The sequence below is a fragment of the Sturnus vulgaris genome, chromosome Z, assembly GCF_052056855.1.
Source record: "Sturnus vulgaris isolate bStuVul1 chromosome Z, bStuVul1.hap1, whole genome shotgun sequence".
Classification (NCBI taxonomy): Eukaryota; Metazoa; Chordata; class Aves; order Passeriformes; family Sturnidae; genus Sturnus; species Sturnus vulgaris.
The window spans coordinates 60008393-60152571 of NC_142283.1; the positions used below are offsets into that span (position 1 = coordinate 60008393).

Below are 144179 nucleotides of genomic sequence, written 5' to 3' on the forward strand. Positions count from 1 at the left end.
AAATTTTAATTTCTTTTCAACTGCAGCTTCTCACTGCAACATTTTGCTTGATGTAGGTTAGTAGATGCTAAAAAAGAGGACTTCTCTGTTTCAGTTGTCTAATAGGATTTTTGGCAAGCTGCTTGTTAGAAGGATTTTTTTTTAACAATATTGTTGTAGGAATGCATCTTCTAAATAGACTGCTACATTATTTTAAATCACCTTCATATCTTTTGAACTTACAGTTTCTGGGATTCTTTTTCTCCCATTAAGAAGCAATGTTGTTGCGTGTGCTTTTTTTAATAAATCTTGATGGATGATCAAGAATAAAAGCTAGTGTGTCCGATGGCTTGATAATTTCAGGGTCAAAGCAGATTTTATGTGTTGATCTTCTTTCACTTGCTGATGCATCTATTTAACCAAGCAGCTGGTGCATAAGATCTAGCTGGCAGCACACAGAACACATTAGGAGAACAAAGGGAATGTGAGATTAAACCAAAAAGAGGCAAGAACAGCATTTCCTCACTGTTCTGCATGAAGGCAAGAGCTGCTCCAAGAGGATGCAAACTCAATTTTCTTATTGGACTTACGGCCTCTTCCCCCCATCAGATTATTCAAAGGTAAATTTGCTTTTCACTCTCTCAGAAAGACTATTTTCCCCTCACTGGTATATTTATTTATTAGTAACATTATTTGTAAAATGCTAACTTCATTGGCTGCACTGTTAAGATGTTATCTCTAGGTGCTTCTGTGAGAACGTAACAATGTCATGAAGAAAAATGATGTAAAAATGATGCGGGTACATAAAATGGGATTGACAAAATGTAATAAATCACTGCTGGGCTGAGGAACAGACCTGCATATGTAATGAAATACTTCAGCATTACATCATCGTTTATGTAACATCTGGCAGAGCCTTGTATTTCAGTGCTGCTTTGAATCAGGATAATTTTTTTTCTTCTATAAAAGAGAAAAACAAGCCTCTAGGTTTTGCACATAGAAAACAGTAAAGAAGAAAAAATAGAAAAAAACAACCCTTAAAATACCCATGTTAGTTTCCCCCTGAGAAGTTCTGCCATCTCCAACTGGATATGAATAATATAATGACTGAGATACATACAAAATAGTTAGCATCCTAGAAGATGCTTTCAGTTTTATAAGAGACACATATTTTTAATATGAAGGGGATTTTTTAGATTGTTTCATCCAAGAAGAGTTTTTCTAATTTACATCATTACATATGCCTTGGAACCAGACTTTTAGCAAAAAAATTGCAGGTGTGAATTCTATGTACTTTAGTGTTTTCCACTTTGTGGGCTTTTTTTTTTCCCAAAGGAGAATTGAATGGTCTTTATTGTGGACTTCTGATCTTGTCTCATGCAGGCATGTAGGTATTACTTCAGTGTGGATTCCTCCATCCCAGGCTGCCAGCAGAATCTTCCTCATCCCTAGGGTGGATTACTCTGCTCTGTTCACCTGTGGTGCCAGGCAGGACAACATGATGTGCTGGTGGGGTGAGGGTTAGTTGAAACGCGTTGAAATCAGAAATGTCTGCTGCAAAAGTGTCTGGATGACATACTCACCTGTATGAAATCAGTAGAAATCTTGCCATTAATTTCTCGGGTTCTTGGCTGTCGCCTTGTGCCTCTTGCCTCTGAAGCCTTTGGGAGGTCCTGGTGTGGTGGTGGTGGAGCTGTGAGGGTGCTGCAGGGATCCAGGCTGCCAGCCCTCTCAGCAGCTGACTCTCCTTCCCCAAATTTTGCTGAGTGGCAGCTGCCCAAAACGCTGCACTGGGGCATTGACAAGAACTTGATGTATCTAAAAATAGGCTTTTTGCTTTCTTTTTTTTCAGTACTAGGAGGAAATAGAACAGATTGTCAAAAAGAAATCACTGTTTATTTAGTTCCTTTTCGTTTATCAAATACGATACAGATAAGCCACAGTTACTGCATTCTCTCATCTCCCAGGGATTTTATATAGTGTATTTATCCAGCAGTGTAGGGCTGGCTGCTACATACATAGAGGTAGTTGTTACAGCTATTTTGCTTCCCCTCCATATTTTACCAAGACTGGTACAGAATGGTAGATCTTGGTACATGTCAAGTACAGTGTAATATCTCAGTTTGTTTGCTGATGGCAGAAAAGGCAAAGGGAAGAGGACCAGTCCCAAAAGAGCAGTTACTAAAAGCCTGATGTGGTGCAGATTTCTGGAGTGCTTTTTTCTCTTTCTGAGCAATTGTTAGAGTTACTGAAAATATTGTTTCCTTCATTTTAAAACTAGCAGTGACTTCTATTGATTTCATTGGGAGAAGAGAGGTGCTGAAGAGCATGAATATCATTGGAAGTAGTACTGTATAAAACTGGCAAAGGCAGAAGAGGGATGCAATGGCCATATGATTGAAGTGTAAGATTCAGAGTCAGGATGTCTAATTCCAATTTATAATTTTCCAGCAGATGACTTTGAGAAAAACATTCACTATCAGGGGTGAAAACTGGCCATGTGCAGGGCCACAATGACTCCTTTTGGCAGCTGAGGCAACAGTGGGATGGTCTAGGATGGAAACCATTCTTTCCAGCACCTGAGGATTTTGGATAAACATGCTTTTCCCTTATGGACGTGTCATGGCAATTTACCAACAACCTATGGATTTCCAAGGGCAAGGAGAAACATCTCAGAGGATGACCATGCCAAGGAAAGGCAGCTTGCTTTCTCCTCCGTACATTCCTCCCACGGCATTCCATCCCATCAACAGGATCTTTGATCACTTAGCCTCATCCCTGTCCTCAGCAGATGAGTCTAAGACTGAGCAGTATGTTACTATAAGAGAATGAAGAGTCTCTCTCTCTTGCTGTTCTTTTCTTTGCCCAGGACAAGGGCAGGAGATGGTGAGGAGCTGTTGCTACAAGAATAATTGCTTTCCTCAAGAGTCAGTGTTGAATCTGCCTCTTGCACAGGGATTGCCTTATCCACCTAAACAGTATATGGGCACTAGACTACGTGGTCAGACCATGTCTCATTCAGTGTATGGCAAGGATTTTGGGCAGTCCATTACTGTGCCAAGCAGGACAGAGGATTTTACTGTTTCATGGACCAGTAATGTGTTCAGGATTTAGTCAAGCACTACAGTAGGTACTAGTACACACCACTTGGAGATGAAAATGAGAATCCCCAGCCTGTCAAGAAGATGAGAGCAATTCTGGAGAAGTGAAAGCAGACAGTGAGGAAAAGGGTTAAAATGCTGCCTGGGTGGCCATAGGCACTAGAGTCGGTTCACTATGCTGCTGGCTGAGGCACCCCATCCCCCACAATCCCTAATGTCCTTTGACTTTACAGCAAGGGCAGGATGCCCTTGTGATTTCACTCTGTATATGAGGAGAAAAAACATAGGTTTATTCCATTTCTATCAGATTCTGTCTGTAATAACTTTGCAGCCATGCCACCTGTTGGGTGCACAACTACCTTATTCACATTTGCTTCTCTGATGACTTGGTTGAAATTACGGGTGAGTTGATGCTAGGATCCAGGAACTTCCAGGCTTGCAACTCCTAAAATGGAACCTACTTTCCTAAGTCCGGGGAATAGCTTGAGGCACCCCTCACCTGTGCCTGCTCCTTCACTGAGCAGGAGCAGCTGTCCACCATCACTGCCAGTGCTGTCCAGCTGGACAAAGGGCTGTCAGTAACCACTGTGGCCACACCAGCCTTTGGAATCGAGGATAGTGACCAGTGCTCAGCAATCAAAGCTTTGAATAATCTTACTAACTTAATCCACCACCTAGCAAATCTTTTCCTGCTGGTATAACAGATAAAGGAGCAGTAATGGTTATGGGGATTCAGATTTGTTTCTTTTCACTTCTTGATAGCTTTTAGCATTTCACAGATGCATATATTTAAATCTTTTTCCTGTAATTTCTATATCATGAAGCTGCACTTATTTCCCAGATTTTCTATTTAATTCAGCCAAGCAATATTCAGTTACCTATTTAAAAAGGAGATTGCAGACAAACAAGGCTGGGCTGGAAGAAGAATTGATTGGTTAAATCACAGCCGACTATGGGAAAGGTGCCTCCATTAGATTGTGCTCCCTGCTTCCCTTCCTCATGATTTTGTGGAGCTGTAGAGACAGGAGAAAGCAGAAGGGAGGCAAATCCTTAGTCTCCTACCCTGGCCTGCACTCACGCTCCCCTGTTCCCACTAGGTTGATAGGATTGTTCTGGCAGAGAAGTATTAAAGTGAATGGCTATCTCGATCAGTTGTTAGGCTAAAGATTACCACCAGCACACCCTATCAGGTCCATGCAAAGTATTCAGAGAATTTCTGCTGCCTAAGGTTGTTTCTGCCTTGTTTCTTCCCTGTGCTGATCACTCAGGACAACCTTTATTGAAACTACTGGGCTGCTCCTGATTGCTCTTACATTGTGTTTTGTTTCCTTTGAGTTGGTGATGCCCACATCTCAAATTATTCCAAATTTAGTGCAGATGAGGTCAGAATCATAGAATTATTTGAAAACAATAAGTTTTGGTTATATAGTTTGGTTATTTTTTTCACTTTTTTCTCTGCTATTTTATGGTTTGCTTCCAGTGTTCCTTCCTGCTGACTTTCAATAGAGGTTTATAGAGGTTGCTTTATAAACAGCTGGATTGATTTCCAATATAGACTTTTACTTCCTTGAAAACAGATCTTCTCAGGGGAAATTGACAGTTCTCTCTGTATATATTTTCTTATTTGTATTTACTTGGAGGGGTTTGAAGCCCAAAGACAAGATTTATGTCAACAAATCCCTCTTCCCCTTATCCAATTTAGTTGTTTTAACATAATGCAATCATTTTCTAAATCAAACTGATGGAGCACTTCCTAAAGGCATTACACCAACTGTATATCTGGAATCATGTCTGCCTTCTTTTATTGCATTAGCACTAGGCTTGAACTTTCCAAATTTGCATTGTGCTTTGCAGAAGTTCTCAGGATATTTGAAACAGTTTATAGCTAGAATCTGGCATGTTTTAAACAGTGACTGGAGAGTGAATTGTAGAGCAAAGCACATGTAGAAATGAGATTTTACTTTCATGGAACAAGTAGAAACTGGGATGAATAAGCAAGAGGAATATTGCATTTTCTGAGTGCCTTTGGAGGCACTGCAAAGGGGTGGCATTGCTGTGTTACAACACTGATCCCGGGTATCTCTCCAGGCTTTCATTCATGCTCTTCAGCAACTCTCACCAAGGCTTTCTAAAAGGTTTCATTTCTCTCTTTGAAGAAGGTGCTGATTAAGGATCTGACATACAGCAAGTGTATTGGCAGAGAGTGCCCAGGACAACGCATTTAATACCTGGGATATAATGTGATGAGGCCTCTGGCTTTTGTTAAATACATCTCTTGTTATTTGAGTGTTGTCTTTCTTTTCACCATATGGTCTGACACTATCAGGCATCCTTCTCAAGATAGGCTTTTAATACTAATGAGGGGAATTTTCAAAACTACAAGATTCTCATGCTCATCTATGCTTTTGAATATCTCCTCTCTTCTTCGTGTGTGGTTGTTCCAGTGATAATCCTTGGTCACACAGAGCAATAGGTAGTTTGGACCAAGCTGGCTAAAATAAGACCAAGAACATACAGTGAAAGGGAAAAAGAAAGCTCAAATGAAATTGGTTCAGGTGCAGAAGTGAGTTCCCCAAGCTGTGGGATGGAGAGGTATGTCAGTGCAACAACCCTTTGTTTGAACAGGACCACAGTACCTCCAGTTCTTAGGGAGCTTGTGTGAAACCCTTCCAGTTTCTCAGTTCCTGGAGCATAGTTAAACCACAGCTAACTTTGCTAACTCCTTGCATGTTATTGTATTGTATTGAGATGATGAAAATCCCATCAGAGCTGGATGTTTTAGGGTACTGCTGAAAGCTTGTGGAAGTAACGTGTTCCAGTCGGGTGTCTTTTGGTAACTCATCTTCCATAGCAGAGGCTAAGTAATAATTTCATAAGTTCTGACCCTTTCACAAGAACTGGTAGACAAATGGGTGCAAGTGAGGTTCTTGGGGTAAAGCTGGGTCCAATAAATCATGTGGCAGAAGAGCAGTAGGCCAGCAGTGGAGCAGTGAGGATCCTTGCAATTGCAATTCCTGTACTGTGAGTCTAAGCCTTTTTCAAAAGCATTATTTTCCATTCCCCACTCTCCCAAAATATCACAACCAGCTGTTGGACAATAGCTTAGCATCTAAAAAATTAATATCAGATTATGAATAATAAATTGGCAGAAGATAGCTGACAGCTTGAGAGCATTCTCTATTTTAAAAACTTTCAATTTTAATAAGTAAATAAAATTACAGTGATAAAACTCATTTTGAGGTCTCTACTGCAATTCTAGGAATAAGACTATTAAAAAAAAGGGAGTTCACTACCCGCAAATGGTGCTTAGATGAACATCTGGGCTCCCAGTGTAGACAATTAAAAGGAGGCTCATGGTATTTTCCTGCATCACAGATCCTGTCAGGTGTGGCAGACATTCCTGAAAACAGCCTTGTGCCCAGATGAAGGATCAAAGAAACTTGTGTGTTGGCCTATGGCAGGGATTTTTCATGGTCAGGGGATAATTTTTCAGGGTTTGGTGATCTCTTCACAAATCCACTGATGGGAAAGGCGTGGCTAATGGAGGATGATCAGAAAAGGTACCCAGTCTCAGTCCAGTTGTCCATGAATATTCATGATATCAGTGGTTTGAGGTCCACTGATATTTTTGCTCCTTTTGTCCTACCCTCTCTACAGTGTGACTTAGCTCCTCTCTCTGGAACAAGCACTGGGCAAAAGGAAGTTAACTGCTGCTGAATTCGTACCTAGTGCACTACATTTTCTGAAAAACCAAGAAGTGATGGTGTTGTAGTGTTGCAGAGGTGTGCGGCCTAACTGATTTGGCTCCTGCTGACACTGCATTAAACCAGCCCCATTGATGGCTGCAACACCCTCTCTGAGATGTTAGTTGTTACTAAGATGTTTTAAACATCCTCTCAGTCTATTGACTACCCACATGAGCAATTTACTTACAGGCCTTTACTATTGATTATATTAGGAAAGATGAAAAATAGGAAACCAGCATTGCAGAGAGTAGGTCAACTTATAAAGGTTCCCTCTCCAAATTAGCTGTTTTAAAATTCAATATATGAACATAAAAGTCTGGTTGTAGTGAGAAAAAAGTCTTCACACCGTTTGTTCTCACTTTTTATTGTTGAGCTTTGCAAGGGAACCATGAAGCTGTAGAGTGCTTGACCTCTTGACAAATGATTAATAACATATTTTTACCTTAGATAATTACATTTTGTCACCGTTTCAAACTGCAACAAATTGTCAATATGTCCCACATGTACTTCCCCTTGCCATGTAGCAACAATATAGTGTTTCTCTGTGTGGTTTTTTTTTTTAATTCGAATGGTCTTGTTAGAGAAAGCTAATAGAAATACCTGAAATACAGTACCCTTCACCCTTTTTCATGCTTTTCCCTTTCTGTGTCATATGTCATGGGTAGCTGAATGACCATATTGATGGCAAAATCCCAGAGAGGGTTATGATAAAGCTGTGTTGGGTATGATCCTCCTTCCTCAGAGAGGAACACCCCATTGATTACCTTCCAGCCACACACCATTGCCAAACTACATCTAATTGTCCGTCTGCTGTCTCCGGGTTTATTTCAATCCTGAATTTTGAAAGGTGGTATTATTTTCTTAATGGAATGTGCACACTGCTATGTGTGCTGAAATAGGACTGAAATGCAGACTGAGGAAAGCAGTGTTCATACCCAACACTTGGGTGACAATCTGTGTGGCACAAATGGCAGCTCAGATTCATGTGTTGTACATGAATTTGCTATTCATCACGTACACAATGCACCTGGAGAATCAGTGTGTGGGCAGCAAATGGGAAACTTGCCCTCTCCTCTGCTCCCCAGCCTCTTCATGTGACTTATATTTTAATGTCACCTCTGATGTCAGTGGGTTTTAACTCAACAGTTAAATCTGCCACAGGAAATCAGTAGCAAACTGTCCTAACTTGATTTTCCTAACCTGGGGGACCTCCTTCACCACTGTCTTCCCAGCACATAGATTTTCAGAGGTAATTTTCCCCCTAATATGGATGTAAAAGGGTGCTGTTTTGTATGACCTTACAGATCTGCTGACAGGGTAAAGAAACCTAAGTCAAATTTTGTTTTCTTTTTCTTCAGCCAGAAATTTATTTACTATTTAGGGGGCTCCCTCATGATTATGGTTGGGTGTTTTCCTCTACCAATTTTATAATTAGGTTTAAAATAAAGGATATAAAATCTATCAAGATGTGCATGACCCCAGAATTTAGGGGAGATGTGGGCTCAAAGTGGACTTTGGATCTCTGAGTGTGTGTGGATCTTGTTTCTCTGTGTTGGGAAGCTCAGGGAGGCAGGGGCTGTGCTTGGTTGTGGGACTTGTGCTCTCTTCATCAGGCTTTGGTTGCCTGGGATGAACAGCTTTTGAGATTGCTGTTGGAATAGAGACCAGGATTTTGGAAAACCCACTGTGGGGAAGATCTTTCCAAAACTGACCTGGACTCCAGCCAGCTGGGGAGAAAGCCCAAGTGCCTTGAACGTTGAAGGAAGCATGAGAGAGAGGGGTGGCTGCTGCCAGTGGCTCACCCATTGGAGCCCAGTGACTCAGTGAGCAGTCAGGGATGCCATGGGGTAGTGGGAGCAGGACTGTCCCCTGGAGCCCCTGAGCCCTGGCCCCAGCGACCCTCAGCCTCCTCCTTCACGGCTGGCAGGGCACTGAAGTTGTCATGGGGTCTCATCTCTCTTTCCCACCCTGGAAACCCAACAGGTGGTGCCTCCAGCCCTTCAACTGATACAGCTTGGACACGACACTTGAACTGTCACAGCAATTACTAATGCTAACACACAGCAAACACTGCATACTGTCACAGAGGAATCTTATGTTACATTTTATTACTGGAAAATATCATAATTTTGCCTCTTGCTGGTGTGGTAGGAAGGCTGTTTTCCTTGCACTTATCTGCTTCTGACTACATTTCATACTCTCTTCTGCCCTTGAGATACACTGTTTATGGTATGTAACTCATTTCAAGTAATTTTGGTCTAATAGTAGTCTAATAGTACACTCTAAAAATCCCATAAGTTAATGGCCCCTGGGATCCTGTTGTAAACCAGCTGTTGTCCTTTTTTAACATCATAATTTCTATTTGCTAATAATATATATAGTGAAAGAGATTTTTGCTCACAGGCACATGTACATGAATAGTTTTCTTCAGCTAACTGATAGCAAAGCCTGCATATGCCCCCTTTTCCCCGTGTCCCTGCCCCTCAAGAACAGCATGGCAGGCTTCATACTGCCATGACAGCTCCAGCAGTGTTAGCTGCTCCATATGCTCCTGCTCCCACTCCTTGCCCCACCAGGACATGCATCTGCACTGCATCTTGAACATCCATCTTTACAAGCACAAGCATGGGGGGCAGAGGATTAGAGGGTGATTCCAGGGGGCAGAGCTGCTGTGGGCTGTGGAGTGATGGCTGCAGGGAGCAGGATAACAGCAGGGCATGGGAATCTGAGAACAATTTTTGATTACTACGACCACTTAACAGCTAAATGTTATGATGATTATTAAATAATGTTTGAAATTGGGTCCTGGGATTTGGCTGCAGAATCCTCAGCTTGTCTGGTGTAGCTATACATAAGATGGGAGGTAACTAATTTTATACTAGTCTTGGTTGTGTTGTGTGGACATTTGGTTTTAAGAATTAATGACTGTTGTCAGTGTGAGAAGCAGGCCAGATCTTGGAGGTGGCAATGCCAAAACTGAATCTCTTAGAACAAAATTTGGGATCAGTACATGTAAGTGGATAGTGTTGACATCTTTGAATGAACTGAACATAGACATCACCTTAATCTCCCCCAGGCACATCTACTCTGTGTTCTGGAGTGGTTTTGTAAGTGACTGACTGCCCTTGTGCATACTGATACTGTTGATGGGAGAAGATAAGGATCTTTCAAGTGACACCTGCCTTAAACCAACAGTGACAAATGAAGACCAAATCACTCTGTTTTTAGGGATGTCACTGGATGAAGGTTTATCCTGGTCAGAGTGTCTCCATGGATCTGCAGTGACATTCAACAGACCTGTTGAGGGGAATGGAATTTGGGCTTTGGATGTTTCATCCAGCTAATATTGGCCTTTGTTGTAGCATTTACAGTTTCTTAAAGGAAAATTCTAGTGATTTTTCAAAATTCTAGCAGCTATTGAAAGCAGTTGAATTGCTTTTGAAAAACACCCAGAATGTTGTATTTATGAGACCAATCATCAATCAGGCAAAGAAAGAAAGAAAGCCCAACAACCCAAGAAGGCAAATGGTGATAAAGATCCCAGATAAAGTCACTCTTCTCAGCAGGCAGAAAGTTTGCTGAACTGAAATGCAAAGTCCTTTTCATTGATTTCACTGGGAAAAGTAATCGACTTTTGGACTCTTTGAATAAGTTGCAATCTGTATTTAATTTCTTGTCCAAGGAAGAGAATGTAATTTTGTTTTTCTTGTGGCTGCTATTAGCCTTAATGTCAGTTGCACAGCTGAATCTCTTGCATCAAGCTCCAAATTTACCCCTGATGTCAGTGTGCCTAGGAATAAAGCAAAAATCAGCCTTTCATCTCTCAGTTGCTTAAAGCACCATGCCATAATACCACATTTATTAATTCAAAAATCTCTCTTGTTTGTACATGCACAAATGGAGCTAAGTATTCTGAGGAAAGGCAGAGAAAGTGTAAAGACTATAATTTAACTTTTAGACATTAATGCAACCTATTAACTGAAAATATTCTGACAGTTTTAGCAAACAGACATTTTTGCCCTTGGACTGCCTGAATGGAGAGATTCACCACTTCAGGCTGTCTAGGTGGCAGATGTAAACTGCTGGTTTTCTCACAGGGCCACATTAACTTTTGAATGACATGCATACAGTGCTAAGTTTGTTGTCATCAGTTCCAACATGGACACAGCAATCTGACCCCAGCTGAGCCACAGAGCAGCTTCCTCATGCAGATGTATTTAGGTAAGATCAGGTCAGTTCTGACTGGGACAGCCATCTGAAGACAGAGGAGCTGTGCTTGAGCTTGTGCACCCTGTCTTGCTCGTTCCTGTATGAAGCTTTTGATCCTGCAGGCCTTCCTCACATAAAAGTCTTACATGTGTGCTCGCTGTCCACATTACCTGGCTATGTACAATCTGTAAAAACTCCTGTCTTCACCTGTCACATAGACTTGTTCAGCCAAATTTTCTGAGGAGGAGAAAACAGTTTTGATAATTAAACTTTAATGATGTACATTGGCAGTCTGGGGACATTACACTTGCAAACACCAACACTAACAAGACAAGAAAGCTCATCTAGAAAGACATCTTTATGGAGAAATAATGAGTCTTTTTAAGGCTCCAGATAGCAATATGTGCTGGAAAGGCAGCAAATGTCAAGTACCAACCCACCTGAAAGATTCTTTAAAATTACAGAAAAATGTAAACAGACCATTCTGTGAATTGAGGATTGGGGGTTATTTGTTTGCATTTATCAGCCCTTGTAAAAATCAAGGGAAAAAGGCAGTCCAGATTGTTTTTTAAGTGCTGTGATAGGGAGAAGCTGTGATCTTGAGGCACGGGTGAGTGAGGTGGCCATGCCTGGGTCCCTGAAGAGGCACCTTCTTTATGCAGAACAAAACATTCTTCTTATGCACATAGTTTCACAAATAAAAAAGTCTAAGGGAAACTGGAAAAATAGATGACAAATATGTTTTTAAATGGTGCTAAACTGTTTTAAATGCCTCTTTTCTCAAAGAAAGGAAAAAATGTGATCCAAATACATCTGCTTCCCAAGAGAAAATATGTTCTTGTGTGCAGAGTAGAAAATCAGAAGTAAAACTTCTGTTTTTCCTGGAAGTGTTGTTGTTTGTCTGATACTTTCTTGCACTTTTCTGATAAAAACAGAAGATGAGCAAAAATATTTCTGTACACAATCTATAGTGTGGGGCTAGTGTATTCCTAGGAGCCTCAAGCTGCAGGAGCAGTCTGGATGTGGATGTCCATGTCTGACTATGCGAAGTCCAGTATTTTGTGCTGTTATTCATTGTGTTTGTTTTTCTTTTGTTTTTCATGACAATCAATGCACAGCTTTGCTCCACAAATTCTGACAGCTTAATGTTCTTCCTGCAAGGACAGTTTTGTATCAGTGGTGTACCAGTTGTGGTCTTGTTTTCTACCTTTCTCATATACTTTTCTTTTAGTACTGTTTGCATATTAAGTTCTTTGAACTTTGTCATCATGTTTATCTCAAAATTCTTTTGGTCTATTTTCATGGGCTTATACTAAGAAGTTCTTATAGGATCTTCTAAGAACTTAATTTCTGTAGCCCCACTGAAAATTACTTTGCATCAAGCTCTGCTACAGGATTTTGCTTTTCTTTATTAACAGAATTTTCATTTATCTTTTGTTTGTATGTGCTGTCACAGGCTGTTTTGTTTGAGAACATAACTCTTATCCCCAGCCATGACAACAATTTTGGTATCAGTATTAAAATCCTGTGAACGTCAGAGCAAATAGGACAATCTGGGAAGTTGTGGAGTAGCTCCACTGTAAAGGTCAAACCTATAGACACTGCACTGGTTGAACGATGTACAGCATTGCAAGAACTCAGGATAACCTAAGTCAGTGAGTAACAAAATAAAACCAGAAGTAATTTTTGGACACAAAGATCCGATGTGATGCACCTGAGGTTGTTTTTACCAGCATTACCAATTTTACTTGCTGCCAGGAACTCCATGGCTTTCCAGCATCTCTTGTCTTTCAAAACAAGCCCTAAACCCTTCTGTGTAGCTAAGGCAAACACAGACCCAGCCATTATGGTAAGCAGGTACGACTTGCCAGAAAGACTTGCCTTAGTGGCATATCTGGGTAATCCTCTCTTCTACAACAAAGGCCCCCTCCTGACTTTGAAGTTTCATCAGAGGTCATGATATACAGCTGGTGATGAATAATACTCTGTGCACCATTGCTACTGTGTAACAGGTTTTACTACTGGTTTTTAGTTAAGATCTTCTCTGAAGTTCTTGATGCTGTTGACTGGGCACTGAGGCTTTGATGGCAAGCAGGTGATGTCAGTGGGGCATAGTTTTAGTCCATTCATGGCAGAAACAGAATAAGCTGAAGAAACATTGCTAGACTGACATACGTTGTTCCTTGAAGTTTTACCTGTTTTCTCTCTTCTACAGTGTGTTCATGAGACATTTTCTTTTCATAGCACATATGCTATTGTGGAATCTCAGCACTTCAGCACTTGGAATCTGAGCTGTGTTTATCCTTACAACATACCATGACTAAAGCAGAGCTTTTATCCTTACATTTTTTAAAGAGTGAAAAATTGCCAGGAACTTAGTAAGAGGCTTGATGAAGATCACAGAGCTATTGTGGGCCAGGAAGTCCTAAATCCAAAACTCATGGTAAATTATACCATTCTTTCTCCATGACTGTGTGAAAAGACACTTTCTAGACATAAGGGAAAGCCTTACCAATAGGCTGAAAAGACATGAATATTTTTGCTATGTGGGTCTAGTGTGAGACGGCAGAGCTCTTGGGCAGTGCTTCCAGCTGGAAGCTTGTGAAGAAAACTCACACGTCTTCGGAAACTTTGCTCTCAAAGTGAGCATAAGTATTTTTTATTTGCATAAGTAATTTACTTATTGCACTTATGCTCTATGCTGTTAGTCATCTGAGGCCATATGTGAGGCTGATGATGTTGAAGTCCTCAGGGAGACCATAAGACATCTGAATATTTGCATTTTGACTGCGGGCCAGGGGTGCTGGCAGGTAAAAGCAGAGCTGTCCAAGTAGGTGGGCAGGAGGTGCCATGGGCTCTCAGGGTGCAGGGCTCACAGCTGTGATGGCTGTGGGGAGCACCAATGGTGCTGGGTAAAGCATTCTGCCCTGCTGCCCTGTCAGCAGACTGAGAGGGTCGCCAGATGAGTGCCAGGAGTAGATTCCTGTACTCCTGAAGCATCTTTCTCCTGGAGGTAATTTTTTTCACTAATGAGAAGTTTCGTTTAGCTGTCCCTTCCCCAAAAGTTTTAATGACATCTAGTGCAGGCAGTTGTTCTTGATCACAAGATAGTATTTAAATTTTTGTTAGTGTGACAACTTCACTCTCTTGCTCACCTTTCTGAGCAAATCTTGTCCTGCTCTCTTTCTGGGGTGAATTTGACTTTGTCAGTGACTGATTGCTGTCTGCTGAATGTTCCTCTCACTCTTCCCAACAGATATTACAAATGGACGCTGAAGAGGTTTCCAGGCATTTGAAATTGATGTAGACAATTTATTTTTTCCTATACACCCTCTGGGAAGTATTTTCTTCCCTAGAGAAGTTGTCCAATGAATGATACACAGAGATGGGGCAGTTATTGGCACATCCTTTCTGATATAATGGATACCCTGGAACATTCCTGCTTCCTTCTCTGAAATGAAACAGTTCAGGTGTGACAACAAGTACAGTGTACCTCTGTAGTGCAGGACCACCCATGGGGCTCATGCAAGGGCTCCTGCCCAGGCCCCTGGTCAAAGCATGGCAGCAGATTTGCCACATCTGCAGACCACCCAAGAAGTGCCTGCTGCTGCCCAGGGCACTGAGAGGCTGGCAGGGAGCATCCCATCAGCTTTACAGCAGTGGCCCATGGATATTGCACTGCATCTCTTTGTGGGGCAACACAGTGCAGGACCCTGAGGGCTCTCTGCCTTTTGAATAAGGCTTATCAATCATTTCATGATGGATATTCCCATCTGCATAAAGCAAGGAGTGATATTTATTCTCTTTTTACTAGTTTACTGTAACTTTTAAACAGAACAGAAGAGAAATTTGTTTTGTATGGATTCTTTCACTCTTCCATATTCCAAAGCACTTTTACAGATTGGTTAAGTTAGGATATAGTGCTGGTAATGCAGCAGCTCTGGGCAAACAGGGCAGTCTGAACTGCACCATATATCATGGCACCCACCTCTGCCGGATGTGATGTGCATGCTGTTTAATTTTTAAAATAGCTATTCCATACCAGCTCTTGATTTTGACTGGCTAAATCCAAGCTATTAAATCTATCCCTCAGTATGTCTTTAAAATAACATTTAAAAAGGATGTTTTAGCACTTGTAAATGTTGCCAGATCAAGGTAGGTTTGTGGAATATACAGTTTTATCCCTTAATCGCAATGCCAAAGCATTTGAATATTCAAGGAGATTGTAAGAAGCATCAAATCAGCAGCTAAACTCTGCTGAGCTTTGTCTATCTGTAGAGAAGACTGTCCTAATTTGATGTCCTTTTATTGTAAAAAGTTCTCTGTTAGAGAAAAGGGCTTTTTCCATGCAGGAGACAACTTTTGAAAATGAAGGAAAACTCTCTTTCCTTGTAAATATCTTTATTTACCTGTAAAATACTGGTCCTCATGTGTATGTGTGAGTCATGGAGGTGCTGCTGGTTCCTCTGCACTGGTGGCCAGTGGGGACGTTGATACCAACAGCAGAGAGCACAGCACAGCTGCTCCGTGTGGGAGCTGCTCAACCAGCCAGCCCTGGGAGAAACAAGTACCATTTTACCAGCTTTTTAACTGATCAGTGCTGCCGAGCAGCCCGTGGTGCTTTCTCAGTCAATCTGAGCCAAGGCCGTGGCAGTTGCAGGAAGCTTTGAGATATTACTATTAATACTGAAATACTGGCATAAGGGTTTATTAATAGACAGATACTCCTGAACACACTGCACCAGACCAGCTTGTAACTCTTGTGATCATTCATTTTTTGTTCTTCCATTTGTGCCTCTAAAGTGAAATAGTAAATAATTATTTCTGTGCCTCAGAATCTTACCATCAATCTTCATTAATGATTATTTCTGTCACTTTCAAGCTGGTTCTGTAAAAAAATGTACTTGTATAATTGACCAAATCCCTCTTTCATTTCCTCTTAGGCTATATTATTGATACCAAGTGAGAACAGAATACTCCTGAAGTGGAAGACCTGAATTTGGCTCAAGACTATGCTATGCTAAAATCTTTCCTGTCCTATTATAGGTTGTATCCAATATTTTTAGTGGAAGAAATCATGAACTACACAGAAACTTTTGTCTGAAAAATTATCAGGAGAACACATAACAGATATAGTTGAAAGAAATATTAATTAGGATTTAAAAAGAAAACAAAAAGAACACTGAAACCTTTAAGATTGGTATAAAATGGCAAGCACACCGTATTCCAGTGCAGACCCACGTAAATCAGAGTAGCCTCACAGACTTTAATAGAGTCATGCCAAAATTACACTAGTGTAGTCAGCTCATTTTGGCCTTACATACTTGGCATTTGTCATTGTAGATCTAATCCAAACTTTATGGAACCTCTTGGGAATCTTTATATTCAGATAATGGGATTTGGATTGGACGGTACAAGTTTAACATGAATCATAATTAGCTCAATTTTGTATTTTTATGGCTCATAATATACAAGAGAGGCACATGAGCCAGCTGGAGCATTGATCTTGTTGCTTAGGAATGGAAGTGAAACCATGAAGTGTTTCCCTTAGTCCATCTAATTTAAATCAGATGGTACCTAAGTCATTACCAAATCAGAACAATCTTAAGCCCTGACCTTGTACCATGGGTTCTGTCTTCTGGTGCCAGATCTCCAGTGAAGTGACTCTCCTCTTTTACTTCTCAGGAGTCTTGGCCACTCAAACACTCATCTCATAATGTTGATGTCATTAATTGCATTAGTATTTAATATGCTACAGGGATAGCATTGTCTTGTCTACTATGTTTGCTTAGTTCATTATGTTCTGTGCATTACATGGACAAGAAGACACAGAGGTCACAAAGCCTTTTTCTGATCTCATTTACACTGGAGATGCATCAACAGAATTTGATGAACCTCATTGAAATTATTCTTGGTATATAGTAGTGCAGCATAAGTACAAGTCTGAGGTCTACTGTTTTTCTGTTAATCTGCTAGAATGGCATTGCTTATGCTGAGGGTAAGAGGGAGCTGTAGTTGACCTGTATATATATGTATATTTATATAATGATTTTTTAAAAAGGCTGTTCATGCTCAAAAGGAAAAAAACATTCTCTGTTCATTGGACATATTAGACTGGTGTTAACAGCAGCAAAATTTAGCCCAGAGTATTGCATTTTTGGAGTCAAAATGACACACAACCAGTACATTCATCCCTTGTCAAAATCCTCAGGTAGCAGAAAATGTCTGTCACCTTCTGTACTGATGAAAGGACTACAGCTTACTGCCAATTTGTATGAAGAGAAGAAGCCTTTCTTCTAGTCTTCATCTAAGAAACAAGCAGATGAATGGAAAGGATGCTTTCGTATCAATATGCCATAAAGGGTAATGAAATTTAAAATAGATTAATGATTTATTGTTCTTCCAGCAGCACTCTAAAGTATATGGGAAAATTGGCTTTCACTATATGTAGTAGCTGCTTATATAGCATGACTAAAGAAAGACCCTGTGAATATGAAAGATCCTAGATGAATGAGGCCTGAGATGGAAAACCTCTGTTTCTACAGCAGGCGGGATTGTGCGGCTTTCACATGCCTTGCCAGTAATTTGCCAATATTTACATTTGATCTTTGGCTTTCAGAAGCATTGTTTTAGTAGGCTGTAAAGGCCCCTTTCTCCACCAAAATGGGAATTTGCACCAATAAAAATTCTATTATAACCATCCATTTTTCTAGGTGTCAAGCAGAAAAGCCATCACCTGGAAAAAGGGGAGAAGTGGTGGTGTAAATCCTGTGTGAGGTTCCACATCACTTGCTACACTGAAGGAAACATGAGGTGTCTCTTGGATTCAGGACAACCATTTCACCATGGGGAGGAGGAAGATGTCCTAAATAGCCAGGAGCAGGAGAGTGTTTCCTAGCAGAGAAGATTTTGACCAGGAGAGCATAGGGAGGCAACAGCCCCTTTTTAAAGTGTTGCCTGGTGTCATCCCTAGTGGAGCTGCCATGCCTCTGCAAGAACTAGTACTTCTTTCTAAGTGAGTGACCCAACTACTGGGGTCTCTTTGTTAAGGTGAATGACAACTGGTTTCCTAAGACCTTGGTGCTTGTGACTTATAACAGGAAAGTAGATGAAATCATGAAATGCTGTGTGGGTCTGGAAACCTGGTTTCTAAACCTGATTTGAAGCAACACCAACCTGCTTGCTTGGGTGTTGTCTCTATACCAGCATGTGTGATGGAGAAACAGGCTTGGGTACAAAAAGCAGATGTGTGCTTTGTGAGGCCCCAGCTAGTAAGGAGGTATGCAGTACAATTTCTTTTCTGAATTAATATTCCTTGAGCAGGCCTTGGGACTGTATCAGTTTCCTTGATCTCTCCAGTTAATGGAATGGCGCCAAATACAATTGTCTTGCAATGGAACTGCACTTCAGTAATACAAACAAAAAGACACTAATTTACATTTGTGCTAACGCCATTAATGTAAATTGGTTATTAGCTATTTATGTTAAAAGGCTGTAATAAAAATCATAAAGGTAGTTTTATTAACTACATTTTGCTTTGCTAGAAGGCATGCTTTGCAATCAGTTGCAATCAGGCAATATGGTATTTGCTTCACCTAACTAACATGTTTATAAACAAATTACTCCCCCTTTTCCTTTACTTTGCATTTTATGACACATCACTGCTACCAAGTTAATAGAATAATGCTTTTGCTATGCTTTTGTAATTCAATTGCAATGTTGTATTGTTCTTTATCCTATCATTCTCATGCATATGTAGAAAGGGGTAATTAAAGAAAAAATGGCATTTACAAACAATTATAACGCAGAAATAGCAAGGATGCTTTTAAATAGGGATGTGGGGAAGACTGACTATAGCAGAAAATTGGAGCAGCACCTGATCTGCCCTCTTGGTTTTAATCTCATCATGCACCTGTGGGAAAATTTTCTGGGTTGCATGGGTCAGATTTTCTCTTATGTGGTGCTGTTACACCCATGCTGACAGAAGGAAGTGCCTGTGACCTCCTTGACTTCTAGTACAGCCATTCCAGTGTCATGCTGTGTCACCTGAGCCTTTCTGCAGCACTTGGGTACTGGGTCCCCAAGTCAAGCATGCAGGCATTAATGGCAAGAGAAAGGGAAGAGGTAAGTCTGCAGGAATGAGGAGAAAGTGTGTTGGAAACTACATGGTCTTTGTAGAGAAGTCCAGAGGTACAGTGTATGCACAGAAATGGCATACCTTCCTCTGCCATGTTACATAAGCATCTGTGTGAAGTGACAGAGAAGATTAAAATATGGTATGAGGCTCCTGGTCCCAGACATGTCAGTTCACGACGTCACTGAGGCTAGACTTAGACAAGGCTTTCTTCTGGCAACAGAACCATAAACAGCACTGACCTTCTGCTTGGCTCCCTTAGCCAGCAAGGTGTCACAAAACTAGTTCTCCAGAACCCAGTCCAGGAGGATGATCCAGCTGGACTCAGGTTGGTCCCACAATCCAGTTGTACCCATCCAAACCAGGTGGCCTGGTGCAGCTGATGGGTTTGTGTGAAAACCTTCCCTATGGCAGGATGATGTGCCTGTGTGTGATTCCTGCTTCCTTCCTGCCCTGCCCATCACTGTATCAGGCATTTGGGGCTGAGGGTCTGCTCTGTTTCTCTCCCAGGAAGAGCTGCATTTGAAAATTTGATGTCAGTTCCTTGGCATGAGAGAAGGAAGCTTGTTTTGGAGCTGAGGAGCCATTTTGAGCAAACAAAAGGTACTGCAGTGTGGTTTGAGGTTGTCAGATGAACCTACTCCTTCAGGGCTAGTGCACTGGGCATCCAGACCACACCTTCTGATTTGGCTTCACCACCATGCAATGCAGTCTCAGCCAGGCATTTTGGCTCCTTGCTTACTCTTTTGACTGATGCTCCTTTGGGGAAGATAGGATGAGAGAGGTGAAGGTGCTTTTCCTTTCACAGAAATTAAGGGTTTTCAATTTAGACAAGACCGCAATATCCCTGATAGCAACTGTTAATTTGGAAGTTGGTTTCTTATTTCTGTAAAGAATGTATTCGGATGGATGAAAATATCTTCTGCTTAATGAATTCACATATCCAGTGGAATTTCAATCTTTCACATTGGAATTAGAAGTTCACATTAAATTATATTCTTAAATTATAGTGTCATCTAACCCAGTTATGTCTGGTCTTCAATAGGCTGATTTTAGCTATTCTAAGGGAAATAGTTTGGAAAAGAGGGGGGGTAAACCTATTTTTTGTGCAAAGAGATTTATGTAGTTGTGATAACTAATAGATAGCAACCAGCTCTGTGTGTAAGAATATTTTTACCCCATGTACATTGGCATTCTCCACATAAGGATATATAGGAGACTCTGAGCATATAGTCCCATGACACAAAATAGTCTCGTGCTCCTTTTATTCTGATAAGGAAGATCAGCAGACTGTTCTTGGGGTGAGTTGATATCAGAGGCTTTTCAGCTGCATTCAGTTGTTTTTTGAGGGCTTGTGTTGATAGCAGGGAAAGGAGTGTCATGCACTCCTCTGACCACTTGCTTGGGAGTCAGCACTGGTGGCTGTGGCTGCAAGGTAAAGCATGAAAAACAAGTTAATGATTGACCTATTCCCCTTGTTTTTCATTCTCAGGACCACAGACATAGAAATGATAACATCTGTTTTTTCAAAAACTTCTTAGAACTAATAGAATGTTTTTACATCTCATGTTAAAAACAACAGACATGGTAGGTCAAGGAATGAGTGATTTGCCGTCTCTTTTTAACGAGCGTTCTTTAAAGAAGGAGAGATCAGATACTGCTAGGGAGGATCATGCAGCATTCAGAAAACTTTGTGAATCAACCACAATAGGCTGAGACTGCCATTTTTTGTATGACTTTTCAAGTTCACATAAAGGTTACATGGCTACCAAGATGAAAAGCGCTCATCTGTTTTTTTTTTTCTACCACAGCCTTTTCCCATTACTAAAGATGAGGATTGTGATGAATCATGTCTTCAGATGAACATCAAACACAAGTCCATAGTCTTCAGTGAGCATTAAATATAGATGTGAATATAAATAGAGAAGAGGAGGTTATTATGTAGGAAGAAGGAGGATAATAGCTAGGCACAAGTTAGATATTTAACATGTGCTTTCTATTCTCTTGGTATCCTACATTCTTTTCTTTGGGGAGGAGAGGGCAATGGGTTAGCATTGTTGTAGACTATAGGCTTTCTGCAGAAAATTAGGATGAATAGTTACTATTATCTATGAAGCAATTGCAATTCTGCTCTATCTCTGTAAATATCAGAATGGATATTTCATCCTGCTTTGTACTTACATGTCTTCATCTAGCAGTATTTTGTGTCATGGCACAGAGGAATCCCAGGGTCTAAATCTTCCTCATTCATCAAGGGGCCTGTTTGCAGAGAGACTGCAATTGAACCTGGTCTTACCATCCTCATCTCTACTCAAGACTTCCAGGCTCTGCTCTTTCCTTCAATCCCAGTGCAAGCAGCTACAAGCAGTGCTCTGCTTTTCCTCATTTGACACACAGTGCAAGCAGGTCATGTCTCTGATGCAGATTTGTTTAATCGTGTCTGTTTAGCATGTTGCCATTACAATGCAGCTTTTGGCATGCAGGGGGACGCCTGGCTGTGTCTTATTTGAAGACTCTGTCTCCAAAGGCCTCAGTGCTCAGCTCACGTATTGGACTTCAAGACTAACACCACAGCCAAATTCAGTTATTTTTCTCTCTCTATTATATCCAAAATATTCTGGATATAAATGCTGATATCACTGCACCACACAACTATCTGTCTTGTTGCAGACAGACTACAGACTGGGAATGGGATGGGCTATTGATCCTCTATATCAGGTTTAGGGTAGAACCTGAGAAATACGTTACAGAAGGCAAACAAAGAGCTGCATTGTGCAGGCAACCATTACAACAAGGCTTAGCTCAAACTGTTGGAATCACTCTTGGAATCTGATGGATCTTAGTGTATTTAAATGCATATCAAAATCAAATGTTATTGGTTTCATGTGACATTTCAATTCCCTCTCTTCTTCTATTGAGAAAATTCCAAACAACCTTATTCACGAAACCATCCATGCTAGTCACCTTTTCTCCACACTTGACCCCAAATTATTTTGCACTGAAATAGCAGCACATTTGCATCTTTTGAGGATGGAGTTTGGACACTTTTCCTGGTGACTTTGTGGAGTTCTGACAATACAAAATTTTAAAGACCTGGTTCATCTAGTTAGTCAAAAGTTAGAAATTTAACACAGATATCTAATGTAACAGCCTTCGATGATTAAAAGTATACTTTTAGGTTGTCAGAAAACTAGGTTGTCAGAAAACATTTTCTAAAACTAAAACCATGTAACACTTCAGAAAGAGAATAAAGTCATAATTCAAATACAGTCTCTTTAATTTAGTCTTTCAAAGATAAAAACTGTCCTCTAGAAACTCTATGAAGACCTTTCTAGCAGAAAAAAGTCATACTGACTTTTCATATACATGTCTTCAGTGGATGGCTTCGATAATGTTGGGAGTTGGGTTTCTTTCTTTTTACTTACAGAATTTTTCCCCATAAGTTGATAGGAAACTACTGGTTTTGGTACTTATGGGTACTTAAGAAAAACAAAAGAAGTGGCTAGGGAGACAAATGTAGCATCTGGGTACCCTTTTTTCTCTCTGGGAGTTTTTCTCAGAGGCACAGAGATACTGAGAGACTGGGGGGCAGCGGAGCTCTCTCTCGCCCTGGCCTTGGGAGGCCGACGGTCGTGCTGCAGCCCCAGCTGGGAGCCGCCTTTCTTCTGCTTCCACACCCCTGCCCTGCCGGGACGTCCCGCGGCCACAGCTACCGCCGCGGAGCTCCCGATACATCTTGTCCACTGCCGCGGGGCTTCTGCTCACTACTGCCGTTACAGCTTCTTTCCGAGACTCCTGTAGGGGCACCGGGACCGACGCTGCCCCAGGGTTTGTGAACCAAGGCCTCTCTCCCATCCCTTCCCGCCTGGGCACCGGGACCGACACTGCCCCAGGGTTTATGAACCAAGGCCTCTCTCCCATCCCTTCCCGTCTGGGCCCGGCCGCCATCACCGCGTGCTGCCCGAGCCCAGCGCACAGCGCCCCCTGCCGGCGCGGGGGAATCACCGCCCCCGCCCTGCCCGGGCAGCAGCAGCGCCCCGTGCTGGCCGTGCCCGGAACTGCACCAAGGGCAATGGCCGCGGCACAGAAGGGTCACGGGGCTCCTGCTCGGGCTGTGGTTAACGCTGCACTTGTTGTTGTTTGCTTGCTTTGTTACACACATTAGTAAAGAACTGTTATTCCTATTCTCATATCTTTGCCTGAGAGCCTCTTAATTTCAAAATTATAATAATTTGGAGGGAAAGAGTTCACATTTTCGATTCCAAGGGAGGCTCCTGCCTTCCTTAGCAGACACTCGTTTTTCAAACCAACACAGCTGATCAGAAGAGCCCTTAACGATTGTGCTTAATTGTTACTCATCAACACCACTGCACCATCTGTCCTGAAGTGGTAATTTTCTGTGATAGCTGTATAATACCACAACAGCAGTTCTCTTCAAATATCAGGATATTGAATTAATCGTGAAGGGTTTTTCATTTGCACTGGGAAATACTGCCCCAATTTAAAAGACTTAGCAAAATATCTGGTCAAGGGTCATTTCAACTTTTCAAGGAAACTTAAATGCATATGATAAACTCAGCAAGGCTGTTGTGCTATATGCTGGTCCTGGCCCCTCTGGTTCTTATCTTTCTCTGGAAGTTCTTGCTTTAAACTGCATTTTCTTCAGACTCTTTACTTGTCTTTACTTACTTCACTTACTTTACTTTACTTTACTTACTTGTCTTTAGTTACTTCAGAAAATCTCTCACTAAAAAGAAATGCTAGTAGGGTTTTGAGGTGTCTGCTAAACTGTAGAGGAGTACAGAGTCCAGGTAAAAAAATTGCCAGTTGCTTTCAATACCTGCCAAAAGCAAGCTAGCTGAAGCTTTTGCAGACAAAGAAGAGCAGGTAGGAGAGACCTGGTAACTCCATGGAGAAAAGGATTATTTCAGCACACTGTGAGCAGGTACAAACAGAGCCACAATCCTTGCAAGTATGCAGCCATTCAAGGTATGTGGAAGTCAAGCAAGCACATTCTGGGAAACTTGTCTGACTCAAAATTTTTGTTTCTGATTTGACTTAAAGAAGATATAACTAGAAGTGTAACTATCAACATAGTATAATTCCAGTGTCTATAGGGTTTCACTACCTGTGAAAGATGTGAAAACCTGAAAGTCTCTAAGGACTCTCAAGAGTGCTCCATGCCCATCTCCTTTGATTGTGGCTGAACGGATTAGTTTTGTTACCATCCCTCTGCACAAGGTTTTGCAGCAGCCTTGCAGGTGAGTTGTTCCAGGGCTTCATTATGCTCGCTCCTGGGGAGTTTCTAAAGATGTCCAGCTTGTATCTAGCTACCCTTGTATCTAGCTCCAGCTGCAGTAGGCCCACTCAGTCTGGTCTGTTCCATCATGGGCACTGGGAGAGCTGGTTTCATTCCTCTTTGCTGGAATCTTTTATGTATTTGAAGTTGAATTCCCTGAAAACAAATTCTTGATCAGTGCTTTGGAGATAACATTCTCTACAAGTGTGGGTCTTCAAGGCTTTCAGAAAAATGTTGGAAAGCAACAGCTGTCTAAACTCTTCCAGCTGCTGCTAATAAAAGTACCTCTCTTGGCCTTGAGCTGTCTGATGGCACATGCTGTGAAATGTCAGGAAAGGAAAGCCCCTTTGGCACAGAGCCTGTCTTTTACTTGCATGGATGAGAAGGACTATTACCCTGTCTGGGCTGCTGTAATTCATACTCAGTGTGGCTTTTTGTACTGCTACCCAACCAGCAGTCTATGCAAAACCCACAATTGTCCTCTTACTCATTATCTGAACGCACGATTGCTAATCCTGTCCAAAATGCCTATTTATGGTCTAGGTATCACTTCTTGTTGGACCTTACAGTTACTATTGAGGGTCACATATCAGCATTTTGAGTTCCAGTTTTCCCAGGAATTAAAACACATCCTTTTTTCATGCTTGCCTTTTCTTTCATATGGTGGGAGATTTCACAGTTTTTCCTGCACGCAGCCAGAAGACATCAGCACTGTAACAGAGTGTGCTGAAAGCAGTCAGGGCACCTTGTGAGCACTTACAAGCACCAGGATGAAGTCTCATCATCACCAATACAAAAATTACCTTATTACAACGATTCAAATACCTCATTTTTAAATGTTTCTTTGTTCCATAGCTGAAATTGCTTGCACTAAGAGTATGAGCCAATTGCTTCCACCATACTGATGAGGCCAGGAGGTGAACCCAGGAATAACTTCACGGGCAGTGGGGTCACAGACCTTCTGACAGATTTAGTAACAATATTTGTGTTATATGTGGGGAAGATCCTGGAATAAAAAGTATGTCTGGATGTATCCCTACTACCTTATTCTTAAAGCCATTAAGAAAGAGAAGTGACTTCACACTTCTGCCTTAGCATTTCAGCTTGACTACCTGTTGTCTTCAAGAAAAGGGATCTTGAGTTCTTAGAGCCTCTAATAAATATTTAAAGATTTAAAACCGTATCAAGTCAGGACTTATAGAATTATAATGTCAATGACATTTAAAAAATGTAGGATTTCATGTATGGCCTCATTCATTTCAGCATGTAATGCACAATAGAAGAAATTAGCCTGTAGAGCTAATTTCCCTGAAAGATGCTTAGTTCCAGTTGCTGAGGAGGATGCAATAGACACCAGAGGTAGAGTGGGGAATCCTTGGGGAATGAGCACGTGATGCTCTCCTGGTCTGCAAGAGGGCTGTTCCCAATGCCTTGCTGAAAATACTTTCAAACATGTGCAACAACAGAAATCCATGCCTAAGCCCTGTTCCTGCAATGCTACCAGGGAAGGTGAGTTACTTCTGATATTTCTATGTCAGGAGCATCAAATGGGAGCTCCTTTTCCCACATCCTGTTCTGCTTTTGGGAGCAGGGCTGTGTGTGTGTGTCACCATCCCGGGTACAGCTTCTTCTGCATCTGTGAAGCTGTGTGGGAAATATTAGAAATATATATCTGTTTATCTCTTGTTTTTACTGGTCTGAGAAGCTCCATGTCAACCTATAGTGCAGCACAGAGAAAGAATAGTAAGGAATTTGAATGGGGTTTTGTGTGACTTTTCGACTTCTGCTTCATGTTAGTGAGAAATGTCTCTGGGATTGAGTCTTGGAGGAAACAAATAACTTGTGCCTTGCTCTAAGAAATTAAGATGGGGCAAGGAAGAGGAGAAAATGTGATTCCAGAGTCCCTACCTACAAGTTTGATATGAGTCAATGAGAGCTCATGCTGATTCATTACCAGTGGAGGTCATGGAAAGGGAATAAGAACAGAAAAACAGGAATGGAAGTAGAAATTATATTTTTTTTCCTTTTATTTTTATTTTTTTTAAATTTTTCCCCCGTGCATTAATACACATTCACTGATATTGGAACTGCTGTACTCTGGAACAGACATAGATTGGTTCAACCTCTTCCCTAGCATTTCTCATCCTACAGGATAACACACAATGCTCTGTGGGGCAAGGAAACTTGGAAGCAGTTGTGTTGGCTGGCTGGCCTTTTTAGTACAGGGTAAAGCAGTGGGAAGGCAAAGAACCAAAGACAGCATGGAAAGAGAGGGCACGAGTCAGAGACAAGCCCAGGCCTAAAATATGACTACAACAAATGCAAATCACATCATGGAGTCTGAGCCTGAACTTAGGCACGGCTACCAATGACCATCCACCTGCAGGTATTGCTGCCCTGCTATTTTGGGATATTTTTTCAACTGCAGTCATTGTTTCTTTCTTTGTGGACCCAAGGAAATACACAATTTTTCCTGGCTGATATCACTGCTCAGATATATTCTGAACATTTAAAGAATCACCCTGTGCAACAGGGATCAGACTGTTCTTCATCTTGACTGCTGCTGTGTTCTTGATCTCTTAATATTAATTCTTTATGAGTGTCAATGAAGAATGGGCCTTGTGCCCAGTGAATCTACATGGCCAATCTGGAACACAATACAATGCACTGAAGTGACATTTTCATCTTTCAAAGTGTACTTCATTTTTGCTAGAGACATAACAGCAAAGCATCCCCAAATGATATAATTTCTAATACTTGCCCTGAAAGTTCCACTTTACTGAGGCTCTTGCAATATTTTTTTCTGCATTACAGCTCATATTGCCAGCGTTAAAGTTTGAGTTTTAAGAAGTAGAATGTTAAGAAACATAGTCATACTTTGATCTGTTGTTCAACTAATCTAAAATGGAGCTTCCAGTGGGGACTCTTGTCTGACCTCAGACTCACTCACTACCCAATTCAACTTGAAAAGGTGGTATAGCTCTTGTTAACTTGTCAGGTAACTGGGATAAAATTTGTGGTTGTAATCACATTTGAAAAGCCATGCTATTGTATTCTGCAAATGCTCAGGAGCTTAAGTTTGGCTGTTCTTTTCAGTGAAGCTACTCAGGTATTTGAAGTTCAGCAGGAGCTGATGAATTTTCCAGACGTAGATGCTAATTAGCTCCTGGATTTGGTACAGTTCAAATAATTACAGAAATAGTAAGCAAAAAGCATCTGTGTGTCGTGCTCTAAATGAGAATACACCTTTAAGTTTTCTCTGTCTAGCAGGATTCTGTGATACAAAACAGTCACATCTGTCTTTACTAGCATTCCCCATGACATCTTAATGAAAATTAAGAGATGCATGTTTCCTGTGCCAGCACTACCCTGGCATTTATTAACTGGCTGAGCTAAAAACTAGACTTAGATAGGAATAATGAAAGCATGAATCCAATGTGACTTGATGATCTCTATAGTTAATAGTCTCATTAGTGATGTAACTGTTTTGAATGATGGCAGAATAACTCAATATGCACATTAATGTAACACATTGATAGATAATTAATTATCCAAATGCTGAACTAAATTAGTCCTTTATATAATTGCAGGGAAGTCACATGCTGCCAGAAATAAAATTGATCCATATTATTCTTGGTATGATTGTTATGACTAAATTAATGCTGGTTTACAATTTAAATATCTGATGAAAGCCCAGACAGACTTCCAATACAATCAGAAAACCGTGAAATGAATATCAGTTTCATTTTAGAGTTGTAGAGTTGGATGTCCTCAAGAGGTTGTGCAACCCATTTCTTGCTGAACTCATAAGCAACTATGCCCAGATTACTCCTGGCAGATGTTTGTCTAATCTACTCTGAGGAAATCTTGAATGATAGAGATTCTGCAACCTTTCACAGCAATCTATTCCCCTGCTTGACATCTGTAATGTACATAAATCAGAGGACATTCAGAGATGCTGAAAGGCAGCCAGATGCTTGCCTCGTCTAACAATTAGAATATATTACTTAGATAGTTGTATGATTTGGGTATTTGTGACCTTGATTTTTATTTGTTACATGTTTGCAGGTCTATTTACTAATCAGATACATTGAGATAAAACTAAAATCAGATTGTCTAGAATTACACTCTGGATAACAGTGTTATTATATTAATATACAAGTCCATTCAGAGGGTTGTTCTGTATTCTAACTTCTTGTTAGGCAGGTGTGTGCTGGGTCTTGTGTGAATGCCTTTTACACAACACTGCTGACATTGCTGAAGAACCCTCACCCAGAAAAAAACCTCCCTTATCCAGCTCAAAATGAAGATTCAGAGGTCTGAATTTATCTTAATCCCATAGTTGGAATAAGTTAATTTTCTCAGTACCTATTAGAGAACTAGTATTGTGTGCTTTAATGCTATCAATGTTTTATACAGAATTGCCTTAACTGTCACAAATATTGAGAAAGTGCCTAACTGATTGTCAGACTCCTCAAGTAGCATTGATTTTACTGCTGCAATATTCAGATGATGAGGTAATTGCATCTTATCAGCGTATTGAAAAAGTCTTGTAAAGCAGTCAATGGTCATGGACTTACCTAGCTTCCTCATTTCTCTTTGTTTCTCTTTTGGAATTTTTTTTTTTATCCATTGCATTTGAGTTCTGGAAGGTGGGATAGAGGTCAAGACGTTGCTCTATGTCCACAAATATCATAAGGTAATCACTATTGCTTCCTGTTCTTGGGAAAGATGTCAGTCTGGGGTAAGGTGTTGAAAATGTGGGTAGTCCATGGTGCTCACCATGTCAGGAAGAGGAAGTTAAGCTCTGGAGAGAACTTGCACACACAGACACTTGCACTCTGCACACATGTGAAGTGATAAGCTACCTGCATGAGGTATTCATTCCGATGGGCTTTGCAATGAAGATGGGAGTTCTGGTAGTCACACTGGTGTGAAAACAGAGGTTTCTCCATGCTTGAAACTGTACTGTCTTCTGGTGCTTGTCTTGGCAGAAATGTTATTAAAGGACAATTGCCCGTGCTGATTCACAGTGCTCACAGCCGTATGATGGCACCCACAACACTGCACTGCATGCAATCTGTTAGACCCTTGCCCCAGTCTGAGCTGTATATTCACAAGAACCTCCTGTATTTCTGGCAATCACCTATTTATCACCAACTGCCAGAAACTTTAATCTGATTACAACAATAAAACTATTTTCTATCTCTGGCGCCTGATTCACGTTTCAGAGCAAAGTAAAAAGTATGACATCATCCCTGCTTGCATCTGTGTTGGGTAGCTAATGAAATTACGTGAAGGGTTTGAAGACCATTAAAGTCAATGTTGATCCTTATTATTATTAAGAGCACTTTCCAATTTACTGCACCACAGGGCAAGCTTGAAAGCATCATTTTTCAAAGTGTGTGCATTGCACTGGATTGCAGCAAAGAGCCTTGCTTGTGGTAGAGGATGCCGGCAAATGAGAGAATCAATTGAAAAATTAATTGGCTAAAAGTCTGCATAGCTCCTTTCCTGCACCAATCCACACCTCCCATTATTTGGTGATAATAGGCAGAATAGTGACCTTGGCAAAAGAAAGCCCCAGGTTAGCTTTTGTGTCTGAGGAGTTGGTGGATTGCAGAAATTTCTTCTTGCAGCCTGCTGTGGCTCTGGGGCTGCATGGGGCATGGCTGAGCTCTGTGCAGCTGCACAAATGCCTGTCATTACTCCCAGCATAAGTCTGTGAGTCTTCCCTTTTACCTGCTCCAGCAAGCTGGTTGGGAATCTTTTCTTCCAAAAATTGATATGGACATTTTGAGGCTCAGACAGAAGATACTTAGATACTTGATGACCATTTGCATGAAATGTCTCTGATCCTAAGTACTTTAACTTCCATAGCTGCCTGGGCCTCTCTACTTTATGTGAAGGTGAATTCAAGCTGAATATGATAAATACCGATACTACCAAAACCCTGTGATATTTTGTATCAAAGTCTTTGCTCTCTTAAATTATTTAAAGCATGTTGCAAAAAAAAATAACCTAAGGCACTCCCTAGAATGTATCTGAATATTTATTGCATTTCATGACATTGTTTCTTCAGTACACCAAAAAAGCAGTGTTTTACTCTTTTTGGTGGTGTAGATTTTTCATGAGTTTTATAAACAGGTGAAACTGTTCTTTGTATTTTAGAATTTTGAAAACTGGAAGGAAGAACTCTTTGCATTGGTCATTTTATGAGTAGGATGAGCCCTGGATTTTGCTTAGGAGATGGTGTCCCTAGTCAGGCTTAAGTTATACAAAAGGGTTTTACAGGCAATGACAAATATAGAAACTGCTAAAGTCACATGTGAGCTTTCAAAACCAGCCCAGAAAAGTGGCTTAAAAACTTGAGCATGCACACAAAGGTTTCTCTAGCTCGAGAGCTGTCAGGCAGATAGAGGCAGGGAAGGATGCAGATGTCTTTTCTGCAGGAATTTTTAGGGCGGGTCTGCCCAGCAGTGTGACTGTTCCAGGGCCCTAACTGCCTGCTGTGTTAGGCAGTGCTGGCTGTGAGACTGCAGTAAGTCTCACAGTAAGTTTGCTTGCTCCTCCAGTAAGTTTACCACATAGTAAATGATGTCCCCTGCAGAGAGGAACAACCAGGAGCAGACTAGATACACCTCCACCATATCCTGGACTTGTTGCTTCATTTCCTCAGCATCTGTTGACTGGCTGTGTTATGTCTTTTCAACAGGATCATTTTATTCGTATGAAGGCAGGGGAGAAATCTCAAAGATGCTGTCCTACTAGCCTGGTCATCATACTAATGTTGTGAGCTTCTCTAAGAATCGCTGCGGCTTTGCCAGGCATCTTCTGAAGAGGAATCATCCCTGGTGCAACCACACTCATCAACTGCTAATACACCTCTGCAAGTCTGAGGAGAGCACACAGGACCACTGGAACTTCGAGAAAAACCTTTTATTTCACTCTATCAACTGTTTATCGGTGGAGCAGAAATGCCCATCCGTGCATTTCTTTCCTGCCTCCGCATGCATTCATGAGGAGAGGGGAGATACATCCATAGGAATTCTCATGAAGATTATTTCTGTTTTTCAGTTTTGCACTGCCCTGTCCCATCAGGCTCATAATACCTTTGTAATGGTCAATACTGTCTAAGGAGTGGCTGGTGAAATGGTTCTCCCTAGAGAGAATAATGGTGCTTAGTTTTCCAGAGAGGCCTTTGACAATGGTGGAAATAGTATAATCAGAATAAGTGTGTCATTTGAATTTCTTCTAAGTGTTCCCCTATCAATTTTTTATTTTATTTGAAAGATCTATAGCACCAGCCTTAGCACGGCAGAGCAGCATCAATTAATACTTGCCACATAAGGAACTGCATAAAGAGATTGCACACGGAGAGATGGTCCTAAATAAAGAGAATGGAGCTACCAGGAGGTCTGCGTCTCATGGGAAAAAAGATAGTCTTCTTTCTGCAGACATCACAGCCTCACAGGTGCTAAATACAAAAAGAGGAAGGGATTGAGACAAAAATTTAAAATAATATGTTCTTTCCCTCAAGAGCATTTTTGCTATCTGTAACATCCTTCCTAAATGTGAATTTGTATGGAGAGGACACTTGTTTATGATAGGTTTTCTTACCAGGTACTTGCCATACTGGAGCCTGGAGGCTCTGTCCTGGGGACAGGTGGGTGTAACTCCTAAAACAGTCAGAGTCAGCATGGTCAAAATCAGTGAGGTATACTTTCCTCGCTAGAAGCTGTAGATTTTATTTTTTCTTTAATGCTAGAATTCCATTATGGAGATATTAAATATTATGACTGCATTAATACTAGAATCAATGATCTGAAAATCAGAAAGTTCAGTGAAATGATGTACTATACAAGGTATTTTCCAGCCCTTTGCACCACCATTGAAGATTTCCATGTATTTTGTTCTCTCATTTTTATACATGTTATATTGCCCATCAGTGTGCTGCCAAGTGTTATAAACCAGTGAGAGTCAGTGGTGTTCTGCTTGGAGGCAAAGATCAGACTACAAGCATTTGTAGCGTTTGAACCTTTTTTCTTTGAAACTGGGAAGTTCCCTTTGGAAACTGCAAATGCTAATATTCCCATTTTAGGCAAATGTCTGCTGAAGTACTGATCCATTTGCCCATGTACTAGGGCAGTTGTGCCTGCAATTCTAGAGGAAAGCCAGTCACTCAACTAAGAAATTAAGATTATCTATTCAGAAAAAGCCCCCATTCCTTCCCTTAAAAAAAAAAAAAAAAAATCCATAATCTGTGAGGTCCTTAGGTTAGAGACTGCACATATCACTATAATGAAATAATGAATATGTCTCCAGAGCTGTGGCATGTAACAGTTGTCTGGACATTTGGGCATATTTCTGACAAACTTGACTAAAGTCCCTAGAGGCAAGCACTATAAGAAGGTAATTGCAAGAACAGTAGGTGCTAGCTTAAAGCCCATGTAAGTATAGCCTGACAGCTAAGTCTTTTTAGGCTTTGAGTGTAGAGGAACACTTGGATGCCATAATAGTGTTAGGGAAAGCTCATGGCTATACTTTTCTGTGGAAAAGATCTCTCCGGGTGATATAGGAAGGTAAGAGGTTTCCATTTTGGTGGTTCCTCTTCTCACCTTCCCTAAATAGGAAAGAATGGAAGAGTTTAGCAGTTGTTTGGCAGCCTCCTCAAGTGAGCAGCTGCAACGTCTTGCCTTGCCCTTGCCAAGACACTACGTTTGTCAAGGGCAAAAATCGTGATCAAAGATCCAGCTGAGGTTGGGTGAAGTAGCTGAAAGGTCTTAGCTTAGAATTGTCTTTCTCTGTCAGTTGTACTTGTGTTCAGTGAAGATCAATGGATCAGATGTCCCAACACAGCCTTAGGGACAGCAGCCTTCATTGTGCATATAATGTAAAATTAAAACTGTTGATTAAAACTTATGAGTTTACTCCAGAGTCAGGCTTCTTGGACAGGGATACATCGATTACACAACCACTTGTGTAAGTGTTTACTCCAGCCGCTGTTCTCTATAGCTGCCACTGATGGCTGTGGTATCCAGCAGAAATATTTAGGAAATTGATTTAAAACTACATCTGTAGCAGGATATGGCCATCCAAAAGTCAGTTTGGAGTCACCAAGGGAGCTCATAAATATTACCTATAGCAGATCCTGTTAACAATGTGTATTTTAGTCTAGAGTCCCAGAAGACTTTGAGATATGAAGGTGGGTTTCTATAGGAGCCACTGTGAAGGTATCTTCTTGTTTAAGGCTTGAACAGAAAGGTACAATGTGGGGTATTCAATCACTTTTGATAATCAGCAATTTGATTTAGCCAAGAAGCAATCTGCGATTTTATCATCTTCCCTTCCTCTTTCCTCACATGTGTGTTCAACTATCAGTTCACCTACCTATCATTAATCATAAATTCAATGCCAGACCCCCTGCTAGGTTGTAAGATTTCACTGATGCAGGTTTGTTTTAAAAATCTTGTTCAAGAAACCTCAATTATGATCTGTGTTTTTTAAATTGACAGCTGGCCCCTTTTCAAAATGCAAGAAATTTTCCTTCTCACATCATTGTTGCATTTTAGGTGAGTGGGAAAAGAAAAGACAAAAGAAAAAGAAGGATATTTTAGAGAAATGCATGGATATAGTGGAAAACACAATTCCTTCCCCTGGACTGATGCAGTTTGTATTTCAAGATTTTGGAGTCAGGTTCTTCCTTCACGTCCATTAGCCTGTGGGCAGTAGAACTATGCTTCAATCACAGTCCAATAAAGTGCAAATTTTGCCACAAGTTAAATAAAAGAGCTTCAGCTAATTTACAAGCTAAACTGTGATATATTTCACTGGCTTACTGTATTTTAACATTTGCTTTGGAATAATTTACTGCCTATATATTGGGTTTTCTATCTGTACAAAACCATATTGCTGGCTGTTAACTTATAAAAAATAGGAGAGTGAGAAAACATTCTAATTTCTCACCAGTGTAAGAAAAGTTAAAAAATTTTAACACATTGGATAATAGCTTTCTGAACAGAATTGGATGAGTTTGCAAGAAAAGAGTCCTAGGCACTGATCCTAGCCTCTCTTAGAGGCTGGAGTCAGTGTAACATATTATTCCCAAATTTGGGAATAATACACTTTTTAATTAGCAGTTAATATAGGCCAGATTCTGCATTAGACTTCATAGCATGGGTCTGGTATAATGCCATTAGTGTTAGTGATGTTGTGTGGGTGTCACTGGCTCACAGTCACTGGGCAGGCACCATCTACCACATTTCATAGCACAGTACAGTGGGAGCTGAGGAACTAGTGAAAAGAAACATATGGCCAGTACAGAAAGCTGTACTTACACCCGGAAGTGAACAGTGGCTTGTTCAGAAACTAGTTCAGCAATTCTTCTGGGAAACAATCCTTAATAACAAAGGAAGCTAGACATATTTTAAGAAGGAAGTCTTAAAGGTGCAGGAGTGTCCCTATGTTCTGAAAGATGACCCAGTGAAGAAGACTGGCCCAGCTGAATAGAGAGTTTTGAGTGAATTCAGGGAAATAAAGAGAACTTTTGACCTTTGGAAGTAGGAGTAGGCAACTTTGGAAGAGTACAAGGATGCTGTTGGTCATGTAGATAGAAATTTAGAAAGGCCAAAGCTCAGCTAGAACTCAATCTGGTCACTGCTTTGAAACATGATAAAAAGCGTTTTTACAAGTACTTCAGCAGCTAAAGGAGGTCCAAGGAAGATCTCCATCCTTGATTGGACATGGGAGGAGCATTGTCACCAAGGATGATGAAAAGGCAGAGATACTTGATACCTTCTTTGCCTCAGTCTTTTACAGAAAAACCTGATATCCTCAAGGCGGTCCCGTATCTGGTAGACAGGGACAGGGAGCAGAAAAGACCACTTGAAATCCAGGAGGAAGCAGTTAGTGACCTTCTATTTCACTTAGATACTCACAAATCTTTGGGACCAGATGGAATCCAAGGGTACAGAGGAAATTGGCAGAAGAGATTGCCAAGCTGCTCTCCATAATTCATCATCAGTCCTGGCTAATCAGGGACATCTCAGGTGACTGGAGATTGGCCAAAATAATGCCCATCTATGAGAAGAATCAGAGGAGGATTTGGTGAACTACACCTTGTCAAGCTGACCTTGGTGCTGGAGGTTATGAAAACCATCATCTTGAGTGTCACCACAAGGCATGTACAGGAGAGCCAGGGAATCACGTCCAGCCAGCACGGGTGTGTGAAAGGCAGGTCCTGCCTGACCAGCCTGATCTCCATTTGTGACCAGGTCACCTGCCTGGTGGATGAAGGAAAGGCTGTAGATACTGTCTACTGGATGTTAGTAAAAGTTTTGATACTGTCTCCCATGGTATTCATCTGGAAAGCTCTCAAATGACGGCTTAGGCAGATGCATTGCTCACTGGGAAAAAAATTACCTGGGTGGCCAGGTCTACAGAGTGGTTGTGAGTGGAGTTACACCCAGCTGGTGATCAGTCACCAGTGCTGTTCCCCAGGGCTCAGTATTGAGGCCAAATTATTTTTAATGTCTTTATCAGTGATCTGGATGAAGGAATTGAGCACACTTTCAGTCAGGAGAGCTCTGCAGAAGGGTCTGGACATTGATGGGCTGAGGACACTGATAAAAGGTTTAACAAGGCCCACGGGTCACAACAACCCCAGGAAGTGCCACAGGCTGGGACAGAGTGGCTGGAAAGGACCTGGGGGTGCTGGTGACAGTGACTGACCATGAGCCAGGGTGTGCCCAGGTGGCCAAGAAGGCCAATGGCATCCTGGGCTGGATCAGCAATAGTGTGGCCAGCAGGAGCAGGGCAGTTATAGGCCCTGTGTACTCAGCTCTGGTGAGACCACACCTCAAATCCTGTGTCCAGTTCTTAAGGAAACTTCCCCGCCCAGCCATCCAGGAGCACTCTGTCAATCACTCTCACACCACCGAGCTGGGAATGAAGCCTAACCTCAGCCACACACCCCATAAACACACAACCAGATCAGATTTCCTTACCTGCTCAACCCCAGGTTTCTCTTGTCAGAGTCTCAGATGTCCAAATCTTTAAAAGAAATTAATCATGGTGTAGTAAAAAAAATAACAGTTTGAGCTGATTGCCTCTGTGGAGGAACCCAGAGCAAAGGACCTTCTGGGCTTTCATACCCTCACAGTGCCAACAAGGCAAGTCCAGGCATCAACAGCTCCTGCCATGTCTCAGTGTCCCCTCACCTGGCAGGGCCACATGTCCCTGGGCCCTTGTTCTGCAAAGAGTTGGCAGTTCATGGCCTCTTGCCTGGGGCTCAATCTGCAGCTCCCACTGCAGCTGCACCTCGAGCTACCTGCACTGAAGGTATTCCTCAACACTGCTTATGTGCTTTATGAGAAGCAGGACATGGAAGTGCTGGAGTGTGTCCAGAGAAGGACAATGGAGCTGATGAAGGGCCTGGAACACAAGTCCTGTCAGGAGCAGCTGAGGTAGTTTATCCTGGAGAATAGGAGGCTCAGAGGACACCTTATTGCTCTCTACACCTGCCTGAAAACCATTCTTCACTGAAAGGGTGGTTAAGCATTGGAACAGACTGCACAGGAAGCTGGAAGCGTTCAAGAAGTGATGGTCATGGCACTTAGTGAACATGGTGATGATCAGTCAAAGGCTGGATTCAATGATCTTGGAGGTCTTTTTTGGTTTCAATTATTGTGTGATACTTTGATTCTATTCATTGCCATAATCCTTCTGTGGTAGAGAAACTCTTATCAAAATTTCACAGATGCTGAAGAAAAGATTTACCAAGACTACAATTTTCAAACAATGGAAAATTCGTTTTTGTATTAAATCTGCATTAGGTTGTTTCAGTTTGAACTTTTTATTTCAGAGATAGCAGAGAAACTCAGCTGAAATAACACAGAGTTTCATCTTTAGTTTAATCAACTCAGATTTCAATTTTGAATTAATTTAATTTTAATACTTTCATTAATCAAATCCTTAGTTTTGTCTTTTTAATGAGAAGGATATTTGTCCTTTATATTTCTTGGTCAATTAAAAGGTGAGAAAAGCCCCTGCAGGAAAACTTGTAAGCACCTTCCTAGCTTTGGGCAAATTGGGAAGTTTTTGCAGCCTAAACCAGAATTACTTCAATACACTACAGCCAAGGCAGGCACCACTGCAGCAGAAATGTGAAAATGGCCAATTGATATCCTGCATGATGCCTTTTGCACCACTGCCCCTTTGTAACACTTGTCTGGTGGCTGTTTGCAAGGCCTGGTTCAATCTCCAGCTGACAGAACAGTGAATGACAGATGGTGAAGGGAGTCTGAGTGGAAAAGGGTCCTTCTCCCCTACTTTCATTATTTCTCTAAAAAAACCCCCCTACAACCAAGAACCAAAGAGACGAAGTTGGTTGGTTTGATTTTTTTTCACCTAACTACTTTCTGCTATATGCATTTCAAGCATTCTGAAATCTCTGGTGCTTTTCATCTTTGAATTCAGAGAATTTTTGTCTGAGGTAGTAAAATCAGTAGCTAGCTAAGCCTGTTATCTAGTGGAAGAGGATTAGTTTTCTTTTGATTATGTGAATGACCTTATACAGAGCATTTGACCGAGGCACGTTTTTCCTGCCATCAGCCATGTTTTCCACCATTAATCTGCTTAGCCACAAGATGGGATTTTATTTACTTGTTTGCTCATAAGATAAATGAAAAGGATTTTAGAACTTTTTTCTCCTTGAGTTTGTATTAAAACCTTCCATAGAAATTTAGAATATTGGACAGAAACATCTTTTTGGCTTAGCCTGAGCAAGCAGGAAGGCAACAATTTTACCAAAAAGGAATGGAAAATGGCAGTTCTGTACTGTAGAAAAATGTGCCCTCTGAGCTGGTTTCTGACCTCTCCCACTCCAGAATAATAACCCCAGGTCTTCAGAAGAATCTCTTTGAATTTTTATGTTTGTGAAGGAGTTTCTTTCCTCCACCTTAAAAAATGCGAATTATCTTTCTAACTCAGTTTGTCCTAAACTGAGTCGAGAGAGCTGGCAACTTCTTATCTGTCTGTGGTTTCCCCAGCTTGGATACTCCAGTGCAGATGCCCCTGTCTGTGTGGCTCACTTGCAGCTCATGCTTGATCAAAGGAGGCAAGTGGGACTCCCAGGAATGTGATTAATTCTGTCTTGATGTACAAGTATAGATTAACTCAGATGAATTGCAGCCTGAACCTCTGCTTGAACTGCACTGGTAACTTCTATTGTTTAGTTCAAATGTTGCTATCACACCACAAAAGTCCTTGGAGGGTGTTCACAATCCTGATGTCCCAGGGGACCCAGAGTGTCCCCACACCCCACTTCCCAGGACAGCATTTCAGCCCTGAAAGGTGCTGGGAGGCTGAGGAAGGGATTCCAGCCATCCTCTCTGGTGAGAGCAGGGGCTGGGGACACATGGACTGGCAAGTCTGTCTGTTAGGAGCTGGAAGAGGATGAGTGTCATGGCTCCGCCTGTGGTCAGGTGCTGCTGTCCTGACAGTACAGGAGTGGCTGAACTGCAGCAGTGAGAACTCTTCTTTCTCCTATAGCTAGTGCTGCCAGCCTTCTTCAGGGTAGTTTCAGGAGCCTGGATCCAAGTCTGTGGCTGTCAGGACAGCTGTCAGGACAGAATCTCCTCTTGTAGCCCCGTGTATTTAAACTGCTTCCCCATTGAGTCTAATTCTTGTTGAGATGTGGTATAAGCTATTACAACATCTCTAGTTTCACACTGTGCAGAGCATTCTTATACCCTGAGCATAAAAGATTACTTAAAAATGTAAGTATAGTCTATATCTGCTGTTAATATCATACTCTTTCTTTGCTAATGGAGGATTTTGCAGTGCCCATTTCATCTCCCAAATGTTAGCTTTCTAGACAAATTTCGCTATGGTACAAAGGTTTTATGTTGAAGGATTTTTACTTTTAATTTCTTCCTGTTCTCCCTTTGCAGCAGGAGGTCTGTTTTGTAGTGCACATTGTTCTCTGGAATATTCTCACTCCAGGCTATTGATAGCTGTAGACAAGGAATGACCATTTTCTCAAGATTTCATTGTTTGAAGAGATTTGGAGATTTGTTTGAAGTGCATTGCTTGAAATGTATTTAGCCAGTTGTTAAGTTTAAGTTAATTTTAACTTATTTTAAGAATTAGCAACCATTTACCTACTCTGCCTTGACCGTCTGAGGGCAGTGTCCCCTAATACTTGCTGGAAGTGATATGCCTGGTCACTGCAAACTGCACTGCACCCCCCCTCTAAGCCTGTTATCCAAAACTTAGAGACATCAAAAAGAGCCTTTCCATGCATCTTAACTATGTCTTGGACTTGGATATTTTTCACTCACTCTCTGGGCCAGAGTGTCTATTACTATATATCTTTATTGGCACTGAATCCCTTTTGGGGCATTCTACCTGATTCTCTCATATAGATCTTGAGCTAGATGGAACCATGACTGACCTTCAGGTCAGAGCACTCACAGACATCCAACATAAATTACTGGAAAGTGCTTTTTGCATAATGCAGTTTATTCTTGGGTAGAGCATGACCCTGAGAAGAATATCCAGTTTTAAAGACCTCAAGTGATAAAGAATCTACAGCAGTCTTTGATAAATAGTTCCATAGGTAATCAACCTTACTGTCAGAAAATTCCATCTTATCTTGCTTACTAACTAATATGTTAGTATTAGACTAATAGAAAACATACTAGACTAAATATGTTTAATAAGTTCACATTCCACTGGATAATCAGTTTGTCTGCATAAGCTGTTCCTCCATTAGTTTTCTCTTTGTTATTAATGCTAATTGTATGTTGTGCAGCACAGCAAACCACCGGACGTTCTTTTGGAGGCTTCATTTAGCTACATGCATGCAGGCATGTCACTCTTTTCCTTTAATTCTATCTCATTAGGCCTGAAACAAAGCCTTCTGTGTGTGGTCATAACAGTTTTGGGCAGGAAGGAACGAGAAGTCCTATGGAAGGGGCATCAAAGAGAAAGGAATATGGGGCTTCTGCAATGGGTAGTAGACACTTTCTAGATTTCCTCCTCTGGACTAAAGGTGCTGAGGATGGGGATGATGGGAAAACATGGAAGACAACAGAATGGTGATGGTTTATACCACTTAAGAACCTGACCTTGAGGTCATGCTTTATTCCACCTACTTGTGGGCAACTGAAGAGGGGCATTGTTGGGGAAGATGAAAATAGAAAACCTTATAAATATGATTGCCTGGCAAAAGATTTTGAGAATATGGAAACTATAAGCAAGATCAAAATGAAAGCCATCTTTGAAATACCAAACCTTAGTTACTAAACAACTAGAAAACAACAGTATGGCCAGCTGAAAATAATCGCCTCTTGATTGAACAATCCCCTCTGATTGCAGACAGGTCCAAAGGGCAGAGAAGGCTCTACTAGCTTGGTAAAAGGGGTCCAAAAAGTAGTTTTTAGGGTTTAAAGTGTAACACAGTATGGTAATGTAGTGATCTTTATAGGCTGTATGTAAATGCTATAGAATTTGTATCTTGTATTAGATTGGTTAGTGAAAATTAGAATATTCAACACAGAAGAAGATTTATTGTATTGTAACAGGAACCTAGCTCTCTTATGCTTTTACTTCTCTTACTTTACTCTCTTGCCACTCTTACCTCTCTGATGCTCTTACTTTTACTCTCGTACTTCTTACCTCTTATCCCTTGCTCTCTCTTTGCTTCTTTTACTCTTGTCCTCCTGTTCCCACAAGCCTGCTCCGAGCTTTGGCTGGCAGCTCCAAACAGAGCCCTTTCACCCACTCCCTTTGCAATAAACCATAAGTTCCAACACCTGGCTTTAGAGATCTCTCTGTCAGTCCCGACCATCCAGACCCTCGATCCTACAGGGCATGACTTTGTTTCAACCCACATACACAGGTGATGACTTACAATAGAAGATACGTTTATACAGACATGCCTCATAGCATTCCTTGTCTTGCCTGGAGTACTTACATGAACAACATACAGCTACAATTTCTCTTTACACTATAATGGAATTCTTTGGAGTGTGATTTTTCCTGGAGGAAAATGGCAGATTATATTGATTTTGGGGAGGTAAAAACAGAGATAAAGTAATGAGGCAGTTCCCTTAGATCTTTATCTGGCAACAGAGATATTAGGTGGCCGAGTTCTAGATAAATGCCAAATAATCAAAGATAATTTTGGCAGAAATGTGTAAAAATCCCTAAAGGCTGCCATGATCAGCACAGTAGTCCCAGCATATTAGGAGTTTGTTCACCACTTTAAAGCATTAAACGTAAGGATTCTTTCTTTCATGATTGGTACTGAGAAAGCTGAATATTGACAGTAGAATACAGAGGTCGCTGAAATTCAGGCATTCAATTAAACATCAGTGTACCAAAGAACATTCAAGACTTTTTAGGCACTAGTAACCAGCTCTGGGCATAAAAGGTGATTCTGAGAGCACTGAAGAACAATTTTGAAAATGCAAAAAGATTTTGGGAAATTGGCTCTCATTGCTGTCACTGCTATGGTCTCATTCCAGTTACAGAGATGTGGTGGGATAGCTTGCATTATTGGAATGCTGTCAGGGGCAGCTACATGTTTATTTAAGGAAAGGTAGGCCAGCAAGGCAAGTTGGATCTGTCCTTATGTGAAAAAGCAACCAGAATTACCCAGTTCTGCTAAGGGGTGGATGAAGAAAGGGTTAAGAGTTTATAGGTAAAAATTAAGGGGCACTAACATGGGGGACACTGCTGTATTTGTTACAGGCCATCCGATGGTGAGGAAGAAGTAGATGAGGCCTTCTACAGATAGCTGGAGGCAGCCTCACAGTCAGAAGCCTCTGCTGTTGTGAGGAAATTTAGTCACTCCAGTCCAAGACAACACAGTGAGGCACACACAGCCCAGGAGGATCCTGCAGAGCACTGATGGTAACATTTTGGCACAGATGGTGGAGGAGGCAATGAGGAGAGGTGGGCTGCTGGACCTTGCATTAGCAAACAAAGGACTCATTGGGGATGTGGAGGCTGGGGGAAGCCTTGGCTGCACTGACCATGAGATGTGGAGCTGACTGAGTCTCCAGTGTCCCTCTTGATTAGACTTGTGGTTTAGGTATTGTGCTGCCCACTTCAGTGCTCCACAGAGGCTCTCCCAAACCAGACACTGATCTCTCGCTCCCCTTTCCTTCCCATTTCCCACTGCAGTGGGATTGAGTTGAGAATTGCAGGCACAAAAGGTGAAGATCAGGGGTTGAGATAAAAACAATTTACTGGAGACAGCAATGAGATAAGGAAATGAAAACTATCAGCAACAATAATAATTACAGAAGCATTACAAAAGAGAGGGTGATTCACATGCAAAAATGCTCACCACAGACCCTAAGAAAAGTGAACAATGATGGACAGCTTTCCCCCTTCCACCATGTTTTTTTTTTTACTGGAAGCCATGCCCTTCTCAGATGCCAGGGAGAGTCCCTTTTCCCTGCCCCTGGCAATGATATGAGGTGGTATCAAATAACACTAAGGTTGTGGTTGAATCTAGGATGGCTAGTTACTTATGATTTTCCTACCTCTAAAGTTCTTGCTTTTCCCACCACTGTTCTGATGGTCTCACCATTTGGCCTATTCTCTGGGAGACAAAAAGTCAGATGCAGTATTGGCTCAGAAATGGGAATGTTTTTAACCTCATTACCATGAGTTACGATCCAAGTCAGCCATAAAAGGGTGAAGACGAAGAAAACCCCAGGTATCCTTACAACAGAGGTTTTATAGGTTTTTTTTTTTAAGAAAAAAAAATAAACAGAAAATTAAGGATGAAACGTCTTCCTGAAGGACATACTGAAACACTTTATGCAGAGTGTGTGACCTGCACATAGAATAGGATGTGTACACTGATATAAACTACTGTGTTCTTAGGACTTCACACCATCTTGCAGGTTTTCATATTGTCTGGAAGAGAAACAGAAGAAAGTGGGAGGACATGTTAGACAGAGACTATTGGCACAAGAGGCAGAAAGCTCAGGCACTGTGCTGGAGCAAGATAGCAGTGCAGGCTTTCTTCCGTGACCATCATGGAGAGTTTCATATCAAAAGCTGTGGAATAGGGTCATGAATTTGCCAGGTAGACTGATGTCTTCACTCCTTGGAAAAAAAGTTAATCATGTTCTGTCTTTACTGTGAGATGTTCTTGGCAACTTAAGCCAGATCCTGGAGAGTGTGGAGGGGAGAAAGTGCAGAGTGGAGCCAGCAGACAAGTGTGTTACTGGGTTTGGTTTGTACTTCCTTAGGGAAACTGGTCAGTTGCACAGGAAAATATTTGATTACTGACAAAGAGCAGACAATATCATTATGCTTATATGCTTATTTTTGAAAGCCTCATCTCCACTTCTCAATATTTCTTTTATTAGATTTTTTTCTTGAGCTTATAGTGACAATAATCCTTCGCAGACACTGGTATAATAGTTGCAGCTTCATTTGTCACCTATTTATGTGGCAAGTGGGGCTAACTAAGCAGTTAGGAAAGAGAACTGCTTTCCTGATTGAGGTTGGAAGATAAAACACAATCAACTCTATTTTTGGTTTTACAGGTCTTTGTTTTTATTGTTGTTTATAGGCACAATTGCTTCCCAAAGGAACTTTGGCTTATCTGTAATTTCCTTCTTTTTTTTTTTTGGGCTGGTACACAGTATTTAGCCAGTCAATTCTCTGATATTCCAGGAAATAGACAGGAATTTTTTAAAATGAATGTTCTCTTAGACTGTGAATATTTTTCCTTCTGTTCATTTCTGGATCTATGAAATAGAAAGAGATTTCAGGAGCAGCCCAATTTCCAAATTTATTTTGCAATGAGAAATATCTTTACCATTTTTCTTCTTTTTTGTGTACCACAGTATTGTTTTCTTCATTTTATTGTCTCAGAGCTGATGCTAAATGTGATTATTTTCAGGGTATGCTTTAATTTTTCAGTATTTCTTAAGCATTTTTTCTGCATTATAGAAGTCAGAATCCATTTACTGCCAGTGACTGATGTTCACCCATGTTACTTAGCTGGATGGTTAGTAGATGCTACATGTATTTTATCTACAGTATCCTAGAAAGACCTTTCATGTCTTTGTCTTTGTCTCATTCCTCATTTCTATGTCTCGTTGCTTACGCAGCCTCAGCTTCCGTCGGTCACTCTGATGTGACTTTTGAACTAGTTTGTCAATTTAAATTAAATTAGCAGGAGGTCAAGAGGAGGGAGGTTCCAGCACATTTCATGAAAGTAGGAGATCTGTTAGCAGATGGCTGCACTAAGAGTATTGGCCACACTCCTGTGTCCTCCTGCATGCCCTGTGCAGCTTCAGGCACAAGGAATGGTTGCTGTCCTCAGACCTGAATTCTGTGGTGATTCCGAGCTGGCTGAAATGCAGCAGTGATGCCCACATGCGCTGTCCTGTGCTGTCAGTGCAATTGTCATCTCTTGCCTTGGGGTGTAGCTTCCACAGAGAAGAAGCACTGTGCAGGGGGAAAGAAACCCTTGGGGAGAAAATGCAGCACTCCACCAGCTGGCATTGCGCTAGGTCTGAGCGGACGAGTGATGTCACTGTCTGCCGTGTCCATGCCAGCTTTCAAATTACTGACAGATGTAGCACAGCCTCCCTCATGGAGCAGTCTGTTGTCCCTAGAGAAACTGCAAGGATCATATGACATTACACAGAGATTTTTTAAAAAGAGAATTGCAAGAGTGTCTACCTAGAAAGCTAATCAGCCCAGGTATCAGAGAAGTGTTAGGGCCAATTTGGAGCAGAATATGAGACTCGGCATACCATTGGCATAGTATCACAGATACACTAATACACCTTCAGCTTGAGGCTCCGATGGCTGCAATTCACATATGCAAAGTGACTCTGTGCTCCTCTGTTCTTGAGTTTTGAATGGGCTCTGAAGCCTCTAGGTCTCCCAAATGCCTTTAAAGAAACAGTCCCAGGCGTGTACCTTTGCTCCACAGAGCATGGATCTTTTCCACTTGATTCTGCTTTCTGAGGCACCTTATAGTTGAGGGGCTGGTGGGTTGGGTGATTTGGGTGCTGCTGTCTTAGTTCAAGCATTGTTTTGCAGACTAGCAGTTGATAGGCAGGACCGAGTACACGTGGCTGCAGAGGGATGCCTCAACACAGGTACGTGCACTGCTGAAGGCACTGCTGTAGGTTGGGCTGAAATGTGCTCTCTCATCAAAGACAGTTTTCCTATCACCACTCCTGAAAACATGCCTTTGCTGAGGTGTAAAGGAAGCCTTCAGCATCTTGACTCACCACAAAGTCTACTTTGTAAAAAGAAGGCTGTGCACACTTGCTTGGCTCCAGGTACAACTAGCAGGATGCTAGCTGCTCAGGTTTTATTTAATCCTAAAGAGTAGGAATGACTTGGAATTTCTAGCCAACTGATTTTCTTATTTTAGAAATCCTCGCAATATGAACAAGAGGAGCTGAAAAAGCAGATATAAAAAGCAGTGAGATTTGCTTATTTCTGCAATTCTTGCTAAGATTTCATGATGTGGTTTTCAGTCTTGATTATACGCCTCAAGGTAGAAAACAGGCTAACGCAGATTTTTTTATCAATTGTGTAATGAACTTTACATTATGTCCTTGGTTGTATTGTTGTTTGTCAGAGGAAATTAAAAAGGAAAAAAAAAAATTTTGGCACTATCACTTAGCAGACAGCCTCTCTTAGTAAAATGGTCTTATCTGCTGTGTTTTCTAATGTTAGGCATTCACTACTAGAAATATTACCATTGTTTTTCATTCTCATCCTCTCTTACCAAAAAAGTCAAAGCACATCCTATTTATTTATTGTCCAATTTTGAAAAGTCATGGATTCACACATTCATGTATGAACTTAAATATCTACTTAATTCTCTGAATTTTTGTCCCCTTTTATTAATCACAGTACTTAATTTAACTGTGCTGTTTAGTATATTTGTAGATACTGCAGTTTGATGAATACATAATGAATAAAGTCACTAGCAGACTTTTCCTCATGTGTCACGTTACCTGAGAAACAAAAAAATCCCCAACCCTGACAAAGTTGTTTTAGGCAGTATTTGTCTGAGGTTGGTGGAGTGAGTGAGTCAGTGTGAAAACCATAAGCTACTGAAAACCTGAGACCATAAACTACCTTTTGGTTTAGACTGTACAAAATCCTAAATACCAAGGGAAAAATAAAAAACTAGACTTCTCTTACAAGAATACCCATTAGTTGATATATGTAAAATATATTTTAATAAAGAAGTATGAATGAAAATTTAATTGCAGCAATTCTTTTTAAATTTAAAAAATCTTTTTATTGTGTCAGCAAAAAACTATGGCAAAACAAAAAATAGGCTAGAATCCAGAATGAATCTTATAGAAGCAAGAGGTCAATGAACCATGAAAAGAGTATTAGCTAAGATCCCTCTACTTGTGAAAACCAAGCAAAGGTTTCCCTTCAGGGAGGCAATGATCAGGAAGATCAGAGCATGAGGATATTCTGACTAGCTTTAATTTTTACAGGGTTTACAAGTAAATATCTTCATGGGGAGTAGTATCTTCCTGTATTCTGCATTTCTCACTGCATATTCAGTATATTAAAGCTCTGAGTAATTCAAATACCTTAACTTCTGAGTTTTACAAAAGCTCAAAGTTTCAATCAAAATTAAAGTGTAAACATGGGTGGATTATAAAATATACTGTCTGTTGTTTCTCTGTGCAACAACTTACAATAAGACAGAGGTTTTGTGGCCAAATTCTAACTTCAGAGAAAAATATACTCTCAGAGTTGAACATAGTCCATACAGAAAAATACCTTCCATTTTGATCTTTGGATCAATTCACTGACAATGAGAAGTCAAAATGCAAAGAAGTAATCCCTAGATAAAGAATAAAAATAATAGGTTTGTTTTGCTTTGGTTTGATTTGGTCTTTTGTAGTCCTACACACTGTTGACTTCTTCAATTGCACAGGAGGCACGAACACTTGGGAAACATTAAACAGACCTATCCTCAGGCTCCATCATGCAGAATGAAAAATGAAGGGTAAGGACAAATGCAAAGGGAATGCAGGGCACAGTACAGGAGAAAGCTACTTAGTAAATATTTGCAAGTGGGACAGCTCTTGAAAATGCATAAGAATGCTAAAAAAATTACATGATCTCTGGGCCTCCTGCCTTTTCAGACCAGAGGCTAAAAATTCACTTTTTGTTCAATATGTCTCTAATTCAAATATATCTTCAGACAACAGAAAAGAGGAAAAGCTTTGGAAGTGTAGAGTATAACAGATGACATGGACTCAGTAGGGATAAATAGGAAAGGGGGGAAAAAAAAAGAGCAATCAAAGATTACACTTAAAACCTACAGTGTTAATTGGAATCGACTCATGGTGCTTTTTTTCTTGGAAAAATAGCAATTTGTCTTCAGGTTTGGCAGAAGAGCAGCATGCATAAGAGCAAATAATATTTGAAAGTAGAACAAGCCGACATGGCACCAAGTGAGATAAATGCTTAGCTCATAATCATTAACTCCTGGCCTAGCTACTGCTTTGCATTGCCAAAAAATCAGGATTTGGAGATGAATTAGATAGGCTATAAATAATAGCTCCAAGATGCAGCACCAGAAAATAGTTGTAACTTTATTTGCCCATGATCATTAAAGTGCTATAAAAACAGAGAAAAAAAGAACATCTCCTCTTGGGAGCCCTTGGCAGCTTTTGTGAAAGCTGTCCCCCACACTATTTAAAAAATGGTGACCTGTTCCTTAGCTACATTTCCATCTTAAATTTCCATCAACTAGTTTTACCTGTGCCTTTATCTTGAGCATAAAAGGGATTCCAAGACTGAGCATCTTCACTGACTAAAGGAGCCACAGCAAAGCACTTTGTTTTGCTAAGTGTGCTAATCAAACTCCTGGACCTTACCCTGTGCTGCTCTTCTTCCAGTCCTAAACTAATTTATATAACTTTTACCTCCAACATCTGCAAGTTTTCAGCAGATTTTTAGAAAACAGGATGCCAAAGGTAGACAGAATTGCAATGTGAGCAAAGCTGCTTGCATTTATGGAACAACAAATTTTTAAATTTTGGAAGACATTTTAAGGTAAATTTAGACTCCATAATAACCTAAGTAGCTAAGTAACACAAGCAAAGGAAAAGGAGCTCATATGCCTCTAAGGGTGTGGTGGTCTTTAAGAGGTAGTAACTGAAGAGATATGTGATCAATTGTGGGCAACCCATGATATGCGTACATGAAATGGAAGGAATGTTGTAAAGGCTCTAACAAGTTATATAAGGGCATCCCCTTCTTCAATCTGCAAAAATAAAGTCTAATAATGCCCAGTGTATCCAAGGATTATCTTATAGACATCGCTGCAGGTTCTGCAGTCTCTGATGCAGAATAGCCAACACAAACATGGTCGGTTAAACGAGTGTTTTGTCTGCTTCTGTGCTCGCTTTACCTCCATCTCTTCACCACTCTCAGGTTTTCATTATAAGGCTTCATTTGCCCTTTCATTTTGCTTCTCTGATCTTCCACTGGAGTTCATATTGGAAAGCACCAAACCCAAATCAACTGCCCCAGGTAAGGAGTGAGCATTGACAAACACTGAATTTGAGATGGACAGAGGTCCTCTTGGCCTCCAAAGAGCTCATCAGGTTGCTCCTGAAGGGTATCAGTAAATCATTGCTTCAGAGTGTTTGGCCTATTATCAGAGCTTGTCAGGGATATATGGCTGAGAAGCCATAAAAGTGATCCTGATCTTGATTATTCTTCTTTAATTCTGCCATCCCAGTCTCAAAGCCAGTGCTGTTCCTTTCTACGTGGTGAATGGACTGTCTGCGCCAGGTCTTTCCTCTGCCCCTGCATGGGGATTTCCTTAGTCTTGGGGTCCAACCCCAGATGGGCAGGGCCACAGACAAGCTGTGGCTGGGGTCACTGTGTCCTGGTGACACACCAGGAGAAAGAGGCATGCACAGTTCTGTTGCGGTGCGTGTTTATTTTATTCAGTTTATTGCTAAGTTGTTATAATGGTTTGTTCTTATGTACTCCTGTGTTCTCCCCAAGCTGGTTTGCTCCTAAGTTGTATCAGCACCTGAAACTACCCTGTATGGTATTTTCTGCCCCTTGTTCCAGTTTCTTCCCTGTCTGTTATTGTAACCTTGCCCCTTGTTCCAGTACCTTCTCTGTCAGTCTTACCCTGGGCCATTTCATTGTTGTTCCCTCCCCTTGGAAATCCCCTGATACTGATAGATGCCCGATTGGCCCATGTGGCCCTTTCTCCTCCCCATTTCCCTCACTGGTTTATGCTTTGTAGGAACCTGCCCTTCACTCCTCCCCTAAGATCCCTTATTGGTTGATTGTTTGTACCCACCCCCTGATTTGCCTCCCTATTTAATCCCAGGCACAGCAGTTCTTGGGGCTCTTTTACTCCTGAACCTTTCTACTCTAATAAGCCGTGTTGGAACCTCAGCAGCTGGGAGCCTTCCCCTTCTCCTAATCCTGGATGCTGACTGCACTGTTGAGCAAGCAGCTCAAGAAGTTCTGCCTGCAATAAAGCTACACTGTGGCAGTTCCCCACACCTGGTGTGGTGCCAGGGTCTTCTATGGAGCTAGCCTGGGCTCCAGTGGCCGTGTCACAGCTTTCCCTGTGTGCTACACACAGCCATCACCCCCTGCTGAAACCATGGCAGTCTCTGGGCTGGTGCCCAGGAGGGCATACTCACTTTCAAGACATGGAGGGATTCAAACCGACTTTGGGTATGTTGCAGTGGTTAAGCCAAGGAAAGGAACACTTCCTGAGACAAGTTTCCACAAATTTTCCTAAATACATTCTGAACATATCATTCGTGCCCTACTCATGTGTTAAATTTAGAGGTGCTGAAACTCAACACTTCCAGAAATTTTGTTTCAGCACTCTGTAGGGAGGCTTTTTCAGTTTGAATGGAGGAAAGAACCAAAGGAAGGATTATCCTGACAAACACATGGCAGAAAGAGTTGTAGGAAAGTCGTAGCCTGTTCACCCCTGTGGCCACAGGAGTAAAGGAGCTGGGGCCAGCATCATAAAGGCAGCACAGCACACTTGGGTGCTTTTTCTCACAATAGGGACAGTCTCCTGGAACAGCTAAAAACTTCAATGATGGTAGAAAGAATGGGCACAACTTGGAAAAGTTGTTTAGAAAGGTAGTATGACAAACCAGCACTTGTTGTCATGTGCTGAACAAGCTGACAGAGAAAATGGACTTAGAGCTGTTATGGTAAAATCCTGTATACTGCACTGCCATGGTCAGTTATGGGATAAAGAGAATTTTGAGTCTCTCTCAGGAACCAGTGAGATAAGAGCCCTGGCTACCATGCAGGTGTTCCCCATGTGTTGCTACTTGTGTAGCCTTCTCTGGAGGATGTCTGTGTGGAGGCAAGGCTTGCCTCAGAAGGGTGTGCACCCAACTGCAGTGGGAAGGTGGGACTTGCATTTGCTTTTAGATTGTGTCCCATGGGAGTCTCTGGTGTGAGAGAGGAGTCAGTGACAGGAGCAAATGGTGTACCATTCTCCAGCTGCTTGGTCCTAGAAGGCCAAATTCCCCAATAACAACATCCTGGCTCTCCAATCCTTCCTTGGTGTCAAGGAGAGCAGATGCTCTTTTTCTTCCCTGCCTCCTTCCCTGAGTCAGCCACTTCTCCAAGGATATGGTGTTCACAGTTCTGTATGTAGACTTGCACAGCCCTCTGGAAAAGGTCACTTTCCTTAGAAATGAAGAAGGCCACTGTGCACGTGTGCCATGTGTCACTGCTCAGCAGATGCTTTGGAGCTTTCTATCAACAGCTTTTATCCATGGAAAAACATAGTTTGCTTTTGTGTTACACTCACTTATGTGGTCACACTGAGGAGAGGCAGGGACACACACAAAATAGTGTGGGCTGCTTGCAAATAAATATTCTTCAGTGAGTAGCTAATAGTAGCGTAAACTTTCTTCCTAGGGGCAACTTGAGAAGAGGACGTGGCAAAATGTGGGTCCCTTCATAGATGCCAGGATCTTTGGAGCTGGTCAGCCTCTCTTACTGAACATTTTTCTGGCAGTTTCTTGAGGAGACCGAGTTGTAGACCCACACTTACTACTTCTATTACCAGCCTTTTAATTTCTCCTTTCCATAAGCCCTGACTTTGTTTTCTCTACATATGAAGAAGAAACCATCCTTGGGTGGCAGCTGAGCTCCTCTATCTCCCTGCCCCAAAGGCAGCAGGATGGGCATGTAATTCCCATTAGGTATCTCATGGAGGGCATGATGGAGAAAATCAGCTCAATTTCTGTATCTGCTTAAATTCAACAGTGACATCTCCATTTGCCCTCAGTGCCTCTGCTTGTTGGAGAGATGAGACAGCCCAGATAGCCCTGTGGGATGGCCCAGGGTGGAGAGGGGTGTCCAGACCCCCCGGAGCCACTGGAGTTTGTGCTGGGACAGCCGGGTGTGCTCGGCGATGTGGCAGGTGACCCCTGGCAACGCAGGGATTGAATATCTTACAGGCATTGGGGCACCCAGCAGCCAGCCTTAGACGGCCTCAGATGCTGAACAGGGTCAGCCAAAGGCAGAAATGGATTGGGCTGGTTTACACCTCGGGCTGTGGGATATCTGATCCGTTATCTCATGTTTCCCTGCTGGAACCAGGCACACGCACACCAGCCTCAGTCTCACCCCTGCTGCCGGATGCCCAGCAGGAGCATAGAGGAGCTACTCTGTAATCACAGACAGAAACACAGATGGTGCTGACCTCTCTAGTGTGTGGTTTTAATCAAAATCACATGCAGCTCTCTGCAGCCCTAAGGATGCTTTTCTTTTATCATATACTTTTTCTTTTTTTTTTTAAGTGCAAAAAAAAGGGACAATGTTCCTGTAGCTGTTCTTCAAAATGGAAACCCTGTGAATTAGTTGCAGAATCCATGCATGCTTTTAAAAACAGCACAGATCAATTCTTGGGTGTGTCATTATAAATACTTCATCAAAACTTCCAGGGAAAACCCTGAGAAGTGGACTTGACCATTCTTTTTCCTCTTTAGAAGTTTCTGAAGAGTACTACCTTTTTTTCAAAAGGTATTTCAGCTCTATTTTTAGTCCACTTTAGTCTACAAATTCTGAATTTGCTATATTGCAAAGCCTTCAAAAGACAGGACCTGATTGCTTAATTTCTGGAGGGAGATGGCTATTTTATTTGTAGACGACAGAATGGATCTAATTGTAATATGACATTTGGGGTATGAATCTTTCGTTCCAAGTTTTGATGGTCTTGTGTAGTTATTGCTTGTGATATAACTCCATTAGAAGTATGTTTCATTAAAATATTTGGGATATTATGGAGCTGGAATACATAATACAAAGGACGTTCCATGAAACCTCACTCTAACCCTGCATCTTTGAGAGGATTTTGATTGGCTGCTCTTTCTGAAAATGAGCATAATAACAACGAGATTATGGGCAAGGCAGAAATTTATTTGTTCACTGGACTACTACTTAAATTATTTGCAAAGTGCATGTGATTGGTAGAATACCCAAACAAGAGGAGATAGAGTCATTATTCTTGAAGAAGAAATAAAAAAGATATAGTTTAAATTTTTTTTAATATGAAAGTAAAATTTTGATCTGGGTGATGCTAAGTCAGCCTGCTCCAGCTGGGAATCTGCCCCATCTAGTCATACTCAGAGGGATGGACATTAATCTATTATTCAACTACACAAAGTTCAGTGGAATAACTGTTCTCACTAATTGCTAATTGGCAAAATTGCTGGTGCTTATAGGAGATATTCTGGTAACAGATAATTAAGCAACTAAGTAGTTGAAAATGTCAGGAGAGAAAAATGATCTTTTCACCTCACTGAATTAATTTTTATAACTGTGTCAGCTGAGCTCACGTGGCTCTGTACAGCCAGCCTGCAGCTCTGCTGGGGAGGGGTGCTATGTCCACCAAGCACACAGACAGAGGGCAGAACAAGGGAAAACCCATTTTTTAGGTCCTGCTTCAGCAGCTGCCATTCATGCTCAGCAAGAAAGTACAAATCTACAACTGCTGTATGTAGCTCTTGCTTTGACCATCAGGCTTTGACTATCACTTGCTTCCTGGCTGAGAGATGTTGTTCCCTCCCACAAGCCATATCTCCATGCTACTGAATCCTGAAAACCTCTGCTGTCTCTGTCATCCAGATACAGTCCTAGAGCCTCTCCATTTTTGGGAGGTGCCAGAGCAAGGGTGGACAGGTTGTTGGCTGTAAAGAGGAAGAGAAAGCACTTCTCAGCCTTTGCAACATGGATTGGAGGGAGAAGAGAGTTCAGGAAACAAATGAGGACAGGAGCCACAACACATTATTTTGGCTCTCATATTTGCAAGTCATCTCTTGGTGCTCCTGGGGACAGTAATGGAGCAATCCCTGATCCCTTGGAGCAATGCAGACAGCACCTCACCTCCTGGTTTTTCAGCAGCCTCTGGGATGGCAGTGTGGACCCAGGCATCAGGGCAAGGTGCTCCCAAGCAGCATTTTGAAAGCTGACATCACCCCAAAGCCTCAGCACCTGCTTTAAATCTGTTACCCTTTTTGAGACAGAGTACAGCTGGGGATTCCTTCTGCTACTTCTACTCCCCTGTTACAGCCCCAAGAAGACTGTGCATATGAAACACTGGATGCCCTTCAGGCTCACATCTTTACTGGCAGCAGCAGAGTGCTTTGGTAACTGTTTCTGCATATCATGAGGATGCCCTGAACCGTTCTCTGTCTCAGGTGCAAGCCTGTTCCTGTTTGTGATATCACTCAACATCCCCTTGCACTTCCTTGTAATCCAGACAGAGAAGGGTGGAGAGTATTTGATATATTTTCTGCTGCTCTTTCTGATTGTGTGTTAACGAGTTTCCAATGAAGAGGGCAAGGCTCCAAATGAAAAAACCTTGCATCCCTGGCTCCTAGATGCTATCCTTGTGGTTTTCACTGAAATTCACCTTTCCTGCAAACCTGGCTGCCCACCCTGTACCAATGGCAAGCTGATGCAACAAGGAGCACATGTCTACTTAACAGTAACTGCTACAGTGAAATGTGATATTGCATCAACATTTGTCTCCAGGATGGCCACAGAAATACTAGCATACCCTTTCTTGGACACATGCTGTACAGAGAATCTTACACTGGGATTTGAAAGGTCAGTCTGGATGACTGGATACCATTGACATATAGTTGGAGTGAACTTTCCTCAAGATTTTGGAAGCTAAAAGTCTTTCAAGTTACAAGGTTATAAAATAGAGTTACAGATGTAGTATATTACAGGTACACTTAACATTTTTAAATTTAAAATACACTTTTTTCTAAAATTTATTATAAAATTAATTCTATTTTTAAAAAATACCCTTAATTTTGAAATTTAAAATTAAAAATACACCTTTTCTGTTTTGCTCACATAAAGTCAATTCAAATATCACGCTCACTAGGGGTCAAAAATCTCATCAAAAAGGAGTCCTCTGCCAAAACTCCTGTCTTCAATAATGCTTCAGAAGAGCAGATGACAGCCTGCTGGCTGAGTCCAGCAAAAATGCTGCAATGGTGTTTAAGTCAGACTCATATTGATTCTCATGTGAGTAAGACACAAGACAGTTTTCTCCGGGGATGACCACAGTGACTTTGCACAGCCTCTCTATTCAATCAGGGCTAACTATGGAGGCAGAATTTCTTCTATAAACAGAATTCCTTGAAAATAAATTAATGGGCTGAGAGAATAACACGTAAGTTGGTGGACACAGGAACTAGACTGCAATGCTGGGACATGGCAGAAAATGTAAGGAATTAGCTAAATACACATATGTTCAGTAGTTGAGAACAGTTCAGTAGTCAAAGACAATTTTACTTGACTTCTTACACCAGGTAGAGGATGAATGAATGTGCAGAATCATCAGGATCCAGGGCATGGCATGTCCAGGAAGCTGTAGGACAGACCAAAAGTTGTGGCTACATTAAAAACAGGATTTCTGTGCTTACTCTGGAGTAAATGGCAAGTTCAGGTGTCCACTATTTTGGCTTGGGCTTTTGTCATGTCCCACCATTTTCTGCCTAGAGTGGGTGCTCTGAATGTGCTGAACCTGCTGGGCTGTGACCAGTGCAGTATAGCTGAGTGAAAAACAACCCTTGTAATTGTGTGGCTAATCAACACAAATATGACAGAGAAACCAAGAGACAAAATACAAGAAAAAACAGAGAATTTAATTAAAATAATGCCCACAATCTGGCTGACATATAAAATATATTCCAGTTTAATTTTGACATTCCTTTATATTCTCAAAACATTTTTTTCCTTTAATTTATAGGAGACACCTGGATCAGTTTTGAAGTGGAGCACAGTGTTACCAAAGAAGAAATAAAAAGTTTTGTTCTTCAACATTAAATGAAAATCATAAAAATATAGAATGGCCTGGTTCGATGGGATTTTAAATATCATCTTGTTCCAACTCTCCTGCTGAAGGCAGTTGCACCTTTCATTAGGTCAGGTTGCTCCTAGTTCCCTTCAACCTGGCCTTGAACACTGTCAGGACACATCCACAACTTCCCTGGGCAACTAGTGCCAATGCCTTACAACCCTCCCAGTAAAGAATTTTTTTCCTGATATATGATTTCTGAATATATTCTCTTTCAGTTTGAATCCATCCCCCTTGTCCTGTCATTACATGCTCTTGTAAAAAGTCTCTCCATCATTTCTCGTAGGCTCCCTTCACGTACTTAAAGGCCACAACTAGGTTACCCTTAAACCTTCTCTTTTTCAGGCTGAGCAAGGCAAATTGTCTCAGCCTTTCCTGATAGGAGTGCTCCATCCCTCTGATCACCTTGGTCTCCACTGGACTCCCTCCAGCAGGTCCATGTCCTTCCTGTGCTGGGAGCCCAGAGCTGGATGCAGCCCTGCAGGTGGGGTCTCAGCAGAGCAGAGGGGCAGAATCCCCTCCCTGCCCTGCTGCCCACACTGCTCTGGATGCAGCCCAGCACACGTTTGGCTCTCTGGGCTGGGAGTGCCCATGGCTGGGTCATGTCCAGCCTCTCAGCCACAGCACCCCCAAGCCCTTCTGGGCAGGGCTGCTCTGATCTGTCCATTCCCATCCTGTGCTGGTACCAGGCTTGCTCTGACCCAGGTGCAGCACCTTGCACTTGGTCTTCACGAGAATTCCATGAGACCCAGAGCTTATTCAAGTCCCCCCTGGATGGCATCCCATCCCTCAGATGTGTCAGCTGCAGCACTCAGCTTTGTGTCATCTGCAAATGGTGCAGCATTTCTAAAACAAATTCCCAAGTGTTAAAACCCGGAATAATTTTGAGCTTTGATATATTGTGCCATTTCTTTCCCCTTGGAAACTTATCAAGTTTGACCCAATTCTTTCAAAAAAATACATACTTAAGCATTTCACTTGTTGACAAAAAAGACTCCTTCCCCATCCAAATTAAAGCTGTAAGCTGCAGCCCTGTAAGTTAAGGCTCTCCCACTGTGTCTGGAGCAGGCTGGAGCAGGCTGGTGTCTTCTCATGACATAAATTCACCAGTGAGCCTCATAACTCAGGGAAGTACAAAACTGAGCCACACAGCTGTAAAACCACAGCTGTGCAATGGGGAATCAGGCATAGGCTGCTAATTCACGCCAATGGGAGAAAAATAGGAGTTTAAAGTTAATTAAAATTAAGGGAATCCCTCTAAATGATGTCTGAGGATGTTGGAATGAAAAGGACAGAAGGTGAAGGAATATTTAAGGCTTTCTGTATGAGGGAATTGAACCAGCTCTGGTAGAAGATGGTAGGGCTCATCTTTGGCCTCACAGTTTTTCTTGCTGCTGGGGAGACTTACTCCTGCAGAGTCTGCTCCCAAGATGCAGGCATGGTCTGGAGCCCTTGTACCCTGACCTCGAGCAATTCCAGCTGAGTTCGTGCACTGCCTGGGACTGGGTACTGGAGAGGTCTCCTGAATGTTCCTTGATGCTTGACCACCTACTGGCAAGGGGAAAGCCCCAAGCTGGCCCCTCAGGTGCTCCAGGTGTCTGGAGGCCTTCGAGGAACAATGTGCTGGGGACTGCTGTCAACACAGATGGAGATGGAAAGGCATGGGGGATCCATAGGATGTGAGACCAGACCAACACCTCTCACAGAAAGCGATCCCACTGCTGGCAGGGCATGAAGGCAGAGAGAACTGCTGGAAAGGAGAGGGGGACCCTGTGGGATGTGGGAACCTCCATTTACAGGGAAGCTGTGGGGTAGAGCATCCCTTCCTGTGTCCCCCAGCACACAGGTGTTATTTTCCTGTGGGGACGATGCCCTCTGGCAACAGCCTTCACTCAGCAGCTTCTGCCAGAAGGGGCTTTCTTTGCGCAGGCTGGAGAATGTGTGAAATTTGCACAAGTCCTTCCTAAGGAGCTCAGTTTGTTATTATTCTATTGCTTGGCACTATTCGCCAAGTCATACTTTCATTTAAACTTGCATAAAAAATCCACTAGAGTCCCACAAATGCTTTATACTCTGCTAATGGTTTATACTCCGCTAATCTGAAAGTGTTTGATCCTATTGTTTTATAATGCTATGACTTCAGTTTTACAAGTTCTTGGGAGAAGAGCAGAAGTATTTATAGTTACTTGGTCTGAGTTTTAAGTGCATTTTGCTGTGGTACCTTAAATGAAGCATCTTTCAGAAGTGTTGATCTCTCAGATCAATATATTCCATTCTGTCTGTGAATTGTGACCTGGCGTCCTGAGCCAGGCAAGACCCATAAAGCACCAGTCTATAACAGCATTTCACCTCAGTGAATCTAGCAGTTCTTACCATGTTATATACCACATTACTCCTGAACTTCCAAAGGACTCAGCAGCCAGTCAGCCCACCTGTTTGTGGGCTGCCTTGCTGACACTTCAGTCAGTGGCTAATTCACTGCCTCATCATGATATCTCTGTTTTCTTCAGATGAGGCATTACAGACCATCATCTCCTTTTTTTGGCACAAGGAATCTTTGCCAAAATACCATGAGTATATTTTCAGTGAAAGTGTCTGGAAGCCCACTTTTTCCCCCAGCTCTTACGAGTGGCTCTTTAACAAAACAAGGTGATTTTTTCCTCCTGTGTGTAGCAGTTTTATATCTAACGTGGTGTTACCTTGTCATAACAGGAAAGTCTAGCAGGACTTGTCACATGCATCTTTTTGGGAAGACTAAGAATTGAAAGCCCTTGGACCCTAAACCATAAAACTTCTGTCTGTGCAAGTAGACTACTAGGACTAGAAAATTCACCTTGCAAATATGGAGATGAGGATAGCAGGTGTCAATTACACATGAGAACTTGTTCTTCATCCTAATGTTCAATTTTTCCAGCTCAGCAATCTAAAAGGAAAGGAAGGAAAAAATAATCTTTTACTCCAAGTAGAAAAGAGATGTCTGGAAGGATTAAAGGATGTCCTGCCTTCTGACTTCTGGTTATGCCACTAAGCACACATTTGTGATGGATGGAGTTGCTGTTGCAATCTCTCTAGAATATATGCTACAGCTGTAGCAGAGCGCCTCACAGCACCAAGCAGTGATCACAATACAAGTGAAAAAAGGAGCAGAGAAGTTAAAGCTCTCTACTGAATAGAATTAGTTTATAATAAGAGAGGGAGTTGAAATTTAGTCATGGTTGAATGTTTCCCATTTCCTCTTAGCTCTTGCAACTCCTTTTTTAATTGTGCTTTTGTGGAGAAAGGTATTGGAATTCTCCAAGGTTTTGGAATTATCTCTGCTTTATCTTGAAAGCATTTGTCCGGTCCCTTCATGATACCTTCTGGTCCCTTCTAACCTTGCTGTGGATGCACTGAGATGAAATGGGCTGCTAATTTTATGGCTGAAGTCAGAAGAGATACTATCTGCTCAGTTACCTATGTAAAAAGTGGTCTCTAATATAAACCTCCCAGAATTCTGCTTTTGTGTCCTCAAAAGGATTAGGATATGAAGATCCATATGGGTGTACATGATCTCTGTAGGGGCTGAAAAACAGCATACTAGAGTTGCTTGTTACTACAAAAAAATTTAATAAGAGATTGAGTCACATAAAGCTTTTCACTGTCTTCCCCTTTTGTTCTTAACATGTGTTCCAGACGTGGAATCTAGCTTGTCAGGGTATGTAGATACAATCTGATTCGTGCTGACATCTTGTAAAGATCAGGAGGTGGTTTTCAGGCAGCTGCAAGGGCAATTCTCAGGGAGTGGGAAGGAACACTGAATTATGCCCCCTCTAAAGTGAGCTTTTAAAGGTTGCTTCATTTTATGCAGCATGTCCAAAACATCAAATCCAAGCACCAGTAAGAAGCAGAGCAAGAGAGAGTTAAGGAAGTCAGTGATGCCTGATGTTAACATCTTTCCTCTTTTTTCAGCTTTTTAAAAGATAAACGTTTCAGATTTCAATCTGTGTTTCCCAGCAGTGCTTTGGAAACACTGCAGTAGGCCTGCAAAAATCGCTAATGCTGGGCCAAGCTGAGATAATGCGTCTCAGCAGGAATGACATAATGTCCTAAAAGAAGCCTATGATGTAATGCATATCTCACAAATCAGAGCCAATTTCCTTTAGAAAGCCTTGAAGTCTAGCACTAATACTGCAGTATGCAAAACTTTGGGGGTTTAGATCCTTTTCCCTTTATATTTTTTAAGAATGATTTTGTAAGGCTTACAGCACTCATGCAGTCTGTCTCAATTACTAGAGAAGCTTCTCTCTTGTTCCACCCTTTCTTGCTATTCAGGTGCTTACTGAAAGCCATTAAGCATTTCACCTTGGTTGAGGTGCCTGTATGAACACGGTAATTTATAGCATTAACATGGCTGTTTATGCAGGTGAGGCATAAAGCGTATATAGTGTATTACAGTAAATCCCACTTAATGCAAGTGTTATGCAGGGATTTATTAGATTCAGTAATGTCTCACACGAAAATTAAGCAGTATTTAAGCTTTGGTTTCAGCCAGTGCGACTCCTCAGTCCTTGGTGGCATTGCCCCTCTGGGTGAGCTGTTTTTGGACCCATGCAGTTTATAAACAGGCATGGTTAGTTTTCCTGTCTTTTATTAATCAACATGATCCTGTGGGATCTGAGCCAGTGAGACCAGAGTGCTGGGAGCTGCTGCAGGGCTTATTTCCAAGCAGGGCATCCCTGAGCAAGCCTGCTGGGGTCGCACACCTGCCCTGACCCAGCCCCTCACAAAGTGGTCGGGCATCCTGGAGGGGCTCACTGTCCTGTCTGCCCCACCCACTGCTGGCAACAAGGATACCATTATTATTCCCAGGCACACACCTGCCTTTGGGGCCATGGCCCTGTAGCCTTCGTGCACCCTTTTGTGGATTGAGGGCAGGAGCTGGTGCCACTGGCTGGCCCTGTTCTTTGGAGGCAGGACAGAGCCAGGAGTCTGAGTCTGCAGCTAGGAGAAAGGCCCCATAGTTCATGGCACTGGAGGGAATGACAGCAGCTCATGTGGGATAGGATGTGGCCTTGGCTACCTGTGTGGCTGCCACATCACCCTGCAGTTGTAATGTGGGAATGCACACCCATTTGCTGTGCCTTTGTCTTACTGTTGTCACGTCATTGGAGCTCCATGCCTTCAAAATACCTCAATTTCTCTAGAGCTAGCCCTGGTCAGTGCTGCATCCAGCTCCTGGGATGGGGCCAGGGACCAGGGACTTTTCAGAATCCTATCCCAGTGGGAACAGGAATCACTGGCCCAGAACCTGTTTCAGAAAAAGAGAACTATATTGCACCCCCTTGCTTCTACTCATAGAGATATTTCCAAAGATGTATCCTGAGCATCAGAGTCACATCAAGAGTGTTTGCACTGGAAACCATAATCTTTAAAAAATGGCCCTTGGGGTACCTCATGCACGTCAGCCCTCTACCACAGCAGGCAGCTGTCAGCATGATTTTCACTACCCTGGTCTCTGTGACAGAGAGCTGATCTGTGCTTATCAAACCATCTCATTGCAAGCAACTGAGGCCTTAATATGTAACCTCTTTTGTAAATTTGAGGTTTACATTTTTGCTTCTCTGTGTTAAGAAACATCATGAGTGTCAGATTCTGAAGGCTTATGTTTACTTGCCTACGAGATGTGAGGTTGCTAACTGAGATTCAGCAGGCAAATAAACTTCTGACCTTGTTCTAAAAATTAATAAACCACCATCAGCACCTCAAAGAGAGGGAGAAGCTGGCATCTGCTCCTATTAGTTCAAGCCTGGACCTGCTTTTCATTCAGAACAGCCTGACTCCAGATGGAGACTGCCGTATTTTATGTTAGAGACTGCCTTCTAAAGGAAACTGACCCATGACACATGGCATCATTAAACTGGGAATGATGCTGGACATGTACCACAATCACACAAGTGAAAGGTGAGTTGCTGTCTCAGATTGTTTTGAAAACTCATTAGCATTAATAAATACCAAGCTGTGTTACATGCACCATTTCATTAAAAGAACTTTGCCAGAAGGAGAGCCTAATTATCTAGCTCTAGCAAAAAGCTCTAGCGCCAGATGGGAAATATATAATTATAGTGTTAATATGGCCTGCTGGCCTGCTAGTGGACTGGCGAGATGGGGACCCAACTCTCTAAACCTGACCTCACCTCTGCTATATGGGGCTGTTGGAGCAAGTAATTTAACCTTCTTTCTGACATGGGAGCTCTCATATTTTCAGAAGCATGTAATCAAAGTGCCTTGCAGACTAATTTTTGTGTAAGGACTGGAGCATTTTTAACCCTTTTTCGCATTTCCAGTTTGCATTTATGTGTACTTAAATACCTACTCATCTTATTCCAGCTGACTTGAACTCAGCAACTGGCTAAGGAGGCACTGCAAGATCTAAGATAATGGCAGCCAGTACCCAGCCATATAGTAAAAACTGGACATTAAGTGAAGCATTTCACCTGATGGAGAAGTGCCTTGGGCTCATGAAAGATCCTTGGGAACTTCCAGAGGGATTGGTACGGTACTGTGGGAGGATTGCCTCCTGTTGTGACTTTTGATAGAGGATAATCTCAATCAGGCTGGCAGATGATGGAAAATAATTTATCCTTGGTGCAGTACAGCCCTAGTGCAGTGAACTGCCCAGCCTTGGGGAAGTTAACTCAGGAAAGGCCACAGAGCAGCATTCCTGGTGCCTCTGGTTCCAGGGCTTACTTTGAGCTACCCACAGAGTTTCTGTGCCACTGGTGCAGAGATGTGCTGTGTGGCCTTGCTCTTCTGGCATGACTGTCTGGAGGAGGACTGGAGGCTCTGTCTGGCCATCCTGCTTTTCTACCTGAACACTTAATATGCCTTTAAAACTTCTCATTTTTGCCTCTCAAAGGCTGTCAGTTATTGAATATCTTATTTCCACTTGGAGGGGTATTAAGACCTGTAAGCATGTAATCCTGTTTTAAAGGTACAGTGACATCTACTAAAGAAAAAGAACTGGTCCACATGGATGTCCTATTGGACAAGAAATTGCCAAACCCATGACCAGAATAACCTCTCCCTAGCTGAACAAGGAGCTGAGTTAAAAACCATTTGAGTGAAATATTTCCTATTCTGAAAGGCAGAGAGAGCACTCATCAGTACCCTGCTTCTGACCCTATCTCACCGTATGAAAACAATAGGCCTTATTGACATTAAAGGCAATAAATTTAGAGGGAATTACAAAGGATATTGCTTTGCACTCTGAATAGAGAGGCTACAGTCTTCACTAATGCAGGCATTTAATGTCAAGCATGTGTGGATGGATTTTTGAAAAGTGTTGGCTAATTTAATCATCACTGGCTACTACATGTCGTGCTAAAATAATCCAGTGTTGGATTTCATTCTGTACTGTTGCAACTGATTACCTCTGGGGTACCTGTGTGCTTGTGGGAGAGAACTGGCTATGTATAAATTGTTTTCTTCTTTTGTGCGTTTATTTATAATATATCCAGAAATGTAAGGCCAAAGCAAATGGAGTAATATTGGAATGAGAATGTTCCAAAGCTGTAAATCAGATCCAAAAGGGAATCTATATGTCAAGATCTTCCTTGTTTGTATACCCAATATGGCTTTGAACTTAGTAGGAAATCAGTACCTAGATGTTTTGACAAGTCTCATCCTCTTGGCTGAGGTAGCAGTTGTGAAATGCATGGACTCTACACAACTGAGAGAGGAAGGAAAGTGATTCCTGTCATCTTTGCTCCCAAGGAGCTCAGAACACCCTCTACTATAATTTTGAAGGCACCTTAAGTGTTGCTTCCAGTTGTTTCCAGTGTAATGATCATGCAGCTGAAATCTCTAGTCTTTTGTCAGTTGTGTCCAAGCACACAGTTGACTTTGCTGCACCATGTGGCTTGAATAGATTGTGTCCCTGCTGCTGGGAACGTGGAGGCTCAAGTTTGGGCCATCCCACACTGTACTTGGGCTTCCTCCCTCAGGACCTCTTGAATCTTGAGGTGGTCTTCAGAGCAAGGCAACTGTGAAATAACAGATGACATAGGTATCCTCTTAGAAAGGTGAAGGAGAGCTGGGGTGCAGGAGCAGGCTGTTCCCTGCCTCTACACACACAAGCCATGATGTGGACTGTGGCAGTGGGGTTATCTTCGGGTCTTGCTTTGTCAGGAGATCCCTTTTACTTTTGAACTTCAGGGAGCCTGTCTGGCTCCTGTGCACTGCCTGAATATAACTTGCTGCAACAGTAGTGCAACCCACCCACCTTCCCTTTCCATAGAGCAAGGCCCCTCAGAGGCTGCCACAGAGAGATTTGGGAGCTCTGTGCCCCTTGCATGCAGTCTTTGTAAATTCAGCATGCTGCAATGTGTCTCTCTGTTGCTGTCACTGTCCCTGTGACTTGCAGTCTCCTGCTGCAGAGGTAAGAGTGATTCACACTTGAACACTGTGCACCCAGAGCCCCTGCAGAGGGCTGCCTGCTGAACAGTTGCCTGTTCACTCTTTCAGGCCACTGAGAGCGTGCCTTCTGGCTGCTGGTGGAACTACCTGAAAGCAGTGGAGATCTCCTGGGAATACCTGAGCATAGCTGAGCATGAGCCTGGCCTCTCAATCCTCTGCTGTTTTACAGTGTGACTCACCTACCCTCAGCTCTGTAGAAAAAAATAAATCACAGCTGCAGCTACAGATGATGCCGGGGGCAGCAGCACCAGCACTGAGCACAGCACAGCCTCCTGATACACCCTGTGCTCAGCAGGCAGGATTCAGTGACAGAAGCAGCTCAAGATGCCTTTGGGTGCCTCTTTAATTTCACAAAGCAAAACCTGTTCCTAGTCCCGCAGCAATGATCTTACAAGCAGTGTTGTCATTTCACATCTCTGGGTGCTTGGAGGAGTTGAATGTACCCAAGCCGCAGTACGCTGCAGCTGCAGGTGAAGCAGAAGATATGTCAACCCTGGTGTACAACATCAAGCAGAAACACATGTTTCTGAGTCCCTGGCACAGACTGGAACCTCTGAGGATATGATGACTCTCAGCAGCATGTCAATAACCAAGTAAAGACTCTGGATGTCTTCAGCTGAGGCAAAGCTGTGCATCTCAGTGCTGCTGTGTTCTGGAGAGGTTTCTGGCTGAACGAGGTGGGTGGCTGCAGCAGTCAGCCCTTGGGTAACGCCACCAGGACAGGAGTGCCCAGACCTCCCCTTCAGTCCCATGAAGCTCATATGAGATGCAAAGGCAGAGTGAGTAATTCATAACCTCAGACAAAACTGGTGGCACCTCCTTTAAAAAGGCTGCACAGTATTTTTCATTATAAGGGTCTGTTCCTCGTTGCTTCTCTTTTTGTCAAGTGCATCAGCCTGAAGCTGATGTTTTCTTTAATTCGAATCCAGAACAATGCAGCTGTTTCTAAAAGTGAATGGCAAGTACTTTTTAAAAACCAATACGCAACTGGATATATGTATATATATATATATATGGAAAATCTGCAGGCAGTCAGCACAGAGAATTTCACCTTGTGTGTGGAAAACTGCCCACGCTGCAAGCCCTGTTTACCCTGTCTGAGTGGGGATCTGCTGGAGCTACAACTGGACCTAGCTTTCCCACAGCTCCAGCTGCAGTGAACCCACCAGCCCATGGCTCATCAGGAAAGGTGAGGAGTGTGGCCCAGCATTCCCCACCCCCCACACGCTCTCCCTCCCCACCATTCATCTGATGCAACTGATGCTGCTTCTGCCCTTGTTTTCCCTTTTCCTTGTCCTTGCTGTGAGAAGTTGGTGTATTACCACTGGCCATACATCCCTCCTCCCCCAGACACAACCACAGAGTGGGTTTCTGCTAGTCCAGCTGGATATGAGGTACTGGCATGGACTGAAAGCAGAGGGGGATATTTTGGAAGAGAGCTAAAATCAGGGGGAAAAGCATGGCTGAGGCTTTGCTGCCAGATGTCTGCCATGGCTTCTGACCAGGGCTTGTGGGCTCTGCAGCTTGCAGACCAGTTTCTTGAAAAATAGGACAGGAATTTTCCCTTTGGCTGAGCAGTATGGAAGCAGAAGAGCACTACAGGGAATGTGAGAGAATGACTAAAAGAGGAGAGGATGGAGAGAAAAAAAGCTGTCTCCTCTACTTCTGAAAATCCTTCTGCGCAAGGATATTTGCCTAGGTCAATTGTAAGGATTCAAGTGTTCGGGTTTACAGGAACAGGTTTTCTTTGAAAGTAATGATTGTAAGTGATGTCTGCTGTAAGAGATGTGTGCTGCCCCTAGAGTTTATGTGCTAAGAAACTGTCAGACATCACACTGGAGGAGTGCATGCAGGAGGAGTTGGCCAGAAATCTATTTTTGAAGATGGTCTCCAAACACAAATCTTTTCTCTGCCATGCTGCTGCTTAATTTATATTCACCTGAAGCCTATAGTGTATCTTGTATGTGTGCCACATCTCCATGACTAAAATACAGCTGCCTCTGAGGTCTGGAAGTGAGGGATAAACCAGGTCATTTCCCCCTATCTGGAAATTAGGGCCCACCAGTGCAATATGCTCGGAATACGCTGCTCCCTGCAGCCCTAGCTTTTCCTAGATCTAGTTTGCCTCTTGTGACTCTGGAAACCTTATTGGACTTGCCTTATTCTTCAGGCAATCTTCAGTCCTTCATTTATTTCATCATTTTGTGCAGCCTTACATCTATTTTGCTGTGCTCTCTGCAGTATGGGCTATCTCTCCGTGTGCTGTTCCAGCACCTACCACAAAGAGGTCCAGACCTTGTGGGCTTTTGTATTCCAAAAATGTAGTTTGTACCTTGTCCTTGCTTCTGCAAATTAAAATGCCTTATACTGACTTCAGTGGAAATACACTGCCTAAGGAGTGAGGCAGTAAGGAAAGGTCTTACTGGACTGCATCAAAGTTTAGTAAAAACAGTGCTTTGTTGTAGTTAGGAGTGGGTGCTTAGTAGGCAGTGATAAAGTGGTACTTTCTGCACTTTTGTCTTCCCAAAAAGTATCCTTTGTTGACTGTATTTACCAGCCTAATCTTAAAAGTAACATTTATATTAACTTTTAAGCTACTTCTTGCTGTGGAAACAGCAAGCAAGTTGGAGTGCTTCTCTTCCAGCACACTCCCAGCATGAAGCCAAAGGGTGACCCATGATGGGGGCAGACTTGGGACATTTAATGGAGAGCCTAATGTGGGATAGGAAGCTCTGGTGCAGCAGCAGGCTCTGCCGGCCCAGGACACTTAAGAGTGCCACAGGGTTTGTGCTCCTCTATGTGGCAGGGGATGTTAGGCAGCTGAGCACCTCACTAGGCAAGTTGCTGAGAAAATCTATCCAGCTATTGAATTGTGACATCTTTCCTTTACTAAACACTTGCCTAGGGCTATAGCTGGACTACTTACAGAAAAGTAAAATGTCATACTAGCACTTCCACACAGTTCAGTCACGATGCTGTGGTGTGGTAGAATGAATGGCAGGTGCTACAACAGCACCTTTACTTTCTCTTTGGGCAAAGGTGCATGAAAAGCTGTGCTCCAGTGCTACCTTGCTACTGAGTTTGTAAGACCTTGGCTGGACTTCCCTTGCTCCTTTGGAGACAGTGCACTTTCTCATCTAGGTAAATGTTGGTCTGTTTTTCATTTAAATATTAATTTGGGCTGTCACAATGTCGTGTGTAATATTGGTGCTCTCTGTGAGGATTAGAGTGATTAGGAGTCTCAGAATACACTTTAATCAGTCAGTTCAATACCACTGAGATTTGCAGTCTACCCTTTCCCATGCAGCAGCCAGTCTTTTGACACGCTAACAAAATTGAAATGAGTTCCTTCATCTTAGACAAGGATAATTAATCTTCAAACACTGTTTATCTTAGCCCAAAAATCCCCAGAATTCAGAAATAAATTAATTTAAAGTCTAAATCTGCTTTAACTAGTAATTGGTTAATCAACGGGCTCGATGTGTAATTATATCCTTTGTTCACACTCCTTACAGGCTTCAAAAGACCATCTAATTCTTATGTTGCTTTCATTCCTATAATTAGCCCATGTGACATACAACGCTGTATGTTAGTGAACAAATTTTTCCTGGAATAATTTCCCTGAGATTGTTCCCTACAGATGAATTTGTTTGTTCTTTTTGTTTTGTTTTGTTTTGTGTGGGGGTTTTTTGTTGTTTTGTTTTGTTTTGGTTTTGTTTTGTTTTCGTTTGGTTTGTGGGGTTTTTTTTAGTAACTTAAAAAAGTTTTTATGATTTCTTTGTTATTTTGGATTTCTGTGACTCATTTAGATATTGTGCAAAGAGTTCTATGTTTCAATCTTTGCTGTCTGCCTGTAGATGAAGAAACCTACACTTTGTTTTAATTTCTCTTACTTACATATGATATAGCTTGAACGACTAAGGGATTCTTGCTCCCTTTGAATATTGATAGGATGTGCAAAATTCATTATATTGTCATTCTAACTGTCTTTCAGAAGAGACCAGCCACAAAATCTATTAGCTGGTGTTATTCTTGTGGACAGGAATTATCATTGCTATTAGGAATTGTAGGTCTGAGAATAAATCAGAGAAGGAAACTGTGGTCTTTTTAACACAGAATTGTGGGTCTTCTTTACTTAGTGGACTCTGCTATAACCCCATTGTGGTCAGTGGTCTGGTCAATGGTTTCATATTTCCGTTCGCAGGAATTTCCACCAGCTTCATGAGTGCTTATATAACAGGTTGTATTAATATCCTCTCTTCAATAATCTTCTTGCCAAAACCTATTAAAGCCCAGCGTTTAACTATTTAAATTATTTAATCTACTTAAACTCCGTTTAACTCTCTTCATACATAAATGTACGTAAATGTATTCCATCTTTCATTCTTGTTAATACCACATAGCTTATAACTCCAAGAAACAAGTCAAACCTTCTCCTTCTGATGAGTGATATGTAAAAGTCTGACTGCCAGCACCTTAGTGATATGAGTTCTTAGAGAACAGGGGAATATCAGCTTTAGTAGTGTTTGGGCCCAAACTTCTGAATATGTGTGAATTCATCCTGCCATTTTGCACTACCCTTAAAAATGAAGAATTCGAGTCATCTGCAAAGCATTTAGAACCTGTGCATCCTTTCTTTTAGCTAGACAGGAATTTTAGCATCAGAGGGGAAAAGTTAAAGGGAGACAGTGTTGAAAAACTTCTGATGAACTGCACTGGATGTGATGGTGGGGAGAGACACGGGGCCTTTTCTCTTGTTATTAACCAGACAGCTCTGGCACACACATTTGTCCTCAGAAGTGTGGGGCATGTGAGATGACTGGGGCGCTGAGAAAGAGGTGGAGGGCAGTGAATAGCCTGGAGCAGTGATCCCCACTGTGTGGGTTATGATGAGTAAAGTAACCTGTGGTCCCCCCAGAATGATGTGATGTGAAGTTGAGCTGGTGAACCAGCAAGATGTTCCCTGATGGAATTTCAAATTCTCTTCAAAATCAGACTGAGATATAAGCAGTGAGCTGCAGCTTTGGAGTTGTTATTCTGGGTGTACCCCATTGCCCAAACCCATCTCTGGTGGGACAGGGACTGAGTCATCTCCCTCTAGGAGAAGACAAGATCAGGTATATTCAGAGGCACTTCCAGAAAGAGTTTTTCCCTTCGAAAAGTAATATTTAAAAAGATGTTTACCTATTAAAAATTTTCCTTGAGATAGATTTCCAAAAATAATGTCAAAGCATGGAATAAATCAATAAAACTATTGCAGCAACCATGCAGCCCAAGAAGCTTCCCTCCCTCTCTGCCAACCCCAGTGAATACTTTTCTGACTATCTGCTATTGTCTCATTATTTTTGCTAAACAGACAGTTCTTTTTTGCACTCACTGCCCTCTACCTCCTTGCTCCTGAACTCTGCTGTATGTTAGAGTCTAGGTTTCTTTCACTCACTCATCTTTGCTGGAAGCCATAACCATCAGAGAATTTCTTACGTCCTTGCCTGAAGAGGTGGTACTTCTTCCCTGGGTCTGAGATTGATCCAAGTCACTGGAAAAAGCTTTCCTGGGTTTGTAATGAGCTACCCCTTTAATCTTTCTCCCAAGCAGTGTCACAACTAGGAGCTCAGAGTTTTAGGTGGAGAAGCAAGTCTGTCCTTCCTTGAGGTCTCCTTTGCAGCCAAAGCGTAGAAAAGAGGAATACCCAGTAAAACCTAGGAGCCCTGAGTTACCCCTGGCCAGACATGTGGCTGAGCCCCTGAGGCTCCCTCTCTGAGCTGCTTTTACTCACACAGTGGTGGGGCTACAGCATGGCTGAGGACAGTGGTAGTGAAAAGCAGGGAAGGTCTGTTTTAAAGTGTGTTAAGACTGCAGAAAAAAGTCTTTGCTTGCCTGAGCACAGAACAGAATTTTCTGCTTGTTTTTGGCACTGAAAAATGTAATATGGAGAAAGAAATACAAAAGGGTTTCTTTGAAAGTGCTTTCCTCAGCTGTGGTCCCTTTCAGCTTTGGGAGCCCAAGCCCTGGGGCTGGCCCTAGGCAAAGATCTGAGGACATGCTTGTCCTTGCCCTGGACTGTAAAGCAATATCCTAGCTAGAGCCTCTGCATGCAAAAATTGGGTATCAATCTCTTCTTGTCTCATTTCACCACAGGTAGCACTGTCTTTGAAATTACAATGCTGTAAATTTGTATTTCCTTTTATTCAGTTGCCAGCTTCTGAGCCTCTATGAATCACATTCTCAAGCCTTTTGTAATAAACACAGGGATAAAAACAATTCTTGAAATGTTCTTGAAAAGACTAAACAAAGCAAAACCCAAATGACAACTGCAATTCTCCTGTAATTTCCTGCATTGGGTAGAGAAAGTCTAAGAACATAAAGCATAGGAGAATGTGCTAAGATTCTGGAAGCTGGAGATGGCAAAGAAATTATGTTTTGCTTGGGCTTCATAAGTGTAGAGCAGTCTCATTCAAGGCATAAGAAACTCAGGAAGAAGAAACATTTTGAAATTTCTATATTGTTTCTGTAAGAAAGCACTTGAAATAAACTTGGTTTGAAATTTGCATAATTTCATTTTTTGAAGACGATGTTACTAGCACATTTCTAAGGGTGAAAATCTCTTATTCTGGCGCCTAAACAAGTTGCTAAGAAAGCCAGTAGAGTCTTCATATTTCTACAGCACAGAATATTGACAAAACATTTCACTTAATTGACATACCATTTCACTTGATCTTTGTCAAGAGGAAAAGGTGTCTGTCTTCCCATTTCATTTTGAAAGAAGGTGATTGCTTGACTCAAGAACCTTTCCAGCTTGAAAAATTGTGTCCAGAGTTCCTCTAGTTTTGGCCTTCCAGGAGACTAGGATTCCATTTTCCAGTTTTCACTATATGCTTTCACAGATAGCCACAGAGCAGCTGAGGAAGACTTTCTAATTTTTACATACAGTAGAGCTTCTAGGCAGAGCTGCAAGCTTCACTTTGTTTGTTGTGATGTAAAAGGTAGTGAAAAGGAGAAAAGAGTTAACACAAGCTCCCATTACAGGAGGTTACACTTACAGGACAAGAGTGTTCAAATATCCTTGGTCTGTGTAGGATGCTATATGTCATAGAAAAGTACACTTTGGAGACTTAATCTCATTCCCATGCAAATAATAGAGCAAGGAGAGCTGAAACAGTACAGATGGATATAAAATGAAGCCTCTCAGTGGGGGACAGAGTGAAGGCAACTCTTGGTATTCCATTAGTGCTCTAGCAGATACCAGGATCCCTTACTCTGCAGTGCCCTAGCCACTCAAGAATTAAAATATTTCTATAATGCATAAGGAAGCTTGAGTTATCCAGAGTTTCTCAAAGTTTCGGTTCATCCTTGCCAACAGGAGGATACTAACATTAAAACTCCTGGGAAAAGGCTGTCTTTCGGGGCTTCCTGCGTTGGGCAGGAAAGTGCTCTGAGAACAACTTTCCCTTTGATTCTCACTGTTCCTCTTCCTCTGTCCCAATCTAGTGATGGCTGGGAAGCTACAAGCTCTCACCATAGGCAGTATCACAGCAGCTTTAGACACGTCTGCGAATCTCAGAGTACTGCTTTCTGTCATCTCTTAGCTCCTAGTACTCAGAAGTCAACCCTCTCTCCCCAAAACAGTTGCAGCATCTCCTGATGAGCCAGTTCTTGGGTTCAGTTTGAAATCCTGTTCCTTGGCTTAATTCTTCTCCCCACTGCAGGGTAATAACTCTTGGAGAGGTCGGGCCCTGTTGTACCCTATCAATGTGACTCATGCAGGCACCTCCACTGCCCTTGCCTTTGAGAGCCCTTTACAGGTCTGATTTTGAGGGGCTCATACCAGGCAAGGCTGTGGTGTTACCTTTGGAGTGACAGCTACTGCAGAGAATATGTTTCTGCAGGACTTCTGCAAAGTAATGGTAGAGTCCTTACAGTAGACAAAAACCCTGCAGAATTTGGATACAAAATAGTAAATTTCATCCTGAGAAAGAATCACGCTAGATTTCTATTTTTAACAGCCACAGAGTGTCTATAAGACCATATTCCTTGAGGATCCTTACATTTATGGTGTTGCTGAAATACCGTAGCCTTCAGGCTTTTGTTGGCCTCTGCACAACTCAGAATTGCAGAGATCTTTCAGCTTAATTATACAAAAATACTCTGCAGAGGGTGGTTTTTTTCCCTTGCAAGTTCAGCCTCATCCTAAGTCTAAATCTGCAGATAGAGGTAAGTACATTACAATGGCGATGACTGATAGCTGAAGATTTTTTGTGTCCACAGTGTTCCCTAATGTAGGCCATTTTTCATCATCTAGAGTTGCCTGATAATGATGTCATTTCCATTGCTTGAATGTTGAAGGAGCAGCCACATATCATGGAGTTAAAATGACTGTTTATGGGGCAGCTAAATTGTGTTGTTATCAGTTTAAGGCAGAGTTTGCTTTGCTTCTGGGGACAAAATGACAGTTGGACTTTCCTAAAACTCATCAAACAGGGATGAGAGTGCCAAGAATACAAATCTGCACTGTAGTCAAGCTGGGGGGGGAAAAGAAGGGAGAGAAGAAAAAGGAGAGCTATTTTTGTGTGAAGATGTGATGACCATCTGATAAAAATGACAAAGTTTTATTTGTCAGAAAATAAGTCACATTGCTGATCACTGGATAGCTTTGATGTAATATTCCACAATCATTTAACTGAGATTTCATGGCAAGATTAATGGTAAAGATTTTTAAACATGCATGAATAAGAGCTTTCTTCTAATATCCAGCTGTCAGACAGTCCTTATCTGGGGCTTATGTTGACTGATTATAGTTGGGAATGATCTAGAACATGACCTTTAAATAAAAAAGAAAATGATGCAGATTTGGAAGTGAACCTTCAAGCTTTTCGGTCTTTTCCTAAACATTTCGAGCCCTCAGATGATTGTATATACATATATATGATATATGCATACGTGTCTTTTCAAACTCAGTCCCACTAACCTGAAAAATCAGCCAGAAAACTCAACAAATTTCTCTGTCTTCCATATCACAGAATACATCTAATATATAATTTCCAAATTCAGGACTCATACTGGCATGAGTTGTTTATGAGATGCTATGAGATTGTAAGCAGTGCACGTATTTTGAGTGAAAGCAGACCAATTTGCTTGGAAAAATAAGTGCTAGTTTCTAGTGTATGGCTTTGAATGAATTGTTATACATACTTCGGAATGGATGGGGAGCATAAATCTCCCTTTGGATATTTCATGAAATATTTGCAGCATATTTTAAACTAGTTTAGTGATGCCAGTTCTTCTGTAGTGCTCACTGCCTACCTTGTGTTTTCACAGGGGACTTCAGCAATGAAGGCAAGTATGGGTTGTGCTGGCCAGCCACAGTGCCTGCCAGACTGCCTCTAGCTGGAGACACCTTTTTGCTCCAAAGCCTCTCTTCTGCATCTGAACACTGAAGAAATGCATTGAAGACAGGACTTTGCAGTTTTGTCCTCCATTAATTCCCTCCGAAACTGAAGGATGTTCACAGCTCCATTGTGTTTTTTACTTGATTAGACACCGAAAATGGATTTAGATTATGGAAAACATCTGGGAGATCCTAAATTTTCTAAGACCACCTCAACCTGAGCAAAATGATGAGGTCAGGTGGAAGGTGTTATTCACTTCCCTACTGTATGGTCTGGCACAGCACAGCCACACAGGACTGGCTGAGGTGGATGATGCACAGAGGTCACAGCATGCCTGCAAATTGCTGGGACCAGCTGGCATGGGTGCTGCCCTTAGTCTGCCCTGACCAGCACTGCATTCTTTTGTACACTGCCCTCTCCATGTTTTGATTAAAAGAAATTTTTCTACCTTCTTCCAATTCAGTAGGAGTTCATGGAGCTTGCTTAGACCTAGGTGAAGTCCTGCACAACTACATTAATCCCCTAATTGAAAGTCATAGCCAGTCTTATAGGCAGAAGACAAACAGTAGTGCTCTGTGAGAAGCTGGCTTGCTGCTCCAAGAAGGGAAAACAAGGGTGGAGACTCCTTTCCTGTGGAGGGAAGTTTCAGATGTCTCCAACACCCTGGTTGAGTTGAGCTGGGTTAGACAGCAGAGGCAATTCTGAAGGGGCTATGCCTCATCTGTCACATCTGTGTTTGAAAAACTGTTCATACAACAGTTGCAAAAAGGAAAAAAAAGCTCTAAATCAATCCAGAGATGTTTCTCTTTTTCGAAAACAGACGGGACAATCAAAGAGGAATGTGATAGCATTCAAAATGCAATATTAATTTGCATTTAATTGCAAAGGAAAATCAATGTAGTGATGTCCAATGAGGTGGCCAGTGGTTTATTTCCCTTTTCACTCTTATTTTTATTCATTTGGGCTCACAAAGGGCCGAGAAATGATGCAGGGTGACTGTGCTTCTTCCCAGCTTGTTTCACACACCTGTGCTGCAACCTGCCTATGCTGAGCTCTGTGGCATGAGGAGATGTTCCACAAGATGTTTGTCTTAAAGAACTAGGTTCTTTTCTTTTTGTGAAATTCTGCTCCTCGCATTTTTTTTTCAGTTTTCAGTTACAGAAAGGGAAGAGAAAATGGAGAAGTAGCAGAAATATTTCCCAATTTTGTCCCCAAGAAGAAAACGCAGGAGTAATGAAAGCAAATTTCCTCCGACTTTTAAAACTATTGTTTCTCTCTTCAGACACCATGGGTTTGGGGGTACCAGTTTTCTTTCCTATTCATAATAAATCCTGAAATTCTTAAAAGGCTGCATTAATAATAAAAAAAAGGGATTTGTCAGTCCAACAAAACTTTTAGGGAAATGTTTTCAAAATAGGTAAAAGTATATTTATTTTCTGTGCTTTCTCCTGGATCTTGAAAGATTTCTATTTTTTTTTTCATTTTGATCTTATTTGAGCTAAGTATAAAGAAGGTGTCTAAGAGGGCTAATAAGACTTTGGGGTTTGTAGCTGAATGAGAAGCATGTAAGTGGGCGACACTGCAAGAGCTTTATTTTCAAATGGTAACTCAAAGGAGATGGAGGTGGGGCCCTGACACCTCCTTGTGATCCTGGAAGTAGAGGCTGTGCTGCAGATTAATTACTTTTATGTAGGACACATGTAAATATGGTGCAACCCACATCCAAATGGCTGAGTTTCATACGTTCTGATCTGGATAATGCTCTCAAGAGTTTTGTAAATCATATTGTAGGCCCTTGGAATTGCAAAAGGAATCTGTCTTGAAAAATTAAGTAAGTCATGTTCAATCATTTGAAATGGGAACCTGGTTTTCAAAGTCAAATGTCTAAAACCCAGAATCATATTGTATGCAGTCTGGGAAAACTTGAAAACAGGAGTGAACATCCCTTTGCAGGGATGTTTACCATTTACAGGGATTTTACCCTTTACAGGGATCCCTTTACAGCAATATCTGCAGTTTAGTTTGGAATATGGTAAACGATGTTGTTGTAACAAGGGTATAATGAGTTCTGATGGCACAAGAAAGCATGATAGCATGGATTTATATCAAAGTCTATTATAGCAGAGAGTCTTGTAACTAGAGCAGAATGTGTTTCTGTCAGACTCAAAATGTCATCTCAGTCACAGACAAAACTGATGAGGAAAAATTATTATCTTTCTTTTCCAGAATTTATCTTTCTTTTCCAGAATTTATCTTTCTTTATCTTTCTTTTCCAGAATTAGAACTTTTGATGATCTCCCTTTAGGTTTCAATGCTTAAACCCCAAATTTCCAGCTGCCACTGTAACAGAAAGGAGATGTGTCTATGCTTGCATATTTTTCCCTTCATTTTTTAAATAACTGCTGGAAATCAACAAAGTTTCACTAGTAAATCAAAATCTTTTTGCTCTTATTTTCTTGTAGAGGAAGCTGAAAAATATCGTGTCATAAAACAGTACCACATTTTCCTGCCTAATTCAGGCCTGAACATGGAAAGAAATCCTCTTACCCTCAACCCTCCAGATGAGAGGTTTTGTGTGAGGGTCTCCCTTGGTCTGGCTCTTCTGGCTCTGCATCATTGTCCTGCACCACTGTGAGCACCTAGCACCACTGCCAAGACCTACAGACTCCATATTCCTAGGAGTTTTAAGGAACTTCAGAGCAGCCTTCAGAGGTATTAATCTGTTATTAACACTCGTTGCAGTCACCAAAGAAATTAAAATGTTTAAAACTCCACGTTATTATCTTCTTTCATAAAACTCTGCACAATTTTGATGCACAAATTAAAAGATTGTTGAGTATTCCTAAAGAGACTTTTAGACTCTACAGGTAATATTCAGACCCTGCTCTTTTTTTTATTGAGCCTATAATTGTTATTGGCAAATATCTACCACAAGCCCACACCTCAAAGCCTAAATGAAATGACCTTAATCCAAACCCAAGCTATTGCAACTGGTTGGATTTACCTTGTCCAACTTAGTATGTGCATCTTTTTCTTTCCAAGAGAGGCTATACATAGTCTCTTGATTGTTCGTGATTGCCCCATTCCTAACAAGAGAAATCTTCTGTCTTTTCTAAAAAGATACTTTGCCACTGTGTCCTGGTCTCATGATTCCTGCATAGGCACCAGAACTGCACAGATTTTCTACTACTGAGGCTCCCTGAGTATGAGAAAATGCCCATCTCCTCATTTTTCAGTGACTGACAATTTTTGGGGGCAGTTGTGGTGGTGAAAATTAGGGTAAAACAATGTCATACATTTTAAACATTGCTAATGGACTCATAGCATGGGAAATGCTTATTTCTATCTCCTGTCCAGCTTCTCCCATTTACTTTGTACCCATATGCAGGTCCATCAAGCATGAGCCAAATAGAATGCTGTCCTATAATTTGAAGTCCAGGTACACCAGTGGAGTTTCAGAGCGATAGAAAAGGAGCTTCTATTCATCACTCATCAATGTCTTCCTGCTTTTCAGAGACTAAACATGCACAAAACCAGCAGGAGGTTGTTATGTTCCTGTTAGCAACTACTGTACGGGAAAAGAAAATCCTGACATGAATTGTGCAGTCTGTCAAACATTGCACAATCCTGACAGCCTTCCTTGTGTTAAATCCAGACATCTACAGCTGTGAGGTGCAGAAGCTGCAGTGGTAACAGAAGCTCAGGAGTCAAAAAGGTAAAAACCCAGTACCACTCTCAACACAGCCACATGGCACAGATGTAATGTGTTGTAATATTCCCTCTTTATATCGTCCAGTGCAGTGTGCCTGGTAAAAACTCACAGCACTCACAGCACTGTGAGTTTTCCCCCTCACCTGTATGTCTTATTAGAAATTAGGCTGGAGATCTTTCATCTTTATATCCACACACGTGTCAGTGAAGAGCAACATTCTTTCTGTGTCATCAAAAGGAGTTACTTTTCCTCTTGTAGAGTTTTTTCTAATTCTGTACAGTGTGGTAGGAAGAAGATACAAAAAGATGCTTGGGTGGTTTCTTCAAAAATGTTAGGCTCTTTTGTCTACTGATCACAACATAAATCAAAACATCTTAAATTAGACAGAGCCTCCTGCCTGGTGGTGCTTAGTGTAGTCAACAATAATAGAAGCAGAGAACTTGAACTGGCAGTGCAAATAAGCACTACTTAATCTAACCTGGCTTGAGAGAAAGAAATATCCTCTTGATTCAGAAGAAGGCTGATACGATAAAATTTCAGGGTCGCCAGAAAGGTTCTCTTATGCTACGGCCAAAGGCCATATGGGTTAAAATGTGCAAGGGGAGAATAAGAAAGATTGTGTAGGTGACAAAGGAGGAGTAAGATGTTCAATATCTTGAAGGAGACACAGCTAGGCTCAAATTTAATGCAGCTCATGAACAGCAGGTTGAATTAACAATTCCTGAAGGTCTCTGTGTGCAGCAGGATGCAGAGATTTTCTTTTGATGCTAGTACAAAACGCATATGTTTCCTCTGTGCAGCATATAATGAGGAAATACTCATTTTCATAGGCACAGAAGGGGGCTGAACTTACGGTCTTCCCATGTAGGATTTACGAGCTTGGATAATTGGCATTGCTAGGGAAGGTCCTGAAAGCGCAATTACTCTGTATTGTACCTAAGGATTTAAGAGTCCTATTAATTCCAAACTGTAATATAGTAATAATACAAAATGCTCTTTAAAGACAACAGAGCTAGCAATTTTAGTTTTCTTTTTGCTGGGGGAGGGCTTCAATAGACAACAGCTATGTCAATATGGGACAGCATCAGCTACTTTCAAAACTTCTGTGTAAGCTGGGTTTGCAGTTCCAGCTAAGTTTATGAAAATGCTCTTTTGTATAGTAGTTTCTACTTTTAAGTTTTTTACAAACCATATATATAACAGTAGATTTAATACTGTTGCCTAATATTATCGTAAATTTCTAAGCAACTCGTTTGGTTGCACAGTTGCTCCTGCCAAATGCAAACCTTGGATGTGTATGTGGCTGTTAATACTGAAGGTACCAGGATAAAACACCTTCAGGAATACAAGTGTGTTATTAGGTATGGCTTCTAAATCCCTTCAAATTATAATCTAAATGCAAAAGGACTGTAGAAGAATGAACTAGTAAGGAATTTAAGACACACAGCAAAGCGTCTGACTAAGATTTAGAGTGGAATGCTTTGATAATTTAATCCAATACATATCCTGGTTTCATTTTTGCACAGCAAGAGACGTACGTGGAAATGCTGGTGTTTATTTTCCTCTTAAGATTACACCTATTTGGAGTGGAGGGAAATACTATGACTAACATACAAAATAGTGTGATCCATACACTGTAAACCATATTAAATGAGCTTTATCTGAGTGTTTCATCCACTTGATTTCCTCAATGGCCCCTATTTTGACTAAGAGGAGATGTCTTGAGGTAGCTATAGTGAAAATAGCCTTTCTTTGTAAACATGACTATTCATGTTAAGGAAGGTACTCTACTAAAAGTGCAACCTTGTCAAAGGTAGTTTAAAATCAATGTCCCTTCATATTCTGCTGGGAGTTGGAAGAAATCTCTTTAAAAGTGGTGATAAGTTTCCTAGTACAGTCTGTTTTAGCAATAAATGTTAAGTTTTGGCCAATAGGGTTTATTTTGTTTGGGAATTTAAAGAACCTCAGTGAACTCTTAGCTTTCTTTTCTCACTACAGTTAGTTAAAAGCCAGTGGGATGTGGAGTCGTGACTGAATGGATTCATGACAGAATACTTTTGGAAACCTCACTCCAGCAATGTAACTGCAAATCTTTTTTTCCTTTCAGGAGCTGAACAATGATAATGATGAATCCATGAAGCCATCTATCACAGGCAGACAGCCTGGAAAGACACTGTAAATTCACCTCTGAGCTGTACCAGTTAAACCTTCTGTTAAATGGAGAAAGTCAAAGGCTGGTGCGTGTCTTCTTTCATTGCCTTCTTAACTAAGACATTCAATTTGTGATGACTGCAAGGAGAAGAACAGACCTCTGACATGACTACTGGCCTCAGGGAAGTGGAATGGCATGATAGGGCTGCCAGCCCCATGGCTTTGACTGACTTTCCCCCTTTTCACCTCCTCAATTTCTATTTAAAAGTTGCATGACATTTTTTAAACAAGTGCCTACCTTAACTGGCAGAAATCAGCTTGCCCAGTTGAACATCCAAGTGAAATACTTTATTTTTACATATCCAGCACATTTAAATGCTATTTGAAGATCTGGGCAGCACATGGACCGAGTATTCAGGATGCATAATTTTCTTCATTTAGTTTGCTGTTTACCAGCTAGCCCAGGCTGATGGAGACTGACACTCCTTGGTCCTTTGTGACAGTTTATGTTTGTGCAGCAGCAGATCTAAAGTGAGTATCAGTATCAAAACAATCAAGCAATACTGGCAATAAGTGGTGGCTTTACTGCAAATCCTCCAAGCAGAAAGACTAAAACTAGAGCAATGCATTGAACTACTTAGTCCTTATCTCTTAAATACACAGCACGGCTTGAAGGCTAGGCCATGATGTCAGCCTGGAGTTTGGTGGTTGGTAGCAATAGCTGCATTCCAGAGGCTCATCCCTCCTGGCTGGGCTGTGTGGGGCTCAATAGCCTTACCCACAGCAGGGCACGACTGAAACCAGGAGCAGGGCAGCATGCCCACCTCTGCTGCCACACCAGGAGTGAGCAAGAAGGACAACTTCATCAAAAGAGGCAGTGACATTTATAAGGAAGAAGAGAAAAAATAATACAATTTCTTGTACCTGGACAGTAAAATTGTAAATGTCAGTGACACTTAAGGGAAGACATGCATGAACTATGTCTTTCAAAACCTGATAGTAATTTGTAGATGTAGACAGATCTGTCAAAGCAGCTAAACTTTGATACTACTTTAATACTACTGATGATTAAACTGCTACGCCAGGCAAAAGCTAGAGGGAAAAATATGATTTTATTAGAAAGGGAGTGGACCTCGGACAGTTCATTAAGGAAGAATCAAGTAAAAAGGTGTCTGGACAAATGAAGCCCCTAAAGCTTGACACTATTGGAATTAACAGGGTAAGACCTCAGACAAAGACAGCAGAGGACAATTACTTCAGATTTAATAGGCAGTGTTTGCAGATGTTCAATACATCTTGGAAAAAACTGTGTTACTTGTTCTGGTTTCTGAAAAATTTAGAAGTCGATCATAAAATACAAATTGTTATAAAGACAGATAACATTAAAATGAAAAGCTGTAAGTCAGAGGAGCTGTTAGGTCAACTTATAATCACAGAGATGCTCTCATTCTCTGTCATGTGTGTTTGCACTGTTGGTTTTTATGGCATCAGTTCCCAAGAGGATTGAAGAAACTAATATTTGACTAAAAGAATATAGGATTTTTAAAACATTCCTTGAAGTAATAAACAAATAAGTGATGCTGTGAGCAGCATGACTTTATCCTGTTGTACCATTGTGAAAGACATTTGTCTAAAAAAATATATAAATGCTGTAACAATGATGACAACATGAATAGCAAGACAATTTGTGAATCTACCATATTTTTCTACCATAAATTGATTTAAGTATCTTTTGAACATACATATTTTAAACTACACAATGGAAGTTCCAATGTAGTACTACAATATTACAGTACAATATCACAGTATGGTATCTTGTACAGATTGTGCACACCAGGGTTTGAATTCAGGGTGAAATGAGCGGGAGGAGAAGAAGGGAAATTCCAGCATATTTTACAAAGTGTACAGGCAAGTTATTTTGAGGAACAGCCTCAAACATTTTTGACACACAGCAAAAAAAAAACCAAACAAACCAAACCTAAGAAAGCTATTTTGCATTTTACAATTTGATGATGTTGTGATAAAGTTTCTACTTGTGCTATGTCATGTGATTTGTTCAGGGGGAACATTTCTCTTCCAGAAAACATTAGCAAACAAAGGGTTTCCTAGCATCATAGAGATATGAAATGTCAAACGTGTATATACTGCATCCCATCCTTATGCTAATGCCTAATTATTCCTTGTACTATGCAAAATGTGTTGTAACAGGGCTTGATATAGTATCAACTGAATATCTTTTCTTCTGGTGTTCAGTCTCCATTTATTTCTTCTCTTTGTTCTTGAACATAAAGTTGCCCCTCCTGGGTGAAACCCCCTTGCCCAGCTCAGCTCTCACATCAGTAGCACATGCTTAGTGTAAAAACCTTCCTACCCTTAAAAGCAATAATCTTGAATTAATGAAAAAGCCAAATTCACCTGGAAATGAAAATGAAAATGAGCTCTGTTGATTGAACAAAAACACGAGGAGAAGTCTGCGTGCCTGCTGGGAGGAAAAGTGGCAGGGCCAGAGCCTGGGATGGAGCATCTCCAACCTTCTTCAATAGGACAGAAACATCAATTTGCATTTCCTCTTGACTTGTAGAAGTCCAAGTAAACCACAAATATGTCAATATGCTCATTATCAAAGTAATTGCTCTATCTGGGAGAAATAATTCTTTTAAATGGTAATTTCATTGGATATATATATATATATATATAAATATCCTTTGGGTCAAGACAGATGTAATTACTTTCTTGACCAATGAACCTCAAAACTGGTTCATCCTGTACTCCTACTTAAACTCCAGTATACTTCGGAATTGGCTTATTCCCTGGTGTATCTTCCCAAAAATTTCCATGTCATCACTGTTTCTTCCTTATTCAGTCCTTTATTGTCTGTGTCTGAAGAGAGATGAATTAGCAGCACTACACATCTGACCCAGGATTTCTACTAATCTGGTGAATATCAGACAAACAAGGCTCTCAGAAATTTTGGTTTTGAGGAAACTTTTAATTTAAAAAATAATTGAATTCAAATTGTTGCAGTCTGGAAAGGTTTAGCTAATGTGTCTAAGAACTGAAAGTTTCTTTGGCAGCCTAATTTGATGTTGACTGACTAATGCACAACTTTGAGCACAAAATTTATTTTGCTAATTAGTGAAAATGATAACTAAATTGATAAGGTTTAAAGCATGTCAATATATTGCACTCTTGTCTCAGAAAATTAACTCTTTGGAAGCTGAGATATCTTGAACAGAGCTTTGTTGTGATTTATTTTCTTCTTTTGAAAATGTGATTCTTTCCTGGACTGGCAGTCAGGAGGGAGGGGCGCATTTCATTCCTCCTGTTATGAGGAGTCCTGGATTAATACCAGTGTGTCTATAAAGCTCCTCACTTGATTCTACATCACTAAAATATTAAAAAGGGCTTTGCAATTCCTGATTGAAGTGAGGCAGGACCAGGGGAGATTCAATGCTTTTAAGGGGCATCAAGAGAAAGAGGGTCCTGCCCTTTTGGTGACAGAGCAGTGGCCTGGGAATAGCTGTTTCACCAGGTGAAGGAACTTGAGAAAAAGAGCAAGAGATTGATAGGTTATTCTCAGAGACACTACCACCACAGGAATCTTGAATATCCTTTGTAGTTAAGAACCAGGTGGACCCAGAATCCTGTCAAGTAGCTAGTTGAGAGTGTGTTGGAACAGGTAGGTTGGAAACTGGTCACTGCCTGTACTAGGAGGAAGGATCCTCCTCCTAAAAATCTGATGGTACATGATGATGACATGTGGGAGTGGTACTTTTTACTAGAGGTATGAAGCCCTGGAACCACAAGGAGAACCTACTGATGAGGAGGATGAAGGTCCTGCTGGGATAGAGGAGCTGGCTAGGATAACACAATCTATACCCTGCATTGCAGTCTCCTGTGTTAAGAGAAAAAGAAGGGTGGTTGTCATAGGAACTCCCTTCTAAAGGGAATGGAAAACCTGATATGCTGACTGGACCCCACCCACAGGGAAGTCTGCTGCTGTCCCCCAGGGATTCAGGTAAGGGGCTTTACTAGAAAACTCTCCAGTCTAGTAAGGCCCTCTGATTATTATCCATCAATGGTTCTTCCAGTTGGTAATAATGAGATAGCAAAGAGAAGTCCAAGGGTAATAAAAAATAATTTCAGGGCCTTGGGACAATTGTTTGTAGGATCAGGAGCACAGATAGTGGTTTTTTCAGTCCCTTCAGTAGCAAGGAAAAATAATTATAGAAATAGGCAGATCCATCAGATTGACATATGGCTCTGAGGTTGGTGCCATCAGAAAAACTTTGGGTCTATGGCCATGGGATAATCTATTCAGCATCTGTTCACTGATACCTGATGGGTTGGTTGTACCTTTCTCAAGAGTGGAAAAAGAGCTCTAGCACAGGAGCTAGCAGGGCTCGTTATCAGAGCTTTAAACTGCCTTGGAAGGGAGAAAAGGAAAATACCCAGCTCGCCAGTGATGATCAGAAGGATGGTGTGTCAAAACTTGAGGAAATAACTAATGGACCACCTCAATCTGCCTCCTGAGGTGTTGCTAGAAAGTACCACACCCAAAATGTTTCTCTACCAGTACACCCAGCATGAGGAACAAACAAGAGCTGCTCAAAGCTTTGACTCAGTCCCAGAGATTTGGTATCATTGACTTAAATGAAACTTGGTGACTGGAGTGCCCTGCTGGGCAGCTACAGGCTCTCCAGGAGACCGACACAGGACAAAAGAGGCAAGGGGTGGCATCACATGTAATGGAAGGGCTGGAATGTACAGGACTCACAGTTGGCAACGGTGCACTTGAGAGCCTCTGGATAGGAATAAGGGACAAACAATGTGAATGTCATTGTAGGAGTCTGCTACAGACCTCCCAGCCAGGATGATGAAGTTGATGGATTGTGCTTTGAGGAACTAAGGGATGCCTCTAAATCAATAGCCTTTTTTCTTATGGGGTACTTCAGCTTTCAGATGTTAACTGGAAACACCATACAGATGGCACAAACAAGACCAGAAAATTCCTAGAACACCTGGATGACATCTTCATGATGCAGGCACTAAGAAAAACAACTAGAAAGATGTCTTCCTTAATTTGCAACATGCCAAGGGAGTGGATATTGCGAATGAAGTGATCATTGGCACCTGTCTTGGCCACAGTGGCCATGAAGTAATCAAGTTAAAAATCTCCACTGACAGGAAGAAAGTGCCAACAAAACTTCAAATCTGGACACAAGGACAGCAGACTTCAGGGTGCTCAGGGAACAAATGGAAAATCTCCCAGGAAAATTCTTTTGAAGGTGCTGGTGTCCATCAGGGTTTGTCACTTTCGAAGCACCACATTCTAAGGGAATTAGAACAGACAATTCCTAAATGAAGTCAAGCAAATGTGGGAGAAGGCTGGCTTGGCTAGTAGGAATCTTATTTTGGAGATAAAGCAAGAAAGGAAGGTGTATGCCCAGTGGAAACAGGGTCAGGTTACTTGAGAAGAATACAGAGATGCTGCTTGCCATTGTAGGGAGAAAATTCATGTTCAACCAGAGCTCAACCAGAACTGAAACAGGACAGAAATGTGGGGGACAATAAAAAGATGGCTTTTTGAATAATGGCAAAAGGCAGGGCAGAAATAATTTTGGCGTGTTACAGGATGAGGATGATCCCCTCACAGGGACCAGGTAGAGGAATTTAATGCATTCTTTGGCTGTGTCTTCAAAACAAATGGTGAACTAAGGGGGTCCCAATACCTGAGCAGGAGAAATGTGATTGTGAGAATAATAAACTCCCAGATGACTCTGAAGTTTTGAGGGGCATGCTGTTCCAGCTGGATCTCTATTAGTTTATGGTGCTTAATGGTATTGAACTGAGAATACTTACAGAGCTGTCTGATGTTGTCATGAGTCCTGTCTTGATAATTTTTTAGTGATCTTGGGAATATGGAAAGGTCCCAGATGGCTGAGAACTAAAAGACTAAAAAGGGCAAGTAAGATGACTCTGAAAGAAACCACAGGCCCATTAGTCTCGCTTCAGTGCCTGGCAATATTATGCAGATGATTCTGGAAGGTATTGAAAAACATCTGGAGGACAGTGTAGTAATTCATCACAGCCAGCACAACTTCATGAGAGGAATTCCCTGCTTATCAAACCTGATTTTATTTCATGACAAGGTAGCCCATCTAATTGATCAAGGGAAGTGAGTTGATGTCATCTATTTGGATGTCAGTAATTTAATTTGATACTGTGTCTCACAGGATCCTCCTGGACAAAAGGTCCAGCACACAGCTGGATAAACATTGTGTGATGGGAGAGCAGCTACTCATGGGTCAGGCACAAGGGGTGACAGTGAATGGGGTGACATCAGCATGGGGACCTGTCACTAGGGGGGTTCACGGGGCTCCACCCCAGGCTCTGTGCTCTTCAGCATCTTCATAAATGATTGGGTGCAGGACTGGGAGGGATACTAAATCAGTTTGCAGATGATAAAACACTGAGAGGAGCTGTTGACTCTCTTGTGGGCAGGGAGGCCCTGCAGAGGCCTTGACAAATTAGAGGGCTGGGTAATCATCAAAATTCATGAAATCATGAAATTCAGCAGGGGTGTTTTGGTTTGAAAAGATAGGTGTTTGCTAAGGAACACAGGAGCCTCTCTTGAAATGGAAAATGTAAAACCTCTTCTTTCTGAATTATTGTAGTTTTGAAATTAAGGAGCTTTCAGGCAAAGATAGGAATAACAGTTCTTTACTAGGAAAATTAAAATTAAAAAATGCAGTAACACAAAAGCACAAAACACTGAAAGAATACAATGTATTCTGACTGACAGAGTCAGAATACAACCTGACACCCTGTTGGTAAGGATGTTGGTAGCAGTCTGATTAAATAGTGGCTGCAGTCCTCCTGGAGTGACAGATGTGGTTCTGTTAAAGCAATGGTCCTGAAGAAGGGTGTAGGTTTTTTTTCCTGAAGGTCTAATGGTGATGAAGAAGGGCCTGGTCTTCCTCTGAGAATCCAATGGAAAAAGGCTGTTCTGATGTTCCAAATTTTAGATTTTATTTAGGTAGGAAATGCTTGGCTTCTCCTCCTGGGTGAAGCATCTCCCAATGGGATGATGTAATTTTATCAGTCATGCAGTGGGACTCAATAGCTCATTAACAGCCAATATCTTCCTGGAGGAAGGATACGTTGTGGAAAAGATAAAGATGACTGCCCCACCTGGTTTTTAACAGATGGCCCATTATCAGAGGATATCCCACCGGAGTTATGAGGGTTGGTTTATGGAAGAGATAAAGAACACTGCTCTACTTTGTTTCAACAGATGGTGATAGAATACATACTGCTGGTTACATCTTGCATTGCAAGACGTCTTGTAAGACAAGGGGAAAGTGTCACATTCTGCACCTGGGATGGGACAGCCCTGGATGTACAGACAGATGGGAATGAGAGGCTGGAGAGCAGTGCCATGGAAAGGACCTGGGGTTCTGGTCCATGGCAAGTTGAACATGAGCCAGCAGTGCCCTGGCAGCCAGGAGGGCCACCTGTGCCTTGGGGGCATCATTGCCAGCTGGGCAAGGGAGGGGATTGTCCTGCTCTGCTCTGAAGTGGCCTTACCTCCAGTGCTGGGGTCAGTTTTGGGTGCCACAGCATAAGAAAGACATGAAACTGTTAAGAGAGCATGCAAAGGAGGGTAACAGGGATGGTAGAGGGCCTTGAGGGGAAGCCGTATGAGGAATCACTTGGTTTGTTCAGCCTAGAGGAGACTGAAGGGAGACCTCTTTGCTGTCTGGAACTTCCTCATGAGGGGAAGAGAAGGGGCAGACACTGATCCCTTCCCTTTGGTGAACAGCAACAGGACCCAAGGGAATGGCCTTAAGTTGTGCCAGGGAGGGTTTAGGCTGGGTATCAGGAAAAGGCTCTTCACCCAGAGGGTGGCTGGGCATTGGAACAGGCTTCTCAGGGATGTGGTCACAGCACCAGCCTGACAGAGTTCAAGTAATGTTCAATATTAATTCGAACAATGAATTTAGGCACATGCTGTGACTCTTGGGGTGTCCTGTGCAGGGCCAGGAACTGGAGTCTGTGATGTTTTTGCTGCTTCAGAGACATGATTTGATTTTCTGGATGCTGAATGACAAGAGAATGATGCTAACAAAAAGTCGTGAATTCTGAGGCAATTATCATTTGCTCTGGAGACTGCTATGAGATCATCATAAATGCTGAATGTTATGTCTGGAGATCTAGGCTGCAGGGGACAAAACCCATCTGATTTACTGGAAAACCGAATAGAAGAGTAATATGGGGGAGGAGAAGAGAGGAAGGAGATGAAGAGTCGAAGGATGTTATCTTGTAATTTCAATCTCATGTTTGTTTTATTTAGTTTTCAATCCCAATGAGACTTGTTGTTTCAGCTCTTCCCTGTTGACACAACATGACCTCCCTAGAGGTCACAACATTTGGCCTGTGGAAGGACAAGGATAATAAGAGGACACTGGTTTCCAAATGCAGTGTCACTTTCTCACCCTAGGAAATCCCCCAACAATGGAGTAAAAAGACAATCTTTTCTACCTCCCGATCCCAGGAGTGCAAGAATGATTCCTGGGACTCTGGGAAATCACCCAGCAGCTGTAAAAATGACCTTGGTGTTTCCCTATCTCCAAGACCTTTTTTTCTAGCTGGAGGGTGGGAGTATTGCAGGGAGGCTTTCAGTCACAGAGGGTTGATGTGGCTGCCAGCTACAGGTTATCAGGTCTGTTAGTGACAGTGGGACAAACAATTTTCTTGGCTTTCCAAATGAGGAACTTTTGCCTTCTTTCCACTCTTTCTCTTGCTGCACTCAAGAGAAAATCTATCTTTTCATCATATGCTGGCTGCAGCTAAGGCACCATGTTTTGCTGTATTTCAAGTAGTAATATTGAGATACTGCTTCAGGGTTTAGAAAAAAAGGAATGTGATTCAGAAAAATACGGCTATGAAATAAAGTGAAGAAAAGCAATGTCTGTGTAGTAGCAATGGGCTCACAGGCAAGTCAGAGGTCATTTAGAAATATTAATAATTATAACTCATGAAAAATGTGTGCTACTCTGGAAGGGAATGGAGAAAAACATAGAAAGCTTGTCCTCACTTCAAGAAAATGGAGTGCAGGAGGCATCATGTGGCAAGCGATGGCTGGTCCTGCTACTGGCATGGCCAGGGCTGACAGAGATGTGAGAGTTGTGGGGGTTGCCAGTGGCAGTAGCCAGGGTTAGAGCCAACTTTCTCCAGCCAGTGAGATGGAAGACAGGTGAAGCACCAAATTCAGCTAGAGTATTGTCATGCAGTTAACTCGTCACATGTCAAGCAACAGCATCCACTGAGCAGCATCCTGCTAATGCTTCTCACCCTCCCAGGCCCTTTGAGTATTGTTTGGAGGCTGTTGTATGAGGCAGGGCCAGGACTTGGATTTCCAGGATATAGTAGCATATTCACATGGGCAGATAGGCTGAGTGCCAAAGGCACCCAGCAGTGTTGCAATGGGTGAAGCAGAATGGTTGTCATGGGCACTTGTGTGGTGCCCCCTCAGGTAAATCAAAGTGAGAAGATGCAGGGCTATATATGCTCCCATTCTGTCAGTGCTAGAGGAGCTTTGAGTTTAATTGCTGCCTTTAGAGCAGCATTGGCTTGAACAGCTTGTCCTTTTGGTCTCTTTTAGGAGAATCAACATATATAACTGCTTCCTCCCACACCACAGCCGTCATCACTCACACTGCATTAAAAATGGCCCTCTATTTAGCTGCATTACTCAGAGGGAGGATCTGCAGCCTTGTCTTGGGTGAGGATTTAGCTGAGACACCAGAATAGCAAGCTCTAGCAACAGAGGAGCATTGAAAACCTGCCACAAGATTCTACTGTCACCAGTGTGAGGGAAAAGCCATGGCTCTGAAACAGATGATGAGATGATCATGGTTGTAGTAAGAAAAGCAGAAGTTTATTTTTTGCCTCCCCCAGTGCCTCATGGTGCAGTCACAAGTAGGAGACAAACCCCAGCTCTTCTGCTCTAGCTAACTAGATAATTTGTCCTGGAAGGTGTCACAATGGAGTCCTGGCATGATTAAGTTTGAAAAAATCATTAAAGTAATAATAACAAACTAAATATATATAATTAACTAGAAAAAAGTGTTGGGCTTTTGATGTAGTGCAGTGCAGGGAAGCCTAGGCTAGGCTCTGCCAATGGTTACCTTCATAATCTTGGCTTTCAAATGAAAAAGAAACCAGAAGTATTAAAGACCTGCCATGTACTGAGATCTCCACTTCAGAAGTGGCAGATCCCCACCCTGTCGGTCAGTAATTCGTAGAGTGAGCCCTTCCTTTCCTGAGATGTGTGCAACCACACAGTATCCACCTCTCCACTCGTCATACAACCCTGCTCTGAACGGTGCCTTTTTAGACCCAAAACACCTGCCTTCTATTTTCTTTCCTCTCCTACAGTTTTGGATCTAATGAGCTCTGATGTATTTCAAGAAATGAAGGTAGGACTTGCAAAGGCTGAGATGAAATCAGATGACTGTCACAGCACTTCTGACACCAGATTTGGGTGCATCTTCAGCAGAGGATGCAGCTTCTGGCTGCCAGGCACCAGGCTGGACTCTGACAGGACCAGGCCTCTCCCTTCTGAAGATATGGGAACGAGATTAAGCAATGCCTGGCACTTACATGGATCTCTATCAATGTAGGAAGCTCCTTTACCCATTCTGCTCTACAAACAAGCCTTGCAGAAATGAGCTGCCTCCTGTCTCTTAGCAGATGCAGGCAGGTAGCTGATACTCCTGTGGGATTATTACTAGGTGTTCTATGTTAAGAATTTGTGCTACTATCTTCCTCCTGAAGCTGTCTAGCCCTTTTATGCACAAGCAATCCTTTCACATAATTTTCTCCTGTGGCAGAGTTTTCCACATCTTCTCCAAATATGTGTGGGCCTGGGGTCTGAATATAGCAGACTGCCTCACTGTTAGTGAACTGCTGCAGTTGCTGTGTATCTAGTGGGGTTGTCCACCAACCACTTTGTTGGGTAAAGGAGGCTGAAGTGGCTGCTCTGCCATCATAAAATTCTGACCTCCCACAGCATCCTCCATATTAATAATGTAGAATATGAGTTTATGGCCCAAATTAACAGTCTTACAACCATCCTTTTCCTCAGGTTACAGCTGGCAAGTAGGTGAAAGTTCAGCAAACATCTCCCTGAATCATTCCACCTGCCGGTGCTGTTGGCCAGCAGCTGGCAGGGTTTGGGAAGCGTGGTGTCTGGCATGCCTGCCCTGACCCGGAATGCGGAATGCCGCAAGCCCGTGCGGCTGCGGCGCGGAGCAGGTGCCGGGGAGGTCCCCTCTGCTGCAGCCTCCTCGCACAGCCCACAGCCTTGTGAGGGGCACAAACCCACCCACAGCTGTGGGAAAACCTGTCCGGGAGGCGCAGCTCTTTGTCAGCCCTTTGCTGTGTTGTATTTTCCAACCCGTATCCAACCTGACCGCAGAAGAGTCTGGGTGGGAAAGCACCTTAGAGATAATCTAGCTCCAATTTCCTCATCGTGAGAAGGGACATCCCCCACTAGGCTGCACACTTCTGAATTTTAGCATGGAACTAAAACCTTATAGCACTAATCTTATACTGTAATAAATTCTGACACTTCTCAGTCTTCATGATTCTATATTGTGAGAAATTTAACTGGTGGGAAAAATGCTGGGAGACAAAAATGTACTGTAAAAAGACCAAAGCAGCTGATAGAGAGAGAAATCAGTAAAATTGCACAAACAGGGATAAACAAAAGCTTCAATCAGAAATTGTGGCTTTGAACTTTGTTACTTCAAGTCTGGAACCAATAATATGGAGATTGCACAGCAGGTAAGTGAGAATGAAACAGAGATTAAAAGGTAAATAAAAATGCAGTGAAACAAAACTGTGATTTATTTCTTTCAGTACTGTATTTTCCCCTCATTCCTTGAAATGGACATTAAAATAAACTTTGGCTTGGCAGAAAATTCAGGGCTCTTTAAAGACTCCTAACATAATCTGATATGTAGCTCTATATAATCTATTTTAAAAAGGGATTTTCCTAAGAAGCATCTTGACAAAGTTAGAGTCAAGGGGACAATTCACAGTGAATAATGTATTCAGCAAATTTTGTCTTGTTTTCTACTCCTGGATTGTCCAGAAGGCAATTGTGATTCCTTTGAATATATTTGAGTTTACTCACAAAAGGCCTTAAGGGAATTATTTTTAGATTGGATTCTTGACTGAATATGATACCTGCTACTTGATCTCTGTTGGTTAGTCATTACTGTAGTCAAGCAACTATTCACTGTTGAACTAGACACAACGTATTTTAAAAATGCAGTCTCAATCCTGTTTGCAAATTATCCCCAATGAAATTAGGTTTTTGTGGGACTGTTTATGTTTCACCACATATGACCTGGCAGTATAATATATATTTGGTATTTATTTATTCTCATCTGAGCAGTGCTGTACTGTATCAGCTTCCTGGCTAGAGGATGAAAATCACATATAGTCTATTAAATTCATGAGTTATCAGCCAAGGTTCATAAATGTTCAATTAATCTGCAATCCAGATAAACAGGAGATCACTTTGGTGCAAATGCTCCTGCAAACATTTACTGACCACTTTTCATCAACATCTTGTGAACAACCCTATGAATATGATTCATTTATTGACATGGTTTCCACCTGTTTGGTTTGAAAGACAGGTATTTTGTTAAGGAAAGGCGAGAACCCCTTTCCTGAGATGCAGAGTGCAACCCCCTCCCTTCTAATTATTATAGTTTTAAATCAGAGGCTTTCAGGCAGGAGATAGGGGGATAGGAATAGCAGTTCTTTACTGATATCTAACAAGGCACACAGCAGAAACAACACCAGCTATAAAAACTGACAACAGACCAGAGCAGTGCAGCTCAGTTCCAGTCCCTTTGGCCAAGGCCTCTCTCCCTGCGCTCAGTTCCCGGTGCTGGGGGCAGGGCAGGGCCCGCGCAGCTGAAGGCGCTGGGTGATGGCGGCAGCGCCCAGGGGGGAGAGGGATGGAGGAGCCGCTCCCCCCTCACGGTGTCGGTCGTGGTGCTCGGCAGAGTGTCCGGAGGCAGGAGGATGAAGTGGGAGAGGAGCAGATCGGTGTTCGGTGGCAGGGAACGTGGCTCCCAGCTCTAGGATGGCGGGGAAGATGCCGGATCGGAGCACGGGCTGTTCTCCTTCCACTCCATGAGCAAAGCGAGAGAGCGAGAGAGAGCCCAGGCCCTGTCCCACCTTTCCTTTTCTGGTGTCCCATTATCCCTCATCCCCTGTGAGAGAAAACTATTGCTACTAAGGTGTAGCCACAAATATTTAGCATAACAATGGGGAAAATTCCACAGAAAGAAAAGGGAACAATTCAACCCCCGACACCACCATTGTCATGAAAGGAGGGTTAGATAGCAGCAGGTGAATCAAAAGGTTTTACGCACATATGCCTCTGGTCTTCACTGGGCCATGCCATTTTGATATGATATGTAGCTGTGGTTTCCCATATAGAGTGAGACATTGCTCCTATTCCCTGACCAGTCAGTAGGGGCTTTATCTTATTTGGGAAGCTGCAAAGGAAGGTTTCTACCTGCAGATATTACAATCCTCCCCAGCGCTACTCCAAGACCTTCTTGTGCCAGGTGAAAGCCCTCATGGGGTCCTTAATCCCTGCTCATTACCCAAGGATCAAGCACTGTGCTGGGAGAAGATCAATGTGAGTTTTGAGAAGATCAATGTCAGCTCCATTGCCTTCAGGTGAATCTGTGGCCCCAAGTGAGGATGATGAAAGCATTTTTTTCTCCTAGCTCTCAGTTTTTCTGCTATTTACATTTGTCCCAGCCATTTCAGAAGTAAATATCTTCCCTGAAATACCTTTTACCATATTTCTGAAAAATGATGCAATGTAGGTTTTTTGGAAAAAACCTCTGTAGCTTACAGAGTAGCAGTAAAAGCTGGCAGGAATAGATGTTCCAGTCCGGCAGTGCTCAGAACATCGAAGACAGAGTTCCCTTTTGGAAGGAACAAGTGGATGCTTGTAAAAAAACCAAGGGCAGACTTATAGAAATACAAAGGCATCGTATATTTTGTACTGGATGTCAGCTCTCTTCAGACACTGCATGGGGTCTGTAGGAAACCCAAAGCTTTCTGCTTCAGGTGATGCTGCAGCTGCAGCTGATGTTATTCTGCCCATATGCAGAGAAGCAGTGGATGGCCCCACCTGACATGGCATTGCTGGTATTTCCAGAGAGGCTTCTCATGCACCTTGTCCACCTGGCCAAACTTGACCCAGTTATTCAGGTGACTACAGTCAATACCCTGCTGCTGAAGAGAAACAAGTGGCTTATCCTGCTATGGGAAAGCAGAGAAAAATGCTTGTTGGTAGTGGTTTAGGAGAGAAGTTCACCAAGCGTCATAACTTATGGAAGTTCTTATTTAAGAAGAATATTGGGATGTGTGTCTGCCAAATCCTCATGAAAACGAGTCCATGCTATTACTTGCAATGGAGCAGTACCCAAGGGTGTGTTCACACCATGTATCTTCATCAGCAGGTGAGACAGGATGGGTGGTGGTGGCTAGTGTATCCACCCACAGCTTTACCACCTGAGTCTTGAAAACAGGAGAAAAAATATGAATATGTTCAAGAAAAACATATATTCATATTTGCCTATGTCTTCTATTTACAAAGCAACTCAGCTGCTCAGTCAAACGATGTAAATGAGACAATGCCTCATTTATTAGTGTGGTTGTTTCCAAAGAGTGTAAATTTCACATGAAATTCAAACAACACTTAATGATGAGTTCAGTAAACATAAAGCAGACTTCCATTTGCATTTGTTTCCCCCAGGTGCCCATGCTTTATATAGGCTACAGCTACAATAGCTTTGTTAAGATACTTGACTTAATCTCTATTATTATCATTATCACCTTTGCAGACATGGCTTGATTTTCTATCTGCTTTGTGAGTGCAGTAACATCTTTACATCTGTCATACATCTTTCCACCTGGTAATTAGTGGGTGAAAATGAGTCAGTTTCACCTTGCTGTCCTCTGAAAAAATTCACAAATTTCATGGTAGTTCAGTTTTACGAACTGCATGACACAAACCCAGTATTTCTAATAAATATTGTTATTTCTCAAAGAGAAACATTCTTAGCAAAACAACAACAACATCAAAACCACAATCAAACTACTCAGGATAAAGGATCTCCCTTTGTGATCTCCTAGCTGAATCTTAGTCAAAATATGAATTAGTACTTCTGACTGAATTCTTTTAACATTTGTCCCAATGTCCCCTGTGTCCTTCTGCCCTGGTCTCCATGGCACAGAGCAACGAGCTGGAGTCATAGGCTGAGAGATGGGATCAGGTACTCAGGTCCCCAGGTGCTGGTTCCCAAGCCAGTCCCTCCAGTTTGTGAGTGCCCTGTTTGTCCCAAACTGCCCCAAGCTACTGCAATACCCAAATTATTCACTGGAACACTTTGCCTTGAGGGAACTGCAAGCTCTATTTCTTTAATGACTTTAATGGTCAGAATAGTGCCAGGTCAAGCCATTTAATTGTGTATTTAATTAGTCATCTGTATGCATGCAACTTAAAGGTGTTCAGCTGTGCTATTTTATAGGGATTAACTAAGTGGGCAGTAAATCATCTGTGCCAGCAATAAAAGTATTTATAGCAGTACTCCTTTATTCCTTCCATTTTTTTTTTTTTAACTATTATGCTGCATTGTTTGTACTGGTAGAAGTTTGTATAAGAATAGTTCTGCTCTAAGAGATGGGGGAAATACAGTTTAAAATTTCGTCTGACATCACCTAAAAACAACAGTGGGCAACCCAGAAAAAGCTGAAATGTGAAGTTCATAGCCAAATGACTCAAAAAGCTATTGCCAGCTGCAGGCTTGCTCTGTAACAGAAAATAAACACACAAGCAACTTGGCCCTGTGGAAACTCATAATTTAAAGAAGAGCAGGACAAGAAATATGATCTGAACTTCTAGGTAGTAGTTCTCTGTCTTGAATAAATCTTAAGAGTATTTGGCTGCTAACAGTTTACAAGTTTGCACTGCAAAATATTTCCTGGAGTCAGCCTCCCAATCTTGCTTGTTCAGTGAGTGAACAAACTATCTTCTATGTAAGTGTCATTGAAATGCTGCACAGAATTATGGGACCATGATTTGCATAGATAAAATGTGTCTTTTAAGGCAGGGAAGTTTTTTTGCACCTATGTCACGTGGATAGTCCCTCATAAACAGAACCAATGTACTCACTATTTTTTTTGCCCCAATGTTTTCCATGCTGTATTTCACAATAAATCTTTCAGGAGAACACTGGCAGTTTGTATGGAGCACTGACCTGTGAAACAGAGGAAAATAGATATTGTTAAAAGTCTTGGCTTGCTTGCTCAAAGATCATGTGGCAGAGCCAGGTAACTTTTGAAGTGGTGCACAGGGAGTTATATGAGCAGTAAATGCTGCAATAACAACACCACTGACCTGAGTGTGTAAGCCTCTTTGCACACTTGGCATGTTTAGCCTGATAAATAACATCACGAGACGTCCATTCCCATCATGTTGTTATTCCCATGACCCAGTCAGGCAGCCAAAGGCCTTCCATATGTGTGGTTTGCTCTCAGAGAAAACAGCAATGGAGTCAGGCGTTGCTGAATGACTGCTGTTTACCACAGTCCTGCTGCCCTCAGCTCAGGTGGAAGCAAACAGGATGAGACATCCTTTTCATTCACAACTTTCAAACTGCTCTTGACCTCTAAACTTCTGCTTTGTCTTTCTGTCAGATCAAGTGCTTGCTTGCTGCCTTTCTCTTGTTTTTCTGCTCTTCCTGCTACAGACACCTGGACACATGTATGCCACTATCTATAAGCATGTAATGTAGCCCAAAGCTATGTAGATTAGCTTCTGTTCGGGTGTAGCTTCCCAGGTGCCCTTCATGGATGCTGTGCCTTTGGGAGGTGCCCATGGGGAGTGAGAGCTGTGGACAGAGTGCAGATCTGACAGAGGTGTTGAAAATCACTTCAGTCTTCCTTAGCTGCTGAGAGCTTACAATGACTGCCTGCTCTGGCAGGAGGAATGGGAGGACCTGGACCTCTGCTATTGTGGGAGATGGATGTATCCTGATGAGAAGCTATACAGGGAGATTATTTCTGCCCTTCATTTATAAACTCTCCAAAAATATTCATGTATAGGTAGGATAGAATGCTTGATAAATTCAAGTCATGTTCAGTAAACAGTTCTATTCAAATGTCTAATCCTGACTATGGAGAGAGAATTTTTGAAAGTATGATTTTTTTATTCTTTATTTAAAAAAAGGAAAACAGTCACACAGGCAGTCAATTTTGAACCAAAAATATGCTTGGTCGAACAAACCATTTTCTTTGTCCATAAGTAAACGAAACCATTAATTGGAGCACAAATCACTTCCCAGCAGCCTTAGATAAGCACCTCAGGAAGGTGGGCATCTGCCTGCGAGTGACACCTTTTCCCCTCATATTCCTCTCTTCATCTTCCTTTCAGGTTCTATTCTCACAATTTTCCCCTCTTCTCAGTTGAACCATTTTCCCCTGTGTTTGCTCTTCCTCCCTGTTAAAAATGAATCAGCTGAATATATCTGCTGTTCTTCCAAGAGGAGGGTTGTCCTTTCCCTCCCCATTCTGCAGTCACCTGGCTCAGCCTCTGGCTCAGAGGGTCTCCTGGTTGTGGGAGGGGGGACTTGAGGGCACATAGCTGTAGGCCAGGAGGAGCATACTGGCCTTGACTTCACTGTTGCAAGGCATCTGGGATAGGAAAATGCTTTTTGACAGATTCATGGACATGCTGCTCCACTGGTGGCTCCCAGACAGATTCAGACACCTGCTGTACCGCTTTTTCCCTGACCAGACAGATGATCTTCGTTTGGATTTGTCAACCTCTTTTCTCAACTCAATGCTGAGTGAGCTCTTCTGTCCTTTTGCACAACAGCACAGGATCAAACCAGAAAGGATAAGAGTTTTCCACTTCCCCCAAAGCCCTTGGAAGCCCTTGCTGGCTTTCTCTGTGCTTGCTTGCTGCCAGCCCCCGCAGGAGCTCTGTTTGCTCTTCCTGAGACTGCAATTACCAGCACTCCCCTTGGCAGCTCTCCTGGCCTGTTACATTCCTTTTTGTTATGCTAATAGACTTATAACCAACTCCAGCTTCTGAGACTGTAATACAGCCCTTTTGATTCTCTAATCTACTTCTCTCCATGCATTACAGCACAGAGCAGTTTGCCAAGGGCCCGGCAGAACATGTTTAGCTGACTGATTCTGATTGTTCCTATTAGATCCTGGCATGCTTCTGAGATTTGTCACTTCCACACAAATCACACTCCTAATCCTGGGGTTTAGCAAAGTTTGAATGGATTTGGATTCTAGTACATCTTTTTTTAGTGGAGATGATAATGCTCTTTGATGAAAAATCTCTGGATGGAAAATGTCCGTGCCAAGTATGAGCATGAGAAAAATCTACTTTCAGTACGATATTTTACCTTTTTTTTTTGTAGTATAAGTGTGGGTGCTCATGTCAAGATTGCAGTGTGAGTACATTAGGGCTCTAACTTGTACTCAATACCTTGGGGGGTGGGGGGGAATTATGTGATTTATGGTTGCCGTAGTGGCGTGTACAAACATGGACTTAACTTAGATCCTGCATTCTGCAATATGTCCCTCACAGAGCTGATCACTCAAATTACATTTCCAGGGAGATGTGCTTCCTGGTGGAAACCTTGTGAAGCATTCAAGTCTTATGGAACTGTCTCTCCTCAGAACAAAATCAGTGTTTTCATAAATCTTGAACAAGACTATATGATTAAAAAGACTGTAAGCTGACTTTATATCCATTTTCCTCTCTCATTGATTGTAAAGATGTCCTCTGGAGTACCAGTCTTTAGCACCTGTATTACCATATTGTTTCATGACTGCTTCGTTTTTTTTAAAATTTATTTTTTCCCTTACTGATGAAGGAGGAGTGCTTGGTCAATGTGTCTAAAGATCATGTCTCAGCCAGTTGACTCTATGAAGTTTGGACTGTAATATTATGTGACGATTGCTGATGGGGCTATGGTTTGATCCTCACTGAGAAACCATTTGAGAGATGACGAAGGAAAAGACTGCTGAAGAGTGTCTAACTTTGAAAGCACGGGCATCAACAAAAATTTATACATACATGCACACACGTATATTTTTCTGTCAGAAGTTGAGGATCAGGTCTGTGGTGACTGGTATAAACAGCTGCACTCCAGAGCATCACATGTGAACACATGGGAGGGAGGAGGGATGGTTTTTAGTAGCATGAGCAGGGATGAAATAGCATGGCTGACATGGAATTTCTTCTTAAAGACAGACTGCTGCTGCCTCTCTGCAGATTGTCAGGCTTTCCCTAGGGTTAATTTGTTTGTTTAACCTCTCTCACAGTAAATAAGACTTGGAAGAGCTTCACACAAGCTTTGACTTTACACAAAATGTGACACCTTTCAGTGTGCCAGGGTCGAGCAGATAAACAGCCAAAGCTGAAGAGCCCTTCCACAAAGCAGCTCTTTCCAGATACCTCTCAGGATATGAGCACCAATGTTGAGCTTATCCCGCTCTCAAGGGGATATTTTTTGTCTGTAGGAAATCCTCTTCGTTTCTGTCTAAAAGGAAAATCTGGGCAGTGCTGCCTTCTGAAAACTGCAGCAAGAAGCTGCTTTCACTGCCGTCCCCACTTTCTTATTGCTCCCAAGTTAAATTTCACATGGATTTTATTTATTGCGCTTGATGGCTTAGCAAGAAATTATTACTGCAAGGGAATTAACTGCATGTCATGTTTGGAAATCCGTTTTGTTTTGTTGCTGTGTTGATCCTAGCTTGTCTCTGAGGAGGCAGCTGATTCCTGCTCCTGTCCTTGACATCGAGGAGGTCTGCTTTCTGCCAACTGCTACAGCACCTCATTCAACCAGGGGAGCAAAATGGAGCCTGACAATCTAGCAGCAGGACATGACTTTCTTCCTAGGCAATCTGCTCCCACTATTTAATGAGGACAAAGCAATTAAAATTTTGTAATAATAAAAAAGATCAGCACAAAAAATAAGCCGGCAAAAATGGCAGTAAAAGGTCCCAATATGTGATCAGAAGTAGAAGTAATTACTGTGGTTACTTAGCCCTGGGCCTCAGTAACCCCCTAAGAAGTATGTAAGTATTGGTGTAATGAGGCAAGGAGTAAGTTAAGTTTTGAGAAAAACTCATTTGAGCAGTGGAGAACCCTTTGCCAGAGTAGTCCTGCCACACCATGCAAGTCAGCTGTCCAAAACTGGAGGCTTGGCACTCAGTTTTCCAGCTCTGTTTCTCTCTTTTACAGGGATGAAACTGGGACAATGCACAAGGTGTTGAGATTCTAGCTTATCCCTGCCCTGCCCCGTGGGCCCCTGGCTCTCCAGAGCCCTGTTTTGTTTCTCTGACAATGAAATTCTCTGTGGCAATTGTTCTCCTGATTTGGGCATGGGATCAAGTCCTTCAGAGGACAAGAACGAGGTGTCCATGTGCACCATCACCACGCTCATTGCTGGACCACTTCCAGCTGGTGCTCAGCTGGTGGTTACACCACACCTTGTAGTTTATGCCAAAGTCAGGCTATGCTGCTGCAGGTGGGGCTTAGATTTGTAGCAGTCCTGTCTTTTGACAACGATTAGCAATTCCAAAATTTTGAGACATGGTAGTTGCAGTGGGCAGAGGAATCCAACTCAGAATATTCAGAAAGCTAACAGCATCAGGGAAAGGTAAACCATGCTTTGCTTGACCTTCTGGGGAGCCTGACCTGTGCTTGGCCTGATGTGAAGCAGGCCTGACCGTGAGTACTTCCAGCACAAACAAGAGGTGATTAGAGCAGTACAAAGCCCCCTCCTGTAGTTTCCTAAAACTGTTGGAGGCTGGGTGGAGGAAGGGAGTGGAGAGGAAGGTGCACCAGGAACCCTGCAGTGCAAGGATTTAGAGAATAGAGGGTCATTTTATTTCTCTGTCAGGAAAAATGCACATAAGCCATTACAGTTGAGGAATAGACAATTCCCTTCTGTGAAAAATCATGAATTGATCTTCCATTTTTGTCCCCTTTTTAAAAACAACATTGTGGCTACACTGGGGCCATGAAATGATTATTGCATGGATGGTAATTGTGTTGCTGTTTGTGCACTTCATTTGGGGAGCAGCCCCAAAAGCTTTTCTTTCTGTTTGTCCCTTCCCAGCCCCCTGCCCTGTGCCTTGGATGCCAATACAGAACAGCCAAGCACCGTGTCCTGCCCCGTGGCTGCAGCCACCTGTAGTTTGGAGCAGCTCTAGCCATCAAGTGCCCAAATTGGGCTGGGGACACACACTGGGTGGGAAGGATCTTGAGGATGTGGCAGCTTTCCACGCTTGAGAGTGTCCATTTGCTGCAGGGGTGGTGAGCAATGCCGTGTCCCCAGTGCAGCAGGAAACCTTCCCTGGCTCCTCCAGGCTCTGCCAGCCCTGGTGAGAGGCGATGCTGTCGCCGAATTTGCAGTGAGCCCACTGAGCTCAGGGCAGGACAGCACTGCTGGCCAGCATCACTTGCCTGGCATTCCTTCCAGGCTCTGCACTCACAGGGGTGTCTGGAAACCATCCAAGCAATTCCTGTTGCTGCAACCAGGGCCAGCACTGACTGGGCCTGGCTTTTTGAAATCCTGTGTGAGTGCTCCCGTGTCCATAAACTGAGGTGGCATGGCAGCAGCAACAGAGGACGGCTGAACTGGCAAGCAAGACCTTCTCATCAAAGTGTGAGAGCCGTGTGCCCTTCCTCCTGAGCCTCCTTGCAGCAGTGGGCTGAGGGAACACGCTCTCCCTGGGCACGAGGGCCAGCTCAGAGCAAGGACAGCCCTGCCTTGCCTTTGGGCTGTGGGACATTACAGGCACAGATGCTACCTGAGCACCCAAACAGAGGCACTGAACAGGATTGCATTGCCCGCACATCATCCAGGTGCAGAGGAAGCCCCAGTTAAGCCAGAGCCAGAGAGGAGACCCAGAGAAGGGTGCAGCTGGAAACAGGACAGGGAGCAGCCACAGTGCTGGGGCAGAGCTGCCAGTCTGTGCAGCTGCAGGAGCTGCAGAGTGGGGCCAAAGAGCTCTGTTTTCTCTTTAGCCTCACAAAAGAAAACTTCAGTAAAAATTTAAACAATCATATACGAGCCTTGGGTATAACTTCTTATCAGTCTGAATGGGACTTTGAGCAATGTGGTCTAGTGGAAAAGTGTTCCTGCTCATGGCAGCAGTTGGAATTAGATGATCTTTAATGTCTTTCCCATGCAAAGCTTTCTGTTTTTCACTTAATGGGGTGTTCTTGCCAAAATTAAATGCAGCAGGTGAGAAAGCATGGAAGGCCTGTTTGAACCCTTGCAAGGCATGCAGTTAAGTCAAACATTACTGACACCTCAGACGTGAAAGTACCTGTGCTGAATAGGTAGTGATGAGACTTGGAGAAAGGGTAAAACTCTATTCCCTACTGCTCTCCTGGGATTATGCAATGGGAACTACATTAACCCTTACAGTTTTTACAAACTTCCTTGCGAAATGTCACAGGCTTCCTTGTAACCCTTCAAACTGGCAATAAAGGGTGCCTGAGAGAAAGACACAGGCCCAAAAATGCAGATTTGTTCAAACACTATTTTTACTGGCAATATGCTATTTCAATGAGTAACAGCATCTTCCAAACAGGAGTCTGTGTGAAAGTTCCTAAGAAAGCTTGGTTTTTATTCTCTGCATTGCAAGTGATTATGGGCAATATTACAAACCAAGAGGGAAGACCCAGGCACACTGGAGCAAAACTTTGGCATTGCTACAGTTAAGTCATGTACTGACCATGCTGAGGTGGGAATTTTTTGCAAATCTCTAATGAATAAGTTGGACAAATGCAGTTTTCAGCCTTCACTCAGACTAACATTAGTAATTTAAAGATTCCAGTTACTTTTAGATGGAACTCAGACAAATAAAGTGCTGATGTAGCCAACTAATGAAATTGGGTCTTAATTTTACTTGTGGGTTAAAATCAGTGTGATCATTAGCCAGTTTGAAGTGGTTTGCAGAGTTAGGATCTAAGACTTTGTAAGAAGATGAATGTAGATTGAATTCCAATAGCATTTTGCATAAACTTGATAAGGCTTGGAAATGTAGCTTTTTTAGTTGACATAAGTGTCCACAGTCTTGTGGAATAAAAGTAATGCATGGAATATCTGTGTTAAGTCATTCCATATTATTTGGAGGGCATGCTTTAATGTGTTTTCTTTCACTCATGTATGCAGTCACTGGCAGGATGAAATCTGGGAAAGTGCTGAGCAGAGCACAGCAACAGTACCCAATAATTCAGAAAAGAAAATAAAGACGACAGACTGCAAAGAACTCTAAGCCTTTTCTGAATATAATAGTCAAGATAGGGATTTTTTTCTGGACACTTTGATTAATGTCTCTTGCTCTCACATAAAGTACCATGGGACCTTTTAAAGAGCACTTTCTTTTACGGATCCTCTAACAGCATAGCTCTTCCTAATCATCTGCTGGAGTAGCATTTCAGTATTGACTCTGAAAAATATTATATACTAAATCACTAAAATGATTTTCTGGAACAACTGGCTTTTGTCTTGGTGGTCTTCTATTCAAATAATAGCACAGGCCAACATTTTATGACAATAGCCTGTTTTCTTTTCTCTATTCAGATTTGTTCCTAATGTAATTGTAGTTTTGCCATCAAAGCAGATTAATTTGCACTCCTGGCTCACTGGCAGAGGCATTCCATTACATCACACATGAAACTCTCTATGTGTCTGTGGGAGAGCACATGTAAGGGTGTGCACAGCTGATCTATTAAAGAAGTGGCCCATTTGCCTACTTATGATTTTAGTGAAAAATATGCCATCTTTAATTTGCTCTTGATTTCTCTCTCAAGCTGTTGTGCAAGCTCAGATAGCAGCTGCTCAGGATCTAAGGCCCCTCTTCCCATTTTCAATCTTTCTGTGAACACCAGTCTGTTTCTCATCCTGCTGACATACTGCCTCATGCTCAAACTGTGTGCAGCAAGGAGGCCGTGGGTAGAGGAGGCAGAACACAGGGACACTGCCAGAAACAGAAATCTCCAGTAGCATATGGCCTCAGCACCAGTGGACAGGATCAGTAACAGTTAGTGCTGCAGCTGCCACCTTATAAATGGATATTCTTCTGCAACAACTCTCCATTTCAGTAAATGATTAGAGTATTAAAGTCTGTGGAAGCCAGCAACAAAATTGCTCCATATACAATATACCCGAAATAGGCTGTATGAGGCTTCAGATTTTAATTCTGTATCTTTTATTCTCTATTCTGATTGGATAGGAGAAATCTGATTTCTCCTTTTCCTGATTTTGGATACTTATGTACCTTTTTTCTAGTGGATTAACCCCATTCTCCATCTGGAGGCCTGGGATTGCACCATATTTTCTTTGCTTTTACAACCAGCTGGAAAATCTCCAGCCCTGAATGGGGCTGTGTCCTTGGCTTTGACATTTGGTTTCTAGTCTCCACTAATAATCAGGGTTAATTCCTTTGCTTGTCACGATGATTTGTGGGGTTTGAATTGCCCTAATTTGTAGATTGATTCTGTCTCTACATCAGCCCCCTATTCTATGTCTGGCACTCCAATAGTATCTCACTCTGAGTTGAGAATGTGAGAAATACATACTAGAAAAGGTACTTCTCCAATTTTCTTTTCTCTCCTATGGGAAGGATGAGAACATGCAATATATAGGCACAGCTCCTATTATATCTCCTATTCCTCCAGAGTTCACCCTCTCTCATCACTGTCCTCAAATTTGACTTAGACTTTTTAAGTGAAAACAGAGGGATAAACTGACACCATCTTTTACTGTGTATATGGCTTTCTTCTCATAGAATGATAGGGTGGTTTTAGTTGGAAGGACCCTTAAAGACCAGCTAGTTCCAACCCCCCTGCCATGGGCAGGGACACCTTCTACTAGATCTGGTTGCTCAAAGCCCCATCCAACCTGGCCTGGAACTCTTTCAGGAATGGAGCATTTCTTGGCAATATGTGCCAGTACCTCATCACCCTCACACTAAATATTTTTTTCCCTAATATCTAATCTAAACCTACTCTTGTTCAGTTGGAACAATCCAACTTGTCCTATCCTTACATGCCCTTTCAAGAAATCCCTCTCCAGCCCTTGTAGACTCCCTTCAGGTATTAGAAGGTGCTGTAAGGTCTCCCTGAGGCCTTCTCTTCTCCAGCTTAGACAGTCCTAACTTCCCCAGGCTGTCCTAACAGGACAGGTGCTCCATCTCTCTGATTAATTTCGTGGCCCTTCTCTGGACTCACTCTGGCAGGTCCATGTCTTTCTTGAGCCACTCAGAGTCCCCACAGCTGCCCTGCAGATTCTGGCCAAAATTTGATGATCAAGCAGCATCCCAAAGTTTCATTGAGTCTTAAACTGCCGTTTTACCTTCAAATGTCCTTCATATTTACAAACAAACACACATATTCCCATACAGCAATTACCTTGGAATGGAGCAGACATTGCCACATTAGACATAAAGGAGAAATTGAAAGGTCAAAGATAGGAGTTTTATAGAGTTAGAGATATTAGGGTAAATAATAGCTACAAATTACTTCAGTCTCTAAGAAGCAAGAGGAGCTGTGTTGCCCTTGCCAAGATGACCATTTAAGAAGCATAACAAAACAAAAAAGGGAGCTTTATCAGGGTAAACTGAGGAGAACAATATGGAAAGACATCTTTTAGGCCTCTTTTACAGGAGATCAGATGACTGATACCAGCTGATGTGTCACAGAGCTACTTGAAAAATGCAGTGGATGCTAGATCCTCCAGATCTCCTTTAGAGGCTTTTGCTCCTAAAGAGGACAGACATTACTCATTCAGCAACCCTAAAATAAATGAAATAGATGATAGACTTAAAGCAAGACATAATTCTCATATTAACTTGTGTTACTTTGTAAGAAGACTCCGGAACAGCTGTAAATTATTTTTAAAACCTTTTATTCTGACAGCACCCTCTCAGACTATGTTCTTATAAATGAGGATAGGTGCATGCATGGCTTTCTGTAGAGGAGGGGGCAAACTGAGGCAGAGGGGTACAACAGGCAGTCCCATGGATTGGGATGTTGTATCTACAGAGAAATCACCAAAACGTCACTTGCATTGTGGTTTGTGCAGCCCAATGCACCTGACCAAATGAGCACTTTGAAAGCTGTCGAGGCTTGCTAGAATAAAAATAATTGTTTGCTCAGATTCTTGGTGACCTTTTGGTAAGACCCTGAAAGAGGGATACATGGAAGCAAATCACTGACCACAGGAAAAAGTTCAGTCTTTTTCCATTTAATATATGTATAAGCAATGGGAAAAAAAAAGATCCTAGGATATTAGTCGTGATAAAATATTTCAGCTGAGGGATGACATGGAGAGGTATGGATATTTGGAGCTACAAGATTTAATGTACTGCTGCTGAAAAAGGGTGAGACTTTTAGTATTTCTTACATATGTGAGAAATTATATAGTCCACTGAAGATGGTAGACACATCTAAGGACGAAGTGAGAGAATAGTGCAATGCCACCCAAGTTAAATGGCAATTGATCTAGTTGGTGGTACCCATGGAGTCAAGGGAATATCAGAAGGAAGAAAAAGGCCAAGGGCTGGTACATTTTATGACCAGTTTTTGACAGCAAAAGGCTTAGAGAGATGAATGGGGAAGTGCCCCACAACAATGGGGAAAGTAGGATGTTTATTTGTCAGTGCTTCATAAGAAAAGTCATACTGTGCCGCACAGAGTCTCGAATAAAATATCAATTTTGCTTCCTCTTTGAAACAATCTGCAGCATCCAGAATTGAGGTTAAGCATTTGAGCTAATCGCTTTGCAATATCCTACTGAGCTTGGAGAATTAAATTGGTGACCTGGGGAAACTGGCTGGGAACATTAGTTTGTTTTAAGAAGTAGCAATACTATGCCACAATATTTTTTTCCCCTTCTACCTCTTATTTTCAAGCTTCCAGTTTGTACCAGTCTGGAGTAGCCTGTCAGCAAGAACATAGAGGGAGTCTCTTTATGAGAGGTCTTGTATAATGCCACTGTCTGTGGTGGACCATATTCTGCAAGACAGAAAGGTTATTTTTCCCAGTTTTGCTCCTACATGAAATTCTCTAGAAATATAGCTTTTGGTAAACTGGGCACTGTCTAAAAATTTCTAGTTTAAATGGGAAAGATTAAAACAGATGTGCTCTCTTATGCCCACAGCCTAGGGCAGGGCAGTGGCTGAGCAATAAACACATTTTACTTGAAGAAAGGCAACTGACCAAACAAGGAATTATTAGTGCTTTTGAAATGTTTAATAGTAAAATTTACATGTGTTTTATATGAAGTTTAACTGGGAGAAGGGACAAATGAATGCCTTGCCATAGATGAATTCAGCAAGTCCCATCATGGTTTAAATATGCAAGTATATTTGGGAAAAGAAGAAAAAACCCCCCGACTGTCAAGCCAGAGGTTTGAAGTAGAATGGTTGCTCAAAGGCAAAAAAAAAATCTCACTTTTTTTTTTCTTTGACTATTCACAGGGGTTTTATGCGGTTGTTCATTTGTGTATTCAATAAATAACAGAGCACCTCCTCATGCAGTGCACAACACTTGTGCAACTGCCTGGGTGCCAAAGAACTTTCTTAACAGGCAGGGGTGGTCAGCAGAGTTACAGCAGCTGGTAAATTGTTGTAAGTCTCTTTGGTCAGACATCCCTTTCCTTTGGCAACACTGGTTGAAAAGACTAGAATTGGTCCCCAGAGATGCAGATTGTTCTTTCTCTTCTTACTGAGAAACATTTTAATTCCATAATCAATAGATCAAAATGGAGTGGTCTCTGGGTAAATGAGTATGGATGAGCTATGCCACTTAACTGTTTAAAGCACAAGCTATTCAAATGTGCTCCAGTTTGCTTTTGAGCAATGGCAGAACTGGCTTTTCTAAAGCAGAAGAGAACATTTTCCTGTAGTTCAGGCTGGTTTTGAGTGTAAGAAAGTTCAGTTAATTTTCCATTCCAACTTCTGATTGGTGGTACTCCAAGCCTTCATACTGTTCTAGATACTGAACTACCTATTTTTACCACTTAATGGATTAAACTCCCCAAACATCATGAGAAAAACCTCAGAACTTAGATTGACTGTTTTCTTTAGTCATTAGGTATTTGCTATTTTCTGTCTCATAAACTAGAATTTTAAGATCCTGGCACCAGCAGCTACAGCTGGAAAACAGCAACAGCCCTGTCAAATACCTATTGTTTCTGAGACTCATTCTTTATTTTCAGGTCCTTGAGCACATAATGGAGTCCCAAAGGTTGATTTTGCCAGATTTGCCCAAGTACAGCTGATATGAGAAGGCTGCTTAAGCAGTGCTGTAACATTTACCCTTGTTCCTCACTAGCACTTAATACCATAGATTATAAATAGCAACTTGCCCTGAGATCAGCCTGACACACAGCTGGGAACTCCCCAGGAGCTTATAGTTAAGATCTCTAAAAGCTTCTGCTACAGAAAACTGAAATTATTGCCTCTGTGGTCGGAGGGAAAGGAGTTCACAGAGTGTCTACAGCTGTGTTAGGATGGGCTTCTTGTGACAAGTCCCAGTTCAGGGGACACAGTGGCCCGTCTCCTAGAAGGGCACTGTCTGTGTCCTGCCACACTCCCTCTGAAATGTGTGGCTCCTGCTCTGGCTTTTTTCTAAGAAGATTGGCAAACCAGAGAATAGTGGTGTTACAGCTGGGGCATACCTGGGAGATGCAAACTTGGCTCAGGGAGAGCAGCAAAATATTTCTCTGTCTGGGAGAGGTATGGAAGTAACTGGCTTTGAGTTCCAAACTTAGTCTTTGGTGTGTCCTTCTGCATCCCTCACTTATGAATAGTAGAGGATTTCTGGGAATGGATAGGTGTTCTTCAGCTGGGTTACAGCCATGTGAGAGGTGTGAAGGGCAAGGGAACCTTTCCTCAGGGTAGAGCCTAGGCTGCAAGCCTCTGTGCCATCCCCACCAGAAGATGTCTGATCTTAGCCCTGGGTTACCTTTGCTTTCTACCTCACTTGCCTGGACTTTAAGCATCCCCATGGGTAAACAAGGTAGTCCCCTATGCCAGAAGGATTTTCGTGCCCCATAGCACTGCTCTTCCCAGCACCTGGAGTCACAGTTCAATCCTGGTCCATTATGAAGCCTGTAAAAACCAATTTTTCAGACCTACAAGTCACTACCTCATCACTCACTGACACTCCACTGAACAGCTTTGGATAATTTAAACAAAGACATCTTTTGTGGGAGTTAATATACAGAAGAAAGCCAGCAATGCATGCAAATGCATTTTGGCCAGGCTCTCACACCTTGTCCTGCTCCAGAGTCTCTATCTTGCTGAGAGAACCCTCAGCCAGCCACCCTGCCTGCAGGAAGCAGGGACTGCCAAGATGTACACTGGCTACATCCCATCAGCTGGTACCTTTCATGGACTAGAAAACCCAGGAGGGCTAAGGCCCCTACCCCTCACATGTCTGTGAGTCCTTTCTACAGTGAGCACAGTCCTGGGGCATGCCCCAGGTGTAGTCTGTAGTCTGGGTTCAAATTGGACCATGCTGTTTTGTAGAGACGGACATCTCTGAGCTGTGCTATGAGAACTAGAGAAGGACAAAATTTATTAATAATTTTTATTTATTCCTTCTTTTCCATTATTAAGACCTACATAGCTACAGGGACCAGGAGAGCACCATGAAAGCATTCCAAAACAGGGTTCATGTTTCTGGGAAGGAGCAATTTGTGCAGGCAACAGGGGAGACTTGGTAACTACAGATCTTGGGGGCTTTGTGCTGACAGAGGAGAAGGTAGGCAGATCCCTCCGCTGCTGCTGTGGGAGTAAGGAGTGCAGCATGGCTGGATTATCTGGAGGAGACTGAGTGGAATTTTCCTAAGAGTTAGGCAGCATAACACACCGGGACAGCAAATGACTGGAGGCAAATGATTCATTGTGCTAAGCACCATAAAGCCAAGAAAACAGATGTCTTGGCTGGACTGAGGACAGAACAACATATTGTATTAAGCAGATCTATCAATAGGATAATGAATATTTTGTTCAAATTGTTGTAAGGGTGGGGAGGGTTTTTTTGTCCTAAAACGTTATAACTAGACAAAGCATAAAACCTTCTAGCAAGAGTCACCAAAATTTTTTCTGAGACTAAAAAATTAACAGCATAAACCCCAAGACTTTAAGTCTGAATATACAGAAATTATTACCCAGTCCTGTGCAGCTGATTCATATCCATACATTTCTATTGATACCAGTGGGATTGCATGGATCTGGGTAAGTCAAATATACAGACCAGTGATTTTGTATTGACATACCAACAGAGGGTTGAATTTAAAGTTAATGCTGACTGAAACAAGAGCCTCTTTTTAAATGTTATAGGTAGAAAAAGTGCTTTATGCCTAGAGAGGGTGTGCGATATTTGTGCTAATGATTTTTCTTTAAAGCTGGACTGGCCTGCCTACACAAATGGACATCACGTGCCCAGCAAACTGACAGCCCCACTAAAGTTTATGAGAGGGCACCTGCCCCCGATAAACACCACCTCATTGGCACAGGAAGGTTTTCTGACAAGGAAGCTGAATGTTTCCTCCAAGTAGCACAGAGCATGGCAGTGGAAGTAGGGGCAAACAAAGCTATGCAGACATAGCCTAGGTTGTCTGCAGGTAGCCAGTAAGGAGCCTGCTTGGCTTCTACAGCAGGAAGGGTTGATGAGGTGCTGTGGAGATATTTCAGGTCTGCTTTCTTCTGGGAAGTGTTCAAGACGGACGCAAGAATTGGTTGCAAACCAAATGCCATTTACCCATGGAAACTACATAGAATGCTTTCTCTGTTTTTCCTAAGGATCTGAGTTGACCAAGAAAGCCAGTGGTATCCTGGTGTGTACCAGAAATAGCATGGCCAGAAAGATGAGGACAGGCATTTTCCCCTGGTGAAAATTCATCACTAGTGAGGCCACACCTTGAGTCCTTTGTCCAGCTGTGGGCTTCTCACCACAAGAAGGACATTTAGGTGGCAATGGAGCAGGGCAACAGAGCAGGTGAAGTGTCTGGAGGACGAACTCTGTGAGGACCCGCTGTGGGAATTGTGGTTTATCCTGGAGAAAAGGAGGCTCAGGGGAGAACTTATCACTCCCTACAACTGCCTGAAAGGAGGATCTAGTTGGGTGGGGATTGTCCCTTTCTCCCAGACAAGTGCCAAGACAAGAGGAAATGGCTTTGAGCTTCACCAGAAGAGGTTCTGACTGCATATTAGGAAAAACCAGCTGTCCAAGGATCTCAAGGATGTCAAGATTGCGTCACCATTCCAGGAGGTATTTAAGAGACATATAGGTGTGGCACTTACAGGTATGGTCGAGTGATGGACTTGGCACTGCTGGGTTAACTGTTGGACTTGATGATCTCATATGTCTTTTCCAAGCTAAACAATTCTATGATCTATAACTTTATTAATATCCCAGGGAATCCCTGGAAACCTTCATTTTTGGGGTAGGATTGCATGCTCAAGTTCTTTCTTCCAGAACTTTCACTCCCACTCAAATGCCCACCTCTCCAGTCAGGGTACAGATCTGTCTTGGATGGGCCACCAAAGTCTTTTTTCACTCCTTTGAAACTACCAGGAACTATCAAAATTCTGGGACACTAGACGTTTTGGTTACACACATGAAATTCTTGAGGCAGTTTCTTAAGCAGAAAGCCATTATGAAATGGCCCATGTGATCCCATCACTCATCACCTATCACTCATGTGATTACCTCTTGCTGACCAAATCAAAAAGCTTTTCTCTAAGGAAAGAAGTGCATGCTCCTTACTTTATTTTAAAGCAGCAAGCAGTGACAAAGCTTCCCATATTGTGAATATGTTCCACATATTCTAACAAGAATAGATATGCAAGCCTGTGAAGCTTGCTTTTGTCTTGAGTAGATAGTTACTTTAATTGCACAGCATGTCCTGACTCCAGTCTTCTCCTTTCTGCTCATGCTGATCCATTACTCCATAGCTGGCAGGTCTGTCTGAACACAGGCATGATGGCTGTGCTCTTTCTCTGGTCAGAAGCTGCAGACAAATCTGTATAGTGATAACAATCTTAAAATAATAAAAATAAAAGGAAGAAATGCAGATGATCAAGTTTTTGAGGTGTGGGTGAGGAAGGTAATGATGGCTAAAGAAGACTGCATTAATCACTCTCCATAATACTCCCAAAAGTATCTTGCCAAGACATTAATTTTAATCTTTACAAGTCGAACGATTGCTGCAGGGTGCATTTAACTTTTCACCTCTGATGGAGCAGCCCATTCTGGGAGTTAAAGATCTCCTTGTTTATCCCTTCTGTGGAATCTCACTCCATTTCATCTGTGCAGTGTACTATGTACTCTGCTGGGAAAAGAGTAAAAAAGAAGGGAAAAAGTCACTGTTAGTATAATGCGTTGTTTTCTTTTCTGAAAACAACTGAGTCTGAAAGGGAATCTTTTCTCCTTTCATGGCTCAATGTGTTTTATGAATCCTGTCCTCTAGACAGAGCATTCAGGCTTCAACAAAGGAGCTGCAGCTCTCACCAAACAAGGGCAACTTGTTTTAAAGCTTCTCTGTCCTGGAGAACGTGTCTCTTGTGACTGTCACAAGATATGCCAAATTGGGTTAACTGCTGTCTCGTTATTATTGTAAACTGCACTGTCTGATAATAAGACTGGTTGAGATAAGCCAGTCTGCTGAACAGGCATAACACTGTGAAATCCCACTCTGGGACAGATTATAGCAAAGCAGGGCATTCTTTAAATGAAAGTGTCCAGATGGAATATTGGCAGCTGTGGGGAATTTGGCAACACCCAAGATGGTCTGATCATCAGCATCGTATGACATAGTTTTCTGCCTTTCTCTAGGGTTCCTGAATGTGGCTGTCAGTCCTTTTCTTGAGAGGTGAGGCAAGTAGTTACCACCAGTATTTGGGAGATTGGGATCTGCCAATGACAAGCCCCTTTACTTGCCTTTCAGGCTGACCAAAGCACAGACACCATGCAGACACCCAAGTACCTGTGGCCCAAAATAGTGCACAGATTTTGGGTTAGGATTAGCATTGCTCTGGCTGCCTGTTACAGCTAATGCATTTGGAGAGTTGATTCTTGTTTCTAATTTCTTTCTCAACCTGCATTCGGGCTGAACACTCAGAATTGCTTCGCTGCCATTTGAGGTGGCCAGGGAGGAGATCACATTTCCGAGAGAGCTCATTCAGGTTTCTGTGGTCTCTGCTACTTGCCTCTGAAAATTCTTCTGGAATATGTGGGCCACAAAATATGGAGCAGCACATGTGGAGAGTGGCAACTTAAACGGATTTGGAATAAAGAATATATAAGGACCTACTTCTTCCATTCCTGTTTGAAAAACCATTCTATCTAACAAGATGGATTTTTCCTTCCAAAAAAACCAAACCCACTTCAAAGACAGCAACAAGAAAAGACAACCTGAACCACAAACCTATGTATTTTTTTTTTGTGATTAGGGAATAAAAAACTTTTCTCAGCAGCATCTAGAATATTATTGTGGAAACTATTTCTGTCAACTGGACTGCCTCTCTTTTTGTCCTCTACAGTGAGTGGGAAAAAAGATGTAGAGCAGCATTACACCCCTCTCTGGCCTTGCTGTGCCAACAGATGCTTCCCTGGTTGCTGTAGTATTGGGTGGGTGGAAGCCGTTCAGGCCCCTTTTTTGTTCAGGCATCCCTCGAGTGGTCTTCTCTCATCTTTGAAAGCCTACCTGGGTACCTGGGTAGATTCTTGAGCAAAAGAACAAAACCCAAATGCTTAACAGTTTTACCACTGCATACAAGGATCTGGCTACTCTTGAAGTGGGGGGTCTAGCAGAATACAGGGTAAATGGACTGCAGAGGGGTGCACCTGCACCTCCCATGTGCAGAGTTCCTCACTGTCCTTTTGATGCCTTCCATCCTGTCTGTGACATTGAGACGCCTGGAGTGGTTTGTGAAGGTGATGGGGAACCGTTTTGTGCCCCTGGTGGTCTCAGCTTCTTGACCATCAGCCATACAAGTGGTCAACAGAGCTGGCAAAATTTTGCATTAGTTCCCACCTTCATATAATTTAGCTGCCTGAGGCAGCTGCTAGTCCTGGTGTCCAGAAAGTCCTGTCTGTGCTGCTGTCCATGCATCTTATTTGCCTTGTACAGTTGTTCCGCTGCAGTTAGACCCATCTGTGGTCACAAACATCTAAACTACCCTCCTCCTCAGGCACCAGATTCTATGTGCTAAAATACCTCTGGACCAGCTGTGAACAAGCAAACTTCTAGCTGGTAACCAAGGACTTCTTTCCGTACAAGACATCGCTGTAAAAGATTGGATTCCCACTTGCTCTGCTGCAACAGGAGGACTCCAGGTTATTGCATTTTTTATGAATTAAACCAATGATAAACCCGATGTACTTTGGCATATGAAAACCTGTGAAGGGGAATGTTTTTGCTGCTCCTTAGGCAAGGAATAAACTCAGATGATTCTCTTTCCATGGAACAGGAGATTTTACTCTTCTGTCTTTATTTAGAAAAAAACACATACAATTTTTCAAGGTATATGTGGAGATAAACTGCAGAGTAAATAAGAGATGGTAAAGATGTTGGGAGAAGGCAGTGCTTGACTGGGAAGTTGAAACAGAAGAATGAGACAACTGGCAGTGTGGTTGGATGTGCACATAGGTGTGATTGTTTATATTACATATATGTAACATATCTTGACTTTATCCATTCGCCCATAAATGAGTCAGAGAATTTGCTTGTGCTGTGTGCAGACATTGTGCCTGCTGTCTTGCTGCCATCTAGCCTGTGAGAGCTTTATTGTGGCCATGAGGACTTCAGTGGGGATGACAGGGCTTGCTCACGAGTGAATATGGCCAATGTGGTGTGCCACTCAGCATCCCTGCTGCCAGCATTGTTTGGGGCAGTGGTGCTGGATGCACAGTGACTTCAGTAATGGTGTCTGAAATGGGGCAAGACTAATTACTTCCACAGCTTGAAAATATTAGCTTACTACTGAGGCACTATTGATTTGCTGGTGCAAGAGGGCTTTGCTCATTCTGTGCAGTGTGACAGTGTGTAGTGTGGAAGAGTGCACACAAACAACACCACCTCCTTCTGCTCCTGCCTGGCTCATTCCTCAGCTAGAGCTGGACCCCCAGCACCCAGCAGCACCCCAGGAAGAAATGTCTCCAGGCAACGTGCAAAGAGCACCTTGCAAGCATGAAAAAGTGATTTGCCACATTGAATAGGCAAAATTCTGTCTGCTGGACAGACCCTTTCTGATCTAGTCACTAGTAGGTATATTGCTTTTTTGTGTGAGCACACTGCTCACAAGCTGTTATTGAAAGGAATGGCATGTTTTTGCAACGAGAGAGTAGCACACTCCTAAGGAAATTTAAAAATTGCAAATGGCCCTGAAATCTTCCACTGAAAAATCACCACCGTAACTTCCAGAATTCCAATAGTCTCTCAAAGCTTGGAAAAAATTTTATATGCCGAAAGTCCTTGAAAACAGGATGGATAATCAATATTCAGATTTTGGGGTTTGGGGTTTTCTTTTGCTTGGTGTGATGCCTGTACCAATTTGCCACACGGTAATGATTGAAAATCAGGTCTGCAACAGGAGCTTTGGGCTAGGTTTTGTTTGACTTACAGTCCACCTGGAAGAGGACACTGAAATAACTTCGAAATAGAAAAGCCTCAGCCCTTCAAACAGTTGACTTCAGTAGATATTGCCCAGAGGTTGTGGAAATGTCATGTAATTTATTTACAGAAATAATAACATTTCTAGAATAGGGCCAACCAGACGATCTTAAATCAGTTTGCATTCTCCTCTTTAATAGATGTTCAACTTTCTGTTCAAGCCTGTTTATATTTTATCTGTAAAAGCAGCAATTCACTAATCAAGAGACATAACAATTGTCTGAATTCTCTAAATAGGCTAAACTAGAGTTAATACAGGAGACTTTTTCCTCTCCCTTCTCTTCCCTGTTCCTGCAGCAAGGTTGGTAGTTCAGCCTCAGGACCTGTAGCAGATGAACAGAGGAAACCTGCTGGTTTTGCCTGAACGTGACACTGAAAAGGGCAATCCAAAGCTACAGTCAAACAAAATGCACAACCAAGTGTGTGGTTAAATATTTTACTTCAAGATCTCCAGACTGGTATGTTCCCATCTCCCAGCAGCACCTCCACACAGGGTGGGCCAGGGCAGGGTGTCACAGTCAGCAGAGGTGTTTGGAGACACCAGTGTTGCTAGCTCTGGTGCAGCACCCCGTGGGTGCCGAAGTGCAGCCAGCCTGGTCACTGCTGGTTGCCCCGTGGCAGCTCTGGGGTGAGAGGTGTCAGAGCACCACCCTTGGCCTGAAGCCACCTCTCAGGAAACACTGCAACTTCAGGAAGGCACTTAACTGGGGTGCAGGAAAGGAATATACAGGCTTTGCCTGCTTTCCCATGTCAATCAGTGATGGGACCTCTCCTGTTTTGTTATGAAAATGACTGCCCATTTATTTCAGCCTTTGGCATTTATGTCTTTCTCCCAAAGCTTTCTTGTATGTGCAATGAGGGAAGTTCCCAAATTCACTAAGGAAACGTGTGTTTGTTGGCCCTCTGCTGCATTCAAAAGCTACAGACTAAAATCTGTGAGACAAAGCATCAAATTTATGAGCATTTTCAAGTTAGCCTCATGATTCTGACTCACAAGGTTAAAATATTTGGGCTGGCAATATGTGTAAACCTCTTTCTCTGCACTCTAACTCTTACCTTTCACTCCCTATCCAGCTCCAGTTTAACAACTGTCAGGAATTTACCACTTGGGCTCCCTGTTGTTACTGCAATCACAGTTAGCTGTGCTTTATTTTGTGGAGGGGAGGGTGGTAGTAGTCTTGTTAAAAACTTCTGTGGCTATTTATAAACTGCACGAATTGCCAGTAAACTAATAGCTGCTGATTTCTGAGTCGATGACTTGTCTGCTTGTTCATAAGCAGGAACACAAACTCAGTTTTCCCAATTCTGTTTTGCATGCTCTTATCCTCAGATGTGGACTAGGGATCGGCCATAACTCGATTTAATTTGAAACAGCCAGCAGCAGTGTTAGGACTGGAAACGTGACCACTGAGTCAATTGCATTCAGAACATTTTGAAATCATGCTTTATCCTGGTACTAACCTTCACAATGGCTTCATGACACACACTGGCATGATATAACAGGCAATGGGAGTAAATATAATGCATTTTTTAAGATTAGATATGCTTCTTAGGGGAATTTATGTCAGATTCTGACCTTAACAGAATCTGGTCTAACTCAAAGGGTTTTCATGACATCCTTTTGAAACTATTTGTCTAAAAATGGTTTTGTTTTCTGTTTTTGTTTGTTTAGTTGGTTGGTTTTTTGTTTTGTTTTGTTTTTGTTTTGAGATGTACTTCAGGCCCTAGAACAACCTTCTCATACGCAGAAAGTGGAACTCAGCACAAGAGGTCTGTGCAAATGCATTGGGCCATAAGAAATGGCTTGAGAGGGAGCAAGTTAGCAGTTTTCTGTGCACAAGGTGAATTAAACAAAAAGAATTGTGAAAATAATGAAGAAAACATTCTCATAAATTGGAAGAAACACATTATTTGACCATATTCTAATTTATCTTACCTTATCTTCATGTCACCAAGAAGACTATATAGTATACCTTTCTAATTTTGAAAAATGTTTTGCACCTCTTGAGAAAACAAGGTTGTTGAAACCACTGCAAAAGATAAAACAAAGCCAACATAAAATTAATGTCAAGGCAGTACTTTTTCTCACAGGACATGGAAAGAACTTGTTGCCACAGGATGTTTTATGGCCTGGGTGTGACCTCCAGCTCAGGAAATCATGGCTGGACTTTGAGTAAAAAGCTCAAATAGAGTGTTTCCCCTTGACATCTGTCAATAGCCACTGACAGATGGACTGTAATAGATGGACCTCTATTATTAGTGTGAATACTTTATATTCTCATGAAAAAAAAAGGAAGTTCTGATGGAAAGATGGACTCCTTTATGCCTCGTTGTGAACTTTAATAGTACCAGAGCTAAGTATTTTATTTTAAAAACATTATTACACCTGTTTTTGAACATTTAACATGAATTTTCAGAGCAAATACCGCAGTGATTTTTACAATAACACAAAATTCAGCTTGTTATCAAACTTGAAAATCAAAGAGCACATTCATGGTTGTGTTTCTTAAACAGTTTGAAGTAATTTTTCCCTGCAAAAGAATAAGGTGGGTTTTCTTTGTTTGTTTATTTGTGTTTGTGTTTTTCTTAAGGAAACTCTTTAAACATTGAAAACTTTGAGGTGCTGGTCAGAAAGCCACTAAATGCTCAGGTAATTTTACTCCGTAGGTATGCTATGCCATGACCTCTTGGAAGAATCATAAAGAAGAATATTCCTTCTCTCTCCTTCTAATGTCCTATCTAGACATAGTTCTCCTGGATCCAAAATTGCACCATCTTTTTTAGCTTCTGTAGGAATTAGACATCTGTAAAGACTGAAGTGGGAAGATATTAGGCTTGGACGGCCTTTTACCTGAAGAAGTGGTGATTTTCCTAAGTGATTTTTAGTCTGACACAATTCCTTCCAAAGGATGGGGATCCCTTTAGGTTCTGGCATAGTTAAGTTCCCTTTAGTGTGAGTCTGTAGTAGAGATTTCCAAAGGTAAGTGTAAAATTATACTGTTGCATCATTGGCAGATGAACAAACGTGAGTTAGCTTGGCATCCATTTCTGTTTTTCAATAATCTTTGCTGAACTTAATTACCTGTAAATTATAGGACCCCAGGGCAGGTTGGAATAGAGAGAAAACAAGGCAATATACATACACTTCTCTGTTAGCAATCACAATAGTGATCAAGCAGCCTGATTAATTTCAACTTGGCATCAGGAAGCAGCTGGCATTCTAAATTCTCCAGTTTGTTTTCACCTTGTCTCTGTGGCTCAGACCTACTGCATAGCTTTTCCATTCAGACATTGACAATAAGGACTGAATAATCCTACAGATCTGGGGAGGGCAAAGAATAGGCAGTGCATGCCACACTCAACACGGCATGGAGACGATTGGGAAGGACCTTATACAATTTAAAAGACAAGAAAATGTTGCTTTGTTTAGCTCTTGACATGGTTTAGTGGTGGACTTGGCAATGCTGGGTTAACCATTGGATTCAATGGTCTTAGAGGTCTTTTCCAACCTAAATTATTCTATGATTCTAATGATGTTTGGCAGTGGCATGGCTGTCACTGATGACACAGAGTGGGACACAGCATGAGACAGAAGCTGATTTGCTGGCTCCTTGTTACTGCCAAAATACCATGCAGGTCTCCTTTCTGCATGGGTCCCCCAAACACTGGTGGAGGAACATATCTACTCCCACCACTATGATAAATTCTCTCCATTTTTGCTGTATCCTTTCCCTGCTGAATCAGAGCTGTGAGATCTGCCACAGTATTTCACACTTACCATAAAACCTGAAAAGGGCATTGGTCTGATTTCCAGATCTGAAATAGTCAGTTCTCAAGAACAGAGCATTAAACATTCACAGAGACCATGATGATGTGACTGTAGTTCTGGCTGCCCTTTGTCCAGAGCAGAGCATCCCCTAGCTGGCACCTACTGATGAGCTCTGTGCATTGCAGTCCTTCCTGTTCCTCCATGCAGTCTCTGTTAGTGACATGTGCCAGCCCTAGGGCTGTGCTCCTCTAGGAAGTGCTTATTTCTGAGTCTTCAGCCTCACCTCACTGCTGCAGGAAGGCACTGGGCGCTGGAAGAGTCTGGGTGAAAAAAAACCCCAAAAAATAAAATCACTGCTCCAAAAATTCGTCAATGACATGAATGTTCAGCTCTACCTCAGCAGATAAATCCAATGGTTTGCACCTGGAGACTGTGCCCTCACTTTCCTGCTGTACATCACACCCCAGGAGGTGATGGTGTTGCAGTTTGCAGGTGCTCATCTGAGGTACCTCTCCTGTGGGGGACCTGCCTCAAGGCAGGGAGTTTTAAAAATCTTTTAACTCTATGGAGTGTCTCAGCTCTTACATTATCAGAAGGACACACTTTTGTCAGTGAGTCTCAAAATCAGCTGTCCAGGTGTAGAGCTGAGAAGGGAGACCAAGGATTTGGCATGGTAGGAAGCCCTGATGCTACGATGGCTGAGGTTCCCTCCAGCACAGTCAGCTGCTGCTCATCCCGCACTGCCTCTCTCTGTTTCATGCTCAAGTCATGTACACCAGCAGCAATTTGGCACTGTCTCTGCTTCTCTGCTCCCAGCAGTAGCCAGGGGCTGACTGCAGTCCCCCTGCACCTGCAGCACCCAAGGCAGGTGGCTGCCTTTGGCTGGGAGTAGTGGCATTCTCAAATATCTGGTTTCGTTCCAGGGTGGGCCCCTTTTCATTGTCATGAGGACACTATGCCCTTGACCAACATTTATTTTAAAATTCATTTAAATAAACTAGCCATGTTCTTCATGGCTAGCTGACCCTTGGCTCCCCTCCAAAAAAAATGGTGGGACAAAAGCAGTGTTGATGAGTTTCTTCCTCTACATCCCTAAATATCTTGTCTCTTTGACAAATGAGCTTGTTGCCCCAGATGGTGGAGAAAAGAACTGTGATATAGTGTTAGGAGGAGTGGAGTGAGTAGCCAGAGATGAAAACATGGGAATACTGTTGAAATGAAGGTCAGACTGTTTATGGAAACAGCTCCAGAAACCCAGCATGAATGTGGACAACTGGATGCTGGGCCTGCCATTTCTCCATGCCAGCCTGGGAGAACATGACAGCTGGACCAACAGTGTTGCAAGAAGCCTGCTGGGGTCTGTGGGCTGATGCAAAACATCACTCGTTGATGTCATCACAGTTTGCCCCACTGGAAGATTAAATGTCTTGAATCATCACAGAGTAGAGCCTTGACACTGACAGCTTTATCCTTGTGGTTTGTTGTGCATAGTACCACACCCAGTGACTGAATGGATGCCAGGTTGACTGCAGTGTGATGTCCCTCCTTTTCCAGGACCGTAGGTATGTTGGGAATTCTGATGAGGCAGTCAGGGGACAGTTAGTCCAGCACCTCTAACCAATGAGTAGGCTGCTTCAGAATACACAAGGTATTCAGTGTGTTTCTATCTTGCTGGTGCTTCTTTTCTTTAGTTCTACTTTCTCTTTAAGCATGATCATCCTAAGTAGTCATGAATACAAATAAGATGACAATATCATGCAGTTTGCTTGAAATTACCACAACAGAAAGCACTCTGTAGCCTTTATTTACTTATTACAAATTGTGCTTTTTGTAAATTTCAGTCATTTCTAGAGTTTGTTTGGAACTGTTTTTCTCCTCTTCCTTCTTTTTAAAGAAATCTAGCAGTACACAGGTATCTTTATTTCTGACTGTGGAATACAGTACTTCTTGCAATATCCCCAAATATTGCAATGACACGTGGCCACTCTGGGAGGCACAGGAATGCCAACTTGGTTATGTTATATTTTGACACCTAGTGTCCTTAAAAGTAGTTACCTTGTTCCTTGAGAAGATAAACTGAAAGCTTAACCTTTTGTGCAGCCAGAGACCAGTGTTTGAAGCATGCAGATAGCTGCTCTACTGTAGGCAGAAGCCTACAGCTGTCAGGACACCTGGGAACTACTGGCCTGTAGTCAGAGGCCAGCCTGACCTCTGTACCTGGGAAGATGATGGAACAGATGCTCCTAGAAGCTGTGCTAAAGCACACGGAGGACGGGCAGGTGACTTTGGATAGCCAGCATGGCTGCAGCAAGGGCAAGTCCTGCCTGACCAACCCTGCTGGCCTTCAAGGATGGGGTGATACACCAGTGCACAAGGAAAGGCCCAGAGATGTCATTTATCAAATAAAGCCTTGATTTGTTGTGTGGACTGTTAGATGGATAAGAAACTGGCTGAGTGGCTGCATCCAGAGGGTAATGGTCAGTGGCTCAGAGAACCTCCTGATGGGCATCAGTGACCCTCAGGGCTCTGCATGTTGAACACTACTGTTTAATATCTTTATTAATGACATATAGTGATCAAGTGCACCCTCAGCAGATTTATAGATGGACTTTTTACAGGAGAATGTAGTGACAGGACAAGGGGGAATTGCTTCAAACTGAACAAGAGTATGTTTAGATTAGATATTTGGAAAAAACTCTTTACCCTGAGGGTAGTGAGGCACTGGAACTGGTTTCCCAGAGAAGTTGTGGATGCCCGATCCCTGGAAGTGTTAAAGGCCAGGACGGATGGAGCTCTGGGTAACCTGTACTAGTGGAAGGTGTCCCTGTTCAGGGCAGGGGGCTTGGGACTTCATGATCTTTAAGGTCCCTTCTAACCCAAACCATTCTATGCTTCTATGATATTTCTCTATCTTGGTACCCTCCTTGCCCAGGCAGGCAATTGACAGGGTGCTCTAGAAGTCCCGAGGTGTTTCCTTTGGCTTCAAAGATGGGTGTAGATCTATACCTACTTCACCTAAATGGAGCAGAATTAATTTGAAAAACTCATTAGAGTGGTGATGGAGTAGAACAGCAGGCGCTACCTGAACTGAAAATAATATAGCCATAAAATATTTCATACTCTTTCTTACTAGAAGGAAGGTGAGTAATTGCATTCTAGGGGAGTTTTGTAAAGATTATACCTAGCACTCAAAAGAGAACAGCAGGAAAGTTTGATTCTTCCAACATATATTCTTCCTGCTTGAGTTGAGGCACAACAAATTCAACAGTCACAGAGCAGAGCTGATTGTCAGTGTGGGTGACACAGTCAGAGTCCTTTCCTGGAAGTGGGTCTGAGGACAGCTATAAACTTCCTGCTGTGCTTTATTGCTTCAAAATAAACCCAGAACATGTGTGTAAAGTTACAGCGAGGTGTTGAAAAGCAGATGGCAACATCTGTGCCCTAAAAGAGGTGCCATTTTTTCGCTGAGACCTTGCAAACAATCCTATCGTGTACAGTCTCTGAGCTGGGATCCATAGTCAACACAAGACGGTATGCATGTGTATAACAGAAGAAGTCATCACTCGGTGCCCTGGTGACCCCAGGGCTCTGGCAGTCTGTGCTGCCAGGACAGAAGCTGAAGGCTGTCTGCTGCTGTGCAGGGCAGGACTGCACTGGTCACTTTGGAAAGAAGTGCTTTGCCCATGCACCACCTGAACGTGGTTCTGTCAGCAGGAAATCATCAGGGACTTGCTGCTGGTCACTGCTGCTGCAAGCTTTGTCTCTGAGCCTGCTGCAGTAGGCTTTCCTCCCCCAAATCTTGTCCTTGCAGGCTCCATTGCATGAAAGCACTTGAAACTTCAGGGTAAAAGCAGTTGGGGCAAGGCTAAAGGCTCACTATCAGAAGTATAACAGCATCCTCCATCACATACTTAGCACCACCTTTTTGTACCTTGCCTGGAGTCCTCAAGCAGATTTTGCAGCTTCAGTATGTTCATTTTTCTTGGTACTTGCCCATCACAAAGAATTAAAAGTGATGAATATTTTTGTTTAAACTAGTCCCAGATCAAGGAAAAAAGCAAATAGAGCCCATCTTGGAAGTGAAAAACTCTAGCACGGTACTTAAGTTAATATGAAGCATATGTCCTGCTGAAAGTAAATAAAACTTGCTTGCTTACTTACTAAAGGCTTTTCAAAAGCACAGATAGCTTATCTGCCCAGGTACATCATGCAATGGGAATTTCTTATATGTCCAGAATTAAGTGTGATTGTCTTCTGGTGGATTAGGGTCCATGTGTTCTATTCACAGAAAATGGTTCCAGAAACAGCTTGCACAAATGTTCTATGCTGTCTCCAGATACTCTCACTTACAGAAATTTTCTGGGTAACTGCCTATGTAGATGCTTGGGCCTTATGCATAGGAAACAGATAGATTTTTTTGGTACTACCTTAAAATGGGCCTTCAAATGGAATTCTATTTAATCCCCTAGAGCTTATTTTCCTTATGTTCTGAGTCTATTTCAGAATCAACAACCATGATTAGTCATAGCATGATTTGGGCAAACAATAGCAGGACATTGAAAAGTTCTTTAAAGGCTTAAAAAAAAAAGAAATAGAATGAGATACTCATGAATAACAATGAATGTCATCCTTGGACTATTTTCCATTTTCCATTTCACAAAAAGAACCTGAATTTTCAGTGATTTCTTTCATTCTACTCCTAGAAGGTATTCAAAATTCCCTAGTAATCCCTGTGGCCCCCAAAGGCCCTTACAAGGCATCATTCAACCATTGCACCTTCCTTATTTGCCGAAATGACAGCTTTTTCACTGTGGCACAGATCCTGGCTCATTGTGCTGTTTGTGCTGTTCACATATCAGTTTTGAAGCATCCATAAACACTGTAGGCCATATACAATCATTGTGCAAATCAAAGAAAAATGGTATTAATTAAATTTAAACTCTAATTTAGTGTATGTCCTGTATAAAAATGTAAGCATTTGGAAGATTTATAGGAGTGAAAGGTTTGGGATCACATGTGGCTGACAGCTACATCTCTGGTTGTGCTCAGAAGTTTGTTGGGCTTCACTGGGCTGAAGGAGTGCTGTCTTTTATGGGTGGAAACCTCTCCCTTCAGGATGTGGTCGGGAAGGACAGTCAGTACTGTCAGTTCAGCTGTGGCTGGACATTGGAAACAGTATGTCTGTCTATGAGTGTGCCTGCTCTGGCCCTCCACCAATGAGTGTAGGTGGCCCCATTTGGGGTGATCTGCTCTTCCCAGAAAATTGCAAAAATACCATGGCTGAGGCTGAGCAAATTGTCCCATTCTGGGGATTTCTGAGGCCTCAGCTTTATTAGCAGTGAGAGGAAAAAGCATGTTATCTTCTCAAATGACATAAAGCAATTGGGTTAATTTGAAAAATGTTCAAACCTCTACCTATTCTTATCTTGCAGCTCCTTCTGCCAGTATTTTATTGTCTGCATTGTGCAGACACACTAGAATTAAAAGAGAAAAATAATTGATTAGTGTAATAGCATAGATCTTACGTAAATTCAGGTGACTGAAAGCTAAGTAAGAAACTATGTTTGAGGTACTTGTGGTTTTGTCAAAATCAAGTGGCAAATGAGAGATTTCAGATCAGAAGGGCCAGGCCTTCATCACAATGTGTTTCATGTTGCAAATCAGTTTTGTGACATTTCTTCCTCTCTCTGCTGGAAGTTGGAGACTCTCCTCAGGGACAGAGATGAGTAACAAAGAAAGAAAAAAGAGAAACTGAAGACACAGCCATGCTGAAGTCACTGCAGTAGGCTGGAATTCCATGGAATTCCCAGCTGTAGTGTGGGCAAGGCAAGATGGTTACTGAGGATATCAGCCTACCTGGAGATGAGTGACCTTCCACATTACTTGGAAACGGTGAGGTCCGAGGGAATGTGGCCCTTCTGCCTCTCAATGCACCTGGGATTACCCCCATGGAGCCAAATTCGTGTACAGCATTGAGTTTTCAGAATACCAGTGGTAACCTAGGTTACATAAAAATCCTTTTCCATTAAAAGACAGAAATGTAGCTCATGACCTTTTCTTTCCCCCAGAAGAGCAAGCTGAGTTATTAATTTTATGTGCAAATATTCCTTATCCACTGCTAATTGGGGATTGGGACAAACAAATGTGGGAGGCACCAGAGCCTGTGTTCAGCAAGGGCAAAGCCACTCTTACAGATGAGGATGAAGTAGAAATGAACTTGCTTTTCATGTCTAGGCATTGAGAAGAGTTCAAGACAACAAAGACTGTTAAAATTAATAATCTCAGCCCCTTGGCACTGATTTTAGTGGTAACAATTCCTGAATTTTTCAGTCTGGCAATTATCCATAAAGTCAACATGATTTTGTCTTGTATTATAAACAAGATCATTTATTCTTTTATGAGCAGGCAGAGACAAATATTAACAAACATAACTAGTCTGTTGAAGAGTTTATTACGAATAGGTCTACAGTCTTGTGTGAGTGACACAGTAGCTGCAAATTACAAAATAAAAGCCCCCAGAAATCAAAAGTATTTCTTCCAGCATTTATATGAAAGTGGATTAATTGTGCCACTTGCACACAGTGCAAGAACTACAGAGCAGCTGCAGGAAACTTTCTCTTTTCTAGTTCTTTCTAGAGTGTTAACGTTTTACTATTTTATTTCCTAAATTATCGAGTACATATTAAATCTCATGAAGATTATAATAATCAGTTCCAGAAGTCGCAATTTTGAATACTCAACTTTTAGGTAGACAGAGCCAGATTTTTGTAGATACTTCTATATTGTATTTTGGACACGAGTCTGAGCTCACTAGCTTAGAACACACACAGTTTTGGATGCTAGAAGACTCTGGGGGAGAATGGATGGAAAAGAGTTGAAGAATGTTAGGATGGATCTCACCATCTGTTGGCACAGCCCTAGGTGTGCTTCTGTCTGGTTTGGTACACTCAACTGCAGTTTGATGCATTGCTGACCAATAAGAAAGAAAATAAGGCTCTCTTGGAAGGACTAGGACACAGGGATAGATGGGGTCTTGGCCAGACCTGTGCCATGTCCAGCAACGCAGGATACCCAAAACAAAAGATCAGGAATGTACTTCCTTATGCACTTCCTTAAGGAGAGTTCAGGCATTTAAACTGAGATCTAAGTTTGGACATGCGAAGTCAGTCAGCATGTAGGTCCCACGTACTTTTCTTACTTATAGTTTTGACTGTTGAGTCCATTGAGGATTTTCTTAGTGTAATCATGTTGTTTCATCATCAACATCTTCATCCTGGTGGGGGCTTTTGGGGAAAGAGAGCAGACCACAGTGATGGCACTGCAGTTCTACTACAAGCGTCTGTAAAATGGTCTCTGTTGCCAGCTGGATGCCTACCACCAATGTAGGCAGTGCTAGTAGAGAAAGGCAAATTAACTATGTACATAATAAAAGTAGATATTAAACTCATAATTGCAGGAGACTTTGAGAATTAACTGGGACACAAATACAGGGATAAGACTAAGCTGCTTCAAGGGATGGCTAGGTGATCAGGGCTGTGGACTTCTTTCACCTGGTGTAGACATGAAGCAAATACAACTTGGGAGATAGAGCCAGTTCTGGGTAGATCAGAATGGAGCCAGACAGTACCTGAGAAAGCTCCCCAGATCTGATATTAAAATACTGGCAAAAAGAAATTTTTCAAATCAGGCACAGATCTTTAAACTCATTAAAGTATTTTCCTTTGTCCTTTCAAGGATTGCAATCAACAGGCCTCCGTTTCCAATGTGTTGCAGCAGGAGTTAGGAATGCATTTTTTGTTTGGGTCTGAGCCATAGGAGTCTAAAAGCCCCCAATATCTGTTTCAAATGAAATTAAATAATCTTGAATATTTGATGAGATATTGAAACCAAAGGATAGATGTTTATTTCCATTGCATACTTATGTACAAGTGTTCGATATCTTCACAAATGTAAAGAATGAACCAAAAGATCCTCAAGCTAACAAAAAATACTCAAGGCGAAAGAATGTCTAAATTCCCCTGGAATATTCTATTTCAATGCTTCCAGTCATTTTCCAAAGGACCTAGGAATTATTTAAGAATTCCTCCTTCTGGCAAGGCTTGATTCTTCCCTCGACTGAGCCGTGCTCTTTGGAAAAAGAACAAAAACACCAAAACCACCACCACCAACAAAAGACATTAAAAGGGGGTATTTTAATGTTTAGTGGACAAGAGGAAACTAGGCCAGTGTGAGATTACTGGTCTGCTTTACGCTGAACTCTGAGGTATTCCTGTTACCCTGTAATGGTTGTGCATCACTGTAATGAATATTCCCTCTCTATGTCAAGAGGCAGTTCTTGTTCCTCAAGAATTCCATTTTTCAGGAAAAGAAATTATTTTCCCTATTTCTATCTCTGTCATATAGATAGTGAAACAAGATGTTTTAAGCAGCTGCTTTGTACCCATGACCCATTGCCCCTAACTTCCTCTAGTCCTGGGAAAGCCCTGCTAATCTTCTTCGCAAAATGTTTGTGAGTAATTATTTTTTCCACAGCTTGATGCATTACAGCTTGTTGCATTACACTTTCAATCCAGAAAAAAAAAAATCTACATGAGAAGAAGTTTCAGTGCCTTAGTCCTACCTTTTGTCCTCGCTCAACATCAAAAATTGAAAGGTTATTATTTACTACGAAGTGAAGTACTTTGCATATTTAATCTTGGAAATGCTAAGAATGCTTTTACATGAAATACATTATTTGGAGAAGGGCTCTATATCTTGATTAGGCCAAGACATCTTGGTTTGATTCTTTTATTGCTTAACTTTTAGGCAAAAGCATAATACAACATAAATCATACACGTCTATCACATAAAAGGCATCACTAATTTCCCACTGAAAACTATAACCAATGACCAAATAATTTCTTTACTGGCTTTTTAATTTTATCTGATCAGTGTTTTCTGAAGGAAAATCACCTGGAAAATCTCCAGCTGATGTTAATAGAAACAATGTTTGTGCTGCTGTATCCATCTCCTTTGAGGCCAGCAGTCTGGTTATTTATCGTCAGAGAAGTATGACTGACAATTGAATATGTCCTTATGTAAGTCAACAATTCCAACTATTTCAAAATCAGCAAAGTTCATTTAGTACAGACATGAAATCCAAAGCCATCAGAAACTAATCAGAATAGAGCACTGCACAAGCTATAGTGACTGTGATAAACATTGCCAGCCTGGCTTTTCTACAACTCTGACTACAAAGGTTTTGCTAAATGAAGAAGCCTTAAATAGCACAGTACAATGGGGCATCCTGGGCAGCCAGCTGCAGACTGTCCCTGCAGCCCTGTCAGCTGGGAACTCTCAGACACATCCGGACGGAATGGACAGCAAACCGCTGCCCACCCTCAGTCAGCTTTTCGGGGCTCTCACCCTGATGCTGTGGGAGAGGGGGAATATATCCACTCTCCCTGGTTTTATACTGAAGTTTCAGTGCACTTCATTAGCTCCAGGCATAAACTGTGAGGTGGTAGATAACTAAACTTTGCCCCATCAGTGAACCACAGAATTACAGAATGACTAAGGTTTGCAGGTATCACAGTGGGTCGTCTGGTTCAGCCTCCCTGCTCAAGCAGAACAAGCTGATTTGGCTACCCTCGTACCAGGGAATACACACATGTACTAAGAGCCTGCCATTGCTGACTGTTTGGTTTAAAATGAAATTTAATTTTGACCTGTAAAATGCTAAAAAGCTGTTTCAATGAATGTAGATTGAGGTGTATTTAATAACATAAAAATAGTACATTTGCATAAGTTTCAACTTGAGAGCAAGAAATGGAAAGACCTGTCCCAGCAACAAAGCTCACTTTGAGAAGCATATTATAGCTGAATGCCACCCTATGCCCGTTTTTAATTGCCCCTGTATAGTGTTAGTGCAGATATGGTGCAGTGACTCTGTTTCCTTCTAGAGTAGAGACACCTTTCCTCACTGGAGCAGTGCCTGTGCTGGCAGCAGCTTGAGCCCATGAGCCAGGGGCTGGGCAGATTTCAGGGCACTGTTTGCCATCATGCTGAAAGTACCTCTGAGGGCTGAACTGAGGGAAAGCCAGGCAACCCTGCAAGTCTGAGTGCTGGGTCTGTGCCCCACCAGCTCATCCTGCCCCTTAAATCTCACACAGATGAGGTGTGAGGTTGCAAAGCACATTTATATCTGGTGTCCCAGCCATAGAACACAGTGGTAGCATTGCCCTCATGTCCTGTGCCAGCCTCACGTGGCTGTGGGGCAAACCAGTCCTGAGCTGGTGTCAAGCTTGCAAGGGCAAGTTACTCTTTCACAGATTTTTTTTTTTTTTTTTTAAATGAACAGGTGTGGGTAACATAATTACGTACCAGTTCAGAGCTCCACATGCCTGTGAAGGTGATTGATCTAAAGTAAGGGGCTAGTAAAGCAGGTTTAGTGTCACAAACTCCAGGGCTAGTCACTGCTGCTTATTCCTAGGCAGACAATTGCCTTCATACAATAGCCTTCAGATCTCAGCACGTAAAATTATTCAATCATATTATTATGTGACCAAAGGCATGAAGGGCAGTTATCTGTTTATGTATATATATAAACACACACAAGCACACTATATATATATCTGTATATGAAATCCCTTTATCTAGGGGGTATCAGCTTTTTGCTTCATAATATACCAATGTGCTAGTTTTTGTGACTGAGTGAAAAAAACAATTTTTATTTTGGAGGCAGCAAAAGTCCAGACCATACCAGGTACTTAAGTTATAACTGAAGGAGGATGATAAGAGCAGGAATGCTTAAGTGTGCCAATGCCTTGGTCTTGTGCTGACAGCTTTATAATCAGGACTGATGTCCCACTTGTTTGCCCACAACAATCTGATGATGGGCAGGATTGCAAGGCTGCCTCATGCTTACAAATTGGAAACTCTCCTTCTAAATCAGACCGTTGTGGTGTGGCAGCAAGTGGTCCCACCACATCAGTCTCTAAAATATGTCTGTAGTGGATTGTATGTGTTTTTTTGGATTTATTATGCCATTTCACTATCTTTCTCAATTCCTCCCCTCTTTACCTTCCTCCTATATTCAGGTTCAGACTACAGGGGTGACATAAATAAAATCCATATTAATTAAGGCTGAATACCAGGCTTTCCATTGCAAGACTAGAAATAAATTACATGAAAGAACAGCGTAAATAACAGCACTGCCAATTTACAGTGTAGTTTTCTACCACCCAAGCTCTGCTATGCCCCTGAAAATGAAGCCCTGGAGCAGGAATGCAGCATCAGCCGAGTGTTTGCTTCACTTGCTGGAAGAAAAGCTGGATGAGTTCTCTGTGACACATCTCCTATACCCATATCAGTATATGGGTCATGGACAACTGATGTCCCTGTCCTTGTATTCAAGTATCCACTTCCTCCTCTCTTCTTCTCCTGAACTATGGCATCGCTGCAAAATTTCACTTCATTAATCTTCCCGCATTCACTGGACTAGTTTACTTTTAGATAAAAATGCAAGAATCATAGATATAGGGAGTGGGCTGTGCCAGTGATAAAGGACTTCTGTCCCTGGCTCATTTCTGTCAGCTTGTTGTTTAGTTACTGCTGCCCAGTATGGGTCATGTAAAGCTTGTGCCTATTGGACTTACATACAGCATATTAATGGTGTTTGATAGCATAAAAAGACTTAGCTGAGAACATTTATGATATACAGCCTGTGTGCTATCAGCCTCTTAGGGATGACTCACAAGGCAATTGACAATACTGATGACATAATTTTTAGAACATTATTCGTAGTAAGAGCTTTGGTTTCACAGCTGGTCAAAAAAGATCAAAGTAAACATTCTTCAACGTAAAAATTATATGTTTAGATGAAATATTGAATTCAATTATGTGAAACATGTCAGTTTCAGCAAGACTGCATTTAGAAAAATGAAAACTAATAGGCTTGGTTTAATTTTTTACCTTATCAGAACAGAATATTTTTTAATTTCATTTTTGATTATTTACTTTTGAACTAACATGTTACAAATTGTAAAAGTTCACGTAACTTATATTTTCATAGAATTCAGGTCATCAAAGAAAAATAGCAATCTTGTTTGATATGACTGTGGGTCTGGTTGACAGGTAACTGTATTGATACAATAGCTGACATCTGCAAGGCATCCTCCATTTGATTTAAATTTGATTTAAACTTTGATTTAAAACACTTGAATTATAAAATGTATGGGGATCTTGATAAAGAGATTAAAAATCACCTTATTGATGTATCTCAGAATGCTATTATCACTGACAAAGTATTAAAGACCATGCATAGAGCTGATTCTTGTCAAGTTCCTCATACACTTGTTCATTGTCATACAGTGTTTTGCAGTTCATACACACAGATATTATCTTGTCATGGAGTCATCATCAAATTATGAAGAACAACAAATGATCCAGGTGCTGGAATTCTGAAGAACACATTAGGAAGTTTAACTGCATATTTAGGTAATTTTTCTTGGAGGATGAATTATTGTTCTGGACCGAGGCTGGTATGACTTCATGCTTGCAGGAGTGTTTTCTTCTTTAATAAATGGTTGTGTGAGTCTGCATCTAAACAACACCATGACTATGTGTAAACTTGAGTCTCATGACAGGACAAAGGACCTCCCAGGGAAGTTTAAATTTTGGTGTGATCAAACCACTTCCCAGAGAATGGCTGTCAGCCCCTTCAAAAGGTACAGCCAAAGAGTCTTCTGTCGTTTGTAATAGCACAGTATGTCCTGTAAATCTAGTTTAATTTTGTAGGTTTTTTTGCTTGCTTTCACACACAGACACACAGACACACACACACAGAGCCAGAGGAATTTATCTTAACATTTCACTGTATGTTTTTGCTGAATATAATATCAATTATAGTGCATGTCATCTCTGACTTTTGCATGACCACATCTGCACATACTCGTGGGGCATGGAACAAAGTTCCAGCCCCTGGCTCTTGTAAGGACAGTAATTCAGGTCTCCATCAGGTTCTAACATCTCTGATAGAGCAATTGTAATAACCTACTTCTAACTGGAATAGAGTTATTACTGCAATCCTCGGTGACGTTTTAGTATGGTGAACTCATTTGCACTTGTTGCTTTTACATCTCAAATTGCTCCTGATGTGTATGGAAAATATGTCATTCAAAAGAAGTGCTCCCTATTCTCCGAAGAACTGTTCCATAATTTCCGAAAGAATGATTAATGAGTAGCAAACAGACAGTATCCCACTTTTTACTTTTATAAAGGCTCCTCATTAAAATGTAGATAATTATGGGAAGACCATATCTCCACTGTAACTGAGACACACACAGGAGCTTTTTACAACAGACACACACATGCATCTCAGCTTCTTCCTGCCTTATGTTCATGCATGACCCTCCTCTGCCTCTACATACATAACCATGCTTTCCACTTTCTTTATTAAGAGACAAGGACATGAATCTCTGCAATAATCTTCTTTACCAAGTCACTGCTTCTAAGTAATGATTTAAAAATTTGCCTTCATCAAGATGGCAACAGTAGCACCTCTACTGGTACTTGGGCTTTCTCCAACCTAGCCCCTGTCATTGCAGAGTTTGACTAGTCTCATATTCAGATATTTTCTTGTGAAGTTTGTGGCCCAAAACAATATATCTTCCAGCAGTCTGCAAATTGGAAACAGTTGTTTGAGATTATAGAGTCATGACCTGGAACAAAGCTGTTTAATTTCCATCTCAAATCTGGGTGGGCCGATGAAGGTTTGAGCAGAATTATCTGTGGTGTGTGCATGCTATTGACAGCGACAGACAACAAGACAGCTCTTCAGACGTTCTTTTTTGGTAATGAGTCCTTCAAATCATGTGGCTGGAACCAACAAAATACTGTCTACACAAAGAACGCAAAGAAAAGTCTTGCTGCTTTTCTGTGAAAGCCTCCTATCCAGTGATTGGCATGAGGCAGTCAGAAGAATTAATGAGATTTAAACTGGCAGGCTTCAAAATACTCACCCCACAGGTGAATGCTTATCTTGGAGACCACAGCTCTTCCCTGGCTTGCCCAAACCTGTCTATTTACAAAATTAAATTATAGATCTTGCTTTCTCATTCTTCCAACACAAAGTGTGTTAACCAGCAGCAGAAAATTTTGCAGTCATTACAGTCATGCATAGCATACATGTAATATATATAGTGCATGTATTTGCAGAGGTATCAAGAAATCCATGTATTATTTTGAACTCTATCCCCAGCTGAAATTCAAGGCAGAATTGATGTACTTTCCTTCAAAAAAAGTCCCACTTGGTCTTAGTCTTGAAACACTTCTAAGACTCCAAGGGAATCCTCAGAAATTTAGGCATGGGGAGATTGACTTTAGACTCAGTACTAATGAGTGTATACACACCTAAGGTTAAGAGTACCTCAAGAAAAGGTCAAGTGAGAAATAATACCCCACAAGAATTTCAAAAATAGCAGTTTGTGGCTTACTCTTCAAGCCTCTGATATTTTCTCACAGTAAGTAATGAGACAACTCCCATATAGAACTTGATACAAAGGACGTAAACATATACAAACCAAGCTTTTGCCTTATGACAGAAATGCTTCTGGTGTAAGTCGTATCAACACGTCCTTTGCTATTTTAGTCAGGCTTATCAGCAGGTTTCTTGGTTTTCATTTTGGTTTGGTTTTTGTCTGTTTGATTTTGTTTGTTTGTATGTTTGTTTCATTAGAAACATGTACTTTTACTGTCAGAGTTGTTTGGAGGTGCTTTTTTCATTTATAAGACCTGACTATCTTTTAATGACCATTTTGCACATGTGAAGTAGAAGATCTGAAAGTCCAGCAGCTAGCTGAAAACAGGGAAGAACCTTTTAGATGTCAGTTTTACATCAGATGTATACTTTACTACAGATTGATGTGAGTTGGGGAATTTGGATTCTTATTTTCTTGTATAAATTGATAACATTTAAATTGTGTCTAGTTTATATATTCTTGTGTACAAAGCTGTGGATCAAACTTAGATGCCATAAAGTGCTCCACTCTTTAAAGATGAAGAGGAAGCAATACATTTATTTACTCAAGATGCTTACAAAAGCCTACAACTTTCTGTACGTTGTTTCTCATCTCTTGCCCTTTGTGTATTTCCTTTACTTAACAGGAAAAACCTTTGAGCTCAGCCTGAGGGGTGGGGGAGTCTCTCACTGCATGGTCCACGGACCAAAAACTTCCCACAGAGCAAATAGCTGTTTCTGAAATAACTTCTTGGTCACTTGCCCATGCATCACAGAATAGGTCCTGCTGTTGCTAGAGTCCTCCTGTATAATTGTCTTTTTGCTGCCTTTCTAGAGAGCAATGCTGTGGCCAGGGACAAGAAGTGATGCAGAAGTATTGCAGGAGGCTCACTTTCTATGGTCAAGGCAGGGGACACAAAGGACCAGACCTGTTTTCCCAAGGCAGTGCCCCCACAGAGGTACCTTCTACACTGAAGGAGCTGTGATGGAGGAATCCATCACAGAGCTTCCCAGGAGCTGGGACCTTGATGATCTCCAAGCCTGTTGTGCAATACTCAGGTCTAATACACATAAGATATCTCCTGCACAGCTGGGAACAAGAATTCCAGATGATGTCTACCTGTAAGGAGACAGCTGCATTGGGTCTATTCCCTATAAAGTACTTGTTAGGACAGGATCACCTTTGGTAATCCTGTGGTCTGGTGTTTCATATAAGTGTCTTATGGGGGAGACTAATCACAGCCATTGGATGGTTGAAAACTATGGCTGCAATAAGCATAAGCACGTCTCTGGTTGTTGGTGTTTCACTGAAATTTTGTAACTGGTGAGATGGAAATGCTACAGAATACGTGAATAACTAGAGACCAAAAGGACCACTGTTTCTGGAACACGGAACTTTCTCCTAGACTGAGAGAAAACAGAGCTTGAAGGGCTTAGTTTGTGTAGAAGATCAGTGAAGGAAGGTGTCATCAGGAAAAAGACCTCAACTGGTTGGTTTGAAGAAGACATGGCAAATAGAGAACCGGCATTGGATCAAAAAGTGATAAAAGTACTTGAAATTTCATCCTGGGACCAGATTAGTTGGACTGAACTAGTGCAGGTAAAAGTGAGACTTTAGATTACAGGCTATGTTTATCCTAATGAAACAGGTGTATGTCCAGTGCTTCCAGGGCCTGAACACCTGGGAAGTTTCCAATTACTTTCTTGACCAGATGTCCAGAAGGGACAAGCACAGATCTAGAAAAGGCTTATAAGGAAGTCTCCTGTGTGTAGCAACGCACATGTTGCATCTGAAGGGCTCATGGAGAAAATCCTGAAGAATCATCAACCTGCTATCTAATATAACGAGGGACAAAAATGGGAGTGCAACTGTTCAAACTTAGGATGAGACTGAGGAATTTGAAAGAGCAGCAAAGCAGTCTGTGCTTGCACCCATAGCTCTGTCCTGCAACGTGTTTTAAAGAAAATTTGGTGCTGGCCCACAGACCTAGCATGTATTAATGTGTCATGGGTAAATACGAAAACAACTGTTGACTGTGAGGAGGCAATAATGCCATCACCCAGAGCTCTTGTGCAAGCAGTTGCACAGAGTGCTGTCACTTCCCTCCAACTGTACAGCTGCTGCGCGAGAGGAAATAAAAAAACCATCATATCAGACATTTAGACAGTTTGAGGTTGTGATCTGCCCAATCAGGATTCAGACACAGATCTCAGTCCCTGGGAGGAACAAGGGCATGTGCGTCAGCTGAGCCACAATAACGAACTATGTTTTCCTCAGCATACAGGGTGGTGGTATAAACATCAGAGAAAAGCATCTGACCCCACACATTTGAGGCTAGAATTGTCCATACTCTGTATTTCAGTTGGTGCAGAAGGACTTCTTCACCACAGGATTTCAGCTACACCTGCTGTGTCTCCTACCTGGGTAACTCCATGACAGGGGCATCCATCAAAGAGATCAAGAATGCAAGACTGAGTTATAAAACTGTCATTCTGTCACTGCTGCATGTCCGTGTGGAGACACCAGGGAAAGCTGGGAGATACTGAGTGGCTTCCTGTGTGGAGGATGCCTCAGAAATAGAGTTTTCAGCTGCAGCTGGGAAGCATATGTCTGCTAGGTCCAACTAGAATGGAGCAGCAGCTTTGGTGTCTACTTATAAAGCTGGTTTTATGTTTTAGAACTTCCATCTTGTCATAACTGTTGCTTCACTTGAAAAACATGTTTGTAACTGGTGACTGTTCTGGAGGATAGTCAAAAGCTGAATGGCAGAGAGGACATCCTCTCAGATGTGCTCCTACACACAACACAAGAGCCTTAACTAGTGATACTCTTTCTTTTTATTTGTTTTTACTAGAGCAGTCCCAGAATACTATTACCAACTTTATCCCTGCCACAGATTTTTGAAACCAGGACTCTGCAATCTGATATATGACCTTCAAAATCACAGAAAATAAACCCTCATGCTCACATTTTGGCTGAGAATCCAGCCCACCCAATGCAAGCAGCACTATTTGGATCCCATAGCCTTATATGAAAATGGAGAAGCCCTATTGAAGTAACCTGACTATGCTGTTTATGTAGAAATAGAAATGAGTAAATGCCTCAAAGATGGTCCAGGGATCCCTCAGGCAGACCCATTCATCTTGTGAAGGTCCATTAGACACCAGATATGGTTTTTCTCTCCATTCTTTCCTGGATCATCCCTAAAGACTGATGTTGGCTAAGAATAGAACTGTCAGGAGGGTCCTGATACTCAATGTAGACTATTGTCAACAGAGCAGTGCTGTTGCTTGTCCCCTCCTGTGTGTGTGCTGCCTTGTCTCACCTCTAACTTGGCTGAGGTACCTCAGTCACATTGAAGGTGTCAAACTCTGTAAGGTGTGAACAGGATGTGGTCCCTTCTTCCAAAAATGTCAAAGTCTAGTGCAGTGGAAAATGACTAGAAAATAAAAATAAGTTTTCCACCAATTGTGATTTTGTATATGTGTGAATTTGCAGATTTGCACAAGCAAAAGCCATTCTGAGCTGCAGAAGTCACTTAACCATAATTCCTTGCAGAGGAAGGAGGCTATTGCCATTTTTTATTAAAAGAGAGTTGATGAGTAATGGCTGCTATAACCGTCTTGACTGAGGCATTCACCCAAGTCTTTGTTGTTTCATTAATTTCTTGTTCCATTAAATCTTTGAATTAAATTTTGGATTTGGTTTGTGCAGATCATGATTGTACTTGGCATCTTTTATATCTGGTGGGGTTTTTTTTTACTATTATTTTTGCCAACTTAACAGCTGTTTCCTAATAATTTTTCAGTCAGGATCCTTAAAGCCATCTTAGTCCTTGGTTACTGCTTATTCTTATGGTACCTAGTTCCCACCCTCATCCATTAACAGAAATTCTTCTGGCAAGTTATGTTTTTTTTGTTTTTTTCAATAAACATGATACTGGTCCTGCAAGCAAATCATCTTCCCTGGTGTAATTTTACTGTATTTGCTTCTCACATGATACACTGAAGAGCAAAAATAACAGATTTTAATCTCCTATTCTACATATGCTATAAAGTCCAGTCATAGCCAAGTATATTTATAAGGACATTCCACAGCTATTAAAGTTTCATGTAGCTTGTCATGAAAATTGAATCTTAAAGTCTGCATTAGCAGAAGAAGCGAATTTTAAACAATAGATTTGAGTTCTTTTTTCCCCAGTGTTTTCTTTTTTTGTGGGTTTGCTAAGAAGCAGAATTATTCCCTATGGAAATACACACTGTCCCTGATCTTCCTCCCTTTTCTTCCCTGTTTAATCCTAACCCTGCCACTGAATTTTGGTATGGAAAGGAATGGTATGGCAAGGAAAATTTGACACTTTAATGGTGTCTTTCTGACTATATATTGCTCTCAATATCTCAAAAGCTTGAGGTTGAATATTTAGTTGAGGTGTTGCAAACAGGGCAGCAAAACATCAAGACTGGGTCAAGTTGACACCTCAATATAATTAAATTTGAAGTTTGTGGTTTGAAACCCATTGTGGACACTTTGATAACTGGGGGCAGCTGGACAGACTGATGAGCTGCTTATCCTGTTGTGATGCTATCACGTCCAATAGTTTTGGTGGTTTTGTTCATGGGGGTGAACAAAATTCTCCATTCATTTTTTACTTTGTTCCAATAGCTTTTCAAACTTGATAATCAGTATGTATTTTAATTTCAAGACAAAAAAGGCAGCGGTCATTCCTAGATGCAATTCATTATTATCTCGAACATTTTAGGCACAGTAAGGAACAAACTATAGATATAGTCCTCAGAGTATGCTGAATCAGAGTGCAAGTATATTAAAAATACTGCTAGAATAAGGAGGCTTGAAATCAGGAATCAATCACAGGCTATCAGACAGTGTCAAGAAACAATGGGCACAAAAACTTCAGCTTTACAATTAGCTCTCTTGCATGAGAGAGCAGTTTGAACACTGCATTTAGCCCCTTCTCATCATGCCACATTGGGCCTTCCTGAATATTAAAGTAACTTTTCTCAGGTGGGAAGCAAAACCGGGAACACTCTTGGGATTTTTGTACATTGTCTAGTTATTCCTGCCTTTGGGGATGGGAGTATGTGCACGGCAAAGAAGGTAAGCATTTTGTATTTTTTCTGTTCTTACAAAGGATAAGTCCACTGAAATGGATAGTCAACTATTTACAACTCTCATGGGAGCATTGTCCATAGCACGGTTCAGCGTTATATTGGTGTCCACATCAGTTTGGGTAAGTTTTACTTGTCTGATATGTCTGCTTCCAGTGTGGAAAAGTATTCCATAAAAATATAGTTTGTCTGACGGCTGTATCTCCCTCCTATATCACGTTACTAGGACAGCTGACTGGTTTACAATAGGTTTCAATAAGCCCTGCCCACAGAGCCATCAGAGCTGCTGGAGACACTGCTATGTTGGAAGACATACTGATTCTCCCTATGATGCCAAGATGACCTTTTACCTTTTTTTCATATACCTTTCACATACCTTTTATGTATGCTCAGTACTCTTAGCATGCATACTTGTAATTCCTTAAGTCTGATAACTTAGCATGGCCCTAGTATTCTGTTAGGCCACGAGACCAAACATCCTAAAGACCTCGCAGTTGGAGGCCAGAAAGCCCTTATGCTACCTTGGGAAACCAAGCCCCCTCTAGAATGTATCCTGTAAACAAAGATTTGACCCATCCAGGGGGGAATTACTCGGGACGGAGGAATATCATACCATTCATCCAAGCCTCTCCTTGGGGCACCCTTGTTAGATATGCTAATTTATAAGGCCCATAAATTGTATATATGATCTACCATGTGTGCGCACTGCGGCAATCCCACCTTGGCGAAGTGGTGCACTGTTAAACATTCTTATTAAAATACCAAGGTAAAAACCCCTTGTCCCTTAACTGTGTCTGGCTCTCAGTTTTTAAGACCAGGAAAATGCATCACCTGGAATGCTAACTGTGTTTTCATCCTTAGCACATGCAGCTGACAAAGGTGCAGGAAAGCACAGAAGTGCTGCTTGATTAAGATAAAGATTGAGGTTCTGGCATGCAAAAGGAATGACTATGTGTTGGAAGACACACAAATATCATCTGTGAGAGATTATATTTTCAAGCCTGACCTCTTATACGTTAAAAATGTTACAGTGTCATTACACAGCGTTACAGGTGGGAAATAAATGTGAGGAAAGTAACACTGATAAAGGGGTGCTACAGCTCCTGTACCAGGGACAACCTGCTGCAGTGGGGGTGGGTTTTTTCCTTGCATATATTTATTAACACACGAAGATCTTAGAAGTCATATTGCTTAATGAAACAATATATAATGGAGCAGACTGCAAGTACTGAAATATACAGAAAACTACTTTCAGCTGTTTTATCCAGGGAGTAATCAATAGGCTTATTTAGCATTGCAAAACTATTCACATCAAAAATAGTTTATACACGGTGTTCCACTTTCTAACTCACTAATTTCAGAGGAGAGAATCTAAACTTCAAATATACAGCAAGAACAGATTGTTCAAGCTGTGACTATTGTACTTCAATAAAAATATTTCTTCTCCCTATGGTAGTTAAAATGTACTGGGGCTTCAGCTGAGGGGAAAAGAGAAAAAGACTTCAGATTTTTCCTGCTCATGCGCATCTTACAGATTAAGTAGTTTGATTATTTTTTTTTAGCATTAATTACAGTTGATCTGCCAGGTACACGTGTGCCAAGCTTCCCTGCAGACACGTACTGCCTGTCACCCCACCCACTCAGCTCATGTTAACTATCATTTTGCCATTGCCCAACAAACCCACACACTGTTTTGTGGGGGCCAGACGGCTCACAAAACTGCCAACTGCATAAAGCCACCAGATCTACAGAAAATCCCTCTGAGTCCCAAGAAACACAGTATTTCAGAAGATTTCCCTATTTACAAGCGCTTCAGTTGTATGACCTTTCTGACATTTACAGAGAAGTAAATTACAGGCGGTTAAATCTGGTTCCTCAGTACTCATGACACTCACACTTAAAGCACGTGGGTGCTTGTTGAAAGTGAGTATGAAAGTCAGAGGTGACAGAATATATATAAATTTTCAAACATAACAAGATTTCAGACATTGCTCTTTTCCTCTGTGTGGGCTTCTGATGGTAACAAAGCAAGAGCTAGTGAATGTCCTGACCTCTGGGAACAGCTTAACTGAGAGAGACGGAAATTCATCTGCTCTTTCTTACAAACATCTACATAAAAATTAATTTTCTTTTCTGTTCAAAAATACAAATAGGTACAAATTTTACCTAAAATGTGGAACCTAAGTTAAATATTTTTGAGTATAATGTTTATTTTTTTCTACATCACGTCTTTAAATTTATTTGCATATTGTTTTGTTGTGTAAAAGTATGTACAACTACTGATCATGTGAAGATACACAGAAGCAAAGCAATAAAAACGTTTTAAAATCTTCAGTTAACAAATTTGTTGCATTCCAAACAAATTCTATCTTGAAAGTATTATTTGGAGGTTTATTAATTTTTTTGGAAACTGTTTTCCTCCTGCTGAATGATTCAATTATTTTCCTGGAACTTAGGCTTATTATGGGAAAAAAATAAAAGAGAGATCGAGAAAAAAGAAAAAAAAAAGAGAGAAAGAGAAAAAAAAATTTTCAAGTGGAAAAATCTTTTCGATAAAAAAGCCTCTCAGGTTATCAGTAAACTGGACAGTATGGAATAGTCTTTCCTAATTTCCCTGGTCATCCTATGATTCAGTTTGATTTTTGCTCACGTAAAGTTTTATACAGTATTTGCTTTCTTTACCACTCAGAGAACCATTGGTATTTGCTATGGGAGTTCTGTATTACCATTATTATTATTATTACTATTATTAAGCAGCTACTTCTATTTAATGAGCGTTCAATGAAGTACACACGTAACACTTGCAGATGGAGTGCTTTTTGTCCTAAAGTTGAAGTGACCATGAATTTCAAGTTCTTACCAAGACAGGCTGAGCTGCCTTCCACATGTCAAATTGTGGCTGTCAAGAAGACAGTTGGTTTTAGATAACAATGCAAATGATATACAAAACTTGCATTTCAAGCATGGTGCAGTGGTAAAGTCATATGGAAGAAAAATTTTCTTTAAATTCTTTCTTGGATTATATTTCATGCCTTTTACCAATAGATGAATAGGTACTGGAATTCAAACAATGTTTCAAATATTTTTCATATACCAGCTTCGTTGCCAACTTCTGTATCCTCACTTTAAATATTGCCTGTGATTAGAAATGCTCTTTCAAAAAGTTCACCTGTGAAAAATCTTACAGAAGTTCACCTGAATGCTTACCTGTATTCTGCTGCCAGTTGTTTGTAACTTAAGCCTGCAGTGGATGATTTTGGTTGGAAGGAGGATTGCATTAAATTCAGCATACCAGAATAATACCTACTGTGTCCTGTGTGTGAGGCCTGTATTGGCATTGCCGTGATTAGAAGCCAGTCATCATTCAGCCAAAAAAAGTACAGAAGTGCAATTATGAAACTGTTCTCTAGACATTCATTTTTACCTTCTTACATTTCCTAACAAAATTGCTTATTCTTAAAAATCCACAAGATTTTTTTTTGCTGCACATTTCATATCTAGTGTTTTTTCTTCCTTCTGTCTGTTTTGTTGGTTATTTGTTTGGTTAGGGTTTTGTTTGTTGTTTGTGCTTTTGTGTGTGTGTGTTTAGATTTTGTTTATGGGTTTAGCTATGCGTTTGTGTTGGGGGGATGTTGATGTAATTTTAACCCAAATTTCATATTTTAGTAATCAAAGATTGTAAAATGAAAATACACAAACAAACAGTCCATTCACAGTAGCATAAATCTCTAAATGGACCAACAGTTTTCTGATACCACAGTTACTTAATTATGAAATGCACAAGTGCAATAAAGAACAAAATTTCGATGTTTGGCCACATGGCACAAAGTGCTTAAGATGATGCTCTATTTGTAAACAGTACATTATGTAGATTGGAACAATACAAAGCAATTCAATTAGAGATAGTATGACCTTTTACTGCTTAAGCTCAAAAGCAGCAGAAGGAACCTCGCCTATAATGAACATTTAGCTATCTCTACTTTATTGCTGTTTTCTAGCATTATCTAAATGAACACGTCTTCTCTATATTGCAGATGGATTTGGACGTCTGCAGCCTTTCAAAAGGGAGATTGGCCTCTCTCAGCTCAGTGTTCTGAGTGCTGTCAATGAGGTCATACATATGTTCTCACTAATATAACAGTAGCTTCAGTTTAACCATCAAGATATTGATTTCACTCTTGGGAAACTACCAAGATGGGCATCATTAAAATAACATTTGCCATTTCACAGTGATTGCAGTAATGCAGTATCTCCTCTGGTGCAGCAAGAACAGGGTTCCTACCTTACTATCTTTCCTGTGATGAAAGTTGTGCAGGTGCTTGCTGCAGGTAGCAATGGTGTTGCATGCAATACTTCACCTTAGTTTACTTGTTATCAGCCTAGACTAAGATGTGGTTTACCCCAGAAACAAAGAGAAAGTAATTTAAAAGAACTCTGCTCACTTCACCTAAGAAAAATATTTGTATTTTATGCATCGTAACTAATGAGTACCATCTGATCAAGATGTCAGTTTTGATAAAATACTATGACCCCTTCTAATCTTGCTGGTAAGCTGCCTCAATAATGACTTAGAAAATTCCACCTGCTCTTCCTACCCAGCAGCTGAGTTTTACTGGAAGTCTCTTAATCAGAGAAGCTTTCTTTAAAAAAAAAAAGTTACTGCTCTTGCATTTCTTTATCTTGTACTTGCTTTGTTTTAAAAATGTAACTGTTGGCACATGCAGTGGTTCTAAATAATATCCTCCAGTATAACAGATACAGCCTAGAGTATAGTGTCAGAAAATGGCTTGTTGAGTGCAGGAGGCTGTTTTAGTTAACATGGGAGAAAAGCAACTTGCAGTGTAGCATTGCATACCCTTCAGGTAGAATTACCAAGAAACTCTCAACTCTGTGAGTGAACCAATGGGGAGAAATTAGATAGGGGGATTAATTACTGGAAAGTAAGAAGCAGGGGATGGGAAGTGGACCCCAGGTCTGTGGTTAGTGGCATGCTTAGTCCTGCTATGTCAGCCACCTAGATTTCTGGGAATTTAATCAAATTCCAGAAAGTCTGGACAGTTAGTTGGTTAAGCTCTGCTGAACCACCGAAGCAGCACTTGGCAGTGTGGAGGAGGTTAATGAATGCCCTTGGTTCCAATGGGCAAGATTGCAGCTGAGTAAAGGGGGGAATACATGAACTCACTGGGTGGATTTATCAGAGAGACAGGAAGAAAAGTTCTCATCCTTCTGGAAATCCCCTGCTGAGCTCAGAGCAGGGCAGCTCTTTCTCTAACTCGCCAGGATGAGACCATATATGTGCATTGTCTTGGGATCACTGTTAAAAGGAACATTTCCATCCCACTCCTC

At 41.8% G+C, this 144179-nt stretch overlaps 1 long non-coding RNA gene across 2 annotated transcripts; it reads left to right on the forward strand.

Moving 5' to 3' along the window:
• Positions 1-420: 420 nt before the first annotated feature.
• Positions 421-81825, forward strand: LOC148219870 (uncharacterized). Of its 2 annotated transcripts, none has more exons than XR_015799416.1 (4): positions 421-599; positions 76200-76449; positions 77252-77452; positions 79557-81825. It is a non-coding gene; the product is annotated as an uncharacterized LOC148219870 (long non-coding RNA). The 2 variants fall into 2 exon arrangements; XR_015799417.1 differs by lacking the exon at positions 421-599 and adding an exon at positions 73609-73970.
• Positions 81826-144179: the final 62354 nt, after the last annotated feature.